A 144,179-nucleotide genomic window follows, 5' to 3' on the forward strand; every position below is an offset into this window, starting at 1 on the left:
TAAAAATAAATGTTGTCCACTCAGAATACTTGATGCCTCCTCATTTTGTCAACAAATCCATACACTGAAGAATTAAAACATTTCAAAAACCATTAACTCTCACTGTAAATACAGACTCGTGGTCCTTCAATTTTGGCATCATAATGTACTAAATAGACAATGTGAGTGTTTATCAACCAGCTCACTAACCCACTACTACTTTACCTTTAATTTGGTGACATGAGGCTACCTTGTACCATTGGATAAACATTAGGAAGAAAGGTCGCCTACCTAGCTGACACTAGTTAATACAGTTCCGTCCCCAATTGCCACTTACAGCCAGCTCGGTACTCCTGCAAAACCTGCAGCCAGTTTGCGGCCCTTCCTCCCCCTCACACAGTCCTTTCCTATCCAAACCACGGTCACGCTTCCCCATTAGGAAGGCGAGGGTCTGAGCATCAAAACTTCTCAAGTTAAAATCTCCACTCTGAACAAACCCTCTCATTTCTCATCATTATGAATACAGTTATTCTTCTTTAAAAATTCTTAAAATATTGGCTGATGGAATACCGTGGCATGGCAGATTTCTTAAAGGAAAAATATAGGAAATACCAACAATAGGCAGCAAAATGGAAGTACATGATACCTGGCTTACAGACATTTATAACAGAAAATGGCAATATTTAGTATCATACTCAATCCTCCTCTAAAGGCATCTTTATATTACTGCCATTACTGTCTTTAACAAAACCTCTTGCCTTGGAAAGGATAATGACAATGTATCTAAAAAATTTTGTAGGTGAATCACATACATTATGTGGCTACTGTGCACTCTATTAACATAAAAACAGGTAGCGTTCCTAGAGAACTTATTTTGATCCAATATGCTTAAAGGTTGTATAATCCTCGCTTCGGGACTATAAAGGAGGCTTCGCCAGCCCTGTTTCAAATATAGGAAGATTGAAGTGCAGAGAGGTTAATTAATAACTTGTTCTTGCTTGCCTCTCTAAGAAGGGGTATAGACAAAATTCAAACCCAGGTCCAACTAACTCCAAAGTTCGCATTATTATTGGCTATTTCTGAGAGTTTATATTTGATTCATTCTAGCCATAGAAGATTTAGTAGGAAAAATCTCAGTCTCTAGGAGCTGGGATATATAAACTGTTGTGTATGATGGTGTCTGTCAGCTAAAGAAACATAATTTAAACCTGAGACTGACGTCCATGTCCTAGCTCTCATTTCAAAAGTGATTAAACATCTTTCTCTCCCTGCTGGATTATCTCCAGAGTGGCATGTGATAGGTTTGGAATCTACCATCCAATCCCCAATGGCCAGGGGGCAAAAGCTCCTTTCATGTCATTCATTTCTAAGCAAAAGCTGAAAGGCCAAAAATCCCTGGAGAAATTCGCTCTGGCAAGATTGTTCAGTTCAATTTCATTCTCCCTTGAGGTTCAAACCAACTTCAGATAATCATCTTGAACTTGGTGATGAACCAAACTCAGATTCCGACTATGGCTTCTCAGAGGGTCAGCCCTTCCATTTAGAATAAGGCAGAGCTTAAAGTGACAAGCCCAATGGGGTCAGATGTTCGATACTTGGCAAAGGCCTCAGCTGTCGTATTGAAACAATGTTGACAAGATGGCAGGCTTTGCAATAAATCCCCCGTGGAGGCCGCTGCTATCATCCTCGCTTTCCCTTCTGCCTGCCGCCCAGCCTGGCGGCTCTCCGGAGCACGTGCCAGTCAGGGACAGCACTACCAGGAATGGCGAGGGCAGCACAGCCTGCCTGTGTATTCCGGCAACAGTAGTTGGTCCGGGTACAGAAGGGGACTCGCTGCTGACACACCTGCCCAAGCAACCAGAAGGCAGCCGAAGCCACACGGTCCTCACTGACCAGAAATTAACCCTTTCAGTCACTTCTGTTGAGTGACGTGGGCACCGAGCACCATGACTTCGTCACCTAAACCACCCAGGTCAGCCGCTGCGTTGACAATGTTGATTGACATCCCTTAGGCTACGTCAGTCCATCTTTCTGATGAGCGAGAAGCTGTCTTCCCAGGGTGGAGTGAAACACCACGTAAGGGTGAGGAACACAGATCGACTACCCACTTGCATTGTGCCAGCTCTCTACAATAAGCTACGCTGGGGTGCTTCCAGTGTACCCTGAAAGCTAGCCCAAACTGTGAGAGCATCTGAGCTCTGGACTTCAGAGACTTCCCTGTGCACATGCTGGAATCGAGTAGAGAGAAAGCTAGCCACACTGTGAGGAAAACTAACTTTTCTCTGCATTGTTCTCCTGTTCAGAAATAATTGATCATCCTGAGGACGTAAGAGAATAATGGGAGAATAATATAGGAGAAAAATGTAACACCAGCAAGTATAGTTTGATATTAAGGAGAGATTGCTTCCAACGGCTCACGCCGTCTTTGCCTCTGTCTGTGTAATAAGTAATTGCCAGCCCATGTCACCATTGTCCTCTGTCACCCACTGTTCCCTCCCATCAGTTGATTTGTGTGTTTCCAAAGACATCTATCCATAAATAAGCCAAGACAAGCATTTTGTGTCAAGATCCCTAGTCTCCCCCCAAAAAATCTACTTAGAAATGATAGCTTCAAAGTAAATCAATAGAAAACTCAAGAAAATAAGACACCTGCCCTTCAACAAATTCAACATCAATCAGCACTATGTCTGTTTGTTCTTTATTTTCTTCCTTGCATATCCTCAATACAAATTTCAGGCTATCTTTTTCATAGAAAAAAGTAAAAAATTTAATTTTCTAGTTTCAGCCACTTACTCTCACGTGAAAGCTTCTCGAGTGTTTCTGTAGTTGAATGGAACCCAGGGACTGCTCAGGCTGTCTTCAACACAAAGGTTGCATACTCGGTCGGGAGGTGCAGAAGGAAGGTGTGGAATTCCACCTCCATGTTCATCCATCATTTTCTCCTTGGTTCAGACCTTGAGGAGGCACCGGGATGCCCCCGGCCTAGTTCAGTTTTAAGGTCTTTGTGCTAGAATGCAATGCAATGCATACGAGCGATTCACCCTGACCCACCTTCCCTTTTGTTTCTTTTCTCTTCTTTCTCTTTCTTCCTTTCTTCCATTCCTTCTTCCACCCTTTCTTCCTTCCTTTTTTTCTGTCTTCCTTTCTTCCTTCCTTTCTTTCTTTCCTACTTCCTTTCTTCCTTTCCTTTCTCCCTCCCTCCCTTCCTTTCTTCCTTCCTCCCTTCCTTCCTTTCTTTCTTTTCTTTCTTTTGCCACCCATGAGTGCATATAAAAAATAAAGTTTTCCCATGGTGCTTAGTAGCACTGAAATGGGCTGGGGCAAGGACCCCTTTCCTAGAAAATAAAATAAACATGCTGAAAGAAACTAAGGACCCCTGTCAAAACTATTCCACTGTGAAATTAGTTATATTCCACAAGAAAATATAATCATGCCAAGCATTTCTTTCTTCAGTGACTCTTATACAAACTACAGTGGAAAAAAAAAACTGGTGTTCAGCTTCAGAAGCTCTCAGTGCCATTGGCTACCTAAACCAATTCATATTTGATTATTTTCAGTCCACTGCAATGTCTATACGGCCCTGGCGGATATTTCTTTCATTCATTGAATAAAACATTCACCTCAGTCTATAATTGTGTTGGCCTGTCATTCCTATAATTAACACAGCGACAGATTAAAAACAATACTACTTAAAATAACTGCTGTATAATACATTTCCAAACAGAAGACACATAACAGAGATGATCCAACAGAGAGCTGCCAAATGTACTGTACCCTGGAAGGGTTTCAATATCCCTTACACACGTTGCTAGGAGCTGACTGAACCACATCTCTGCTGTCAGCCAAGCATGAAGCTCCTGAGATTTGTCTCAGTTTCCATCCAGCCTCTGCTGGTTAAAACTAGTCTTCCACAGGGTGAATGCATATTTCCATTTTACTGGTGCTGTCTACTTTCTCTGCTAAAAAACCGGCACACAATATTAAAATAGTTTCAGGTGTACAGCCCCATAATTAGACATTCATAAAATGTACGAAGGGATACCCTAATAAATCTAGTACCCATCTGACACCATAACTAGTTGTCGCAGTATTGCGGACTGTGTTCCCTGTGCTGTACCGTCCATCCCCACGACTATTCTGTAACTACCAATTTGTACTTCTCAATCCCCTCACCTTTTTCACCCATCCCCTACCCGCCTCCTATCTGGCAACCGTCAAAATGTTCTCTGTATCTATGAGTTTGTTTCTGTTTTTTTGTTAAGTTTATTTTGGATTTTGGTTCCACTGGAAGTGAAATCATCTGGCATTTGTCTTTTTTTGTCTGACTTATTTCACTCAGTAAAATACCCTCTAGGTCCATCCATGTTATAGATGTCAAGATTTCATTCTTTTTTATGGCTGAGTCATATTCTACTGTACATATGTACTACTTCTTCTTTATCCACTCATCTATTGATGGACACTTAGGTTGCTTCCATATCTTAGGTATTGTAAATAACGCTGCAATAAGCTTATGGATGTACAAGGTCTGTCCAGAAAGTATCCTGCCAGGAAATGTGAAAAATGGAGATATTTGTTGAAGAAAATACAAGATACAGGAAACATTGTACATAGGACAATGTACAACTTAGTTGCCTTAGTTGCCTTCAAAGTAGGCACCTTGGGACCTCACACAGTTCTCCCAATCACCATCAGCTGCCCTGTCATATTTTCCTGAATTTCATTGATAGTCTGAAATCTCTTCCCTTTCAGAATTGATTTTAGTTTGGGGAAAAGCTACAAGTCACAGGGCACCAAATCTGGGCTGTAGGGGGCTGAGTTACCTGGGTGATTTGATGTTCCACCAAAAAACTTCATGCGATGTGAAGCGTGAGTAGGTGTTGTTGTGATGAAGCTGCCAATCACCAGTTGCCCATACTGCAGCCTTCTGAATCATCCAAATAGTTTCCAAACAGGAATGTTCAGTCTTAATGCAAAATCTGATGCAGATTCATTGCTCCACTCACTCAGACATTTTGAATGTGATGGCCACACAGTACACATGCTCACTCAACAGCATCTACCACCCCCCACTGACCAGTACAGTGAAGTCATCATTGTTCGCACATGTGCATTCCAGTCCACTCCCCTTGGCTGCCAGGTTCCATCAATGTTGCACAAATTGTCCTCATTATATTAATAATGGCTGGACTTTATTCAGACAGAACTCATATGTCTTTTCGATTTCACGTTCTGGGTTTCTTTGGGAAAGTGCACAAAATACTTTCTCTTCAGAAGCGAGCCATTTCTTTCTTTAGATGCTTGAGCCTTTTATGAGTGCGACATTGTGAAAAGCTCTATGTTCTAACATTGTTCCTAACTTTCATCCTCATCCTCATTCCCAGAAAGCCTTTCTCTGGTGCACACAGCTGTGAATGGCACTAGGAAGATCATCTAATGGATCCCACCCTTTTCCTTACAAAGTGTGTCTTGGACAATGCACAGACACACACACACACTCACACACAGAGTATCTAGAGAGAGAAATGAATACAAACAGCAAGCCCTGCTCAAAATCCTCCATTTCATTCATGTCTTATCAAATCAAGTACAATTTTCCAAGCCTGTCATTCAGAAATTCCCACATGATGAGCATAAATGACCTTTACTGCCTATGTCTCCTGATCTCCTGAGGATAGCTCCTATTCCTAGTAAACCGGATTACTCACGTTCCCATGTTATGGTGTTTTCCCATTATCTGATCCTGCCTCCTAGAGAGAATCTGGGCCCTGGAGTCAACCAGCCCAGAGGAGACAGGATGAGGTGTTAGATGCGAGTCTCCAGGGCAAGAAGGGAGGGCCCTAGGAAGGAGGAGCTGTTTCTTGTCATCTTTTCAGTAGACAGTTGGCTGCAACTAAGGGAGCGATCTGGGTCACAAAGTCTCTCAGTGCTGCTCCTGAGAAAATTCATGCAGGCCATGCAAATAAACTGTCATGTTAAGGGAGTGCTGCAGAAATGAGGACTCTGGAATGAACCCAGGAGGACAGAGCTAGGGCAGGAGTCGTGTTTTCAAAGTGGAGGGGAGAGACGCAATCGAAAGCTGTGTAAATGAGAGATGAAATGACTTCCCATAGTGGCTGCTTCTCCACGTGGCTGGGGACAGAGAGTTCAGGATGTGGACAGAACTGACCGCCACCTCAGTGCCCACACTCAAGGCATCTCTCTCTGCATGGAACATCCTCCCCCACTGGTTCAAAACATGTCCGTTATTCAGATCCCATCTTAGATGTCACTTTTCCATGAAACCTTCCTCCATCCCTTCAAAAGAGGCCCCCCTCTCCTGCTCTGCACTCCCTCCGCTGTGGCCGGTTCTTCTCGAGGCTTTCCTGAGGAAGGCCATGCTGTACAGTCTGTGACCTATTTGTTCCCTACCTGTGCTATGTTTTAATTACGGGTTTCTATGTAAATGATGGGTTTCTTCTTCCTTAATATTGACCGTAGCAACTATAAAATCCTGACGCATCATTGTCACTCAGTAAATGGTGTGAGCATTACCTAAACTAACACGTGAATGGGGAGCAAATACGTGCATGATCTACAAAACAAGCAAAAGGCTAGTAAGGTCCAAATGTGTCCCTGGACAGGCTCGCAGTTGGCCAGTACCATTGGCATTCCTCCAGTCGCTTTATAGAGATCACTTGATGGCTTCAGCTTGTTCTGAATGTACTTCCAGTTCCTCACAGGCCTGGTCAATCTATTTGTTAACTTGTCAGAACAAAATGATTCACTACAATCTCAAGGCACACAGAGGATGTGAATAAACATTACCATGAAAATATAAGGGTGTCCACTTTGTTCTTTTCTTCAGGTTTTTTTTGACATAGCTAGGAAACCATTTCTATTTTTTATTTGTTTAATTATATTTTATTGATTATGCTTTTATCTGTCCCAATTTTAGCCCCTCTGCCGCCCTCTGCCTGGCACATCCCATACCAAGCCTAATTTAGGTTACGTTTTGATTAAAACTGGGTTTGCTTTCTTAATTTAATAATCCTTTCTCACCATTTTATCCCTTTATTAAGTTTAGTATTTTGGAAATATGTCCATGAAATATATATTTCATATGAACGAATGGTAGGCCGCACAGGAAACATCTCAACAGTGTGAGGGATAACCACCCTGCGAATGTTCTCTGTCAGGTGCTGGGAAGATTGAGGGCAAATTTTCAGCCAAGCTACAGTAATGTCTATTGGACATTAGGAAATGCATTTGATGATGAAATATTATCACCAAATTTATCTTGTTTTTCCTACCTAATTTTTCATTCTCCAATTTTCTTATTTAAAAATTGCTTTCTGATAAGCCCTTTAAATAATTTTATTTTAACAAGGAAGGGTATAAATAATAAACACAAAATTAAAGTGATCCAATGTTATTTATACTTCAATATTCTGGGGTATATACTATTATTACATTTTAAAAATTGCCACTTTTAGGTACATTTTTATAGGTTTTGTACACATTTTAAAAGTAGAATGATTTCCAAGCTAAATGGAAGGTTCAGAAAAGCATCTGTTGAGCTCCTCATTTGCTCGTAGCATACGAGGGAAGCCATGTATTCACTGTATCTGTTACTTTCTCCTCTAAAGGGTACAGTAACCAAAGCTCATCTGCCCACCTACCTCACATTTATAATTCTATCATAAAGTATAAAGGTGTGACATCTTGGTTTTCAAAATACCTTGTAATATTTACAGAACTGGAAAACTAGAAGAAATACAGAGAGGTCATATTCATTAAGGACCTTGCTGTCCAAGGCTACAGCAGTGCATTAAGGAAACACTCCATAAATACAATACAGTGCTGGCTTAAGCAGCATTTGAGAGACCGTCCCAGGGGACTGTACTTGTAAAATATGTAGCTCCTTCATTTAAACATATAAGATGAAAACTTTGAAGCTGATTAACAGCAAAATCATCGCAAGTGGAATGAAATTTTTGTCATAACTTCCTGTTTCAACAACCCTCATATTCTTAGTAATTTTGTGTATTTTCATTTCCAATTAAAGTGTTCCAAAAAATAATACTTTGACTGAAAACAAGCATAGAAGGGCCAGGGCTACATGTGAAGTTTTACAAACACAGAGTCTATCCTTTTTTAAATGTGTGTAAACAAACTCTCTACGAGGCTTTTTTCCGTACCGGTTATTTAAATGTGGGGAAGAGAGCAAATGTTCTGTTACTGCTGACTCAAAAGAAGACACTTGCTGTGGGGGCGGAGGATGCCGAAGCTGTTTGCGAAGGGAAGAGTATGCCACCTAAATTAATGTGGTAAATTCACCTCATAAGTCATCTCCACCATTCTGCCTGACCACTCTGCTGGGGAGAGTCAAGGTCAATATTCCACTCATTTAGAACATGCGGAGCCTATTTATCTACGACGGGGTCCATATCCCTTCCTGTAGTCCGGATACAATAAGACTCAGATTAAGAACTTCCTTAAGAAACCAATTTTTCAGAGCACTGAATCAGCCAGTAAACTTGAACAAATATTTCAAAACCCTGCTTGCTATCTGCTCTTGGTGAAGGCCGGGGCCAGCCCACCCATCCCGAACGGGGGCCACCTACAGACTCAGCATCAGTGCTGTTGAATGGACTTCTCACCCCAAGGCGGTACACTGTTTCCTTCTTCATGTGGTCGCTGAAGCCCCAATCTCTTTCATTTCCCCCCAAAATATCTTTACAAGGAACATGACTTTATTTTATTTTATTTTTCACTCCACTAGACTTAAGAATGAACGTCCTGCATGCAGAAGCAGTGCTGTATTAAGCAGGGTAGCTGCCCTCACACAACGGCAGAAAGTGAGGGGAGCAGCCAAGGATATGGGAGAAAGGGAGATGCAGAAAGGGTGGAAAACCAACTCTAAGTGGCTGATGTCTTGTTTCTGGTTCTCTTTTTGCTGCAGGTAATAACGTATTACATGTACTGAGGATGAGGATTGGAGGACCATTGCTAAATACTATTTACTATTCTGCATAGCAGCATTTAATTCGTAGGGCCCAGGAGGATTGAGTGAGATGTTCACAGAACTCAGCAGAGGGCACTCAGCAGAGGCTCCTCCTGCTCTCTCCTCTCACTTCCCTCCCCTGCCCCCTGCAGCGGGTCTCCCTCTGCTCCCACTCCTCGCTCCCTGGGCATTTCTTCTCCTGTGCATTTTCTCAGTCTCCCTCCAAGCTCCTTCTACTGCTGAATATTTACATTGGCAATTGCCACTTATAGGACATAATTATGGCTGGCCAGAAAAATATATGTATATTGAACAAGTGGATCCTTCCTGGCCCTGTGAGCCAATTTCCCACAGTAAACATATTCTTGGTTCTATTTTGTTCCCATAGATGCACGAAGAATTGACACTTCAGTTTTTGTGCGCAGGGAATCAGTTCATTCAACGCATCCATATGGTGCCCTAGATTCTAGTGAAAAGTCAGTGAATCACAGGGGTGAGTGGCTCTGGACCACTTCAATGTCCTCGTTTCCCCCCATTCTCTGGGGCTTTAAATCTTTGGCTGAAGTTCACTTGGATTGCTAATTATTAAGTTTCTGTAGCTACTTAGAACTGTTGAGAAGGAGCTAAGATGATGGTAGGGAAAGGCAAGAAGCTGGGGAATGACTCAAGCTGGGGAGCGGGGGTGACGGGGTGGGGTGCCCTTCCCTGAGACTCCACTGAGACCTCCGTACATTGCACATTTTCTGCTAAAGTCTTTGTTTCAAAATCAAACTCCTCCAACAACTTTTTTCATATAGCTCTTTTTTAAAAAGTCATCGAGCACCTCGGTGCTGTGGAGAGCGTTCAGCTGCAGGAAGCGCAAGAAAACATGACCACAGAGAGCAGCACTCCTGATGCGGGGCTGCGGGGTCTGCATCCGCTCCCCAACCTTCCTCGCGCTCACTGCTCCTCCCAACTCCTGTCCTTAAAAATCGGCGCTGCCCCCACTGCCCTTTGTTATATTTTCATTTGCCCAAATGCACTTCTGCTCTCAACTCTCTCTTGGCACAAGCAACAGAATGGTAGAGTAGCCACCATTCTCCTGAAATGTGGGTTCCGTCTTTAGAGCAGCTTATCAAAAAGCTGACAATAATTCATTTCTACCCATCACTTCCCAAAAGTCAGAGAGGGAACAGCCCCGCCGCCCTGAAGGAGAAAGAAAGGCAATGTCTCTGCGATTTTTAGACGTATGGAAAAAATGATCCCTCTTGCGGCATTGGCTATAAACAGCACAAACCACAAATTGCTTTGAAGATTGATTAAGCTCCCAAGTGTTGCTATGACTACTAATCAATGGCACCGGCAACTGACTACATCTCATAAACACAGCAACAGTGAGAAATCAACAAGCACAACTAAATTCAGCGCTAGTTTGTAAGGCTAATCCTAGACATCTCCTGAGAACTGGAAGACAAAGCAGGTATTCAAGGGTACAGAAGTACAGGCATTCCCACTTTCATTATTCCTGCACCGGCATGGCCTGATTTTAAGGTATCAACATTTCAGGATGGACTTTGGTTCCAGTTTTCAGAGATTTCAAGCTACCCTATGCCGAAATATAACCTGCATTTACTTCAAGGTTTTTCCTAACTTTGCGGGGGGGGGGGGGGGGGGGGGGGGGGGAACCAAAACCTTTAATCCCTTTTCACACCCTTTATTTTTTCTTTCTCCTGGAATACATTTGAGCTGAATGTCTGACCTGTCCACCTTAGCACACATTTTCAAATTTAAACACCGATGTGCGGTGGTTGGATGGGACATAAGCAAACAAGAGACCGGTAGAATGACTTAGTGATGCTGAAGCAGAGGGTCATCTCTGGTTCTTTTTGCACCTCTTCAATTTGCCAAGCTGGTTTCCTTCTTCCATTCTCTTCCAGGTATGGAACTGCATGCAGTACCATGTGGTTTTTGCTCCGATTTTGTCAGAATTTCTGGGTGGAATTGGTTAAAGACGAATATTCTTACATTGTCAGGATACGCTGTTATTTTTTGTCACCCACCTCTTTCAGCATGGTCTCTAAGGAAGCAAGAGACCATCCTGCCTCTCAGGGATGAGTCTTAAAAAGTGGATTTGCTAAAGTAAGCATCAATAAGGTCAAAAACGGGATCCAAGAGTTCTAGAGTATGAGATCTGGCCAGCAATTTGAGTCAAAATGTCCCTTCAAAGAGGGGCATGGTTTAGCAGAAAAAGCACCGAGGTTGGGGTTGGCACTCAGAACACTATTTTGAGTAACTGTGTTACACTGACTGGGTCCTTTAAACTTACTAGATCTCACTGTACTCATCTTTAGAATGATGCAAGTTGAACCAAAAAATCTTCTATGTATATCAGAGTAAAAACAATTTTTACCTAACCTATCACCCTTCATCTAGTAAACCAACAAATATGAGAAACAGCATAACAGTGATCTTTAAAATTTACCTTCATTAATTATTTAATGATAGTTGAAATAACGAGGTGGTGAAAATGGACTTCTTAGTCCACTCCTTGCCCAGGGCCTCATGCTCCTTCATCCTCTTTCCCTTCTCTTTTATGCCATTAGAGCCTGTGGGACTGGGGTTGGTCCCTCTGGTTACTGGTCCAACTTGTCTGCTTGCACCAGTACTTTCACGATTTTTCATAACGATTTCCCTTGTCGCCCAAGACACCCCTCCCACACACTTCCCCAGCAAGCCCCCACATTTGTCCACAGTCTGATTTCTTCCATACATGCTAATGAATCTTGTATTCCCACGGAACCTACAGTAGCTCTGCTCTCCTGAAAACTGGTGGGTATGAAGGCATCACGCAACATGGGGACCACCACCGATAGTCTCTGACTCGCTTGCGTTGTGCTTACTCTCTACCTTCAGTCATTGTCCTCAGTTTACTTTGAACTTCTCAGACAATGTGGTACATGCAGAATCACTGCACACCTACCTACCTGTTCTCCACCAGGTGGAAGACAAGTCCTGGAAAACCGCTGGCTGCTAAAGGAGTTCCTCACCTATTCTGTGAATGAGAGAATAGAGTTGTATAGGAAAAGGGAATGTTTGTGGGCCATTCTCTCTGCGGGGCCGCGTCTAAAACCATTCCTGAAGGGAGGAAGGAGACAGAAACGTGGTTATCAGGTGGAGCTCTGATAACTGTCCCCTAAGTCTCCACACATTTGGATATCCATTCTTTCTCTTCTAAGAAAAACTCAGGGGAAATGCAGAAAGTAATAAACTGAAAAATAGGTATGAAGGAAATATTTAGATAATAAAGTCTGTATAAGTAGATGTGAAACTTAAGAATAAAACTAAAACTACATTTTGATTGACACAGAGTTCAAGTCGTCAGGCAAATGACACAGGAAACATAATCACTAGTGACAGTGAGGCAGGTGTGACGACTAGGCACTTTCAAAGGCACTCTGACTCCTTTGTCCTGTGGTTTTTCTAGCCCATTTCTAAACGGCAATGCCCTATCAAATAAATAAATGCTCAAATGCAAAAACTCGAGTTCAAATAATTGTCAACACTCATCTGGACCCCTTTCTTATCCCATCTTACATTTCTAAATCACATTTATTTCACAGCGTTAACTCAAGCCAGATGAAATCCCCTGACAAAAGAATCGAACAAGTCCAAATTGATCTCTTAAGTGGATCAATAGAAACTTAACTGAAATGGATTGGGGGTTTTATCAAACCTGATGTAGAAGAACACTAATAAGATCACTTGCAATTCACACATATAGAACTAAGTTTCAGCACAAATTGATCTGATTACTAAGGATGAATGATCACCTTTAATAATGGATTAAGGCAGTGAAGAATTCTCTTTTTATATGAAAATGCTTTTTTTTTTTCTTTTAAACTCTTGGAGATTGCTTTAACTTCTTAGGTTGAATTTCACTCACTTCTTACATGGTCAAATTTGACTTAAGCATTGTTTGAATTTTCACTATTTGACCTGAATTCTCTTTTTAAGCCAGAAATACCTTCTGAAGTACTTTCAGAAGGAAGTCTTGTAACAGTGAGAGAAGCCATGATGGTACAAATGCATCACTCCGGTCAACCATACCGTCCCTAAAAGCTATTTGTACCATAATGCAAACAACAGTGAGTAAAGCTATCAACAACCCAGAGAACTAGCAACAACACAGAGGTTTGAGGCGATAGCCAAACTTCAAATTAATAGTCCATTTTGTGACTACTAATTTGATAATTCAGATACATGTTTCTTAGATCTGTCACATGTTAGAATTTATTAATATTCATAACATTTATGCATGATAATTTGATGATAAATCTTCCACTTGGTTGAAATAAAGACAACATAGTGATGAATAAAGGCCAAAGATTGTATCTCTAAAAACAAATACCTTAATCTACCTCTGACTCATTTGAAAGAGGAGAATATTCATCCATCCTAACACCTGTCTGGTTTCCACACACAGTGACCAGCCTCTACAGTTGCCTCAGGCACTGGCTACAGAATGCTCCAAACAAGCTTCGCTTTTCAACCAGACTGTTGGTATAAAATGCTCAGATCCTAAGCTATTTTATTGGTCACTTTGTTAGTGAATGCTTGTGGGTGTACATTTTCTAGACCTTTTCTTCCTATGTTCATGGACTAATGGCCCATGACTTAAACCCCTTAAGAAAATTAATCTTTCTCCTTCTCCTCCTTCTCCTTCCTCTCTCTCACTCCCTCTCTCTCTCCCTCTCTCTCTCCCCCCCTCCCTCCCTCCCTCCCTTCTCCCTCCAACCCTTTCTTCCCAAGGTGCCTCTCTTGGGGTCTTTGACTTTATTGATTCCATTTTCCCTAAATTACCCCTGTTGGGTAAATATATCCCAGAACAAAAAGGTTTTCTATGCCTATGAAAATGTCCAACAGGGCAGCAAAAGCCTGGTGTTTATTCCTGCACTCTCTCCTGCTTACTGGTGGGTGTGCTCTGAATTAGAAATTCTTAAACATATTTATGCTTCAGCAAGGAAATAACAGGATAGGACATGTGGGCCACTTCCAGGCTCTTAGAGCCTACATGGTTTCGATGAAGTAACCCATCCAAAATGCTCCCCATTTTTTTGGTTCAGGATAAGTTACAGGGGTTCCATCACTGGAGGGTGGGTCTATAGCCCTAGGAACTCCTACAGTGTCTTCTTCCCTTGTCTTCCCTTCTGAGTACATCTTCAACCAGAAACACAACATGAGGGCCGACTCATCTAATGCAGACTTGGACGTGTGTGTGTCCCAAGGACTAACCACCGTACGGTCACAGGAACACCCTGCAACACTGGGAACTATGAGAACTGAAAGAATGAATGAGGCAGTATACTCAAATGGCCTGGAATTATTTCTGATTTCCTGATGCCAGTCTTCCCCAGTAGTTCTCTTTTTTTTCTTATGTTGTTTTTGAAAATAATTTTATCATATATTTTTCTAAATATAAAAGAAAGTAATGTTGAGCTTTTTGTAAAGTAAAAATATAGAAAATTTGGAAAACCACAAAGAAGAAAATAAATAATAACTCATATATAACCCCACAAGCCAGAGACAATCAGTATGTTTTAGAGAAAACCTACTATGATGTGTTTAAATCTAAAAGTTCTGGAGCTAAAATGTTAAATAAGAAATGTCTTCCTTTTGAAAAATTTTTTAAAAGATTTTATTTATTTATAGAGACAAGGGAAGGGAGGGAGAAAGGGAGAGAAACATCAATGTGTGGTTGCCTCTCATGCACCCCCCACTGGATACCTGGCCCGCAACCCAGACATGTGCCCTGACTGGGAATCGAACCGGAGACCCTTTGGTTCGCAGGCTAGTGCTCCATCCACTGAGCCATACCAGCCAGGGCAGGAAATTTCTTTCTACTGCTAGACCAAAGCCCAAATAATGGTCAATATGTTTTTGAGTATTTAATGAAAGGAAAAGCCACCATTTCGGGGAGGGGAGGAAGCAGAAAGAAGAATATTTAAGATACTTTAGAGACAGAGGATAGTTACCTCAAGTTTTATTAAGCACTTAATGGTCCCATCTCAATTGCCCTCACTCATCCTCCCTGGTTAGGTGGGGAGGATCCAAAAGGGAGTGAGGGGTCAATATAAATGGTCCAACCATCTATAGGAAGGGGGATGCTTCAGGCCACTTTAGCTCAGCCCAGAGAAAGCCCCTATCCATTTTCAGGTGGATTATAATATGCATTTTGGCTTTGAGTGGTAGAGGATCGATACATGAAGTTCTTCTCTCTTCTTGAGTCAGGAGTTAAGAGGCTGTGCAGGGTCTGAGCTCCTTGGAGAAGCCAATACCTTATACAGGATGCGACATGCATCTGGATAATCAGCGTGGCACCTGGCGAAAACCATTTAACATGAGATAGTAGAGGACAGGCGAGGTGAGGGTCGCCGTTTACTGGGAGACCGAATACCAGTGCTTCCCTTTGCTTAGTGCCGCTCTTGAAGGAATGCTTCCACATTTCCACACCACTGAACTTGGACTTGCTTCAGCCAATTAAATGTGCATGAAACAGTGTGAGTTCATGAGATCCAGAGGCTCTCAGGGTCTCTGTGTGGTTGGCCATGTCTCTTTCCTCTCTGCAGCAACAAAGTGCCAGAGAGAGGGATGACTCCATCATCCTTAGTTCTAGGGGAAGTGTAATGAGGACTAGAGCCAGAGCTAACCAGTGAAGGATAACAGCATGAGAGAATATCTATCATTATAAGTTAGTAAGATTTTTGTCTGTTACTGCAGTGAAGAATAATCTATCCTGATGGATATAAGCCGGGCGCCAAAGCCTTCTCAAACTGACGTGGGGAGGGAGGGTGCCACAGATGAGACCAACAGAGGGGACAGAGCAGACACAGCTGTACAGACTGAGCAGCAGAAGAGGTTTTGTTTTGCTGCACAAGAGTGAAGGTAAGTTTCTGGAAGCTGCATGGATTCAATTTTCTCACAGCCTATTGGACTTTGATTCAGACATTACTTTTACTCATTTTTCATGTTTTAGACTTTTTTGGAAAGCAACTTTTTTAATGGGTAGGTTCTGTCCCTGTGATTCACTTGTTGTGCCACGACATTTTGGTTGTGTCCTATTATGCGCCGTTGTTAGGGACACTATGAAAAGAGCTTGATCTTGATACCCAAACCTGGAGCATGTAATTTCACAAGGTGTAGTTGACTAAGAATGTTATTTATTTAAAAATCTATTTTTGTATTGCCTTTTGCATTTGATTATAGCTATTTATATGCAGATAGTTTTTTTTTCTTTTAATCTCCTTATTCCAGTAAATCACACAAAGCTAATGCAGAGAATAATTATAGCTAGCCAACTAACCAATAGTGCTACGAACACACGTTTCTCTGACTCTCGCAGAGATAACAGACGGGAGGCTGGGGTGTTTCCCTAATAACGTCTGCTGTGTGCGGGACCTAGCTGTACAGACATTTGCGTGTATTTACAGGAAAGCTAATCCTAGCCTGTACGCTGAGTTCCACTCTACATTTGCTATGGATTTCCAGGCTTCATCAGAGTTCTTTAGAAGGCAATTTAAGAAAAATAGCAAAACCAATGTTTTCATATATGCGAATCTCTATTTCCCTTCTTATTCAATAATTGAAAGCTATTAAATACATGAAGATTTCCGAAAGTCAAGATAATGGCTGATTCCATTGTGAAACAGAAAATTACTGTGAATAAAAAAAAAAACTAAAGTCTATATAATTAATCATCCATAAATGATACATATTCATGCAGAAAATCTAGATAATTCAAAAAGGGGGTGAAGGGGAAAAAATTAGTTTCACTCAAATTATCTTGTACCCTATACAATTAGGTCCTATATTTACCAAATGTATATTAAGTATGAGACAGAATGGGGGTAATAGTTGAAAATAATAGCCAATTTTCTTAATTAAGCAAAAATATAAATAGTAATGCCATTCTCTAAAGAGGGAAACCCAAGCTGGGCGGAGCTGAAGGGGAAAGTCTCGTGTAGTTACAGACATGAGGGAAAATGTGGGACCAGGGTGTTGGATGTACGTATATGCACTTACCCGGTTGTCAGTTCGGTGGCAATTTCCTACACTTATCAACCTGATTGGTGCAGTACCTAATCCTCTTTATTAGCTAATTACACCCTATGATTAAAACTTACAAGGGAACAGAAAAGCGGTGGAGGAATAGGGAAATGCTTAACAAGGCAGTAAAGTAGTCAAAAATAAGTGCTTACACAATAATATGCTTTAACTCATTTGGAGTAAGTGCTGGCCATTAAGTACAGTCAAAACAGACACCGAGCTGTGAATGACGCGGTCTGAAACACCCTGTCACTGATGTCAGACTTGTTAGAGTGTAATGGTGGGTGGGCAGAGGACTGTCACAATAAATAACAGGAGACAAATCCTAGGCCTTTCAGCAATGACTTCTTCTGTGTTATTTTCACTGAAGTTTAACATTGGAGGAAATGACAAAGGCATAAATACTATGAAAGCTGACTTAATGAAGTCTTTGTTACATAGTTCGGTTACACTGCATCTACACCAGTTTCCAGACAAGACGATTTCAGCACGTAAGTCAGTCCCCAGGACTGGTCTGCTGGGGTCAAACGGAGCTGCACTTCCAGAATTGCCTTTGTTACAATCAGTCCGAAAGGTCGACATCTTTGTGTCATCTCCTTTTTGCATTTTTTTTTTCAACTTAATGGTGTCTGTAAAATCCTTTTCAAATTACAAGGCTTGTTCTGTAGTGGAAGAAGATGTGTGGCAGGTTTTTGCAAATGTAGTTACTTCAGAGTTTTGACTATAGTGATACATTTAACATAGAGGAATGCTGTAGACTCCCAAAGGTTAAGGGGAAGCTAGTCTACACTTTAGCTTCCAAGAGTACTTCTGCTATCTGAATTGCATTGATGTAAATTGACACTGTCAATGCAAAATCAAAGCAAGTCAAAAAATTGTGCTGCATTAACCTTCCATACACCAGCGGTTTTCAACCAGTGTGCAGTAAGAATTTTTTTTTTAATGCAATACCTGACTATTTTAGTCAGGAACACTAACCTCTTTTCCCTTAGATTGTCAAATAAAATTAAAAAAGACAACAACCAAAGCAATAGGCATCTGGTGTAAATGAATCAAAATTATTCAGATAGACAAAAAGATAGATTTTTTGGATGTACCACAAAATTTTAAAAATCAGTTTTGTGTGTCATGTGATGAAAAAAGTTGAAAATTGCTGCCATACACTAGTTGTCTATGAACAAAAGTTGCTTCAAGAAAGTCAACTAGGTCCTGGCTGGTGTGGCTTAGTGGATTGAGCACCAGATTGCAAGCCAGAGGGTCATCAGTTCGATTCCCAGTCAGGGTACATGCCTGGATTGAGGGCCAGGTCTCCAGTAGTGGGCGCTCAGTGGCAACCACATATTGACGTTTCTCTTCCTCTCTACTTCCCTCCCTCCCCCTCTCTAAAAATAAATAAAATCTTTTAAAAAAGAAAGAAAATCAACTGGTAGTGAATTAATCCATTCATTGGACCATTACTTATTGAGAATTACATCAGACATCACATCAGGCACTAATATCATCGAAATTTTAGGTGCATCATCCCTGCTTACCTTAGGGGCCTGGGTGTATGGCTGGAATCATAAATTCTAAAATACTAGAAAAACCAAAGTCTTTTTCACAATTGCTGTGATACCAGAGCCCTGCCTGAGCTCGGTGCTATTTGCTTCCAAGCCTGTTCCTATCTGAAGCGTAGTGCCTTTAATAGAAGACACTCACACACACATTCCCAAGTTCAGTAAGAATGTGGTACTCACAAATATAGAATTATGTGGCAGAATATGCGGCCTTCTCCCATTTCTCATGGTCCCTGACTCTCCCCATTATACATCTCTCCCCCTTCTCCCACTCTCGTTCGTCCTTCAAGGTCAAAACAAAATATTTCCTGAGTTGCACGCCTGACATCTCTGACTCATTTTATTGACATGTCTTAAGTCAAAACAAAGCCTCTCTAGTTTGTGACACTTTATTTCCCAATAATATCTCTACCGTATAGAACAAGCTTGTTCAGTAGAACTCTCTGCCACGACAGAAATGTCCGTAGGATAACTGCCAGCCATATGTGGCTACTGAGCATTGGAAATGTGGCAAGTGCAAGTGAGAAACTAAATGTTTAATTTTATTTAATTTTCATTAATTTAAATAGCCACAAGTGGCTAGTGGCCACCCCATAGGACAACAACCAATCTAGATAAAGTAACCCCTGCCAGGGATTCAAGTACTTGCTTAATAATCAAGTGGTATTAGCAACTCAGTTATTAAGCACATTTTCATAGACTTATTTTCTTCATATTAAATATTCCAATCTCTAAATGAAAAAAACATAAAAGACTAAATTATCAAACCAGACTCACATGAATCAGAGTTTCAAGCTCTGCTGGGAACTTTGACTTAAGAAGAGTCCGTGGCACACGCAAAGCAAGGAGTCTAGGATCTCTAGGCAGCTCCCAGGGTGCTTTCCCGCCCTGTCAGAACACCTTCCGGCCCTGATTGACATAGGAGGTCTCTAACGATGTATGCAACTACACCACTGACACTGAAGACACCTATTTTAATCATGAAATAGCTCTGCTTTATACCCGAAATAGCTTTCATGACATTTCCTAAAAATCCATGCATGCACATCCCTAGATGCCATCCCCCCACAAAGTCCAGACTGCTATAAGCAATCATTGACAGACCAGAGGCATCTGCTCGAAGCATTCCTCACATAAAGGCTCTCCCACCAGTACATGTCTTTGTGTGTTTCCCAGGAGTTCTGTAAGTAGCGTGTTCACAAGAGGACCTGACTAGGTAAACTTTACTCCTCCTTGGAGGCATTTGCAGGTAAAGGGAGAGAATGGATTGAAGACTTGATGATTAACCATTCTCTTTGTACTCAAGAAACTGTGTTCATTGATGCTGCTGAGTCCTAACTTCCATGCACCCAGCAGTTAGGCAGCTATGGTGAGAATGTGTTACTGGCTAAGCATCATCCCAGATGCAGGTCCATATCTGGTCCAAGTTCGACAATCCCAGAGGAGCACTGAAAACGAAATGGTAATATTGGCTACAGGTTTACCTATACTATGGAGTTCTACATTGGTTTTTTTAATGTTCAACATGGAAGCTAGTCTAGCCACATGCAACTATTGAGCTCTTAAATCTGACCAGTTCAAATCGAAATCTACTGTAAGTACAAAATGCACTCCAGACTTTAAAGATTTAGTAAAAAAAGGAATGTAACATATTTCATTAATACTTTTTCTACTGATTACATGTTTAAATAAAATATTTGGCCCATATTTTATTAAATAAAGTATATTATTAAAATTAATTCTACTTATTTAGTTTTACTTTTTTACTGTGCCTACAGGAACATCTAAAATTACATATCCGGCTTGCCTTTGTGACTCATTATATTTCTATTGGGCAGCACTGATCTAAAATTTCCTACTTCCAATACCCATAGCCTATTAAAATCCAAAGCCTCTTCACAATCTCTTCAAATTCCCAGATATTATATTTTCACAGCACTTTTTGTCAAATACTTCCTCTATACACGCTGTCTCTGTTTTGCTGCACATTAGTTCAGCCAAAAATGTATAACCTTTATCGGTTATTAATTTAAAGTAAAGGATTTATAAGTGTGAAAGCATTGTTGACAATTTATGGGCCTGAGTCGCATCTTAACATCTCCTGCTTTCTCTTTGCCATCTTTCTTTCTCCCTTATTTTTTGTTCATCCTTCCTTTCCCTCATCTTTCCCCTCAGCAACAAAACAAGTGATCTCTCTCTCTCCTGCACAGTGGTTTTGTAAGCATCATGCTTTTGAGGTCTGTCTCTCTCTACCCAAAGATAGTCAGTTTTTTTTTCCTTAAGAGAAGGTCTAATGAATAATTTTTCCTTAATTTTTTTACACTTGCATCACAAACATGAAAGTCACTGGAGAACTTTTTAGTGTGTGTACAGTCTAGAGGGGGACACAGAGAAGTGAAAACGAAAATGAAAACAGACTAGGAGAGGCACCGTGATGCAGCTGCGCACACGACTCCGGGCAAACACAGGGACCCAACAATGCTCACTGCTAATTACAGAGATCGGTAGGAGTCATCAGTAAGTAGCTGCCTCGTTTCGGCTGCATTCGCAGCGTGCTCCAACCAAGCGACCATGTGATATTCATAATTCACTCTACCTCAAACTCTCTACTGTAGAGGTTTTCTCATTTTAAATACAATTTCATCACAAAGCCCTTTATTCAAATAAAAACCCAATGAAACAATGGGTTGGCCAAAAAGTTCATTTAGTTTTTTCTGTATAATGGTTCTAGTAGAGCTTCATTGTCTTTAATTTCATTGGAAAGATTTTCATTAGACTGTATTGTGACAGCTGTCATATAAGCATGCATTAAAAAAACTTATCAAAATTGGTGAACTTTCGTGCAGCCATCTTAATATTGAAGATGCAATAAAGTATGCAACATTTTGGTGTATTATGCTTTATTATTTCAAGAAAGGTAAAAACACAACTGAAACACAGACAAAAAAGATTTGTGCAGTATATGGAGAAGGTGCTGTGACTGATCGAATGTGTCAAAAGTGGTTTGTGAAGTTTCTTGGCACTATTGACATTTTGGCCAAGTAATTCTTTCCTGTGGGGCTATCTTATGCATTGGAAGATGTTTAGCAGCAGCCCTGGCCTCTGCCCACTAGGAGCCAACAGCAGTAGACAGCCGACATACTCAAAATGCCCAAATCAATAAAGTTACTGGTGAAAATGAAAAAATGTGTCTTATTTTACAGAAAAGATGTAATAGACTTTATGGCCAATCCAATAAATTAGTAACTCAAAAGTACTATTACTCTGATTTTGGAGAGAGGTGTGGCATCCCATCCAGTCCAGTGACACAGCAGTAACCCCTAGCGGGACTTTGGGGAGGACAGTGTAAACACCACAGCTCTGTTCCCTTGGCCCCCAAGATACTTGCTCCTGATATTCCATTTCTGATAAACCCTCCTCTGTCAGCCATGAGGGCTGCTCAGGTCCCAAACCCTCCGAGTGCTGGCTTCCTCTCAGTTTCTCACTCCCAATCTCTCCCTGTGTTTTCACCCAACATGGCTTCAGTTCTGCTCCTAAAGGCTGAGAACATCCAAGTCTCAACCTCCAACACCATTATCCTCCAGCTTCGGGTTTAGACAGCAACATACCTGCAAGACATCATCGCCTGCTGGCTTCCAGTTCCCCAGGCACCTCAGCCTCCACGTGCTGCACGCCTCCCACCTGAATGATCCTTCCTCTAAAATGCAGGCAGACCTGCGAGCTCTCACGGGTTCAGTGCCAGACTGCTGTAATAAAGCAATTAGTGTGATAAAACAAGCCACGATCTTTTTGCTTGTGGAGGGTCTTGCCTTGAGTTTGTAAAAAACGCACCACCTGTGAAGGGCAATAAAGCCAGGTATGCCTGTACTTCATTTCAGTTGATATCTTTCTTAATATTAGTAAGCTAAATACTTATGAGTTTATTTTTTACTTTCTGTTTCACTCATCCCACACCAGTTTCCTGAATTACCAAGTCCTCCCAAATATGTTTTCACTTTGTCCCGTGGTGGAACAATAGCCATCAAAGACACTTCTGGCCTAATCCCTCAAACCCGTGAAAATGTTGCCTACATTACCTTCCATGGCAATAGGAACTTGGCCTGGTTGGCCTTTAATCCCAGTTTACAAATCATATTCTCCAGGATCTCATCTCTATTCTCCACAAGCGGGACTAGATGTTACCATTAAACGCTCCCATGTGGCCCCATACCTGCCTCTATCAGTCCCTTATGATACTGTCTCATACGGGTTTGTGGGGGTCTTTTCCATCAGACTGCTGACCAGCTGAGAACTGCGCTCTGTGGTTGAGACCACACTCGGCATAAAGTCCGTGCTTATTACTTGTTGACTGAAATTATTGAATTAAACAATATTGTACGTGCATAAAAGATGAGTTTCTAGCAAAGGGGAGGGACTTATTTAACAGCAACTGGAATGATAATGAGGAAGTGTAGTAGAAACATATGTCACCAGTGAAAACTTTTAAAGCATGTCCTAAAACATTACCACTCACTCAGTTATTTATAACCCGGAAAATCCGTCTGAGAGAGGAGATGCACAAAGCCAACCAGGGTTGCAATGGTAAATTTCCCATTTAAGAATATAAATTACCTTTGCATTTGTATGATGCAGATAGGACTCATGTTTGGTAAATGACAGAAAAGGGCTTTCTAGGGAGAAGCAGCAATTGAAAACCCATCTTCATAGTGGAACTCAAAGGAAAGTCTCAGGAATGATCTTTCTTTGCCACACTTATTATATAGCTAAAAGGTAATAAGCCCTTCTCAAGTCTTCTTTTTGTTGCTTCATTTACTATAGCATTAAAGGTAAATTGTGGAGACTATCTTATGATTCATGGCTATTAGTGTTTGAAAATTACACTTCCTGGGAACTTCAGATTATTAGGTCAGAAACTCTGCCAGGCAAGCTGGGAAGGGAGAAAGTTTCTCCGGTGCTTGGTTTCCTCTGCGATCTAGAACAGAGCAGTGGATTCCTTTGACGGGGAGGCAGAGATTGCTGTAATCCACAGTGACCAACAACCATCCGCACTCTTTTCCTTTCTCTTTCCCTTTCTCCTCTATGGATCTCAGAGGGGAAACAACAGAAAAGGCGGTGGCTTATTTACAACCTGCGCTGACAGGATTTCCTTGACACGGGCACTTCTATGCCGGCTCCTCCATGTCGTTTTAATTTCGTAACTCCTCTTCCTTTCTAAAAAAGGTCTTAATGGGGCACATTATCGTTGTATTATTTAACTCATTCAATACTATTGTGTTTTAAAAATACTATTCAGCAGTGCTTCAGTTAATAACCCTTCCTCAGGATCACCCAGGACTGTCCTTCTGGTCTGGTGGTGGGCGCGGTGGCAGCATTCTGCACACACCACCTCCCTCCCCAGGTTCACGTTGCCAGGCCCCTTGCCCTCTCAAGTTCTCTCTTAAAATGCGTTGGCTGTAACCTAAAAAATGCTGGCTTGCTGTTTTCATTATCATCTAAGTCGTTTGTATGCTTGTTTGTTTGGCCCAAGGATCTCTTAGCAGTCTGTTTGGAAGACGACAGATACACAGGCTTTTTAAAGCTATCCTTTTATTATTGACTTTTAATTTTGCTATCTTATAGTCACAGTCTCCAAGGTATTACAACGTACTGCTTCCTTGAAATTCAGCTGGTTTTCATTGGACCCAACAGAAACTCAATTTTTTGTGAATGGTCCATGGATACTCAAAAATAATATTTGCTTATCAGGTATTAAATATATGTATAATTTTGCTTTTAATGTATTATTTATATCTATACAAATAGATATAGATTACAGTGTCTGGCACAAATAACACCCCTTTTATTATAAAATCTTATATTATAAAATCATAAGCATGTAATTCTGTAACATAACAATATCACACCCAAGCACACTGTATGACATTTTAGGTGAAATGTTCAAATTAAAACTATAAATTATTACACCCATATTATTGTCCTGCCAACCACACCTTAGCAGGCCTTACTTCTGCCAGACATTGTATTTATATACAATTATATAAAATATAGTGTAACTTAATGCAAAAATATACATATGATTATATGTGATTAATTGTGATTTTCACACATTCTTTAACTTCATGTCTTATCAGTTCCATCTAAACAATTTCTGAGGAAGTTTTAAGATCTCCAACTAAAACTGGCAATTCATCCAAATCTCCCTGTTATTCTGTCAACCCTACCAAAACAAACAAGTTCTGGAAACAATAAACTAAGGGGAAGGTGGAATATTAATTAGAAGTAAAATTATACTTGCTAGCTCTGGCCTCATGGCAGGATTATAGAAAGGAGGCCTGTAACTTGACTTGACTTGTTTTACTGTTTGTAGGATTTTCCAGCTGTGAGAGAAACTCCCCAATTATACTTCTACTCTTAACATCGTCCCCCAGCTAGGCAAGGAACTGTCCAGATAAACTCCAGCATGCCCTGCGACTATCGATTTCCTAAACCACCAGTAATATCCATTGTCAGTCCTCTGTCGATCAAGGTTTCTTCTGCTTTTGCCCAGTAAGCAAATAAAGTTTGATACTATGAACAGACTGAAAACAAAACATTTGGTGGTAGGAGTAGGAATAATTTTAAGGTGCATTTATTTAAAAAACTTCTAAAATGTGCCAGACAATTACTATGTGACTTTGTGCATACTACTTACTTAACTTCAACTTGACTCAGTTTTGTCATAATAATGTGGATTTCATAAAGTCCTGAGGATTAAATGAGTCTATACTTAGTGCCGAGAATAGCACTAAAGGCACACAATACATATTTGCTAAATATTAGTTACTTTATCACTGGCTGTATTTCCTTTTTTCTAATCTTTTTAGTTTCTTGATTTATTCATGCTTTGTGTGCATGTGTGCCTGTGGGGAGATAAAGAGAGAGAGAAACATCAATGTGAGAGAGAAACATCGATCAGTTGCCTCCCATACGAGCCCTGACCAGGGATTGAACACACAACCTGGGGATGTACCCTGACCAGGGATCGAACCTGCAAACTTTTTGGTATACAGACAATGCTCCAAACAACTGTACCACACCAGCCAGGGCAAGAGAGAAGAAACCTTTTATAGTTAGTGTAGCCTCTGGGAATTCCCCCTCCTCAAAAGCAGTAAGCTATTCACTTTGCAGGGACGTGAGGGCCAAGGGCCGTGATTGTGTCCTGCGTGGGGTCAACGCATTCCCTATACCCATGACTAAAATATTTGAGTCTTCATCAGAGCTTTTCTTCTGATTGGAGGAGACGCACAAACTCGGGCACTGTATTCACAGAGAAGGTCAGTGCATGGAGGATAGAAGTATAACGGAGTGACACAGAGGCACAGAGACAGGAAATTAAGAGAGCGTGATGCCTGGGTCTCTGTCGCTCTTCCGTTCTACATGCAGGGTCTTTTCTGAGGCCAGACCATGTTCCTGACAAATGGTTCTTCAAGACATGGCTTCAGCCTTATCAGACGCATTTTTTGCTTCAATTACTTGAATTGGTTTCTGTTAGTTGCATCCAAAAGAATCCTACATAACATTATACACCCTAACAAGCTTGTTAAGGCTGAAGCATGCTTGCTAAGGCTGAAAATCGTGACTTTGTTCCTGGGATCAGAAGATAATGCAGTAATCATTGACATCTTTTCACTTACAACATACCTGAAATCACAAAGCTCAGGATGGCTGCCAACTTGAACAAAATAAGAGAAAGAGAGAATGACATCAGTGGAGGATTCTGAAGCTACAATATAATTGTGTCATCATCCCAAACAGACATCCAGCTTAGATCCAAAGAGTCTTAGTAGGTGCCCACTGTTCATTTCCCGTTTAGCTCCCTGCTCATCCCTCTTCCCACCCAGCTCATGCCAGCTGACTCAACGGGCCGCACTCTTCTCTTCACATTCTCTCAATTGCAAGCCATCAGTTCACATCATCTTCAACAGCAAGTTCAATCTACTCATTTAGTCAAATAGTATTTGTTGAGTAACTGGCATTTTCCAAACACCATGCTTGAGTTAGATTTGGGGTGCAAAAAATATGTTTCCTGAACCTACGGTGCATTTCTACACAGAGTGCTCCTAAACATGGTGGGTGAAGATGAAGAGATGGTTCTTCTCCAACCCTAACACTTACTTCCATGTGGAAGGAGCCACATTAGGGAAACACTCTGCCTCATTCTAGAAGATTAAGTGTCTTTGTCTTATTAGTGAGTTGGAAAAAAAAAATTGATTCTGCATCTTTTCTCCCTTAGGAGCCATCCTGGCCTCAGAGAGCATTCATTCTACTGTACTGCTCCAGGGCTTAAGGTTCCCAGGGTCAGAGATCCATGGGAAGAGGCCTGAACTGGCACAAGCCTTCCTGCAACGAGAGGAGCCAATCTCTCCACCTGTAGAGTTCAGTATTAGAAAGCCTACTTGCCCACAGCCACGAATCACACTCTTCCATGTGAGCTGCTGTCAGCAATGAAGGTGATATTTTGCTCCCCTACCTGCCTTACAGTTTTGACTTGTCTCTTAACATACTAATAATTCAAGTGGGGAAGAGAAGTGATGTTGATAAGCCTTCCCAAGAATATTAACATGTGCCTCAAATCCTCGGCCCTTACCTGAGCTCTTGCCCGAAATTTAATGCTATGGGGATGTATCCAGGTGGAATTTTCACACCCTCAAACTCAAGACTTCATCTACAAAAAGGTGCTTCAATAGCCTCATAAAAGAGAATCAGAAGCTCACCCCAAATGTTCCTGTTTCAATCACAGGCTCCTTCATTCATCAGCTCATTCACCTTTGACTCCTCTTCCTCTGCAGTACGATCAGCACAAAGACCTGTTGGGGTTTTTGCCAGAATTTCTTATTCATTTGCTCTTTTAGCTCTAATCCTAGTCTAGACTTCATGTCTACTTGTCATGGAAGCTCAGCAGATAGATTTGGCTGATCCCAGGTTTTCCCTCATCAGTTTTTCCTCTCTAGCAGAGCTGACATAACTTCCCTCAGCTTCCACTTTGACCATGGATGGTATTCCCTTCATAAATGTTTCTGGTGGCTGCGATCTCCAGATCAAACTCAGTCTGCAGATTTAAAGGCCGTGCCATAAGCAGACATAATACAGTCAACATTTCTCTCTTTGTTATCCTTGGCTCTACTCATGCTTAACTCTTATGAACCAAAATCATGGTATGCTTTGCACACATGCCTTTTCTCAAATTGTAAACCTCACACACATCCAGAATCACCTTCTGCCCTCCTGATCATCTCCTCCAAATGTTTATGGTCTAATGCAAAGCCCAATGCTTTCACCTTTTCATGCATTTCCAGTTGCATCACACAGTTTCCCAGCTAAGCACATACTGTATTAATTGGTGTGTCCTGTGGCTTATTATTCTTCTTTATCTGAGCTGAATTACTGTGAGTTCCTAGAGCTGAGGAATCAGGTTATGCTTCCTATACCATAACATTCAGTGTTAATTGTAGAGGAGCAACAAGTAAATATTTAATGGCTGATTGACTTATAAATAAAAAAGTAATTGTCTTCACCTAAGAGATGGTTAAATTAAATAGTCTGAAATTTAAGAGATTCCAGTGATCTGATCACTGGAATTTCTAACCTGACCTCTTTGACTTTCTCTGTTGCTCCAAACAAGCCACTGTAGCTACTTTGGACTCATCATCCTCTTAATCTAAAAATGGAAGCAAGACTTGTCATCTGTCTTATTCACAGACAATGGTGAGGAGTATCCGAGTCAATGCAAAGCACATGGCTAATACAAGGTTTAATAAAAATGATAAATAACATCTATTACAAAATTGAACCATTGTTCAATTTCTTCTGCCCTTTCAGTCCTTTGATTCAATATTCTCTCACTGAAATCTGAGAGCTTTAATTTGAGAAAGTGTTTAACTAATAATCATAGACTTTCTACATTAACCTTTTCTTATCATTAGGCACACCTGGATGATATCAAATTATTCTTTTAAGGAAATCAATATGTCACTAAAAGTGCATAGAGAAACACCTGGTAATGGAACATCGGGTAAGGGAAACCTGGGCTTAAAAACTGTATCAGAGCAAGATGGCAAAATAGATGGCTCCTGACTAGTTTCACTCTGAGAAAGAGCAACTGGCAACTCATAGGCAAGACGTTTTTGTGAGATCTGAGAACCTGGGAGTGAGGCTAAAGCACCCAACTTGGAACCTAAAACCCAAGAAAAAATGCATTAGTCTAGTAAGAGAAAAAGTTTCACTTTGACCTCAAATCCCCTCCTTCAGGCCAGAGTAATGCCAGGGGGCTCCCCCACTACAATTTCTCCAGTGGGTAAAGGAGAGCCAGAGGTGAACACCTGGCTTCCCCACATTCCAGGAAGCTCCCCAGGAAACACACTTAGGTATTGCCTCATAGGGGTTCCTGGAGGGTCTGTTACAGGGAGAGAAGAGGAAGGGGCTCACAGTAACAGGGGTGTAGATCTCAGTGGACGGTGCTCCTGCTGACAGCACAGCCTTACCTCAGAAGCAGACAACAGCTCTGACCATCTGTGGACCCAAACTGGTGGCCCTGTCTGATCAGGGAGCTTGGTCGGCAGTTCTGCTCACTTTGGGTGTATAGCCAAGCGGGTCCCAGTGGCACAACCCATTCTACAACCCCACCCAGAATGGCGGTGAAGCAAGTTGGCAGCTCCACTCAACTGCAGGACGTGGCCTCCAGCCCTGCCTGACCAGAGAGTCTGGCCAGAGGACTTGAGCATCTGTGGAGCCTGTCCTACAGCCCTGCCCAACTGCAGAATATAACCTCCACCACCCCCCTGCAAGGGAGCCCAAAAAGCAACCTCAGGCAGCCTTCAAGCCTGAGCCTACAGTACTTCCCCATTGCTGAGCACAGAAAGTGGCCTCTTCCAGGCAGAGAGCCCAGCTAGCCACATTGCCCAATCATGGAGCATAGCCTGTAGCCCCACCCATCCAGGGAGCCCGGACAACAACCCCGCCTAACAGTGCAGCACAGCCTCCAGACACACCCAAATGCAGAGTGCAGTGGGCAGCTCCAGGGATGCCAGCCAGAGAACCGGCATGAGTGGAGCCCAGCCAGCTGCCTGCCCAGACTGAACGGAGTCCACCCAGTGACACCATCTGGCTAGGGAGCTCAGCCTGGTGAATACAGATTCATAAATTCTCAACAAAACACTAGCAAGCCAAATTCAATGGCACATTAAAAGCATCAGACACAATGACTAAGTGGGCCTTATTCCTGGGATGCGAAGATGGGACAATATACACAAATCAATGATTATGATAGAGCACATTAATAGAATGAATCATAAAAATCATGTGATCTTATCAATTGGTACAGAAAAAGCATCTGAGAAAATAGAACATCCTTTTATAATATATAATAAACACTCAAAATTGGATATAAAAGAAATATACCTTGATATAATAAAGATGTTTGACAGCTTTTCCTCTAAGGCCAGGAATAATCAAGGATGCCCACTCTCACCAATCCTATTCAACACAGTTCTAGAAATCCTAGCCAGAGCAATTAGGCAAGAAACAGAATTAAAAGGAATCCAAATCAGGAAAGAAGTAAAATTGTCTTTGCTTGTAGGTGACCATATATTTAGTAAACTTTAAATACTCTACAAAAAATTATTAGATCTAATAAATGGATTCAGTAAAGTTGCAAAACATACAAACAACAAACAAAAATCTGTGTTTCTGTATACTAACAATAAACTATCTGAAGAAGACATAAAGAAAACAATCTTATTTACAATAGCATCAAAAACAATGAAGTACTTAGGAACAAATTTAAAGGAGGTGAAAGATCTGTACACTTCAAATAGGACACTATAGGACAATGATAAAAGAAACTGAAAAAGATGCAAATAAATGGAAATTCTTCTCATGTTCATAGATCAGAAGAATTAACATTGTTAAAATATCCATACAATTCCAAGTGATCTATAGATTCAATGCAATACATATTAAAATTTCCATGATACTTTTCACAGAAATAGAGAAAAAAACCATCCTAAAATTCATGGAACCATAAAAGACCCCAAGTAGCCAAAGCAATCTTGAGAAAGAAGGACAGGGTTGGAGGCATTGCACTTCCTGATTTTATACCATATTACAAAGCTCTAGTAATCAAGCAGGATGGTGCTGGCATAAAAGAGACACACAGACCAGTGGAATAGAATCAAGTGTCCAGAAACAAAGGCACACAGAATAAATGTACAGTCCACTAGTATTTGACAAAGGAATCTAGAATACTCATTGGAGAAAAAGAATAGTCCTCAGTAAATGGTGATGGGAAAACTGGATATCCATATGCAAAGGATGAAATCTAACTCCTATATTACACAATGTACCAAAACTAATTTAATATAGATTAAAGACATAAATATAAAACCTGAAACAATAATACTCCTAGAAGAAAATGGAGAAAAATCTCCTTGACATGGTCTTGGCAATGATTTTTTGTAAAGGACACTAAAAGCAAAAGTAACAGAAGAAAAAAATAGACAAGTGGACAACATTAAACTGAAAAGTGTATGCCCGGTAAAAGAAACAATCAACAAAATGAAAAGGTAACCTGTGGAATAGGAGAAAATATTTGCAAACCATATATCTGATAAGGGATTAATATCTAAAACATATAAAGAACTCATATAACTCAATATAATAAAAAATCCATTAAAAATTTATTTTAACAATGGGCAGAGGACCTGAATAGACATTTTGCAAAAAGTTATACTAATGGCCAATAGATACATAAAACGGTGTGCCCCAGATAATGAAGGTGTGCAGGGGTCAGTCCTGAACGAGCTTGGGGAAACTTTCAGGGAGCCACTTTTTTGAATTTAGTTTCAAATAAGTTTGAGTTTCCTATGTGGGGAGCAGGAGATAGGAATGAGGAAGGAAAATATAATCCTTGTAAGAACCTGCAGTGGGTCAAATGAAATAATGGCACCTTTTCTTTGTTAAACTACAATAAAAAAGACATTGCATATGGCTACAGAAAATATACAAGTGGTCATTTGTAGTTGGAGGAAGAAAGGTGGCGGATTATGGAAAGTCCTGCATGTTAGAAGGAGGAGTTTTGATTTTGTCTACCCAGGGGGAAAAATGTGAAACCATTAGTGATTACTATAGCATTTCTGTTTCAGAAAGAACATTCTGGGGAAACATGTGAAGACAAAGAGAGAGACAAGACATGAAACTTTTGTTAAGAGGCAAGAAATCAGAAGACTGAATTAGGACAAGTGAAAACAGAAGAAAGAAGTTGCTAGATATTTTGGACCAGAGGACAGACGGGTACAGGCCATGAGGAAGAAGAATTCCTACAGTGTTTACTGAATCTGCCACCCCTTTAAGTTTTAATAGCCAAGTACTGGAAGCAACCTAAGTGCCCATCAGCAAATGAGTGGATCCAAAAACTATGGTATATTTACACAATGGAATTCTACGCAGCAGAGAGAAAGAAGGAGCTTATACCCTTTGCAACAGCATGGATGAAACTGGAGAGCATTATGCTAAGTGAAATAAGCCAGGCAGTGAGGGACAAATACCATATGATCTCACCTTTAACTGGAACATAATCAACAAAAGAAAAAAGCAAACAAAATACAACCAGAGACATTGAGGGGGGGAACAATCTAGCAGTGGCCAGGGGGGAGTGGGGTGGGGACAGTGGGAAGAGGGGATTGCAGGAACTATTATAAAGGACACATGGACAAAATCGGGGGGGATGGTGAGGGAGGGAGGTGGGTTCAGCTGGGGTGGGGGGAGGGAAGGGGAGAAAAGGCACACAACTGTAATTGAGTAACCATAAAAAAAAAAGAAAAGAAAATTGATAAGTGGGAGACACCGACAAATTCACAGAATCAATGAAAGATCCATCTAACCCTTAAAACCCACACCTTCAATTTAATGAAATGTATTGCGCTAAAAAAAAAGAACATGACTTTTATTATGTAAACTATCAGATGTTTATTTAATTTCCATTTCAAATATTTTCAAGTAAAAATATGTACAAAAATATATATACAAAAACTGAAGCAGCTAGAAGCATGACAAGTATACATTAACACAATTGAAATTAAATTCAATGCAAAATTGAGTGACATCATATTGCACCAAAATGTATTCCATGCAAAAAACATACGCATCAAGAGTTTCCGCCAGATGAAATCACACTTATTTCACAGTATCTTACCACTTACACAAATAGCCCCTAAACACCATCTGGCAGCGTGATTTCAGCACCAGAACTCGCCCCAGAAGGAAATCATTAAGCTGCACAAAAATCCATTTTATTTCACACGTCACATGCTGGTACAGGCATCGGTGCCAGAGAACCGTAAGAAACGCAACACAATCCACAAATGAAAGTCCCTCTGCACCATTTATATTCTCACAGTTACATATCTTTGTACCCTGAATTCTACTGCAAGGAAGGTGCAGGAAAGGAGTTTTGCTCTTTAAGAATTTATTAACGTGAGACGTTGTGTAAAATTTGTATAAAATATGCACGATCCCCTTTACCACATTTCACCATCACAATGCCCAGGTGAGGAAACCCACCACGGATGAGGACCATTGAGGAAACTGAGGCTCACTCTTCCTCAGTGGATTTCTCCGTTCCTGCATTTGAGATCGCCAGGCCAAATCCAGCATACCCCTGCCCGATCCCCCCTGCCCGATCCCCCCTCCCCGCCAGCCCCCAGTTAGGGGAGTGGTACAGAGTCATAACAGATGCATTCCAGATCCGAGTTAAGGGGTATGTATGTCTACCTGGCCCATAAATTACAGTGTAAGCACAGATCAAAGAGACGGCTGCCAGCACAACACACCAGAGGGACCCGACCGCCGCTTTCCCACTGGGCTAAATTGATCCCATCGGAGTAAATTATTGATGCTTGACACAGACTATAAAAGGCATTTAAATACATTCATCTATGGTACCTAATGAGACATTAATATGAACATATCAACATACATACAAATTGTTCTACCCCTTGATAATTGAAAAAGAAGTTATGGTGACTGAGTCAAATTTTTAACACAAAGCTCACTAAGCCCATTTTCATAAAGTAAATGCAGATATTCTTACTATAAAAAGGCATGAAAGATTCATCATGAGATAAATTCTGAGTAATTAAAAACCATCTCCACCAGTGCATCACAACCACCTCATCCACTCTATGAAAAGCAAAACCCGAGCTCTGTGAAATCTTGAGTCAAATCGTTATCAGAAAACTAGGACAAATTAAGTTCTCCCAGCGTTCCATCCAGGCGGCCACGTGGCTTGCCTTTCTCTGACTTGCGCATACTACAAAGCCACGGGGAGCCAGCATTTAACATCAGCGAAACACAGCCGCGTGTTTGTTCCCCAGTGTGGCCTAGAGACACTCTGTCACGGCACGGAGCAATGCACTCTGACCACAGCGGATGTTTATGTTCACAAACTCTCAAAATAGCAGGAGGTACCACTGCAAACCCATCACTAGTGTGCTGCGATCAGTTTAGGAAGAGAGAGAAATTTGGGGCCAATGCCTGTCTTCAAACTAACCAGCCACTTCGAACGCAGGCGTTGGCCCCAAATTGCCTAAAAGAGTTAAAAGAGATATGCCATCCTCTAAACATGGGTAATGTAAAAAGAAGACCCCAGTTTTCAACATGTTAAGTGTTAATACTTTAGTTCCAGAGTCACGGCAGTGGTAATAACATTCACAAGGGTGAACTACTAGGTGAAATGTTTCTCCGTGGAATAGATCAAAATAATCCCAGACTACTTAAAATTTTGGGAGGATTCTTGTGGTTTGTGTGATAACCATTAATTACTACATGTATTGTGTTTTGCTTCCAGAGCAATTAAAAAGTGCTATGTGGTAGTGTCTAAAATTATGAATATACACAGTGGTTTAATATAGGTCAATTCTATATAAGCATACATTCATTTGAAACAAGCTGTTTTATTTCTCCAAACAATTTTTCTACTTTAATATTTTTGTATTGCATTGGTCGGTAAAGGGCAATTTGGAATGAAGGAGAAATGCTAGGGAAAAAGAGCTAAGAAATTCTTTGAAATCAGACAGTTCTAACCTGGACCCAGGGAACCACATTGCATTGCTTCCCAGTGTGAGATGAATGAGCTTCTGAGCACGTGCCAGAGCTTGGGCAGGAATAAGTGAGGTCTAACTTCTCAGCCCAAGCGGTACAGCTGTAACATCCAAAGACCCACTGGTTTCCCACAAGATGCTGTGCAAAATACCATCACACAAGGTGCTCAAAATACAGTCACTGCTGCAGAAGAGATAACTGTGCATTAGCTTTTATTTTTCCTCTAGCTCTCAGAGTGGCCTGTACAGGTGGCAACAAGAGGTAACATGGATCCAGCAAGCAAGTCTTCTAATCAATAAATTAAATCACTTGAAAGTATTTTAAAAAATCAGTAGTGTATATGTGGAGGAGGAAAAAGTATGTTCACTTTGAAACCAGTGCATCCATTTTTGTATAGCACTCACATGCCTAATGCCCCACAGTTTCTTGAGAGGATGGTTAACTATGAAACTGTTAAGGCTATTATTGATACTTTAAACGTACCCTTGATCTACTCAGCTGAAAAACACTCATGTAACAGATAACTACTTGGAGACTGTTATCATCCTCCAGTGATATTTTAAAGGCTATTGTACCACAGAGGGCCGGGGGTCGGGCTACCAAGGATGTAAACGTAAGTGGTAATTTCGCTCTAAGAAAATCGGTAATTGTGTAAACTCACTCCTATCTTGAGGACATAATGCCAAAAATTAATAACAAGGGAATCATTGATTCATTCCAAAAATCAGAGAAATGGTTCAAAGAGATCAAGTTAATATCCTTAGAGCATATAAAGAACAATATCTCACAACATACGGAAAACTGGCAAACTTTCTGTGAGACCATGTTTTATGCCTTTGTGTATTTGTATCAAACCTAAAACTAGACTGAACATTTATTTTTTCACACCAACTAATATGAAAAATACAACAAAAAGAAGAAAGGATTATTTCTTTAAAATGGCTGTTAAAATATCTTTGAAGAAGTACAGTAATACCACCTAGAGGTTACACTTTTAGGTGTTGCTATATTGAGAAAGATTAAAAATGCAATTCAAGGGAAATTATCCCCAAAAAATTTATGGGTAATAATTATTTTACCTGTACATTAATAATGTAAACAAAAGCAGTCAAAGTGACTCATTCTCTACCCTAGTTTACAGCCACCAGGAGCTCATCAGCAGTTAAACAATGACACGCTCCAATTCCGACCTCGGTCAGGAAGTCAAATGGAACTGCAAACACCGTCGGCACCCACACACAGCTCGCCACCGAGGGTACGAGGAAGCAAGGCTACAATGAAGGGAAATGGAACTTCGTCTGCTCTCAAATCCAAGTCTCTACATTTCTTTCCAACCCCAAAACAGAACTGCAGTTAGAATCCCACGTATTATTTTTCTATCACTCAGAACTGAAAAAAAAGTCAAAGGTGAAACTCTCTCCTTATATATTACATAATGTATATGATGAAAAAGCCACGTATGGAGAGAGATTAACCCACAACTGTATTTAAAAATATATTTTGGCCTTGGTTAGGTATCTCATTGGTCAGAGAGTCGTACTGACACACTGAGGTAGCTGGTTAGATCCCTGGTCAGGGCACATACAAGACGCAACCAAGGAATGCATGAATGAGTGGAACAAATCATTCTCTCTCTCTCTCTCTCTCTCCACTCTCCCTCCCTCCTCCCTTTCTCCTTCTCTCTCCCCCTCTTCAATCAATAAAAATAAAAAATACAGGGTCCAGCAGAAGTACTGCGACTGACTGTGGCTAGTAGGGTAGTTGAATGTCTCACACGAGACGGACAGCAATGTGACCATTTCACCTAAAATGTCACCGAGCGTGCTTGAGTGTGGTATTGCTGTGTTACAGAATTACACACACACTATGACTCTGTAATAAGAGACTTGGTATAGATTACCAGCTCATAAAAAAGGGGCATTGTTTGTGCTGGACCCTGTGTGTGTGTGTGTGTGTGTACACCTCAAGCTTATTTCTAATAGAAAAAGTAATGGAAATGTTTTACCTTACTCAAAGTGGTATTCGATTATGTAGGGCCAGAAGTATATATAATTTTGCTGATCTTCTTCAAGAAAATTAACACATAATTCCTAATGCAAAATCAGGTCCAGGACCCTGGAAGGGGCATGTCTAGGTCAGCGGCATTGAAGCCCCCGTTTCTTTAGCTTGGTGGGGTAGCCCCCTTTGCGCAGCAGGCAATTAATTTTTAATATCTCCCTGACTATACTGCATAACGAACTACACCAAATCGTTATTACCTCCAAACACACACTACTTTCATTGCCCGCTTCTCTGACCTTTGGTTTTCTATCCTTTCATAACCTACCTAATCATAACAAACCAACTACAGGCCAAAGATGTCCCCTTTCTTAGCTATCATTACATTTATCTTCAAATACAGATAAAATAAAAGTTTCCTGAAGACTGATTAGCATTCATGAGGAATTCTGTTGAGGGATGTAACTAAACTCACGTGAACCTTCTGTTGATGTATCAAATAGCGACTGGGGGAAAAATTTTACCAGACACATAAGACAATCTGGAAATTTGTTCCAACATAGTTATTTTAGCGTTAAACAAACCAGCATGCACTTCTAATATGTCCTAAGTCTGTGCCAGCAGCGTGCTGGCAGAGATACGGTACTAGCATAGCACATGAGTGCATGCACACGCCTAACATGTATGTTCGGTCTGGAGTCAGAGATCGTTTCTGCAGGATGCCATCCTGAGTAACAATGATGAGTATTGCTTCTCTGACTACAGAAACCCTGTGTCTTGTCGCGATGCACCCTAAACTAAATTAAAGCATAACTTAATCTCCATCACTTTCTTAAAAAATTACTGATTTTCTGTTTAGTTAAAATGGTATTACAATAGTATTAGAACTTCAGTAATTAAAAATTATTTTGATAATGATGGGAAAAATAATGAACATGTATTCTACTTAGCCTGTACAATGATATATTTGAAAGAGAAGCCAGAACTCGAAGTAAGCAAATAAATAAAATGCAGACACATCTGTGGATACCAGCACATAAACCTCAGGAATCATCCAGCACCATGCAAACCTCTCCATGTGACTTTACTTTTTTTAATCCTTACACACAAAAAAAAATTCAAGAAGAGTTTTCTGGTTTAGATTAAAAAATAGGAATGTAAAGGAAATTTATTTTTACCTCCAGCAACAATGTAGTGGGAAGCTATATGGATAAATGGGTATAGGAAGTAGAGACCACAGATCAAATTTTGAAATGCTATGGCAAGAGAAAAAGGAAAACCTTTTATGAATTTACTTAAAGGCCCAAACACTAGGTTTGCTGAAAAATTTCAATCTTGGATTTATGGTAAATATTATCAAGAGCAAAAATGGAAATTTGTGATTTGGAATTGCTCCAAATTATGAATTATCATTACTACTTTGGCCAACTGTCTGTGAACTCTGCATCTTCTCTTGATTTTAATCAGTGTAATTCTTTCAAAAATTCTTATTTTCAAATTGACAAAGAAATTAAAGGATGAAACACACTCAGGTTATGATGAACTACTTCACTTTAGATGTATGTAAATAATAGATAACAAATTTCATTGTGACACTACTCTCAGTAGAAAATCGCACAATACTTTCTGAGCCTAGCATAACATCTGCCTGGAATACACATGCATACACAGTTTCTACTTCTTTCAGTGAATTTTTTATCCGTTATCTCTTTTGTAAGTAGAATGATAATTAAGGTGAGGAAATGAATGACAAAGCCTAGATATAGAGGTGGAAAATTTTTAGAAACATCAGTTGTGAATCTTATTTAGCAGTGACATTTCTTCCTCGATTTTTATGTAAATATATGTCTTTTCCTAATGGATCTGGACAGTTTTATCCAAAGAGATATTTTAACAGAATATAAAATGTATAAAGGAAATGTACAACCTGTCAAAATTCATCACCATGTAAAAATAACTATGAAATAAAAAAAAAAAAACTGTCCAGAATACCTGTCTCTGCATAGACACATGAGTATAGGATTGGGCATAACATTGTGGGTACTTTCTTTCTTGATGGTTTTTGTCTTACGCTGATATTGTAACTTGAAGACTTGAAAATGCACATATTTAGATGTATTTATCAAGGGTGAATTATTCACCCAACAGATGATGGTGCTCACCCAACTGGTTGCTGCTTTGCTACAGGAAAGGGGTCCCATCCTCTTCCTGATCGGACCGGCTGCTCTGGGAGACAGAACGTCACCCAACCTCAGAGCTTCCTGATGGCGAGTGAAAAATACACCCTAACATAATAAATTCTCAAGGGTTTTTACTTAAATATAAGTCCTGGATTTGTCCCATAAACTACAACTCCTAGAAGCTCTTCTTTAAAGTATTCATTAAAAAGTAGGCATATCCCCTCTGTCCTTTGTTCAAAACGCTCTGAGAATCATCCCTTAAAATGTCAGTGATACCTAAGTTGGTACCTACAGGGAAGCAATGCAATGTCATGCAAAACAAATTTCTCTCTTTCCTCTGTCCGTAATGACGATGTATGCTTTTTTTTCCTTTCTCAGGATTAACAGAAAACACTTTTCACAGTATGGTCATCTCGACAATGTAAAAACTGTTTTTTACAAAACCCATTTATACAGAAAACATCTCAGTCTTCGTTTTTGAAGGCTCTTCACCGTGATATGTTATAGAGAAAGACCACCGAAGTAATTGTCCATTCCACAGTCTTTTCCCCTCACCTCAACAGGTAGGCATCAGGACTCAAGAATCAAGTGAATTCATGGTATAGTTGCGTATCTGCTTTCTGTAACTACATGGGGTTAAAACTACATTTCCTAGAAACCAGTTTGAATATGCTAAAAGATATGAATAGAAGTAACTGATTCCTTTGGTCCATCACCCAAGTTGCAATCCTCTGGGTTTTCATAAAATGAAGTGAACGTCCACATTTTGTTTTGGCCCTTTGGGCAGAAACAAGGCCAAGGACAGATGGCCAAGATTTCAAATGCATTAATTCATAATTTATGACAAGCTTCTTCTGGTACAACTTCCAGTATTATTTGTAATGTTCTGGTTATTCTGCCTACAAAGAAATAATGAAGAAAAATTAAAAAATGCACAGACATTAGAAATGCATAGAAAACAGCAAATTGTGAATTATTTTGGGTTGAATACTGAAAACACACAATCGCTAGTTCATAGAGCACTTTCAGGAATTATTTACTTCATTGGAATCCTATCATGCTCAATTAATGTTTCACTTCTACAACTTCCCATGATGGCTTCTCAGCAAGAATATGTTATTATTTTATATTAAAATAAGGAATTTTACTATGAATCAGGACACTGAAATATTTGAGACAATAGAATCGAGATACAAATAAATGCTCCAAAACATTTCACATTCAGTTTAAATTTGCTTTGTTGTCTTTGCACCTAGGAGATTACAATCAATTCCTCAGCAAAATCAGGAGAAAAACCAGAATAAAATTTCCAGTCTCAAACTTGCAGTCGATTACTGAGCAAAACCACTCGTCTCCCATTCGCCTCAGGAGCTGACCTCAGCAAGGTCAAGGGCTAGGAGGTCCCAACACTCATCACCCCCTTAGAAAACAAAAAGGGTGAAAAGCGACAAACTGAAGAAAATAGCTCAAGAAAAGCTCTAGAAAACAAAAAAGCAGCCAAACCCTGGCAGAGCTCAAAACTCGAGGATGGCCACACAGGTAAGAAAGCATTTTGCCCACATCACCCTGTCCTCCCGCAGGAGACCTGCGGAAGTTCCCCAACAGGGAGCCTCACCATTGAGGACCTTCACAGCTCTTGCTGGGGAGGACTCCCACACTCTGCAGCAGGCGGATCCCCCGGACTGAGTAGCCTGGAGGCCCCCCACCTCTGAATCTCTTCCCAAATGCTTGAGCTATTGCTGAGGGGAGAGTCGCCCTCGGGCCCCTGGCAGACACTATGTCCCACTCACAGAGATTTGGTGCCACAGCACCTTACCACGCAGGAGATCTGAGACGCCACTGCTCTTTGCCCAGCTCAGCCAGGCTTTTTCCCTCAGGACAGGCTTTTTCCCACCCCCACGTGGACAGCCTCCCCTGCTTGGGGGCCCTGCCCCCAGGGTCCACAATCACACTTTGGCTGCCACTACTGGGCTGTGCTGCTGCTGCCTAGCCCTCCCCTCCCCCGTCCCCTGGCTGACACAGTGAACTGTCTTTGTTGAGATGGCTCTTGCTGCCCCAAGCCCTGCCCCTGGGCCTCAGCTCCTGGCTCTGACCCCTCATTGCCAGGGGCACTGCCACTCCTGTGAGCCTCACTCTCCAGGCAGTTCAAGGAGCAGACCCGTCAAACCCTGCCCCAACCCAGAAAAGCCCAGGAGCAGATGGTTTCACTGGTGAGTTGCACCAAGCACAAAGAGTAAACGCCAATGCTTCTCAAACTGTTCAAAGAACTGGAAGAGGCAGGAATACTCCCAAACTCATTTTACAAGGCAACACTGCCCTGATACCAAAGTCAGACAAAGACATTATGAGAAAGGAAAATTACAGACCAATATCCTTGATGAATATGGATGCAAAAATTCTTGGCAAAATATTAGCAAACCAGATTCATGAACACATTAAAGGATCATTCACCATGATCACGTGAGATTTATCTCAGAAATGTAAGGCTGGCTCATCATAGTACTGGAAGTCTTAGCCAGAGCAATTAGGCAGAGAAAGAAATAAAAGGCATCCATATCAGAAGAAAAAAGTAAAATCATCTCTGTTCACTGATGACATCTTACATAAAAATAGAAAAAGACAGACATCTCATGTTCCAAGACTGGGAGCATTTGCTTTGTGAAAATGTCCATATGACCCAAGATGACCTTTGATTCAGTACGATCCTGATCAAAATCCCAATGTCATTTCTAAAATACATAGAAAAACTGTCATAAAATTTGTTTGGAACCACAAAAGACCCCAAGTAACCCAAGTTACACTGAGCAAGAACAAAGCTGGAGGCATCACGATACTCATTTCAAGCTATATTACAAAACTATAGTAAACAAAATAGTATGGCACAAAAACAGGCACATAAATTAGTAGAACAAAAGAGAACTGACACATAACCCCCATATATAGATAATTAACTTATTTTTGACAAGGATACCAAAACCACACAATAGGGAAAGGGCAGAAGACAGGATATCTACATACAAAAGAAAGAAACTGGACCCCTACCTTATACCACCCACAAACTTTAACTTGAAATGGAGCAAAGATTTCAATGTAAGACCTGAAATGACAACACTTCTAGAAGGAAACATAGAAAAAAGGATCCTTGACATTGGTCTAGGCAACGATTTCTTGGTTTAATCACCAAAGCACAAGCAATAAAAATTAAAACAAGTATGACTACATTAAACTAAAGAGCTTCTGCACAGCAAAGGAAACAGTAAGTTGAAAAGACAACATACAGAATGGGAGAAAATGTTAGCCAAGCATATATCCAAAATACAGGGTCTGGCACAAATTATGCCTTTTAATTACAAAATCATAATCGTGTAATTCTGTAACATAACAATATCACACTCAAGCGTACCATATGACATTTTAGGTGAAATGTTCAAATTGGCATCCATCTCATGGGAGACATTCATGTCCCCTACCACCCACACTCAAGTAAGCCTTACTCTGCCAGACCCTGTATATGAAGAACTCAGTTAACTCAATAGAAGAAAGAAAAAATAACCCAATGTAAAAAATGGTCAAAGAACCTGAATAGGCACTTTCCAAAGAAGACCAACAAATGGCCAACATATATACAAACAGTTGTTCCACATCACTAACCATCAGAAAAATGCAAAACAAAACCACAACGAGATGTCACCTTACGCATGTTAGGATGCTATGCGTAAGGATGCTAGAACTTAACACATGGTACTGTTACCAGGCAGCTCATGGACTGGACTCGCCTGCCGTCCGCACTCTAAGTAGCAGAGACAAGGTGACAGGTACCAGGGTTCCTGATGACTGCATGGAGCATGGAGGCCTGTAGGCCTGGGACATTCAAATCAGACACTCACATAAGAGAGGCAATAAACAAAAAATCCATATTCTTAAAAAAAAGACAAGAGAGAGCAATATTGGCAAGGGTGTGAAGGAAAGGGAATCCTTACAAGGATACAGTGTTGGTGGGAATGTAAATTGGAACAGCCATGATGGAAAACAGTAGGGGGTCCTCAAAATATTAAAAATAGAACTACCATATGACCCCGCAACCCTACTCCCGAGTACGCATCCGAAGAAACGGAACCAGTGTCTCGAAGGGACAGCTGCACACTCATGCTCACGGAAGCATCATTCGCAATAGCCAAGATTTGGAAATAGCCCAGGTGTCCGTCAACACATGAACGGATAAAGGAGATGTGACACACACACACACACACACACACGAGGGAATGTTACTTAACCGCGAGAGAGAAGGAAATCCTGCCATGTGCAACAGCACGGGTGGACCTTGAAGATATCGCGCTAAGGGAGGCAAGTCGGGCAGGGAAAGACAAGCACTGTGTGCAATAACTTATCTGAGGGACCTAAAACCACTGAACCTGCACAGAGAGAGTGGAATGCTGATGATGAGGGGCTGGGGAGGATGCTGTTTCAGGGTGCAAACTGACAACTAGCAAGTGACTTCTGGATATCTCATGTACAGCACAGTGATTATAGTCGACATAGTATATTATAAAAGTTGCTCAGAGATCAAATCTTAACTGTTTGCAACACGAAAAAGTAGTGACAAACATATGACTTAACAGAGGCGTTAGCTGAAGCTGCGGTAGCGACCATTCGGCGATACTTAAACGTATTGTATCAAACCAACACATTGTGCCCTTTAACCTACACAATGCTACATGTCAATTATGCCTCCATGAAAATAAATTAATTTAAAAAAAGAAGAATGAGAGACTTGGACTAGGTCTGTGGTTCTCAAAGTTCTCTCAAAGTTCTCAGTACACTGCAGAGAAGCTGAGACATAGAAAGGCCCCTCAAGCCCCATCCTGGACATACTGAACCAGAAGTTGAAGGAAGGGTCCAGAAATCTGTGCTTCAGAGAGAGACTAAAAGGTAGGCGCCGCTGGGCTAGATGATTCTACCTCGGCAGTCCTAGACCTCTGTGACTCTAGTTTCCCAGGACACTAGCTCTCGTCCACCTCTTATCTTTGTGATCAGTCCCTACGGAAACTCTTCAAATGGCTCTGGCCCTGAGCGTCTACAATCTTCCTTGGTGATGGTTTCAGACCCAGACCATCTCTCATCCAGAGACACGGTCTTCCTCCTCCTCACTTACGACTTGTTACCTGGAACAAATCCCTTCCAAGCAACATTTAATACCACTAAAAAGTTTGTTTTTTCATCCTTCACTTTATAACAGTTGTTTTCCCCAAAGTTGTTTTCCTCAACACACTCATTTTATAATATACAGGGCGCAGCACAGTTCTGGCAAAAGGTAAAAACTCTATGTAAATGTTTCTTAAATAAATTGCACTTTGTCACAGCCCATTCTACATTGAAATGTACATGAAGCACAAGGGACCACTCAAGAGCGTAAAGGTCCATGCTTACAGGAAAGGAAAATGGTAAAATTATCCTAGAAAAAAAAAAAACTGTAGAAAAGTGTCGATTAATAGTAGGAAGATGTGGCTTTGCAGGCAGAGAAGGAGCCGGAGCCATCTGCAAGGGTGAAATTAGAGGCCTTAGGCGTCTGCCGTGGTCAAGTGCAAAGCAGTGTGCTTCAATTGACATCCTCCCCGGCCCTTCCTTCCTCCCCGGAGAAGTCTGCTGTAGCTCCCTGAGCTATCTCCACACCTGCCGTGTGTGTGTGTGTGTGTGTGTGTGTGTGTGTCTATTCATGCATTTATCTACTGAGATTTTCCTTTTTTCTAGTAACTGCCTTTCACACGCAGCATCTGCTCCTTCATGTTCAAAACATAAGCCTCTTCCAAAGTGCGTGTCTGTATTCTGGGACCACCAGCCTTCTGTTTTCTTGGACATCTTGCTTACCCAGGTCACAATGCTGTACTGGGTCCCGGCAAAGGGACAGCAACCTGGAGACCCTGCTGGTTTCCTCAAAGTGTGACGTTTTCCCTCCTGGATGTTCAGTCACTCTGGGTCTTCTATTCAATCGCACATCTGGGGCCAAAGAATCTCCCTTTGGGTTCTGCACGCCCAGTCATTTCTCTTCCTTCTCAGTCCTGTGTCTCCTGTGACTTTCTTATGCTCTCTCGGAACCTCCGGATTTGGAGAATGTTTGTCTTCAGAAGGAGGTTGGGGCAGCGTGCCTGATTTTGGCTCTGAGTCGCTGTCATTTCCACGCCAACATTTTCTTCTAGTCAGGGGTATCAAACTCATTGTCACCAGGGGCCATATCAGCCCTGAGGTTGCCTTCAGAGGGCCGAATGTAATTTTAGGACTGTATAAATGTAATGACTCCGTAACAGTTAAGCGAGAGCTCGGCGGTGCCACCAGGTAGAAACAAGGTGCCAGACCAGATAAGGTGGTCAAGGTGGAGGGCCGGACTCGGCCCACGGGCCTCGTGTTTGCCGCTTGTGGTCTAGGTCATCTACAGCCTTGGGCTCAGAGAGGGTCTCAGAGAGGGTCTCAGAGAGGCGCTCCACAGACCCAAGCAAGGCTGGGAGGAAGCTTCCTGCTTGCCCCAGGAAGCCCAGGGGTGTGGCATCCAGCGACATCCACACTCATAGGAGTCCTTTGGCTTCAAGGACAATCACCCCTGTGATACGATTTCTTCAAATAAAATGGAGCCAGTGAGTCCACTTTGGGGTTTGCAGTAACTATGAGGTACAAGGCCAATAGCAACGGTCAGTTTCAGTTCCACCTTTCCTGTCCAGCAGGTGTTCCTGAAACCAGTGGAAACAACAACGGACCTGACAGAAACTGATTTACCAACCACACCTGGTACAAGCACAGGACCTACAGCCAGAAGTCATGGAATATTAGCACAAACTCTTCCCCAGACGTTGGGATAAGAAAAATAGTACGTACTTCTTTTCCGAAAAGACCTGAGAACCTTTTCCTGCAGACGCTCTCGTTTGGGCCCCTGGGAAGTGTATTCAAGGTCGACGGACTGTACATGCAGCACTGCGGTCCTCGGGGAGCATCTGCCTGATGTCCACTGAGCCACTCCCCGGGAGGTCTCGTCAATGAGTCACAGCAGCACACCGTCAGCAGCCTGTGCTTTTAGGGCTCTGGACTTGCCCGGTCACCGTCCACGCAGATGGATACATTCTGCTGGGGCTGCCCAGTACCAGTCTTTATCATCAAAGACTTTGTTTAACTGCAGCTGTCCTCCAAATCCTGCCCTGAGCAAGGGGCACCAACTTCCAGTCACCCCGCTCCCTCTCCACGGGGATGGGACCTGGCTCATAAATCCAGGCAGTCAAGGAAAGCAGCTGCCCGGAGCCTGGCCGGGTTTGTCGGGTCTCAGTATCCCCAGGCGTCTGCGCATGTCAGTGGGGTACCTGCCTCGTTTCCCTTAGGTGAGAAGCTCATGTGTCTATGGATAAATACAGATAAACAGCCCGAAGAAGGAAGCACTCTGTCACAGATGGCCGGAAAAAGCTCTCTGGGTGCCTAACTATTCCCTCCAGAGCCCCTCTATTTTCACCCTAGGAACGCGATCGAGCAGTACGTGGTTCAATACTGGCATCCTGTGGCCGGAGCAATGCATCTGCTTTCTGACAGCCTCCCATCCTCAGGATCAGAACACTCCCTGGCTGTCTGGGCCGAGCGGCCTTTCACCATTTCCTGACAGCTGTTCGGTGGCCTTGCATGTTTTATGGACGCACCCTCGGGGCTGTGTGTTCTGATAAACCATCATTTCACCAGGCTAATGGGTTCGTGTGTATCGGGGTGAGAAGAAAGCCTAATACACAGGCTAGAGAATGTTACCCAACAAGACAATTTGATATTAAATTACTGAACGGACTGCTCCAAGCAGAGGCTCTCTGGCCTCCGAGTTCACGCGGGGCTTGTCTCCAGCAACAAGGAGGCGTTTGCGGGGAGCAGCGGCCTTCTGGTTCGGGACTCTGCTGCTCTGTCCGCCTGTGTGCGAGCGTTTTGTTTTGGCCAAAGGCTAGGAAAATACTTGCTATTGCAGCAATAAATACTATGAATTTTTTTTGTTTTATTACAGGAATGCTGCCTAAGAGGAAAATCAAACAAAATCGAGGAAGGAATTCCAAGGCAGCTATAAAGATAAAGGGTGACAGTGAGCGCAGATTCAAGGCAGAATTGCCACGCTCCTCAGTGAGACTAAATGGCATTTTTGAGAACCGAATCACCGTTATGGGACCACGGCATTGCTGCTGCTGCTTTCACAGATGGCCACCGCTAAATCTGGGGTCCTCGGAGAGGTTCAAAACATCATTAGAGACAGAAAAATAACCCAAAACTTTGAAATTACAGTAGCGGGGAAACACATCAAAGAAAGATCAAGCGCAGAACCTAGTAGCAGGCATGACTGACCAAAAGAACGGCACAAAATACATACATGTTAGCAAAAGGAAAGAAGTCTCACAGTGGGCGGACTGCAAGCGGGAGGAACAAAATGCCTACTAAGTGGGAGGAAACAAGGAATTGTCTTCAGCTCCAGGGCTGCCGGCTGTTTCATCCCACGCGCCCTTGGTTTCCCATGGTGCTCGGGGGTCTCACCACCTCGCCCAGCACCTGGGACAGACCCAGGCCCCACAGTGATGAGTGTTAATCTGTCCCGGACACTGGTGCTGAGGAGAGCAGCCTGATGGAAAATGCTGTTTAAAGAGACTTACTTTTTTTCTCTCAGAATCGAGTTGCCTACCCCTGAGAAACATAACTGAAAATATTCTACAGAAAACTAATGCGATCCAACAAGAAATAGAGATTAAATACTCTGCTACGTGTGCCTGTGTTAGCCTTAAAGGACCTAACTTTTATAGGAACGCTTCTTTGGGGAATAGCATTGCCAGCTAGGAAACAAACTTCAGTATAAACAGTACAAATGAGGTTAAAGACACCAAATACCAATTAAAGGCTAATAAAGAGGAATAGTAGCAAAACTCTATTTTAAATGACTGGCCTGAGTTCATGTAGCACACTAGAGATTCAATAGATACACCAAGTTGTTGGGGGTTTTTCAATTTTATTTTTAGTAGCACTGATATTTTTTATTAACAATTTTACCAGAAATCTCTCTGAACTTTTTGCTGGACTTTTAAAAATTAATTATGGTAAAGTAAGAAATTAAAAAAATGAGAAAAGTTCTTGTCTAAACTCACCAACAAGAAAATACCTGCTTCTCTGGCTGTGTTTTTTACCCTTCTCTCTCTTCCCCCAGGAACCCAATCTAGAAAAATCATGGAGTTCCCAGTCCAGCAGATGTGGGTTCAAATTCCAGCTCAATGGTTTAAATTCTGTACACTCAAAAATGAAACCTCCCCTCCCCGAGGCCTGGTTTCCCCCCCTGGGGACGGGAATAACCCCGCCTCACCCACAGATCTCATGGAGGACGGACCGGAAGAGACAATCACACAAGGAAAAACTGTCCCTTGGCAGAGTCCAGGACACAGCGTTGGGCTTTCGACAGAGGCTGTTCCTAAGCACCTTCCTACTACCGACCTGCTAGTTTCTCCTCCTCCAACTTACCTGGTGACCAAGCTCTGAGGGTGTTTCCTCTTGAGTGTCTTCCCCTTGGCCTTGGACCCTGCTGCAGCGGCCTGTGTTCAGACCCTTCCCAGTCTCATCGGGATTGCCCTCTGCCTTCACCCTCAAACCCCTCAAACCCATCCTCACTGTCCCCCAGATGATTTTTCTAAAACACAAACCTGCCCGAGCATGAATTCTAGCTCTTCTACCTAATACATGACTTGCAACAAGTTAGGTGAATTCCCCTGTGCTATAAAAAGTCCACAAAATAGGAACAATAATTTTCCCACCTCAGAAGGTTTTTAAAGATTACGGTCATATTTGTGCTAATATACGGAATCACACAACACATGAGAGCTGTGATTCTTCTCTCCCTTGTTCTGGCCGGCCTCTGGCCCCGGTGAGCCTTTCCACACCTATGAAGTAGGGTGGCGCTATAATCAGGGGATGGTAGGTCTCTGCCTAACTCCCGCCAGATCTGATAGCTCTCATCGAGGAGCCTGTTACGATATAGAATCACTAAGCTGCATTCAACCCAGAATAAAAATAAGTAGTCCATCTACTACAGGACTCAGGAGAGCAATTAGGCCATTTTCAGAACCGCTGGTAAACTTCTACCTAAGGAAGCTATTCTCGCAAGAAGTGACTAAGCAACCCAACAAAATACTGTGCCGCAAGGATTCAGTGGCTGCTCCCTAAACAAGCTTCCCGCTCTTCCTGCGTCCAGTCCTGGGGAAAATGCAGTAACGAACGTATTCAGACTAGCAGCTGTCCCACCAACGCTTTTACACTTTAAGATGCGTGCGTTACGCATATACACACTGGTGAGTTTCCTACCACACGGTCTCTAAAAATGTTCCGAAGCTGCTTAAAAGACTTACCGGACATTCTTCTAAACCACTTGGGCTTCTTGTCCCATATGATAAAAAGATAGTACGCAGGGACCCCCGTCAGCGTGATGATGAAGCCGATGCCCGTACTGAACGGGTCGGAGTAGAGGGACAGGGCAACCATGAAGAAGCATGTGAAGGAAAACAACGCCGGGACGAACAGCGGCACCTGGAAGGCAGCACAGAAGCAAGTCACTTCCCGCAGATGCAGGAGACGGACGGCACTTAGTGATGAGAACGTCAGCCACGTGCCTGGGGCACACACTGGTCACATGACCAGGTGACAGGCATCATCCTACCTTACCTTGGTAGCGAAATCTCTTTAAAGGGGCACAGAATGTATCAAACATACTCCCTTAATTAAAAAAAAAAATCTTTGGATAGAATAAAATCTAAGGATAAACAAATATGTTTCAGTACAGGAGTTCTGTTTGAATTATTTTCCTAGTTAAGTACCACTCTTATCTCTGGTTTTGATATTAAAAGATAGGCTGTTTGGTAATTATGATTAGAATCCACTTTAATGTGGAGCCAAGACCACGGGCTGCTAGTTACATGTTAAATCCTTTCGGGGAACATTGATTTTCTGTTGGAGACGCACAATAAGAAACGACAGGAACGAAACAGGCCAACTCCTATGCAACCACTAATGAAGATGTTGCCGGGATTAGGCAGTGAATATAATTAGCAACAAATTCTAACGACGTAACTGACAACCTTATCCGTTCTGAACAGTGAGGACAAATCAATCTAGGCAGGTCCAAGGCTGAGGGGGTGAGTAGCACGTTCTTCAGCCCTCTCTAAGGGATCCTTAGTTATGGTTAGTGTGCTTTGGATTAAGGGGTATGTTCACACATCTTCACTTCCCTTTATGTTTTACCTATTTATTCCTTCTAGAGTGTATATTGTAGAAAAAGAGCAATGTAAGGAGTCATAACCTTTAAAACTACTTAAAATGCCTATTTGGTAAGGAAGCATCCTTTTTTCGAGTTTTAACGAGTGATATGATGCCGTATGTATCTGCCTCACTCTCTCTCAGTCTGGCTGTCCGCAAATACTCAGCGTAAAGACAGATCAAAGTATCCCGTACTTCGAATTCATCAGATCTTTGGACATATCGCGAAAAATCAGCACAGCAGTCATCTTCCATTAATAACGCCTCACTTCAAAAGTATGACGAAGTTCAGTACATCACATTAAAAAAAAAAAGTGATGGTCTCTTTGTCCAGGCTGAACTCAATCCACTCTGAGGGCACTACCTGCATTAAACACTTTCCAGGAGAGCATGGTGCCCCATCCCCAAGGTACAAGGAAGGGAGGACTAGGCATCGGGAGACAGACCGATGTGAGCCTATTAAGGTGGCCGAGCTTACCTTGAAAGGACGATGCATATCCGGGCGTTTGTAGCGAAGATAAATCAGCCCGGCCACCGCCAGCCCAATAAAAAGCCACCTGGCAAAACTGAGGAAATTCAGGAGACTGTAGAGGTCCGCGGAGAAGAGCATCACAACCGTCAGAGGGTACTGGGGGAGGGGACAGAAACCGAGCTGGGTGAGTCCGAGGGAACACAGGTGAGGCCAGCGGTAACAGGCCTTCCTACCATCTTTCTCAAATGATCGTTTACACTGACAAACTGCCAGGCGAGCAGAAGCCACCCTCCTGCCCGGGTTCTGCCCTGAACGTCTCTTTGCACACCAGTAACAGCATGCGAGGGCCATCGTCGCGACCCGGTATTCAGAAGGGATTTCATATGGATGTTTGGTTTTTACGTTGCTTTTCCATCTGATGGGAGAGGCTGACTTTTCAAAGTCGTTCTCAGTGGCTCAAAATGGGAAGACCAAGAAACCGAGGTCACTGATAACGAGTAACAAAATCCAAAGAGCGCCCTATTGGAAAGTTGGCAGAAAGCCCCACCAGGGAGGTCTGAGGGGCTCTGGCCTGCGCACCCATGAGGCTCAGCCACTGCTAGGGGGCGCTGTCGTGCCCGGAATGCAAAGTAGTGACCTTTCCTTCCTCCCCTCTCAGCTCCCCGTGTGCTTGCCACGGGTGACCCTCCACACCGCAGGGAAGACCAGCCCAGCCAGTCTCCGCAGCTGTGCGTGCCAAGGACGGCCTCACTGATAGCCGATAGCTGCGGCTGAAAACAAAAGCCCTCTTCACAGCCTAGTACACTCAGTTCCCACAAGTGACCATTACCTTCCAGATTTCTCCAAGAGAGCACTGTGTACTTTACAAAGAAATTACAAGGAAGCATTCTGAAACAAATTAAATGCATGAAAAAAAATGCTCAATGCATTCTATGGTGCTCCTGACAGCAGATTCCATTTGAGAGAAATGTTACAAAATGGTAGGTAAAAGTGACTCTCCCATGGCCTGTGGGTGTTTGAGGACTTTCAACCTTACACAGCCTTCCGTACCCCACGTGTCACAAATACATTTAAGGGTCAGTGTTTTTAGTTCTCCCCTTGTAGGGTTACTCTTGAATGTCTCACTTTCAACCACAGAATCACTACACCGTCTAGGATTTCATGTTTTTCCCCCTATAATTTTGTGTGCATTTCATTATAAGGAGCCTAAGAGGAGACATCTGCATCATTCAGGACTGTGGTTTTTAGCTCCACTCTCAGTGCTTAGAATTGGGACTTACTCCTCTGCCCCCTTTTCTGCAAGGTCCTGTATTAATGACAGGAGCCAAGCTAACTCATTTCCCCTAGACCTCAGAATTGTCTACATGTGAAGGAGAAAGGCGATGCAGTTACTGCCGCACAGCATCAAATCTGCGTCAGAAATACTGAGTCAAGGGAAGCAGTGGAAACAGCCTGCCTGCCAACCCCCTCCCAGATATACATTGGGCCGATTTTGCAATGAATAAGAAAGGAAAGCACTCTCTAAAGTCTGGTGTGACGTCCTCTTTGCTAACCTGTTATCCGCGGTTCTATCTAGAGATGTTAATATGCATTACCAGAACAATAACAGCTGGCAGAGGAGTGTGCTTGCGGACATGAATCATGGAGAGGATTTCCGGAAGGTGACCCTCTCGAGACGCAACATAGAATAACCTGATGGGAGAGAAATGGGGGTGGAGTTGACTGTATAATTGATCAATCGTTGCAGAGGGAAAAGATCCCAGAAATCTCAGAGACAACGTGCAGCTTTTTTCATACCAAATGGCTGGAACATTTCTTAGGAGATTACTTCAATTTCACTTTTCAGATAAGGTAGAGAACATCATGAGAAACCTGACTTAGAATTTAATGAAAATCTGCCAGTGTATTATATATTCTTCTTTGAGGAGAAACAAAGCAGCATCTGACTCAGCATAGCTCTCCCTACATGTAAAAAGCACATGGTAATTTAGTTCTAGGCTCCCAGGATTGTGGGCGTGCTGTCTATCCAATTCAACCCAACACACACACACAGGCACACACACACACACTTGAACATGAATAAAGGAAACCTCATTTAAAACGGAGGTGGGAAGCCCTGAAAGGAGAGCTCAACAGGAAGATGCTTTTTCACCACCTCAGCAGGAGAAAAGACATTTTTCTCCTCGCCCGGCAATAACCCAGCTGGTGAGAAGCCACAACAACCCTGCACTCTCACTCTCTTCCAATGGCCTTTCAATCAAAACCGCCCCTCTCCGCTCCCTCCTTTCGTCTATAAAAACAAGCCCCTCTCCTTTGTTCTCTGCACTTGCCTATGGTTTTGCTACAGTTTGCTGTTCAGAACTGCAGCTCCTCTGCTCCTCCTGAGTAAGCTCATTTCCCTGGTAAACATCTGGCTATTTTGTTTCTAAGGATGACAACACATCTCGCATTCATATTTACCTGATTGGGTTTTAATCTTATGTTATTAAAACAAAAAGGACTTTTGCATCAAAGAAAGCAATAGGGATACAGATGGGGTGGTGATTTCTGGTGTCTCTTTACTTTACTTTTTCTCTTGTCACCTTTAGAGAAACAACAGATTTTATCACCAGAAATAAAAGAGCTGTTGCTAGACTCTGTAGACATTCTATTAAAAAAATGCCACATGCCCAGAGTCAGGCTGGCTGTGAGTAGAGGAGCAGTGCCCTCTACTGGGCAGAATAAGAAATGGAGTTGGTATTTGGATGAAGACTTCCATCCAGCATGTCCCTTTAAAAACAACAGATTTGGAGGCCGTTTCCTTGTAAAGTTATCCTTATCCTGTTCAACCTCAGAAACAGCAATACATTTCTGGAAATGCCTGAACTCACTCACCTGGAGACAGCAAATACACCACCATTCATGGAGCCAAAGCAGGTGAGGGCAACGAAGATCGGAACCGCTAAGGAGAAATTTCCCAGTAGCCTCTCAGCAAAGGTCTGGTGAAAGACAGAACAACACAAATTAATGCTTTGGCAGAAAGTAAAATAAAATGAAACAATACATACCAGACTCGCTCTAGGACTTTCTATTAGCCTGGTGATATGTCTGTTTTATAATCCTTCTCTTAGGTTAGGGTCAGACTGACTCTGTGGACAATACCCAGGCGTTGTTTATTGCAAAAACATGGGCAAAGGTCTAAACAAGCACCTGTTCTCTACTTTCAAAATGCGATGATGCATTTCCTGAATGAATCTTTACCAGCTATGGCCAAAATCTTCCATTATTCCAGTAAATGGAAAAAGCTCCTTCAGAAATTCTGCCCTTGGAGACAGAAGTACTTTTTTGCATAGTACCTTCTCCTTAGCCAAGAAAGCCACATTTTGATAGTAAAGCACCAGTGTACACTGAGAAGCATGCCAGAATCTTGTTTCACATGCCAACCCCACCGTTATGACATACAAGAGTAATAGAAAGAAAATGATGACTTAATCATTTACATCATATCTATGCGATGCGCTAAAAATCTTTTAAATCTACATGAAGCACATCAGCTGAACCTCTGTTTATCGAACCAGCACCTCCATCTCAATTATCTGGCAGTTTCTTCTGTGGTTTCCTATAAAAAGGCTAGAATGCAAGTCCAAGTCCAAGGAAATCAAGCCAGAGAAAATACAAGAGATAAACAAGAAATTTCCTTTAATGCCATGGCATAAAGGGTGTATTTTCCAAAATAAAAACTAAGGTGGGATTCTTCACTTGTCCTGATGTATCTGGGACTGTGCCATTAAAGGACCATATCACGCCCACAGAGCAAGTGTGTCCCTCCATCTAGTGCGAGGAGGTGACTGGCCCCACGTCAGGGAGATCCGTACGTGGGGGTGTCTGCTAGAACGTACAGCAGTGGCCAAGTCTTGCTTTAAATACAGTCGCTCGTACGTAGGCTCACATGAAACGAGATCATTGGTTCCCTGTGGAAGTTGCTGATATGAGCTGATAGGGACTATTTTGAAAGGAATTGACATCTAATAATGGGAAGTTATTTTTCCCCCTTGATTGTTGTGAGGTCATGAATAAAGGCTCTCTTACTACCTAAATTTTTATACAAAATAAAAGTATGGGTCACAGAATAACAGACCCATAACATGACTTTTGGGAGCATCGATGGTCTGAACTCTAACAAATCCTGGAAAATGTAAAATTCTGAGTCCCTATTCTTTGGGAGTTAAAATGCACATTAGCATCTTTAGTATTCCAAGATGTACTTGGCAATGATATCTATTTAGCTTTTAATAATTCAGTGTTCCCCCAAATCAATAATATCCTATGACTAGTATTCAAAAGAATACACTAGAAGAAACAAACATTTATGGTCAACTAGGAAATTCTTAAGGGGTACTTTGGGGAGAATGTTTGAAAAGTTCACCAACAGGAAACAGTATAATATGCATTGCAATTTGCATACCAAAAATGCATTTTTTTAAACAATTCAGGAACTGCCCACCTGCCCTTCAAGACATGTTGGAAGAACAATGCCTCTACTCGATGTACATGTGTGGAAATGTGTTTCCACGCATGTACATGCGGAAATATTCTACATGAAATTAACACTATGGAGAAACCACGTGGGATTTTAGCTGTGTCAGCTGAACGGAATGTGCTAAGGTGTGTTCTACAATTTTAAATACTCATTATCATTTAGGTCAGGAAGAGATTACTGAATTTCCAAACCCTTTTCTGCTATGAAACTGCATCAACTCATCGACCTAAATCCAAGCTGGCAGGCCCCCAGCTTGCACTCACCACTGCCACTGCATCGGACAGCAAGAGCTCCTCTGCGCTGATGGTCGTGAAGTAGGCCACGTTGGTCAGCACGTAGCCGATGGTGACGATGGCCATGGATATGCAGATGGCCAGGGGGACAGTTCTGAAACGCACAAGGGAATCGCTTATTAGTCATCTTTTGTGAGTCATTTCCTGAAACCAAAGAAGATAACAGGCGAATTCAAACAAAAAAAATTAAATGGTATGTGTGATAATGACAGGCTCTGTCGGGTGTGCATAAACATTTCACCAGGGTGAAGTACCACACGTTCCTGGGTAAAGTGATCCCATCCATGGGGGTGGACACTTCGGGTGTCTTGTCCCCTGCTCCGCCCCCAGAGCAGGCGGGTCTATCCCAGTCTTGTGCTCCATAAATGAGCATGCGTCCCCTGGGAGACTTGTTAAAACACAGCCATCTCGGAGCTCCTGACTCAGTAGGCTCTGTCTGCATTTCTAACTAGTCCCCAGTGATGCCGATGCTGCTGGCCAGGGGACCCCAAGTTGAGAACCGTGGTCCTCTATGACTCTAACCCCAGTTCACGGCCTCCACGCCTTTCTGACACTGGTCCCCTGCAGGGTCTTTCACATGCAGGGGATTTTCCCCTCCAGTAGCTTTCCTTATCAGCAAATAATGCTTCTGAAGTACTTTTGGAAGTGCGAGAGCAGGATGGGGCTATCAATACCTTTCTAAACGATGGGAATAGTAATTTTGCATGCGACACAAAATGCACAGAAGCACTCACAATAATGCCTGTGCACTGCCCTGCTGTGAGTTCAAAGAAAGCTCAAGATCATGAGTGTCTATTAAAGCAACAGCACAGATAATCCCGTGAAATTAGAGGGGATGTGCTGTGAAGTACATGTGACCGGACAGTGCTGACGTGACACAGCATCAAGAAACACCCAGCGCAGAGGCAACGTTATGTTTTCATTCAAGGCACTGGGGAAGCCAGGAAGTTACCGACCCAGTAATTTGATTCCACATTACTGATACACATTACTTGCTTAACATCACCACCTCCTCAGACTCTTTCCAGTCCAGGCAACTTAAACCTTCAGCTCCCAGCATAAAGGCTGATGGGTTTTTTGGTTTTGGGTTTTTTTAGCCATAGAGCTCATCAGCCCTCCTGGAGCCTTAACCCTGCTGGGGACCACTAACAAAGCCTTCAGTACAATCTCTTCCAAGAGGAAAAGGGGCATAGCCTGCCTCACTCTCCAAGCTGGGTGTGCTTTTAGCACAGGAAGTGCCCGCTCATTATGCAGAACAGGCAACCCTAGCCAGTCAGCAGCTGCCATCCATCATGCCCCTTGGAGCCCAACACTCCCCTGATGCCTAGAGCCTTAAGCATTGATGGGGAAACACGCTGGCCTCTAAATCCTGGCATCCTGATAGGAAAGGAGGAGATGTTCCCCTTCCTGGGGGCAAAGAACAGACTGAGGAATTTCCTCGTAACGCCATTAACATGCATTACCAGTTATGACTGATAAATGCTACATTTAAGCAAAGGAAATCACCAGGCCAATTAAATCCAAAAGAGTGACTGGCACAAGGCAAATTAAAGACGAATTCTGCTTCTTTGGAAGAAAGGTTTTATGGAAATACAAGGGGGAATGGAGATGAACACGAAGGTCAACAGGCAGCTTTTCAATCACTCACTGTACTATTTTAAACTTGAATCCTTTCCTTTAGGATTTCCCCAAATGGGACGTGAAGTTCTTTCCATGGAGGAGAGAAGCAGAGAGAGGGTGAGAGATTCTCTGTCCCTTGCATGAACAGTATGAAGGAATGGAATTAAGAAGTGAAAAGGTCCTGCTAATAAAAAGGGAGGAGACTTACAGTGAAGTGCAGTGCAGTGACCTAACCGGACCGGGACAGGTAGCCCCGCCTCATCCCAGGATGCTGGAAAACAGCAGAGGAGTCGGTCTCAAATTTGGCCTTGGGCCTGTGGCAGGAATCGAGACCTCCCCCAGCCTAGAGGGTATGGTCCTTCTGAGGGAGGTTTTCTAAGCAGATATTCGCAGAAGGGATCTTTGAAGGGACCCTTCCAGGTCAGCTTTCCTTTTTCCTTTTTCTGTCTCAGCTTGTCAGTAACAAGAAGCAACACCAGCGGCAGCTGCCACCTACGTGGTGTCTGCTATGCGCCCAACATTTTACTAGGCACTTTACGTGTTTGTCTCCCTTTGTCCTTAGGAAGTGCCGTAGGTTGGAAACATGGCCATTTTCTACATGAGGAAATGAAGTGTTGGAGAACTGCAGTCACTGTTCAAGGATACACAGATGGGAAGCAGAAACACAGACTTCAGCTGCCCATCTGGCCTTCCTTGAAGTCAAAGCATTTTAACCACCAATGTGTACGCTCTCTCCTCCACATGTGGGTCGTCAAGCGCTATTAATTTGCAGAGAAATCACAATTGCTGAATATCATGTTTATTGGAGAGCTCTTATCAAGCCTATGTTGCTCCTGCAGTCACTGAAAATGCAGCTTCATCTACCATGAAGGAGGGAAAAGTCCTTATTCCATGATTTGTATAGATTTTCTGTGTAACATGAACTGTAATGTACAGTTTCACTGTTTAGGAAGTAGATTTTCTGTTTTCTTTTTTTTTTTTTTTAATTTAAAAGGCTAGCTTAATTAATTTCCCTAGACAACTTTAGTGGAAAAGAAGGAAAAGTAGGTATGCTTGTCAGATAAACTGAACCAGATGAACAATTTTACTATCAGCTAAATCTACTCAACAGACATTAGAGGGGAAACTCAACGGACCTTAAAATATAGGAGGAGAGAGCGGTCTGACCTTGTGCAGTTCCTAACGTGCCCGGTAACCCCTCCAGGTCAAAAGGGGGCTCGGGAATTGGAGGGGTTGTGGCGAAACAGCCACTCTCTTCTGCCCGGAGGTTCTACTTCACTTGGACAAAGGGAAGGAGGAGAGGAATCCCGGCTGCCTTGCGATAAACAGTAACCGGCTACCAAGAAAGCGGGTGACGTGTGGAGAAGGGCTTGGCACCCACGGTTAACTCCTGGGTTTTGAGCGTCACAGCACAAGAGCAGCTGGGTGAGCTGATGAAAGCTATTCGGCCACGTCATGGCAATCTTTGTGAAGGCCTTGGACGCAGAGGGCAGATAAGCACAGTTAGTAACCCAAGATTAAAGCAAACGGCACCCAATGATACAAGGAATTAAAGGCGCTACCAGGGCGTGGAAGGTTCCCGCCCCTGTGTGCCGGGGAGGCTGCCGCTAATGCTAAGCTCCACAAAGCCAGCATCGTCAAGCTGGATAAAAATGACTCACATCGACACCTGTGACGTCCACTCCTTCTCAAGGATTTGTGAGTGTTTGTTATGAGTAACAAAATACAAATGTATTGAAAAGAGTCACATAATCCCTAAGGGCTTTTTGTCATTATATCTAGACCTTTCAAAGAACAGGCATTAAGTATGGGAGAATCTGATATTTTCATTAGTTGCAAATTGTTTTCAGTCAAAAGGTCTTGAGTAGTTTCTTACAGGTTTATTTTAGATGGGCACCTATAACCAGTCTATGTCAACTGGTATCTATGGATAAAGACTTGTTCCATTTGAACTCATCACATGAAGTCTGGAACATTCGCTGAGAAGCACTTTCATTCTGAGGAACAGACCTCCGCATGAAACCAAGTGGTCCCACCAGTACTGGCTCATACTTTACTTTTGTATAATCTCCAAAGCACTAGCAAATATACTTTATCTTCAAATACACACATGTCATTTCAAATCTTGAGTGGAATGAGCTAGAGTATGAATAATTAATAAATAAAATTCATAACCGATTGAGATAGGAGGTAATTGATACCCCTATTTTCAAACAAGGGATCTCAAGATTCAGGGGGTTAAGTGCCATGGCCAAAGTCACAAAAGCTGTCAGGGAAGGGCTAGAACTTGAACCTAGCTTCTCCAGCTCTATTTTCCACATCCGTGACACACCCTATCATACCATGGCTGCATTGTGCCTACATTAACTCTGTCTACAAGGTCCCTAAGACACTTACATGCTGATAAACATATATTATATTTTGCATAAGTGACACAAAAACTGGATTGTTACAATGTGACTCATTTTAAGCCAAGTATAGTTTTCTACGTAACTAGTAGCCCTCACAAATATCCATGCAGCATGGGCTGCATTTTTTAACATGCTTCACAGCTGTAATAGAGCATCAGAAATAACCATTGTTTCCAGGGCTCCCTACTGGCTAAAAAGACTCTTGCTATGAAAACAGAATGAGTAAACCTAGCTTGAGTCTCCAGAGACTTAAGCGCATCTGAAGGTGACAGTGATTTCTGATATTCGGACCATATGAGTAATTCTGTAATCACTCGAATTTTGGACATTTACTAGAATTGTTGTGTAACTTGAACAAAACCTTCGGAGATTTCTGTGAACCAAAATAAGTCCCACACGATCCCCTGTGTCGGATATACACACTGGGGGCCACAGAACTCGCTGCTCCTGGGGCGTCTGCAACTGTCGTTGAGCTACGGGGCTGGGCGCGGTGACAGGTTTGCTAGAACCCACTCCTGGGTATTCGGGTATTCTGGGATCCTTTAAGACAAGTGGTGATGCTTCACATTTTCTATTTAAAAATCATTAATATTTTAACACATGTGTTTGGCATTCAGAAAAAAAGGAGGGAAGAATGAAAGGAGGAACTCAGAAGGGCAAGAATATTACAAACTTAATATGTGAGATACAAAAAAAAAAGGAAAACAGGGTTTTTGAAAGTATTTTTAATTCTGTTGGTAAACTAGGGAATTTTTGTTTATGTGATTGAAATGTAACTGTGATTCACCTAACATATGGTATTTAAAATTACCTTAAGTATCTTTGGATTCCAAGTATTCATCTTAGAATCATACTTAGTTTGCAATTTCTTTATAATGACACAAAAAAGACCTTGAAAGCTTTTTAGATCTGACCCAGAAATTACTCAAGCCTGTCTATTTTTGACTTACAAATTATTTTTTTTGCAAAATTACTGTTAATTTTATTACCACTGTTAATTTTATCTTACTCCTCAAACTTCAGTCATATGTTACCAGCAAAAAGATAGAGTATGTCTCAAAGAAAATGTATCTACGTTTTTCACTTATATGATTTTTCTTCCATACATTTTACATGCCTCCCCTGACTCTTGCTCATTCCAAACTCCCCAGAGACCCCTGGACAGGGAGCTCTGCTATCTGGCTCTGTGATTTTTGGTAGTTTTAGCAGGGACTGAATTACAAATAAGTGTTCTTGATAGCTTTCCAGACTTGAATCTGTTAGATTGCAGATGACTGGAATTGCACGAATCCCTGATGCGTTTGCAGCGATTTTGCCGCATTGTCACTTAGCGCTGCCACTGCATGCGTCGTCACCCGCCATGCGTGGGAATGGGGCTGTTAATGACATTTCAGAAGAAATGCACTTGAGGAGACACAGCAAGTTGTTGGGGAGATGGCGTGGGCTGTGCTGAAAGAAAAGTGTAGTGCAAGAAGAAGAATACATTCGATAAACCTATTTGTGAGCATCCTTAAAGGTCCGTGGTCCAAGTTCTGTTACTGACAATTTCCGGGCCAGGGCTGCACACAGTGATGTGGCAAAGAGATTGTCGCGGAAAGGTATGTGGTGACCCCACTGACTTCAAGCATGGCACGCCTGCCCTCTGCTTCGTACAGTATCAAGGCTAGGCTTGCTTCACATTTCAGCACCACTGGGGTCTAATCTAAATCTCACCATTCTCCTTTGTCCACAGATGAAGAACTCCAGAAGCAAAAGAGAAGACAGAGAGACCTGGAGGGAGAAGTAAGAAATGAACAGACACAGATTAAAAGACTGCAGGGCTGAAGGCGGCTCCTGGGCAAACGTACACAGACATGTAAAGGAGGGAGAAAGGTGCAGCAAAACCACAGGGAGAACTGAGCTGAAGCCTTCAATTCAGAAAGAGGGGAAAAGGCAGTCAGGAGCGATAATATGAGCAATTTTATTCCTTAAATACTTTACTTTTTCTCCTACTGTTAGAATGCATTCACACCTACATAAAATTATTCAGCAAAATACAGCTTGAGAGTAAATTTTTGTTTGCTTGCATTTCATGCAAGTAAAAAATTTGCATTGTCTGCACCTCATTTTTTCTCATATTCTAAAGGTTTAGAGTGTGGCTTCCAGGTATACTACAGTTATCAGTATTCATCAGGGGTAAACATAAAGATATTAGCAGGCAAGTCTGAGTGTACAAAAATAAAATTGGTTTCCAATAAAATGTTAGCAACTAAATAATGAGGTAAAATATTTTAATAACACTAATGGCCACTGCTTATTTTTGTTATATTGTTTTTAAAATACACCTTTTAAATTTTCATGACTTTCTTCCGGATCTGGTCGAATGTACTCTAAGGTAATACAGCATCTCAGTGAGCCGATTTTATAACGGAGTTCCTGAGATTCGGATGTATGGCTGAGACCATTAGTTATCTACCACGAATGTGTTCCTCTTTCCAGAGTAGAAGGTGTTCCTGAGAAGCAGCTTAGATAGACCGCATTCCCCAAACTCCCTTGTTTCTAGATGGGAATATGCCTCATTCTTCTGTGTCAATTATCATGGCAATCGAAGGCCAAGGTGTTGTTTAAGAAGTGGGTTGTCTTGTTGCCCCACTTTGCTAACTGACAGTTACAGAGAGGCACAGCCACATCCTGGAAGGAATCTGGCTCACAGACCTGTGGAAGAAAGCCCACCGGTGAGCCAGGGATGCCAACAGTGGCTGACTGTTACTTCATTTAATAAATTTTCGATGGTTTAGAGCCATTGAAAATTTGCAGTTTGTTTGTTAGAGCCGCTGGCATCACCCGAACGAACAAAAGAATGAAGGGCTTCATTATATTGAAACGGGTCGAAATTTCAGTTAACTGGGTTAAATAAGACTTAAAATGGGTCCCATTCTACTTGTTTTATAAGAGATCAGTATGTGATGTTAAATTCTTAAAACAACACCCCAAATGACAAAATCAAATAAAAACATTAACATCTGAAAAAGCCAGGATGGTGAAAAAGTCATTATTCAAACGTCCCAGAAACGGAGCAAAGACAGAGCCCACTGCCCATTGTTCCGAACATAAAATCCCCTGCACATCGGACAACTGCCGCCACCCAACAAGGGCCAAGCACAAGGCCCTTGTCTTGCCCCAGGACACATGATGGGACAGTGGAATATTAAATTAATACACTGAAAACAAGGCAACATAAAATAAACACACTCACCCTGGCATAGTAAATGAAAATTAGAGTCAAAGTTCCCTCGGGCCATAAACACATCTTACGAGGAGCTAATAACACTTCCATACGCACATAAATCAGGGCCCGTCACATTATAGGAAATGGAACAGGTAAACCTGGGGACATTCAGCCATGACAAATGAACTACTGCTTCTACCACCAAGCATTGACTCCACATTTCTGACCACCGGTGATTAGTCTAATTATCAGGAGTCATTCACTTCGATATCTGGTGGCCAAGTAGATAACTGGCTTTCCGATTGGGTGCTCTCGGAATCGAAATAGCAAGTGGACAACAGACAACAGACAGTACAGGCTCCTCTGTTTTCACTCCAACCACAGCAGTCCTCTTTACCCGGTTTATGTGTTAACGTTCTGCCAGACAACGGAAGTATTCCGGTGCTTTCAGATAGTTTTAAAATGACTGCTCCCGATTCTTCTCTATGTCAAATTACGTTTCTAGGTCATTTTTTCAACCCAATGACAACTTCCTAAAGTATTAAAAATATGTAGATTGGTTTCATAAGGTATCTGTCTGTGAATGATTAAGTAAGTGTATTTGTGTACATTTGACTCAATGAAGTTGAAACTAATTTTCCAATGCAACAAATTTCTATTATACTCCTAGCATAACCGAGGGGGAAAGTCTTCATAGGAAAGCTATGAGCAGACAGGACAGCCAACAGCTGGGCTTGGCCTTAACCAAAGAGGCAAATACGCAGGGCAGGGCCACAGCGCATGGGACACAAGAGCTTAATGGAGCAGCAGGGAAAAGCGAAGATGAGAAGAAATAGAGTTGATGGGCTAAGCACCCTGCAGGTTTAGAGAGATGATGTGTCATTGTCAAGAAAGCGATGATGAAGACTCGTGATTGGACCTGGTGACAGCTCCCTGAAAAGGTCACAAAAGCCCACAAAATGGTAGGTCCTCCTGCAAGTCCTCCCCCTCCTCTCCTCGGGCTGTGCGTTTACAAAGATTCATATTCCCAGTGGAAATGGAAATATTGTGATCTTTTATCTCTCAGCTCAAACATTAAATCTTTTGGTAAAAAAAAAGCTTTTTTGCCTTCACTGTATATTCACTATGCCTTTTCTTAGAATACAAAGATTCCTAGGCACACCTCTCTCCGGGGATAATGTGCTCACGTCCAGGCGCCGGGTGCTACGGCTGAGGGACTGTCAGTCCTGGGCCAGTAGGAGCAGTCCTGATATCTACCCACTGCTTGACTCCCCTTGTGCTCCGTCTTCTCCCTCAGCCCCATCGCCCATTGCTAACCTTATAACCAAGAAAAAATGACAGATACTACCCCAAGTGTAAACTGTCTTCTCACAACGTCTTATCTCTGGAGTTTTGCTTTCACTGGATTTCAGAGAATTCCGAAAAACACTCCTGGCCTATACTCTGAAGGCTGGGTCAAGGCATGTCCTTGTCACTAGCGGGAACACAGATCACCGGATCTCCCTGGACTTAAACTTCCCCGTCCCTGGAAGAAGGTGTTGAATTAATGAAATCTAAAGTCCATTTCACTTAAAAGTTCATTACCCAAGCCCTTCAGCAAATAAAGCAAATCCATAAAAATTGTTGAACAGAATGGAAAAGTCAGCTGAACGCTTGCTCATATATCAGAACATCCTAAAGAAATTTCTGCCATTGCCTCGTTCTGTCAGTCAGAGGAGAGAACAGCACGTGGACTTTACAATCTCCTCCCCTGTGTTCGGAAGATGGTGGCTCTGTCCCCAACCAGGAAACCAGCACGCTGAATCGCCGTCAAAACGTCAGCCTGGCTGAAAAACACGGATCTTTACGGAAGACCGTTTAAAGGATAAGCAGTCTGTCCACTCTTTCCGATTCTCGAATGGGGTCTGTAGCTCAGGGCAGACCTCCCAAAGGCCACACACGGGGAGTGTGTTATCATAGATGCTCATGGACTGTCTTTGTAAGTCGCCGTATTTTATACTTTCGGGTTTATCAAAACTTCACTGCAGGCAAATTTGTAAAATTCACCTGCATTCCAGGCAGGCATCTGTAGTTATATTATTAAGGATACTGCCATACGCATTCTATCAAAGTCCTTTACACAGAGCTCACTCTTCTAACCAGAGTTATCAAGTATCTTCTTTCTGTTAGGCATTGTTATCTGTTAAGAGACAAAGATAACAACCACAACAACAACAAAAATGTATTCTCTCGTGTAATCTAAAATCTGAACATGGGAAGACACGGAGGGCCTCTCCCTGGAGCACAGCTCTCCCCCCACCCCTGGGTCCACACATGGTTGCCTCAGTCTTGCCCATTAGTCTCAGTGCAGCCTCCACCCCAGAGACACCTCCTCTCCTTTTTCTAAGCACCCTGCCCAGCCCAGTATTTCCCATCCCTTACTATTTTTAATGAGGGGGAAAAAATCCTCTAACTCCTGCCTTTTCAAATGTCTTTGTTTAGGTACTCATACTGACCAAAGTCTACAAAGAAAGTAAGGCCGCTCTGAGTGTTACAAAGTGCCCTCAGAGCATTTGCTCTAAATCTCTAGGGCAAACATCTTTGGAAGAGGTTACCGGGACTGCTGGCCACCCTCAAGGACAGCACTGCTCTGTACGGAGCTTGCAACCGTGCGTGCAAAGAGTTGCCCGCCTCCCTGACCTCTGTTATTTTTTCATCGGTTTTACCAACCTCTTACTTCTAGGACATATCTTACAGGCATGGTTCCCTAAAACACAGAGATAACTACTTTTAAAAAATTAAAATAAAAGCTCATTTCCAATAGTGATAGAAACAGTTGAAAAACTTAGCCATATTTAAATAGTTTCCACCAACTAAGCTATCATTTTGACTCTTCCTCTTACATTATTTTCACAGCCGTGAAATAAATCTGTACAAACCTCCCCAAAGAAGACTTAAAAAAAATAAATGGAAGCCATGAAGGGGAAAAATAAAAAATAAATAAAAAAGCAAAGTTAAGAGGCAGCTTTAGCAGAGAAAAGAAATGTTTATTCCACCCAATGCTCATGTGAATTGTAAATTATTAAATCTCCAAGAAGGCCTGATTTATGAACAGGATAACACAGCCCCTAGCCAAAATCATTTTTAATAAAAAGCATGAAACCTCCTGAAGTTCATCTCAGATTTAATATCAAACACAGCAGCCACACATGAACACTTCCCCATATAACAGGGACACAGCACAGCACAACTGGGGGGCAGCCGTCCCCTGGGGGTCAGCCACACAAACACGTAGGGTGTTGAACCGTGGGAGGCATCGGGCTCTCAGTCTGGGGGAAACAGCCCATGGAGATGGGCCCCGGGCTGAAATGATGTTACCACAGATGGGTAGAGGCGCAAGAGACACTCACTTCTAAATATACTACAGCAGCCAATCCCCACTCTTGGCCAAAATATCCAGCTTCCTGAATGACTACTGGATTTGAGAAAGCAACACAATTGTGTTTTATGTTGATTTTTATACATAAATTTAGAATGCACCAAGTGAATGGGAACCACCACGGGAAAACAAAAGCTAGTAATGAAATAATCCAGCGTTGCCTTTCTCATTTTGTAGGAAGAATAGGAAACAGCTAAGAGATGCATAAAAAAATATGATTAAACTATTTTCTGACAAATACTTAATTCAAAGATAATAAGAATGTCAAGAAAAAGTTCTTCTTCCTTATAATACATTGCTTAGTAACTGTGAATTACCCTGTTTATAACCTATGTGGTAAAGGATTATTTCTTAGAAATATAAATTGAACTAGTTGGATACATATATAATAATTAAGTTAATTCATGTAATAAGGATCATAAATAATTTTTGTTGTTTTCCATTGATATTTCCATTAATATTTTTGGCATTTTTGTTAAGAAATATTCTGGAAAATAGGAAATCACTACAAAATGTGTTCTATTAGTAGAGTTTAGGGGTTAAAAAAAACGCCAAAAGGGGAAAAGAGTAAGCTTAATATTGGTGTCAGCTGCCTTGTAGGCTACTTTAACAAGCTACTATTTTTATGATCTGAAAGAAGAAAAAGAAGAAACCAATAACTAACCATAGTTCTCAAAAGAAATCTCTGACTAAAAAGGCTTTAGCCATACATGCAGGGTATATATTTATAAAACGCAGATTATATTACAAGATAATAAAACCAAAATAACTTAAAAACTATGAGCTTTATATTTCAAAACACTATACAGATTTGCTTCCCCCTCATGAAAAGATAAAAGTAGAAACTGCCTTCATATAAGTTATATTCAGAGTGGACTTACTTGGAGAAAAAGAGTAATAATTAATGCCACCTTCCCCCCAGATAAGTGTATCAAAACTTCTAATAATAAAAATGCACAATAACTGGCTGATATATCAATAGAAAAGATAAGTGGAGCAGAATAGATTACCTTGAAATACAACTTAAAACAAAAACTTAATATATAATATAATGACAAATGTTATCAGTTATAATGTATTATAAACTACGTAAGTAAAATATATCATAGACTAAGAGGTTATATGAGTGTTCAATAAATGCTGGGATATTGGGAAATTTGGGGGGAAATCGAGATAATATATTGAATCACACTAAAAGAAATCTATTCCAGATAAGTTAAAAAGTTGCACATAAAAAGGAATCAGGAAAAAAAAACCAGAAAATCTGAGTGAGATTTAAATGACCTAGGGATGCAGAAAGATTTATAAAATAAAAGCAATATACAGAAGTTAAAAACACATGATCATATTTAAATGTAGTTAAATTTAAATATTTAGCTTATCAAATTACTATACATAAATTCGAAGTTCTACTTTGAATTTTTCTACTAGGGTACAGAATACATTAAAAAAATTTTTTTTTTTACTTTCTATCACCCAACTGAATGGACCATTTGACCAAAACTACTAGGTGGAGATTTGTGTTCTAGCCATTGAAGAGTGGAATACACAAGCCTATCTGTTATGAGAACTAGAGAACAAAGATAATCGGGCTACCGAGTGCTTCTCGGCACCCCTGGATCCCAGGTGTGCACCAGGGAGGCTGGGCTGGGAAGGGAGGGCATTTGGCTCAGGGGCTGCTGTAGAAATCTCACCAACAGGCACAGCACGTACGCTGCCTTTGGGGGAACAGGAAACCCCAGCTCCTCCTAGTCCCAGGTTTGCATCGTAAACAGGACTGTTTGAAAAGTACCTACATATCCGAACTGAAGCTTCCTCCCACTGCCGTCCAGAGTTCAGGCTGTGCTTGGCACAGGGACAGCCAGCCCCCAGGCCCAGAGAGGGGCAGCAGCGGGTGCAATTTGCAGCTGCATTCCCCCAGCATCTGAGACTTGATCGCCTCTGCTTGGCAAGTGTTAAGGCTTATGAGGATCAAAGAGCCAAACACTACATACATTTCAAAGACATTAAACCCTTCCTCCGCCAGACTCTGGGCAGCTACAGGAGAGTGTTTTAAATCCATGACCTCCCCTTGCTATCTCTCTCACTCATTTCTTTTGTCATTTTTCTGACTCAAAACAAAGCTAATCGTGCCCTCTATATTAATTTCTCTTTTGCTTGCCTCAGGCCCGCATATAGGAAGTGAGATTTTGTCTGTCTGACAAGACCAATACAGAAAGAATAAATATTGCCCCCCAAAGAGGAATCAGAACTATTTTAAGTACAGTACATCTATAAAGACATTAGAGAAAATAAAAAGCAACTATTTCCTGATAATATTCTACCATTTCAGCGTTTCCTAATCATAAAGTTTCTGTTTTAATCTTGTAACCAATGACCTTCAATAATGGCCTAGAATAAATTACTTAATTCTGCTAGCCTAGGACCTCTTCCATTATGTGTTTGAACAGCAGCTTTAGAAAGTTGAATGCAGGCAAATGTTAATGCTTTTGCGCATTTTTTAAAAGCAGTTTTGTCCTATTCTCAAATGACATACAGGTCCCTCCTAATGATTACATTCTTCCTCCAGCTAATTTCAAGGCTACAATCTTGCCATATCCATCTCTCTTAGATTTGTATTCAACACCACCAACTGTTTGGAAAGAAGACTGAAAGGAACTGGGATTTTAACTTGTAAATGTAGACAAATCAGTCCATCTCTATGTCTTTAATTTCTTTATCTTTACAATGAAAGGGTTGGATAATTTGAGGGCTACTTCCAATTCTAACATCCCAGGCCTTTGTGTTTTATTCTCTCAAGGTCAAGTTCATTGTATTTTTAATTGTGACAGTGAATTAGACTAATAAACTAGGCCAGCCACACCAACGTGTGAATGGAGGAAAGGAAATATGTGGAGAACTATTTATACACAGGTCACATAAAACTGCAACAGTTTAAAATTTAGAGACATTGTCATATCCTTTGCTGTCTATCCCTGAGAGAATGACCATGACATTAGACTGTCAAAGAGGAAGGAGAAATGGCATCAGGAAAGGCCAAGAGGACAGACATTTTGGAGGAAGTGAGATGCAAGATGCCTACAAAAAGCATTACATGGTGGGCAGCCTCCCAGGATCAAAAATGACTGCTGATAAAATGATGGATTATAATTTTTAGTTTCTTTCTCGTTTTTTGTTACATATTATAAGCTTTCATTTTTCACTTAATATAAAATATTAATGCTCTGCCACAGACTTCATTTCACAAAGTATTTTCCATATAATGGACTCCTACTACAAAACAGTGGCCTTGGTGTTTGACCACTGAATGCTCAACTGATATTCATAGTATTGAATATTGTTAAGGCTTTGACACAGATGGCTGTCTCTGTCCCACATCTACTTTTAAGAAAGAGAGAGAATATGAGAAAAGGGAAAAATAAGAATATGGCACAGTAATAAATAGTAAGCTGGGAAAACCATCTGATTGTTAAAAGCCATGAGCTTATCTCCTTAGAAAACCAATGAAATACTGTATGTTTTTGAAAAACAACCTCCAGCGTCAGAGATTAGAAATGCCTAAATCTGAGACTGAGACCATTTCTGCTTCCCGCGGCAAGGGGTTTCAAATAAGGGTGTTTACCTTGGCGTAATGGGTTTCCACCGCAACCCACAGGCAGTGCAGGAGAGAAGAAGTAGCTTGCCCACATTCACGAATCCTGGTCGGATAGTCCCCCTTTAGATGGCAAATGAGCCAATGACGTGGCATTTGATGACACTAATAAAAACTAAATGGTCTACCATTAAATAAGTGTCTACTATAAGCAAGGTAGTGTCAGACACATCAATCTACGTATTATTTCTAATTCTCACAAAACCCCTGCAAAATAAGCAGCAGAATACCCACTTAACAGTTGGATAAAGGAATATACATTTTTTACAAGTTACTACAAAACTCACTCTCTTTCTCTTTCTCTCTCCCCCCCACCACCCTCTGGGAGGCAGCATAAAATAATAAATAAATGATGCAACTTTAACTGGATTCTCGGAAATGTGTGAGGCTTGAAACAGGTCTGTTGGAGAAAGTACCTCTCTGCATAGGCAATTCCCTCAATACATATTTCTAGAGTCTTGAGGAAAATAAACACATAATAAAAGGCTAGTATGGCCATCCTGTACCACAAAGGATGGCTGCACACCATTTCATACCTTCTGCAGGTACATACGATGGAAATAGCGAGTAGAATCCAGGATTTACCATCACACGCATCACAGACTAATCCTAAGAAGTGCATTAACATCAATATTCTTCCTCGCGCGCTCCACCTATCAAAGACCCTGTACTTAAGGCGACCCCACTGAATTAGATCCCAGAGCTTGGATCTAACCCTAGTTCTTCAGACTGAATAATTAAGTTCCCAAGCACTGGGGTGCCTGTCTGGCTCCCTTCCTCCCAAGTGTCCATTCTAACTTCTTCCCATTTCTGAAAAAACTCAAAAAACTTTAGTCCTATCTAATCTCCCAGTCCTCATGAGGTCTAGAAATCAGCCACAGAATCCCTTCTGTGTGTCTATGTTTGTAATACTTTTTCTTCCTGGGACGGATATCCTGCCTAAGTTTCTATCCCTTGGCCACACTCCCAAAATAACACCCTCTGCTCTCAAAGCAGGTACTTGTATGTCATCTACGAGAACTATAGCTCACACTCAAGTTGAAAGGAAACTCGGAACTTGGTATTCCACCGTGTCTTTTCTGTAGTGGAGAAATCAGAGGCAGTGAGGGGATAAGGAAGTAGCTACGGTCACAAAACTGAATATTTCCAGAAGCAGAATTAGAACATGGTCACTCGTTCAGAGCTCTTTTCACAACACCAGTGGGGGTCACTGTGCCTGGCAGTGCCAGCTGCCTCCCAGGCCAACTCTTGTCCTGCGCCGGTATTGCCCATTCCCCTCCCCCTCAACCTCCCCTCCCCATAGAACACAAAATCTTTAACACATCTTATTTGAAATACTTCTGAACTCTGACTTGTGATTTCTATTTGACCTTAAAATCTAACTGGGTGTCTCCTTTCTCTGACTAGAACCTGACCCCCCGCCCCAACAACATAGACCTGTGGCGTATGCTTCTGCACATTGGTTCCTAGATATTCGCAAGCCTACAAGTAGAGTCATAATATTCTAGAACTGGAAGCAAACTTGGACAACGGTCTGCCACATTTTTTCAACCAGCCATCTCTAAAGAATTCTGACTAAATGATAATCCCTCATACTTATATTTTGAGAATTCCAGTACCTAATCAAATTCCCTTTTTTCAACACTTTCTCCTAAAAGGAACTCTCTTCTCATTTAATATAATTTGCTCTTTCCATTGGCATGGAGGATAATAAATGATAGCATCCTTTTCATTAGAAACAAGGCAAGTTAATATTTTTTAAAAGAGCATGTGAAGTCCACGTTGACTTATGTCTTTTCTCTAGGCACTGCGGTGCACACCTGTGGGCTGGGACGCTGTGATCTATTTGCTAGAACTCTCTGCCACATGACTTGTCACCTGGTTTGATTCTAGCAATGGTTCAACTCTAGAAGGCAGTGAACTTCTCAATGACATTTGCTTTTATTAAAATAAACATATAGCCCTGGCTGGTGTGGCTCAGTGGATTGAGTGCCAGCCTGCAAACAGAAAGGTCACTGGTTTGATTCCCAGTCAGGGCATATGCCTGGGTTGCAGGCCAGGTCCCCAGTGGGGGGCATGGGAGAGGCACCTACACATTGATGTTTCTCTTCCTTTCCTTTTCCCTCCCTTCCTCTCTCTCTAAAAATAAATAAAATCTTTAAAAAATAAATAAATAAACATAAAAATAAGATTGAAATGTGACTTTTCAGACTACAACTCTCTTTAAACTGTATGTGCGTAACGAAAAAAAAAAAATCCACAGAACCAGCATCAGGTTCAGCTTCCTTGATCACTGCTTCATAGACACTAAAAACTTGCAACATACTCCCCACACACATCCATCCCATTGGCCAATAGCTTAGGTCCAAAACTCTTATAAAGGAGATGAAGGGCCAGCGTATCACAACATCCACACTTATTGCCATCTCGTCTTCTCCTTCTCCTCTTCTCCTTTTGCTTTAGCTAGAGCAGTCTACACATTCTTCCCTGGAACCACTAAACGGTTCCATGGCTTCGTGTACACGCTTCTCCTGTCTGAGATGCCTTCACTTCTCTATTCTACATTTCGAAGGTCTACTCTTCTTCCAACTTCCTCTTCCCTAGTAAAGTTACGTCCTTAATCAGCCATTACATCGCCTTGCACACCCATGGATCACTTCTGCTTTGCCTCCCAAAGAGACCAACTGGCACACTGGAAAGAGTATGAGCTTTGGAATCAGCCAGATAGCCATGCATCACAGCAAACACGGATTTTAACCCCAGTGTTCTCATGGACTAATTCCATGGCCATGAAAGTTATTTATTTCTATGAACTTCAACTTTCTCAACCAGCGAATGGATATAATATGTCATATTATTAAAAATAATCTGGCATGCTATCCTGTAATCTGTCTAGTACTCAGATTGAAAAATACTGTTTACAGTTTTAATAAAGGCTATGCATTTTTAAATTAAGCAAAACTTCACAAAAACCATTTGGGGATAAATTAACAACTTGTGTTCTCCTATTTTGTATCAACTCAGTAGGTTCTTTTTAGAAATAAAAATAACAATTTAAATACATGATACCAAGCACTCCGATCAAGGCCTTGGCTGTCAGAGCCCGTAAAGAAGTTTCTTGGTGAGATAGTGACTCCAGACCTAGATCACGGCAGGAAAGTCGAAATAGCTTGTCTCTTATACCTGCGCCATCGGCCAACAGTGTCAGGGTGACAGTTTGGGTGGGTTGTGGGCACATAAATTCTTGGTACAGAAGGAAAAAAATCTGCCAAGAATTCATTCTGATTATGATGTATGAGCATATTACCACCTGAGAGAGGTTAGAGATAAATAAAAAGCAGTTTTCATCATCTTCTGAACATTTAACGACCCATAATCGGAAATCTGCTGATGATGCAGAATGACTTTTCAAGCTGATTAATAGGTCCTGTGTGTAGAAAAGGCACCCACGTTCATAAAACAATTATACTAATCCTCTAATTTTTTCCAAAGCTTATAAAATATTCTTATCTTTGAGGATGTAAGTTTTGGTTGCAGATAGTGTTTTTATATTACTTGTCGAGTCATTAACATTTTGAATTTCACATATTTTATCCTCACAATCTGATGAGAACTACCGTATAGGGATTATTACCCTCTATTTAAAAGCAGTACACAAAGATTCAGAAGCAATTTAGAGGTCTATCCAAGGTCAAACAGCTAGTTAAAAGGAGACAGGATTCAAGTTTTGGTTTCCTGAACCAGTGCTACTTTCAAAGACTCAGAAAGTAAATATTTTTACAGTTCATAAAAGTGACGGAAATCCTTCTTTCCTGGAAAGTCTCGACTGCACTTGGTTCACTTTAGATGTTTACACTGGTAATAGAGTTTTTAGCACTTATCTATACAAATTCAAGAGTTGCTCATTTTCCTGAGTAGATCGATAAACCTAGTCAATGTTTGAATATGACTAGAACAAAACTATCAAATTTTTTCAGTGCATGGCAAGTGAAAATATAATGGGCTGGATGTATCTTGTCTCTGCCTATAACAAACAATGTGGGATATTATTTTGTTTTTTGTGAGAATCTTAAAACAACACTGGATCTCACTGAATGCCACACAGCAAGCCACAGACCAGAGATTACTGGTCTAAGACGTTTTCCTCCAAGTATAAAATTTATTTACGAGTCACCTATTGGGTACAGTCATTAACTTTGAAGTCCAGGCGTGGAGAAGGATAGCTGATTTGTATAAATGAGAATATGCATGAGGGGAGTTACTAAAGTATAAACTCAAAAGCAGGAGACCTACTAATGGCTGACATTACTTCTGATTGTAGAAGGTATTTCCTTGCAGGTAAGAGGATGCTAATTCTGCCCTGGCTGGTGTGGCTCAGTGGATTGAGCACCAGACTGAAAAACAAAGGTAGCTGGTTCGATTCCCAGTCGGGGCACATGCCTGGGTTGCGGCCCGGTCCCCAGTGGGGGTTGCATGAGAGGCGACCGCACACTGATGCTAATCTCCCTCTCTTTCTCCCTCCCTTCCTCTCTCTCTAAAAATAAATGAATAAAATCTTTAAAAAAAAAAAAAGAGGATGCTAACTCGGATATCTCCGGTGTGCATCACTTGCGCTCTCACTTGTGTTGTGCCTATTCCAGTCATGATATTTGGCCCACCTTACTTATGACACCCTCTCAAAATTTCCCAAAGCCTGGAATGGTCATTGAAATTAGCAGGCTGCTAATCAACACATGCGAGTGAAAATATTGGTAACCTAGTTCCAGGAAGTTATGGTCAGTTCCTCAGTTCATTTTGTATGAATTCTATCCACTCAAAGATACTATAGAGGAGATCCACGCATGTGGTGGAAAACACCATTAGACAGTATCCAAGGTCCCCTCTAATTCTGAAGCTTTTTGAGTATTTTTTGGACAATGAAAGGGAACAGAAATGTGGTAAAATAAATCAGTCCCTCCCATCGCTCCTACAGCATGAGTTCATGAGTCTACACTCAGAGTATAAACTTCAATGATATTAAAATTAAAATTTAGAAACAACTAGTATGAAAGGATGCAGAACAGTTAGAACTGACCTTCAAATTTTTATCTCAAAATGGGGTTAGAATCCTTGAAATTTAAGAAAAAAATTCTAAATGGCTTTCACAAAGCACTTGAAAGATTAATATGTGTCTTCTTTGATTATAGCCTGATAAAATATTATAATAAACCCTATAATTTCTGCACCACTTATCTGACACGTTAGCCTTACTTGAACAAACTGTTTGAGCCAAATGTATTTTCTATGCATATGTGAAGCTGAGAAATGCAAGAATTTTGATCCCAGGGTACACCAACCACATGCTCCATTAGTGAGAAATTTTTAGACTGAGCACAGGCAAGGGTGAGTGGTGAGATGACCTTGTTCTCTGAACAGAGAGTCATCTATTCTCTGGGACATGTGGCCAAACGCTGGCCTTTAGCCGGCCTCAGTAGCTCAACCAGTGTAATTATACTCCTATTGTGAAACACATTTAAAAGTGGATTTGCAAAGCTTTTTATATATGTCTCCACAAAAGAAACACACCAAATATGATCAATTTAATTCAGGTATCAATCATTCTAACCATTGAAGAGAAGCACTGCCACATGTTAAGATAATTCTAACAATGCCTTATTGTCCATAAAAAAGAGATGCCCCATTTTGCCAAAGTAATCTTTGTAAACTTGGGTATAAATTCAATTTTAAAAATCAACTTCATTAGGAGACATCATTTTTAAGAGATTCATTTGGCAATTCATTTACGCATTAATTTGACTTAATAATCTAGATTTTTCTGTACACATTTATTTATAGTGAGGCAACTTTCTTTGACAATTAGTTTGCATGCCTTAAGAACATATATTATTCATGTGTAAAAGAAACTCGGGGAGTTTTCTTAAAATGTGGATAATACTATTTTGTGATTTAAAAAATCACAAAATACCATGTTGCTATAATTTGCACATGTATAGTTGAGACCTTCTATGCTATTTTCTAGCAACTGTTAGGTTAGAAAGCTACAAAACATATACAGAGGAAGACTTGTCTCTCATAAAAAAAATGCACCCTTAAAATGCCAAAATGCAAGTTCGAAGACTTCACACCAGCCTTTGATGATCTGTCATTCATCATTACTACAGCGCATTTGGGCGAGATCTTTAAATTGTTTTGTTTTGCTGTGTTTTTGATCAGGTTAACCATTGTATGTGTCCTATAAGCAACAGACCTTACAAAAATATAATATTATTAGTGAACACCTTGACTCCAGCTTCATGTAAGTCAGTAAGGATTAAAAACACACATACTAAGCGTTTACGCAGCATCTGAACTGAATGAGAATAGTGTGACTGGGGACCGTTTATGAACCTCTGGTCCTTCACTGCCTTCAAGGTCTTGGGCACTTTTCCCAATGCAAGTTTCTCTTCTTTCAAATTATCATTGGAACAAGGTGTGATGACTTTCAGGCATCAATTAATATAAATTGGCAGCAGGCACAGTATTCATTAAACATGGCACTCTGATTATTTAAACCTTCTATTAAAGCTGATTATTCAGAGCATGTTGATAGCCTGCTCTTCAAAAATGACTGATGATATCAAGCTTACTGACTTCCTCCCAGTCCCCTATTTCCAACTCTTAGAACAGAAGGAATAAATGAAGTGAGAAGAACACTGAAACAAGACTAACAGGCAAACAGACTAATCTCAGACTCCCAAGGTCAAAGTAAAGCAATTCGTTTCTTGGCTTTCATCAACACAAGACATGATTTATCAATCTGAAACCAGGATTACAAACATTATACATCTCAATGATATGTTCTTCGCACTGTGTAACTTTTTGAACAATGATAGATTGCAGTCACCATAAAAGTAATCTCGTAGGCAAAACCTATTAGACTTGCAAATAAAAACATTTTGATTTTTAAAAACAAATATACCCATTAGCAATCATTACTACACACATTTCATTGGGGGGAGGGGGAATGACATTTTAAAATTCAGTTATTCCTTGGGATTCTATCACCACATGATCCAAGCTTTGGATTTTCATGCTCCACAAAATACTATTCTTACTTAATATATTCATTTGTGGAGCCAGTCACCATGCTATAGATAATTAGTAAATACAATATTTTTCTATTATCACAACAATTCAATGATAATTACTGTATTTTCACATAAAATGTTAAATGCCTCTCAAAGTATTGCTACATCCCTAGATCCAAAACTGCTCTTAGAGAAGGAAACATTATAAGGAAAATCATTGGAACATTTTTAAACATTATAAATGGAAACATCGGCTGAAATTTTGCCTCAAATTTTAAGATTAGTGCTTTACAAGCTTTTAGGAGTAGGTGAGACCTAGTAGAAGAAAGAAGTCATTAACTAGTACATTTTGATTCTAGTAATCTCCCAGTTTATCTCTCACTTGCTGTAGCATTTACAGAACTCTTCCATAAGTCATGCCCGTAATAGAAGTTCAGAAATTATTCCATCGAGTAACATTAGGTAATTTGAAAGGTTTGCACTGAAATTAAATTATATATAAAGAGTTGCCAACTGTAATTTCAAAACCTTATTCTACATTCTATGTATTTCAAATCCTATTTCCACGGATCGAAATTAATGAGCACTTTTTCTATCCGACCCCAGTTTTAGGAAAAATGGATTGCCAGGGGGAGGAGGATGGTAAAAGGTGTTGTACCTGCAGCTGATGATTCATTTCACCAGCTGCCAGGAGGCTGCACGTTGCCACACACCTGAACACTTGCACCCTCGACGGACTGGGAAACACATTCATCTTGGCCCGTCACAAAGGAGATGGAACTATGATTATTCTCCCTTGTAACGAAAGGTATTTTGGAGCTGTGTCTACCTACAGAATAGTACAAATTACACATCTGGCCTAGGTCCACATAATTTTACCATCTGTTCTCTGTATTCAACCATAAGTATTTCCCAAAGCATTCTTTGCATTTAAAAAAATAAGATTTATTTTTAAAAGACCTGTGCTGATTGTCAACATTGCTATTTTTAATGTTATTTTTAAAATTAATACATTAAATAAATTGCTCAAAATCCTGAATTGCTTTGGTTGATAAATACGTTGGTACAAATTTAATCATTAGCTTCCACCAAGGGGATTTTGTGTATTTCTCGTATTCTGATTTTCAGAAAATAAATGTGTTGGGTAAGTTTTACACAAACTCTCCCATGCAAAAACTAACTATCTGAATATCTAGTAGGAAAAAAAGAAATGTACCAGATGGGTCTTTCTTCAACTTAAGTTTTAACAGTTACTCATTATCTTGACCTAAAATCCAGAGATTCTTATTTAATCTCTCCTGAGAAGGGCCTTAGTTTAAGACCTTAAAATATAATATCAAATTAAAAGTATTCTGGAAATATTTAATGAAGTTTGTAGAATCATGTTTTCTAGAAAATGAAAATATTTCACCCAACATAACCAGTGATAATAATCTCAGTCTACATCAGTTTTGATACTTTTAAATTATTATAAAACTCCTACATCTTATGTTTCTCCTTTAAAATACAAGTTTATTTTCTCTATATATAAAGATTCAATGAAATCTGTGCACAAAAATAGGAGAGATCATAAAATGCATATTCAATTTTAGTACTGAAAGTTTAGAGGCTGCAACCTGGGGTGAAATAATCTTCCATATCTCTTTCAAGAAAACTGAAGAAAGAATTTGCTTAGGATACTGAAGTATAGAAAACACTCTTAAATGAGTAACATTTACATTGTTCCTAAAATAAGGATATAATAATAGTAACAATGAGCAGAGAATAAAAACTGGCAGACATTAATCTAAGTACTTTATACATATTAACTCATTTCCACAACTCAATGAGGCAGGTACTATTATTCTTATTTTTTTGAGATGAGAGAAAATTCTTTGCAATAAAAAAACTGAATTAATACACCATTGTTCTTTGGTATTTCTATATTGAAACATGGATATTATCAATGTGTAAAACTAAGGCTCTGTTAAATCCATGTTAAGTTGTATAATTAATTTTATAAAGTAGGTTGCATAAAATATAACTTTATTCTTTTATGCCTCCAGGTTATATAACTTAGTAGTGAATTAGAATATACAATAAAGTTATTGATATATAATTCATGATAAAATCAAATAAATGTTATCCACTGAACAGAATAACAATGATGATAATTACAAAGTTGATTAGCCCACACTCAATTTCTCCGTTAAATCTCTCTTTGCAACTCTGTAACCTTACATTTATTCCTCATAAATATTTCAGAGTAAATATGGCTACTTACTTTTCAGGATTCTCTACTTCTTCAGTAACAAAGTTGAGATAAAACCTAAAAAGATATAAATAAGTTACAAGCTATTAATATATTTTATGATATTTAAAAGTTTCAAATTTTAAATATTTAAAATCAACCTGAGAACTATGAAAACTTTATAAACACTTAGAGTAAGACGAAAATGTTCCACAACCAAATGCTCCCACAAATCATTTTCCTATTAAACCATATTAATGGAGTTACTTTTTAACTTTACATTTTTGTAGAACTACAACAAACTAACAGCGAAGTGCACACATCTCACTGTCTGAGGAAGAATTTTTACACATTTATACACCTATGTAACCAACAGCAAGACCAAGAGACAGAACATTCCTGTCCCTCCAGACGGCCCCCCACAGCCCTTCTCTGTGCCCGGCTCCCCAACTCTCCTGCAAAGGCCATCACTCTCTCTCACCCCATGGATGAAATGTTTCATTCCGACAGACTGATGTTGCTTGTGTAACTGTTATACAATGTTTGTTCTTTTGTGTCTGGCTTTTTTGCTGGCCTTTGTGTGAGTTTCATCCATCTGGTTCATTATTTTCCATTGTTGCTTTTCAGCCCATTAATGCAACACTGTACCGTCTACTGTTGAGGCACATTTGGATTCTTTCTAATTCATAGCAGTTATGAATATAGGTCCTATAAATATGCTTCTACCTGTCCTTCTGGGGACCGGGTGTTCATTTCTCTTGGTTATATGCTCAGAATATGATCGCTGGGTCATAGGGTAGATGAATGTCAACTGCCAACTCTTTTCTACCATGGTTTGTAGCCCCTCTCAAGTAAGGGATGAGACTATCATGTGTCAGTCACTAAGACAATGGAAGTGGAAAATATGCAGTCCCTGTCCTCAGGGAGCTCATGGTCTATGGAATTGGTGCATTAGACAGTGTGACATGCCCAGGAGACAGTGCCACAGCATACACAGGGCACCCCAGGGGGCCAGGGAGGGTGTTCTAGAAGAGGTATTGGCCGAGCCTTCAAAGCTGCCTGCCATTTACCCTGGTGAAGTGGTGTCAGCACATCTCAGAGCAGAGCACATGAGCATGGGGTGCTAAGCACAGGGTTCTGAGTAACAGCTGAGGACTCTGAAGTGTGGCCAGTGAGTGAGAACAGAATTTCAGTCCACGTGGCCTTTGGCTTCTGAGAGTCGGATTTCAGCAGTGGTGACAAGTCCATCAAAACTTGTAGGGCAATAGAAGTATGACAATAGCGTCACTCAGTTTTAGGGAACCAGCTTTCTAAATATAAAGAGAGGGCAGGCAGGAACAGAAAATGGGATGAAAGATACATTCTCAATTTGCACTTCTCCCTTTCAATTCACTGTTTTCCAGTATGCAGCCCATCAAATCACCTCAAGTCACAGGCTCTGAGGTTGCTGTTTTTCTTTCTTGTATATTTAGGCAGCTAATTTTAGGCACACCGTGAGTCATTACACCATTAGTTGATAACTAAGAGAAGAACTTTCTGAACACTTCCCTGGGTCTCTTACATGATGAGAAGCATTCTGGGCACACCACATTACACTGTCAAGCTCTGTAGGGCCACAAATATTAGCCCTAAAGTTACAGTCCTAGAGAAATTCAGGTTCGCTTTGTGACCTACTTTTCCTCTTCAGGAATGTCTAGTGCCTTGCATCCTTGACTTCTTTTCCAACCTAAAGCGGCTGCCGGAGACCCTTCAAAGCACTGTAGCTCTCTCTCAGGGTTCCAAGAAAAAGGACTGAAGCAGACGCCATACTCAAATGTGCATGCTTAGATCCCTGGATTGTGAGGGAGGGAAAACTAAGGACTCACAATGGGGAAGCCTAAACGTATAAAGACCAAGGCCTTTCTACTTCCTCATTTCATAGGCTTAGGAAATTTCCACAAAAAAAAAAAAAAAAAAAAAAAGACATTTTCAGTATACTATTCTGTTCTCTTAGTGTTCCATAGAAGGTAAAATACCAATTATATAGGTTCACAAAAGCATAGATCTGTAGGTCCAAATTCTCCACAATCTAAAACCAAATAAATGGCCAGAATGTTAGCACATCAGCCTGTAATATACTTAAGCTTTCGTGTGACTTAGAACAACGATGAGAAAACCTGTCATATTCCATCTCCATAAAAAAAGAACTCATCTGAATTAACAAGTAGGCAGTTGATGTCCATGGTTGTTCCAAAAAGACAACAGACCCAAAAAGGAGTCGCTTATGCTAAGCCTCATGTCCCCAGACTGAGACTTAATTATAGTTTCAGCTCTCCCCGAAATGGAATCTGAAACCTCTCAATCAGGAATCCTCCGACAAGAACTGGTTAGGTCACCTGCCTGATGGACAGAAAAGTAAACTTGCAATCACTAATCTGCTTTTTTAGCCAGTATAATAACTTCCTGTTCCCACTTTCTTCAGCCTATGAAGGTCTTTCATTCTATCCCTCTCCTTGGAGTTCTTTTCTGTCTGCTAGATGGGATGCTGCCCGATTGGAATTGATATTTTACTCAAATAAACTCTTAAAATGGTTAATTTTATCAATTTATCTTTTAACAAGGTTAAAAGGTCAAATATTTTAAAGATGTGTTTTAAGTAGAAATGTAAATAGCTGAAAAAATAGTAGTGATAAAATTGATTTTAAAAATTAGCAGCTAAAAATATTTTCTTTTTTTTTTTCCAGATAGGGGGTAGTAAGGTTTTTTTTTTTCAAAGATATTTTCTAATGACCGGAGTATAGGTTTCTAGAAATTGAGCTTGTAGTTATACCAGGAAGGCAAGCAGCAATCAATACTTATATCTAGAATATGCACTCCGAGGGACTTGATGTGTTTGTTGTAAGCCTGAGGCAAGGGGAAGTACCCAAAGAAAATGCGAAAAGCAAAACAAACAAACAAACAAAGGCACGCAAACTAAAAAATATTTCCAGGCTTCTCATGTCAAAAATAAGCAGTTCCTTCTTAACACTTGTTTTAGAAACATTTTCTAACAATGTTAAGCAAGAAAGGACATATATATGAAAAAAGAACACAATTCAAATATTTGCCATAGCACCAGAGACTAGAGAAGAGGAAAAGGCTTGGGGCAGGTGGGGGTGAGAAGGAGAAAGCTGCTTATTTTGTTCCAAACATGCCCGTCCCGTGGGAAATACACCTTTATGCTGTCCTCGCCCCCGGCAATGAATCCGGAGCATCCACTTTGCTTCACAGCTCCTGGAACCTCCAGGGGATGCTCACAGGACCTACTGTTCGGCTTTGCCATGACTGTATACACGAGGCGCTGACAATGCATTCCAGTACCCGACTGTGTGAATTATTTTAAACAGAAGCTTATTCTTTAGATGAGATTTGATACAATGGTACAAAATAATCCCAGCAGGTGCCTTAGAAAGACCAAATCCACTGAGGATGGAGTTTAAAAGGAAGAAAAAAAGACACTGAAAACCTATTTCCTATCACACAGTTTTTTAAAAAAAATTCCCGCCCACCAGTATTTAGCTTTGGCTCAGGTATGGATCTGAAATTGGTGGAGCTCCCCTGGGCCACAAAGGGAATGGGCAGATATATTTCTCTGCATACAGACATTGGCAAGAATATAAAACTTGTTCTGACCCTACTCTGTGACCTGGTGGGTTGATGATTCCTTTCCCCCAACCATGTTTCTGGGAAGGGGTTTTTATTATTCTAAAAAGGTTCTGCACTCCTCACAGCCAAAATCTCGCTGTATTCACATCCAGGGTTTGGCAGAGCCTCGCTCCTCTGCAACCCTGCGGGAGGTGACTGGGGCGGAAGCAGGGGCCCAGCAAGACCTCTAGGACAGCCAGTGTCTTGGCTGTGACTGGCCCTGCGGTGGTTCGGTTCTGACTGCAGTGGCTTCTCCAGCCTGCTTCTGCTCCTCCCCTGCTTTTCTCTTCATCGAGCGCTGTCACAGCGGCAGCAGAGGGAGCGCAGGCTCATTGGCCCTGCCCCAGTTCCAATTCCACAGCCCCATCCCCTGAGTTTATCATGGCAGTCATTGGGAGGTCAGAGAGGCTGGATCACACTTGCAAAGGGACTGAGCCCCCAGCTCCCTGGGAGCTCTTTAGCCTCCCTCTTGTTCCATTAATATCCAGATAGGAACTTTTCCTCGGGAACCCCAAGCCAACGGATCATCTCTTGCAAACACAGCTTCATTTTTCTAACACCGATGGCCATGGATTAACAACCAGGCCACTGCTACCTATCCAGGAAGCAGCACTCAGGTAGCACAACAACCTGGTATCAAAATCGAGTTACCTGACTGTCTCCTGCATAAGCCACTCGTGCCAGCTAACACTTCACTCAAAATCCTGGCCTTAGTTTCCAGGATTATGATTGAATCCTAAGAATATAAGAAAACCAACCGTTTCCTGTTCTTTAAAATAGGAGTAGACATGAGGATTGCATGGGTAAACGTGTAAATAAATGTTCATATAAACCCCATTTACGCTGGAAAGAGCATTGAGATAAATTTGGGGGCCCAACAGGGAGCTTACTCATCCCCCAAACCAAGACAACTCTGGGCTCTATATTATTTCCTTGCTGCCCATTCACTTTGTTTCTTGGCTTCCTTTTTCCTTATTCTTTCCTCAGGAAAAGCTTCCTGTCTCCCATCCCGTTGTGCAGCTCTGCGGACGCGTGAGAACAGAGACTGCCCACCTCCTGAAGTGTTAACTCGAGGTTGTTTGTACCACCGACATTCTCTCTTTAAGTCATTTTAACAAGGGTAGCATTTGGAGTTCAATATCAATAAAACCAAATAGTAAGGTAATCAGATAATTCAAAATGAAAAGAGTCTTTATCCGTAAAGAAATCTATCAGCCCGCAAAAGCCTACAGACGTGGCGATTCGCTCCACATAAAGCCGGCGACCTGAATATTCAGTAGCTGGCGCTGGGGGAGTGAGTGAGGTAGGACACTTTAATAGTCCGTGGGAACAGATGCATGGTACTCAAAAGCAAAAGAAACTTCATTCAACAGAATGAATCAAGTCTCCCTGGTGACAATCTCCACATTCCACATTCCTGATTGAATACTGCCCGGCTCCCAACCCTTGGCTCTAGCTGAAAGCTTCTGCCACCTCCCTGCTTCGCTCCGGTATCTCCCGCTGACCTTCCCAGCAGCTTGGCAGATGCCCCAGGGCTCCCGAGTCCTGGTCCAGGCTGGACAGTCACAGAGGAGTTGATTCTGCGGCTAACCCTGTGATCACAACTCCCTTCTTTTCTCTGTCCAGCAGCACATTGTGCTTTGGGCAACGATTTTAAAAGGCTTCAAAATACTGAGGGATTCAAGACTAATGCTTACACACAATGGCTATAAAACAGTCCGGTAATGTACAAATATTTTATGTTAGACTCCTTAGAGCTACAATTTTCTAACAACCTTCAACAATTTTGATATTTAAATAATACTTTTATACCTAGCAGGCTTTGTAGCTAAAGTCACTTCAATTAAATCTTAACGAGAACAGTGATTTTCCACCGGTGCGCCCCAAGAATTGCTAAAACACGCATTACCTGCTCACGCAGTCACGGGCACTGGCCCCTGTTTGCCTTTGATCGTCAAGGAAAAATACGACAACAGCCAACACGATAGTTATCCAGTGCGAACCAATCGAAATCGTATCTGTTTTTTGTCAGATCGGCAAAAAATATGTACTTTGCTGTGCCACAGAATTTTGGTAATTAGTTTATGTGTGTCGAAAAATAAAAAGAGTGAAAATCACTGTACTAGATCAATAAAATTTAATTAGGGAAATCCCACTCCTCCCACGATTACTGTTAGTTAAATTTCCAAACAGAGCAAGGCATGAATACAGAGCCCTAAGGCCCCAACCAGAATGGTATCACAGCTGGACACGCCTCGAAGGCAGCGGACCCCCACGGTGTCGAGATTTTAACGAACTCTGCTGTGTGTATTTTGTTTTCCAATGTTGAGTACATTGTAAGGAATCGGTAAGGTCCTTTAAAATGTAACAGATTATCTAGTACAGCTGATTTCATTATCTTGGTTTCTCCTTTCCTGCCTTGAGAGCACCATTTCACCTCCTGGGGACATCTTACTTATTTCCGTACCTGAATTCTTTCTTTCTCAAGGAAAGGTGGAGAACAATCAATCCCTACTCGTAAACACCCTTGAAGTTTTAGCCAAAAGGCCTTTTGACAAGCCAAGGAGCGATCTTTAATATCTCATAGCACTCTTATGTCCTCACTGATCCACACTTAGAAGTGATTTTTACTGGTTCTTAAGACTCAACATTCGTTTGTTTATAACATTAGGCTAAATCCAGTGCCGCTCGCCTTGACTGGAAACCTCAGTCACGTTTGCGCTGTTACCTGCACAGGACCTGGCCGGGTACGGGGAGCCACACCATCTCTTTCACTTGGAGTAAAGGAAATCACACAGGGCTATGACCGTTCACATTTGCCTAGCACTTTGCCTGGCAGTAAATGAAAGTACTCGGAGTTAATGGACTGGACTAAGAGATAACAACTTACCAGCCAGCATAGGCATACATTCCGTAATAAAAAGCCAGTGGCAGGCCCATAATGCTAGCATCTCTTCCTGAAAAGGCATCTTTAAAGTGCTGTGTTTGCCCTGCAATGAGAAGACAAAAGATTTGGAGAGTTTTCAAAGAAGTGGATATTATTCATTCTTCAACCACAAGCACAGGGGAAGGGGCAAGCCAGGGCGGGAGCGGTGGATAGAAGCCACTGTTTCAGGTCTAGATTTCTTACCCTCTGCCCATTGCCATTGTTATCTTTTAATACTTGACCCGTTCTAGAGATGGAGTCCCAAAAGTATATTGGCCACCACTCACACTACTTCACACTTCTCCTTTAATAAAATTACAGCAAAGAGGAAAATGGCATTTTTTAAAAAATCCCCATTTGGGCGTGGCCCTATTCTTGACAGAGCTCAACCATGAATGACGACTAAGGATCCTTGGTAACCCTACTTTAATAGGTGTATGATAGAATTCTGTCCAATGAGGATAATCTGGCAGAATGCTTGGCAAGAAGTATCCACAGGTCCGTGCTCAAGGAGAAGGTGGCAAGAGAGCCCAGAATCGCCTTCTCACATCATTTAACCTTCTGCTTTTCCCTTGTAGTTCATTAGACACCAATAGGAGGGGTTGGCAAACCTTGCACCTAAATCTGCTCCACGTCGCCCACCCCCCAGCTTCTTTGGTAAAGGAGTTTTATTGGAGTGCAGCCTGGCCCACTACTTTGGGTGTTGTGATTGACACGGTCAGTCTGCGGCTGGTGTCCCCCTGAAACAGTAGCGTAGGTTAGTTGTGACAGAGGCCATTGGCCCTGCACAGAGAAAGTCTGTGAATGCTGTTCTAGAAAATGGCTTGGCCCCTTCCAGAAACACTAAAAAGGAAATCTACTGAACTCTAAAACAGACACATTGTAAATACATTTTGCATTGACGTGTGCCTTGAACACTTTCAACGATCATGTTTTTCTCTACTTTATGAATCATGATGGGCCCCTTTCTTGTATATCTTTTGGATAATTACCAAAAAACAAAAATTTCAGATTTAGTCAGCCAGTATTTGAAACTAAGCGTATAAAAGTTTCTTTCCCGAAGAAAACAGCCAATGGGATTACCCAACTAGGAACTGTGTCATTGCTTCAACACTGGTCTTCACACAAGTAAAGTGCAGGAGGTGGCGGACGTGCGAGACCTTCTCTCTCCACTCAAACCTCGGTTGCCCAGCAACGACATACATGTCAATATAACGTGTGTGAGTTTGGAGACCAAAAGTAGCGGATGTTGAGTTATATGCTAAATGATTCTTCCCTCGAAGCATCCAATTCCCTAATGTAGCTCAATTTTTTAAATTATACAGCGAATTCGGAAACGGCTGTATCACTAAAACATCTCTACGTCCTCGTAAAAGGGAACTAAAGACGCTGGAACTCAGATAAAAACATCTGGTGTATGTTTTTATGGTGATCTGGGCTCTACTTGACCTAAAGAGGCAATATTCCTAATTGTGCAGCACTGAATAATCAATCAGAGAAACCAAACTTTATAAAGATCAGGTCCCAAAGCACATATCCTGAAAGGTGCCGTTTTGAGATGGTGACAGAAGAGAGGCATTTCTGAACTTGAGGGATATTTTGGCTGCGTAACAGAAGTCAGGGGAAGCTGGTCGAGGCACTCAAAGGAAAGTTTCACAAACCCTCGTCAGTAAACACAGAGCACAGAACTACTTTTAGGGCTGAGATCTGATTAGAGTGGAAATAAATGCACAATCTATGCCAGTAAAAATGGCTTTCTTCCTTGCGTTTCGAATTAATATGAGAAATACGTGATTGAGTTAGAGATCCAAAAAATCACCATTTTATAGTAACAGAGTAAAAGTACCTGCTAAGAATGCTCTCCAAAATGTTAAAACCAACTGTAAGTGTGGTAATACTCTCAAGGCATTTCTCAGATTAGATCTATGAGGAAGCCTGGTCACACCAAGCACTGACATCATAAGGTTTATTTAAAAGATCATTCTAGTGTAAAGTGCGGAAAAAGATCCAAAAGACATGTCCTGACTTCCGCTCTCAAGGAACTTGCAGTACAGTAACACTTGGGCAACTTCCTCTCACTTCACACACATATGTAAGTAAGTGGTTAAAAACTGACTCCAGGCTTACAGTCCACCAAAGAGATAAAGAAAGAAATTGCCTTAGTTGTCAAGGGTGATACATCGTCGTCTGGAACCTAAACAAGAACTCAAGGAGGGTCAACGACCCAGAGTTTCTGCACTTTCCCAAAACGGAGGACACTCCGCACAGGAAACATAAGAGTTAGCCCAGAAAAAGAAAGCACTCGCAAAACAGATCATTTTGCCTACATTTCTCACGGATCAGATAAAATATGAACAGACTGGCTCTGTGGAGGCCCCATGAATGAGAGCCAGCTCATGGCCTCTCTTCACTGTGTTTATTCTGAGTTGGCCACGGTTGCTAGATCTGATGAAAACATTTGGCTGGGAGAACTCTAAGATCTCCCATTGGGCTTATTAAATGGACAACAGCAACTCCCTTTCCTCAGCTACGGGGGGATGGCTCTTTCCTCCCCCCGCAGGGAGGTTTGAACCAAGGTTCGAACCAAGGATGGTTCGTCCTTGTTTAATCTCTACCATTTTGTGGAATGCTGGCATTTCCTTTTGCCCTGTGTAATTCGTCTGCAACTTCACTAAATTTCTCAAAAAATTCCTTGCTTGGAACTGACAACGTCCATGTAAACATTAAGTGTCTAACATGCCCAAGTCATGCCTCCTTTACTCCTTCACAGTTGCATCTCACTGTCCTATTTATTTCCTGCTATCATGCCCCTTGCTAATTAAATAATTCACCTGGACCTGCTTCTTTTCCAACAGTTTCCACTGAATCCGAGCAACTGCATGTGCTGCCTTCCCGAAAACCACCGAAATTCTAAGTGACGTCACCCCCTCTACCATCTCATTTTTCCTACTGAAAAGTCAACTCTATTAAGTAAGTCCTCCCAGAAAATGGTAGAAATGCAGAGTTTACATTAAAATTCTGTCACAATAAAAATGAAGTCTTCACAATGATTTTTGTCATAGAATATTTGGGTTTTGGGGAATGCTATGCCCCTATCTGACTCCTCCCCCAACCAGATTCCATTCTCAAGGTAAAAGGAATCATAACCATAATGGGAAAGAGCTGTTGGTCATCTTTCACTATTTTCCAGATATCTTTAATCTTCATTTCTATCACTGAACCATTTTAAAGTAAAAACAAGAAGACATATGTATCAGTAGTTTACCAGCAGGGTTTTTTTTCACTTTGAGTTTTCTCTTCAAACAGTTTACACCGAGACAGAATTCACTGAGGCTGTATTTTGTTGCCTGGCCCAGTCTCAATGCTCCTGTTGCCATTTAGCTCCAAATGCCAGCTCATCCTCAGCACAGCAGCCTTTCGGGTCCATTAGATGACAGTACGGAGTCTAAGTCCTACAAGCAGGGGCTAATTAAGGGATGCTGCCAGCACAAGCGGAAAGCACATGATGGAAGAGACCAAAAGCAGACACATGCTTTAAAAAGCATTTATGTTTTGGTCCATACCTTTGATTAGCTGCATAACTCCAGGGACTATAATGATCAGAATCGCTATGAGCTTGCAAAAGGTTAGGAAGATCTGAATCCGGGCGCTCCAGCTGACACTCGTGCTATTGAGGACCATCACAACAGCTGGGAAAAAAAATAAACAACACACAGATGAAGTTACAAAGGGAGAATCCTCATTGGCATGAAGACGTCATAGGTCCCGACCACTCTAAGAGCCATCCACGAACCAGGGGTCCTGGCGTGACCTGGAAGCATTTTGGAAAAGCAGAAACTCAGGCACCGCCCAGACTTAAGAAGTATGACTCTGCATTTCAACAAGAACTCTAGGTGATTTTTATGCACATTAAAGTTTGAAAAGTGCTTAGATTAAAGCCTCCGGACAGTGAGAAGTCATCTCTTTTCTGACATACGAGTGAACACATATCGCACTGCCTTAATGATTATGGAAAAACGTCTTCTAAACAAACCCTGAAGCCCTCACAGCACACAGTCAGATGGCTGGCTGTGACTTCAGCAGGAGATGGCAGCCGTGGCCCCTCCCTCCGGGATTGTAAGTGTGCACAGTCCCCTCCCGGTGTGAGTTACACTCAGGAAGCAGCAAGATGTCAAGAACTTGGCTGGGACCTTATTCTTTGCTCACAAGACTAGCCTTCGCCAGCACCTTTGGTCTTCCTCTCCACTTTCCAACTAGCATGTCAACGAGCGCCTTTCAGCCTGCCCTAAATGAAGAGGTTTCCGAGACATGTTTTGGAAAAAAAAACCATTAAGTGATGTCCATGTAACATTAAACACTTAACATGCCCAAGTTATGCATGGCCGTGGATAACTTGGGGAAAACAAAACATTACGTGATGGGTCCAGAAGAGTGCGCAGGCTGGGACGAACAGTGCGTCTGAAGCCAGCAGGATTTCCCTGTCTGAAGGACGCTGTCTGCAGTTTCCCAGGCAGCACTGGGCCACGTCGTCCCTGGAGCCTGGCCGTGGGCCATGGGAAATGCCAGGACGGAACAAGCAGCACTCTGCTCTGTATTGCTGGTACCCAGCTTCAGGCCTGGCCCAGGAGGAGAGTCAACACAGTTTTGTTGAATGAATGAATGAGCGGGATACTCAGTGTTAAAAAAAGCACTACCTTCGGCCAAAAAGACATGAAATGAATGGTGATACTTCAAGAGGCTGCCTCCTATGCTCCGCTGGAGTGACTGAGGCTATTCTAGACATCGGAGTTCAACTTTAGGCTCTTTACAAAACCTTATGCTTAGGGTTACTCCCATCCTTCCCCCCGCCTAAAAAGCTAATCCATACCTAATATTCACAGTTATTATCTATAAGCTTTATTTTTAAAATGTATATTCCCCCTTCTCCAGGGATAAAATCAAAACACAGAACTGTTATATTTCAAATGGCAAAAGGAAGTTTTTCTTATGCACAGCAATAAGCTGACATCATACTTTCCATGGTTTGACATAATCATTAACTCATTTCAGAATTTAAGATTCGGTACAAACGTTATTAATAACCTAAAGGAAGGATGACTAAGGTACATCTTTTTAATGGTTTACTATGCAGCCATCAAAATCATGACACAGGAAAATAGTTACCACGTGAAAGAGCATTCACGATACAATACTGACCAGTACAGCAAGTGACAGAGACACTCACAAGACAGAAAGAAAATTGTAAAAGTCTAAAAATTATTTACCAAAGCATTAACAGAAGGTATCTATAGAAAATTAAAACTCATTGTCACCGGGGGCCACATCAGCCTCACAGTGCCTTCAAAGGGCCAAATGTAACTTTAGGACTGTATAAATGTAACTACTCCTTAACTAGGGGCAAGGAGCTCGGTGCTGCCGCAGGGTAGACACAAGGTGCAGGGCCGGATACAACAAGGTGGAGGGCCGGACCTGGCCCACGGGCCTTGTGTTTGCCCCCTGTGATATACATGATAGAACATTAAACAATTTTTCATTTTTCCTATTTGCTTTTCTGCATTATTTTTACAATTTTATTTATAATAAACATGTAGCATTTTAAGCACAAAATTATGAAACAATTTTTATTTTTCTAAAAATTTGAAGATGGAAAAAAACAGGTGCTCCATAGACCCCACACAAAGAGAACTCGGGAAGAAAGGCTTCAAAGCAGTAAGAATGACAATGACCAGAAAGGCAGGGGCCCTGAATAAGCTACTTGGGAGGTTAAGGAGACATTTTTATCTACACCTGAAGCTGAAACATGAAGAAACAGACAGGCCATTCTGAGTAATGCAGGGCATTATTTCACCAAAGACAGAATTAAAAATCTAATTATTTTTTCCCAGTATAAAGCACTTATATATCGAAAAAAATACAGTGCAACCTTGCCTCATCTTCATCATCCAGTGACTCCTTTCCTGTCTCTATGCAAAGGACTCTGGGGTAAATAAGTCATCATAGGAAGAAAATTATTTTTTCAGTTAAGGAGACTCAGCATTGACTGAAAGAAATCCAACTCATGTTCCTACCGCCAACAAAAGACCACTGTTTTCTTTTGAACAGGGCTCCTAAAACCAAACACACTCTCTTTCTGAAAGTACTTCACACTAGACGAGAACTGTTGCATAGAGAGGAAGGGAGAAAAAGGAGGAAAAGGAGAAAGAGGAAAAGAAAAAGGAAGGGAGGGAGGAAGGAAGGAAGGGAGGGAGAGAGGAAGGGAGGGAGGGGAAAGAGAAAGAGGCATTCTTATTTTGGGAACCTCTAACTATATTTAAGAGGAGGAAAGAGGGTTTGTTACTTTCACAAAGAGTGTGAGTACTTAGCGCCTACTGAAAAAGAGAAAAGGTATTCGGGATTTTCTGTTATATTTTGTTATGTCTTCCTAGAAAAATGATAGACAAAACTAAGCAAATGTTACAAATCGATCATCTCACCTTGCTTTGCTCTCAGACAGCTACAACAAAAATTCTGGTGAACACTGACCTCTCTCAAAGGCTTCTCAGGACTCTGCTTTATCTGAACAATCATGTGGCACACTCATCATGTGCCACACAGAATTCCAGATGAGGTGCACCTCTGAGGTCCTGAAGGGCACAGCTTAACAAGTAACAGGCACCGGTGCAGAGGCACCGCAAAGGTCCTCACGAGGCTGGAACCCCTGTGGCGTCATGTGTCTTCACAGAGAAATTTAAGTCTATGGATGTTGCTTACCCTACAATACTGAAAAGGGATTTGGGACTCACTAAATGCAAGAGTTTTCTGAGTCTCTGAAACAAATAATATCCACTTTGTTTTTTACACACTGTCTACCCATAATGTAATAATTTAAAAAATTTGAGCAAGCTCTCTAGTCCTAATGTTACTTTCTTTGAATAATATCGCTAATTTCACACAGTAGGAACTTTTTACATCAATCTGGGGTGATAATGTTGATGACGATGACACCACAACAGTGATGACTTTTGTTTTGCTTATCTGAAATGTTACCAAAATGAAAATACAGGAACACAGAGTTTTTGTCATTTCTTTATGATGCAGTTTCCTAAAAAATGAAATGCATCCAGGAAAGCCATATGTACAGGTCCTGGAGACAAGAAATATATATCTGAAGGGAGCTGCATCTGAAGGGGACGTTCAGGGGCCTGTTAAGGACTGACTCTGTGATTTAAGGAGTGGCAAGTATGTCCTCCTGCAATTCTGTAATTCGAGTCTGTTTCTGCTCTTGCAGAGTGAGATAACTGAGCCTGGATATGTTGGGTTTTCTCCCAGGTTCAGGTTCTCCCTTGGCTTCTGACTTCTGATGGCTTTGTGCTATGCTGAATGCCTACGGATGCTACCTGGTCGAGCCAGCGTGGGTTGTTTCACTGTTTTTGCTAACAGCTGCCTGGGCTGCCTTTATCTCCTCCTTAGTATTTATTTTCTGGATGCATCGATTTCAGAGAAGATGTGTAGCAATAAAAAGAGAGTCTATACTTAAGATCTCACTATTGGGAATAAAAATTGAAAGCATTAAGTGAATGTGTAACTGCAAAGAAACTTCATTTCTTTAATACGACCTTTTATTCTCTCTTTCCTTTGAATCAAACAGGCCTCACCCAGCATCTAGACTCACCTGCCTCCCTCTCCCCCTGCACAGCCACCCCTTTCATCCCTAAGCCCTCAGGACAGTGCGGCTCTGGTCAGCACCAAATAATCTTTGAGACTGCTGACCCCAGAGACAGAGTTTTGGTCAAACTAGAGATAACTTCTAGGCCTCAGCTGTGTTCCAGCTCCAGGCCCAGAAAAGCAGCAAAACCAGATGAGACCATGCCATGGCTGACATCGGGCCCAGCTGCACTGACCAACGACCCCCGACCCTGGTGCTGACCCATCAGCAGAAACAATGACACTGACCATGACCCTCACTCCCTGGGTCACCATGGTTAACGATCTTTCCCCTGTAAAACCCATCCCCCGGAAGCCACCAGGGAGCCCGGTCTTGAGTGGGAGCTCACCTGTGACTCCAGGCATGGGCGCTTCCCAAAAGTGAGCCCTCCCTTTCTCTGGGCTAACTCTTGTTTGTGTCTTATGGGGCTCTGATGCATGCAGGCAAATGAACCCCTTTAGCCCGGTAACAAATGTAAACTATTATTATATGGCAGACACCGTGCACGGATGTTCCAAGGATACTGCTATTTAAAGTTCATATCTCTACAACGTGGTTATCATCACTGGCCTTATTCTTCAGATGAGACTCAGGACATGGATCATCATGCCTATGTTGACACAGGAGAATGTGAGATAGGGTTAGAGTCCAGGTGGGCTGACTCCAGGATGCACACGTCTGCCACTGGTTCCTGGGCAACAAGAAGGAAGTAGCTCACGAGACATAGGATCTCACTTGTACGCCTGGTTCTCCCAGACTCACGGTGGCTCCTCCTCTCTGCTAAGGTTCATGTTTGTCTTGGCTGGGATTTCGGGACACTTGGATGCTGCAACTGTCATTCTCCTGAAGAAAATGGTGGTTGTCTGCAAGACTTGTGTATTCCGATACTATGCATACCTACCTAAGAACCGGCTGTCTCGGTAATTTGGTTATTGTAGAAAAGGAATAAGTCTACCTAGACTTCAGAAGAAGCAGCAAAGTCACTCCACATGCTATATTTGAAACGCTAGCACAGAGCTAGATTTTCTTTCATGAAAGTTACTAATGCCAGGAAATACAGTCTTAGAAAAGAAATTACAGTAGCACATTTGTAGAATGGGCTAATTTTTTTTTCCCCACCATGCAATCACGTTATTCTGCTTGCTTCCCCTCATTATTCCTACAGGTATGAGGAGCTGGGCAGGGCTGTCTACTCGCCCCCATAAACTAAACTCTTACAGACTCAGAGAGGTTATGAGGGATGGGACTAGATCTCACATTTGGAGGCAATATTTCTACTAGGGTTTAGTTTCAGGAGACCAGAGCAACAGACAAAATGTCACTGTAAATACTCAACAGATGTACTTCGGTGCTTCTTGAAACGACAAAAACAGTGACAATCATGGAGTTCTGCAGAAGGTCGAAGGAGCACAGTCCGTGGTGGGCTGGAGGGGCAGCAAACGTGGGTGTGAGGTTCCCCGACACACATCCGCGCGCCTCCGTGTTCACCACAATGGAGAGGCCTGTGGACGAGCACAGCTTCTCGTCTTTGTTAACTGGGCAGAGTCCAGATGCTCCTGAACTTATGATGGGGTTTATGTTTAGATAAACCCATTTTTAAGATGAAAATACTCTGAGTCAAAAATGCATTTAATACTCCTAACCTACCGAACACCATAGCCTAGCCAGGCCTACTTTAAATGTGCTCAGAGCACAATGAGAGAGCAAGCGAGCAAGCAAACAGAAAACCCTGGCAACACAGTCCACGGTAGAGTGTGGGGTGTGGACCCTGGGGATCGGGTGTTTGGTGGCTGCACTGGCTGCCACTGTCCACCATCATGAGAGAGAATCCCACCAATTATCACTAGCCTGGGAAAAATAAAACCCAAACAGGAAGTATGGTTTCTACAGAATGCTTATTGCTATCACATCATCATAAAGACCAAAAATCAAAACTCAAACTACCATAAGTCAGGACCTCTGTACTTTTTAAAGGGAGGGGGCGGGGGAGTGAGGAGTAAATTAGCATTTAGGACCTCTCCACCCCACCCCTACTTGCATTTCTCAAAAGGTTGACTAACATTTCAAAAACACATGAAATTCCTTTTTTCTGTGATTTGATTACAACACAGCTCTTCTGTACTGGAAAGGGATTTCAAACTACCACACACTATTTCCTTGTCTGGGAAACACAAGGAAGCAGTTCACAGGATTAAACTCCACCCCAGCAGGCAGAAAGTCACCTGTCCTCCTGGCCATGAATAATGCAGACTCGGAGAGATCTGCCCCCAGGTAAATGCCTCCTTCTCAATCCTATCTCCACTTCCTGTTGCTCATTAAAGCTAAGACTGCTTCACTTTCCCATTAGGCCATTGATTTACATTACCTCTCACTGAGTCATAATAATATCCGGCTTTCTGTTTTAGTGCTTCTCATTATAGGAACATATTTCCTCACAATTTCCAGCTCACAAAAGCAACTCGAGAATTTGTAAACAAGTGTTCTATCTAATGGCAGAAAGACAGAAATGTCTAGTTTCATCCTCTTTGTTAAATAACTATTCTATCACCAGTCTCCACTACAGAAAGAAGTTTTGTAAGCCACAACATACTTAGTTATCCTTACATATAATTGCTTTAAAATTTTGATTTGAATGGTTACCATTTACTCCCCTAAAATTCAAATTTTCCCTTAAAAAGGTTTAACAAAATTTGGATCTTTAAGAAAATGATTATCTAGACTTACTAAAATAGTAATGTGTTATCATTATCCAGCTTATTTGAAGGCTAAAGTGGGAAATATTTGTGGGTGTGTATATGTTCACACAGAATCTATTTGAAGTTTGGTAGATAAGGCTTTTAATTAGTAACTTCGACAGGTAATTTACAGAGCTCTCAAAAACACCATTCCCACTTTTCTCTTTTCAGATATTATACTTGTGATAGGATTCTGCCTCAGTCAGTCTAGGGACAGGAATACAATGGGCACGTCATTGGCTGTTAGTCTGTCCCTTAGTGGTACACCATATTTATCAAGAATTTTCTATGGGGCATTCTGCTAAATCCCTTAAAAGTCTGACAAAAGTTCATCTTTCTACATCCATTCAAAGTAAATTAACTTTGCACAGGTTTTTTCTAATAAATAAAACCTACACTTGAAGTGGTTTAATATTTAGCCCAAATCACGTAACTAAAAAATTGTCACACTAGGTTTCGGTCCCAGGTTGCCTGCGCTCGAGGCTGCACAGGAACCGCTCCCACATGGGCACATGTGATTCCCACTAACCGCTGCTCTCTCTGAGACCAGGTTGTCAGGTGTGCCTCCAATAGTTCTCTTCCCCGCTCTGACACAATGCCTTCCCTACACATCACCAGAAGTTTTAGGAGTATGGAATTCAATTATTTCTGTGCAGCTTTCTATTTCCGAGTAATTCAAACTTAATCAAATGTTGATTCTTACAACACTGATTCAATTAGCATCTAGAATTACGTTATCATTTCCAGTAATTGTCAAGGGTTTGAAAGCTACACTCGCCTTAGAAGGTAGCCATATTTGGCTTGATATAGCTTATGTAATGTTCTGTATAATCCTCTTTTTTCATTTCTTTTAAAAAGATTTTCTACTCCCTGTGCCCATTGATAAAAATGAGGAACTTACGAATTTGGAGACCATAAAGAAAGCTCCTCGTTGAGAAATGCTACTAATAATCAAATGTAGACCAGAGACTCCTCACAACCATGAATGGGCCACTGAACCCGTAACACTGAGAGCGACAGCCGCCAGCCCTGTAGAATGAATGAACGCCACGTACACACCCAACACAGAAACGTCACTCCGTGAGGCTAAACCAGTTCTAACTCAGCATGTTATTGCCGAGGAGGGAGAACTTCTAATATCTAAAATGCATCCAATGGTTGAGTTTTCACCTGTCATTGTCTCTCCCTTACACACAATCCAATTCCTATTTCACTGGCCAGTTGCCTTTTTTTCCCTTGCTTTAAAAGATTAGCCGTCATGGCTAGTGACCCAATGGAATGGAAACTGGCATGGAATGTAATATCAGGGATCACTCCACATACTTACTCATTTCACTCTTTTCCAACACAAATTTGGCAAGAAACTAGAAGCAAAAAGAACAACGGTGCAGGAAGCAGGCCTCACCATGGAAACAGTCTGAAGAAACTTTGTCTCCAATCACTTTGGTGGGTTTTTTAAAAATATTTATAGCTACCATACTCACTGATGCCCACAGCGGTAATGAGCTTGATTGCCAGTTCAGGAATTTCACACTGAATAAAAAATGGTTCCAGAATGTAGCGTCCAAAGGCCAGAGATATCACAGCCGTGGCTGCAGGGCTAGAAAACACATACATGTAGGTTACTAACAAAAATAGCATCTTCACTACACTTTTTCTACCAGGAGGGATTTTTTTATTCAGTATACGGAACCTGTTAAACATGGACGTCTATAATTTTCAGGACTTCACCAACATTTCGAATGACATATTGTCTATAACTTTGGTGGACAGTTTTTAAAACTTCACATTTGCTTGGGAGCAAGTTTGAGTGCCATCCACTTTGCCTCTGCTCTCCCATGTCTCCATGTCTGCCTTTTCTGCCCTTAACAGTCTAGTTTATTACCTGCGATCCAGCCAGAAACGAGCTTCAGAAGAAGCAGTCTTCCTCAGGATGTCAACAGTTAAACCCCAGCCCCAGGAAGCGGGTGTTAACAGAGCAGATGGAATGGGTTGGGGTACGGTAAGGGAAATGAATGCAAAACGCAACAAAAAAAAATTAGTGTTTATTGCAAATATATGCTTATACCCTTGCTACTTTATTATTTTTTTTTCTAGTACAGATGAACCTCTGAAGAACCAAGTGATTACTCTTAATTCCACAGAAATATTTAGATGCAAAGGATAAGCTGAAAAATAAAAGCACTCTTGTAATTTAACACAAGTGAGAAAATATGTGAGAAAGCAGAAAATGAAACAAGTTCAGGTAGATAGCAAAACAGGGAACAAACCATTCTCCTTTAATCCTTCACATATTTCTGAGAAAATTACACATGTCTTTTCAGCTTAACTACATGTACGTATGAATGCATATTCTTTGGATATATGGTTTTGGATAAGCCCCTGGGATGATCTAGCTCCTCGGACAATCTTCCTTTCCAGCTTCCTGTGCTTCAGACAGTTATCCCACACCCACGCCCAGTCCCTCAACTGTCAGACCAACCACCTGTGCGTGTCCCAACCTTGGCCTGCTGGTACCAGACAGCACTATAAACTTCTTGACACTTTCCTTTTCCTGGAGACCCTCTCCTCTTCCAAAATAGGACTATTTTTCCTGTTCCCCATCATGTATAAATCTTTTCATGTGTAAAATAAACTCTGATCATGTCATTTCAGTGCCTTCAAAACAAGCTCATGATGTGCAAAAACCCTTCAATTGCAGGCTCCACCTGCTCTAAACTTTCCCTTCCTCGTCAGTTTGCTTCTCCTCCTCAGGAGGATCTGAATATCCTCTGCCTGGAGCCCCTGCGAATCGTGGCCAGCTTTTTTCTGCCTCGGATCTTAGTTCAATCTTCCTTTGCCCAAGGAAGCTTCTCCAGCCCTCCCACTGTGTGAGAGCTCCCAGGGAAGACACCCTCAGGGAACTGTGGCTTCCTTTTCACTGCGCATTTTCACTTCCTTTTCACTTATCACAGTAGTGACTTTCTACGCAGTGCGCGATTTCTTCATGCATACCCACCTCTCCCACGGGACCCTGAGCTCCATGAGTAAGCGCCCCTCTTAATCACCATTTTACCCCCAGTGTTCAGGATAACGTCTGTCATGTAGTGGACACCCAATAAATACCAACTACATGACAACTGTATGAATTCAATCCAATGGCCCCTGTTTTGTACTGCTGTGTGCTATTTCTTGCCTTGGAATCCATGTTTTACAGATGATGGCTGGCAAGAGTGACTTTATCTGAAGTACTGTTTTCATATTAAATACTTAAACACCATGCGTATCGTCAACAGAAGAGAAATGTTAATGAAGTATCTAGATATTTTGTCACTGCTCAAGTCGTTCATTACTCTGGAAGGCCAACTGAGCAATGTGAGCTCATTATTATAAAAGAATACATAAATCCATTTAAAAAGCTTCTAATGAACAAACTGACAGTGACCAGTAGGGAGGGAGGTGGGGATAATGGGGGAAAGAGATGAAGGGTCAAGTCAAGGAACACGTATAAAGGACCCATGGACAGACAATGGGGAGGGGAGTATTGAATGTCGGAGGGGTGGGGGGAGGGCAGGAGAGAGTAATGGGGGGAAAAGGGGGACAACTGTTACTGAATAACAATTACAAAAAGCTTCTAGAATACACCTGAGCAATTTCCTCCACCAGTACACACACATGCACACCATGAATTAGCTCTGTTATAATTAAAGCAGCATTTGCTTATGAGCTACTTGGGAAGAGGAATTATGACTCATTTCACTTTCGATCTCTTTTAACTTGCCTATCACAAGTCAGGAGCAGTTTGAGGAATGAATACATTAATGAATGAGCTCTCTACCTGTGCTACTGCAAATGGAATGACCGTGCTCATCACAGTGCCACGCAGTGAGCCAGGCCATCCAACCAACACAGGGGTTCAAGTTCAGCTCTGTCAGGTTCCAAAGCCCACCATCCTGACAGCCCCGCACTCTTAAGTAATGTGCTTATTTGAATGTTCAGTATTTGAGTCAAAATCTTACAACCTTAAACTTTCAGTCACACTTGAAATAATCTAATATCTAATATCTAAGGGCACTGAAGTGAGCAGTAGAAGGGTTACAAAAAGTTTGAGACCTGGACTTATGTGCCTCATATGACTGCAGTTTTAACAGCAATCCAGAACACAGGCACCTAAAATACTAGGTAACAATACAAGATAACATGTTCAATGCCAAATGAGAAGCAGAAACTGCATGTTTCAGAAGAAATAGAGAGGAAAGAAATACCTTAAACTAGGGTGAACAGGAAATCAACTGCGGAAAAGATAGAGTTTCAGTTGACCTTTGAAGGGTAAGATTCAGATCATCAGAAAAGAGTAGAAGGCACGTCCTGGAAAATCCCAGATTTTAGAAAAGGAACAAAATACTTCTTTATTATCATTTCATTATAACAAGTTTTAAATAATGTAGAATTATTTAAAATGAGAACAAACTTAACAAAGAAATAAACACTACTCTGAAGATCTTTGTTAAAAAAAAGACTCCTAGGACTACAAAAATCAAGATTAATGTTAATTTGACGCTAACTAGCCACTTCACCACAAATGATAGGATAAAAGCTCACATGTATTTTCCGCACATGTACATGAAGAAGTTTTCCTAGTTACCTCTGTTAAACTCTGTAATCACGCTGAGCAAGTCATGTTTTCTGAAAGCAACTGAACCTAAGGAACTATGCTACTCCAAATGTCTCACCGATGATGTCATAAGTTTCCCACAAAGTTGAAGGGAACTTGCTATTCACAGTGACTTAGCACAATGGGGTTTGATTCTCAACCAAGAGTATCAGGAAGAGTAATACATTGTTGCAACAATAAACTCAAAAGAGATTTTCGCAACTGTAGTGCACTGATTTCTTTAATGCGAGGAAGTGAGTCATTTATGTCAAGTAAAGCCTTATTTTTTTTTAAGTACTAAACTTGTCCACACACTAAGTTGTGAAGCACGGAAGTCTCCTAGTCACGAAAACCGAGTACAGTTAAGTGTCTTAGGGATGTGATCCACAGGAATGAAAACTGCAGCTCTCGGCACAGCACTTCGCTTTGGCCAAAGGATATGATTTATCAAGGTGGATTTTGATGCTTCGAGTCCTTTCGGGTTAGCATCCTTCCTGGAAATGTCCCTGAGAATAACTGAAGATTAAAGGAAAGTAGCTACTAAAACATTTGCATGGTTGGCAAACTACTGCCCATGGCAAAACTGCATTGAAAACATTGAGAAAGGTATTTCATCACAGACTCTGTGTCCTAAACTATTTTAATTACTTTTTTTTAAAAGGCTCTCAAAATTTTTTAAAGATTTTATTTATTTACTTTTAGAGAGAGTTCCCCTCTCTCTAAAGGAAGGGAGAGAGAAAGAGAGGGGTAGAAACATCAATATGTGAGAGATACTCGCACGCCCCCAACTGGTGACCTGGCCCACAACTCAGGCATGTGCCCTGACTGGGAATCAAACTGGCAACCTTTTGGTTTGCAGGCTGGCACTCAGTCCACTAAGCCACACCAGCCAGGGTAATTAGTTTAAAATAATCATGGTAATTCAAAGAAGGATGTAACAAATAGGTTTATTTTTCTTAATTTTTTCCTATGTATGCACTTACCGGATTATGAGCAGTTCCACCCAGACTCTTACAAAAGCTGGTAATGGGCCAAAGACTTCCAGAATATATGTGTAATGACCGCCAGATTTCTTTATACTTGTTCCCAGTTCAGCATAGGACATGGCTCCTGTGAAATATTTATAATAAAAAGGTACAAAGATAAATACCACCAACTCATCCAGCAGTCAATTGACACAGCAATGTTTCTACTGCACGGGATGTTACTACGTCCTGTGGTCTAAATGACATCCTTACTTCAAGATAAATAATGGTCGGCTAATCGCTAAAGAACCACCGAATTCTTCTTGTAGTTTCCTCAAATTTGAGATCTAGTCCGATCTATTTAAACTATGTAAGTTAACTTGAAATGGTAATGAAAAACTTCTAAAACAATATCATATTATTAAGAATTTTGAATGTCAAACCTAGGAACAAGGGAAAAAGAGGAGCTAGATGCCAGTAATACTAACCTATTTTTGTTTTCTTTTTTATTGAATTTATTGGGGTTACACTGGTTAATAAAATTATACAGGTTCCAGGTGTCCAGTTGTATATTGTATTGTGTGTTCACCACCCAAAGTCAAGTCTCCTTACATCACCATCTTAGAACATAACTCCACACCAAGGTAAGAAATGATCCCAAACTGACCTTATGAGAATCCTTTTAATACACATTTTTGTAGTGCATCAAAATAAAGAAGATTTATCTGTTTTTCAGAAAAGCATAAACTCTAGTTCTTGAAAGGCTTCACTTACTTTATACGTTTTGTATGTCAACAAAATGAATTTTAACTCAGATGTTCTATTTCTAGAAAACATTTTTGGATATTTTTTAAGTATAAACTTCTGGGTGGTTGAAAGAACCTACTTTTAAGAAAGAGATGCTGTAAGTTGTATTTATTACATTAGGTAAAATTAATTATACACCAAATTTTAACATTCAGCAATACATTCGCATGGACTTGACTAGGTTATGTAACCTCCCCAAACTTCAGTTTCGCTTTTTGTGTGTCAGTGTGATAGCGGGTGCCAAGGACGTGCTGGGCCCGACACGTGGAATGAGCACCTCCTGAAACACAGCTATGCCTATGAACTTGAACAACAACTTACCAAGATAATGAAAAATACACCCTGATGTAACGTGAAAAGTTCTACGATACTGCTAGGTACTCAAATGTAACCCACAATTTTCACTTGAGCTACTTCAGAGACTGAAAGTGTGGGAATGTATCACCAGTCAGTAATTCTTCAGGTAGAAGTGCCCTATATGAGTCAACTTTGGATATTCAGTGAAAACTTAGTATCACTTACCCTGTTCCTGAACCTAGCATTTTATCAGAGTCACCAGGGAAGAATGTTTTATTTAAAAGGAAATGAAAAACAGATTCTAGGGCCATACCCCAGACTGCTCTCTAACCAGGAGAGTATGGACTCCCCAATAGAGGGATCCAAGAGAAGCTATTATTTTAAAATTTGCACAGATGATTCTAAAGTAACTAGTCTGCAGGTTGATAGTTGGGGGTCACTGATATAGCCGGCCTATTTATAAATAATTATGGCTATTTGCAACTCACTGTCTGTTGGAAACCAGTTGCCATGTTGGTAGGCTGTACAGAAAAACATCCACTATAAAATGTTATTGGAAAGAGTCTTAAGTAGCTAAGAATTTATTTTCAGAGAATCAATACCTAGACCTGTGCATGCTTTGCAGAAACTCCAGGATGGTTGCCCTGGGTTTAAATTGAGTTCTGGAGGATTGAGATTTTCATTTAAAATTCTCAAGCTCCATAACCATTTTACCCAGATGAAAAAAGTTCAAAACAGGATATAAAAATCTATGTATTGATCCCAGCTTTACAAAAAAATAAAAGATTATAAACCAAATATATGTATTCTTTACTTTTAGTTCCAGAGTTTTAGAGTTTCAAAAGAAAGACTTTTTCCCTTACACTTTGCTTTGCTTCCTGTTTGGAAGGCCCACCTGTCAAAAAGCTTCCAGTAACTTAAGAGGCAAATGCAATGCAAATACTGATATGCAGATTTACGTAAGAGTACACGCCCTGCAATTAACAATTGCCGAATACCAACTCAGGTGTAACTTTAGTTAGTCCCTTTAGTGTTTTCCCCACTGAGCTTGAGATGATATACTTTTGCAGAAGCCTATTTTCACAGTACAAGTCAACATCACTTTAGCTAGTCAATGTTCAGAACATCCGTTTTACTGTGTCTGAATAACCTGTTATTGCATACAAAAATGGAGTCGAATAGTAGGAGCAGCATGTACATAGTATGGGAAGCCCAGGAATGTGCATCTGGGTTTTCCTATTAAGACACTGATTTATTCAGAATATACCCAGGGTTGCAGAAGATTACAGGCTAAGGGTGCACTAAGTCATTTAAGCCGATAACAACTAGGTTTCTCTGTCTACAAATGCATGTGCCAGACCGTTATGAATACCACCAACTCTTTAAACATCTAAAAATTATTCCTCCATGGGTCTTTTTACAGTAAAGTTTTGGTTTAACAAGTTTTATTTAAAAGACCTTCTTCCTTTAAAAAAATAAACACATAAAATGCCTTGTTACTGATAATAGAAATTTGAGTTCTCTGAATGAATGCGCAAACCAATGCATTAAAACATCACAAGGCCTCAAGAATGGATGGCATTACAGGTGCAGAGCCAAGAGTTCGTACTTGGTCCTAGACTTATGGCAAAGAGGTAGTACCTTTAAAGAGTAGTGCCTTTTGGAATCAAAACACAATTTGCCAGAGAAAAGCAAATATATGTTAAACATTTACTCCCACAGCAAAAATGAAATTTCTGTTTTTGACCTATTCACCAGTTTTTGTCACCTGTGCAACTAAGTCAAGTAGCTTTCTAGTAATTTGTTCACCTCCAGGGGGACATTTATTGTCTCTACTATTACTCGTCAGATCAATGGAAGAAATCTTGATCTTGAAGGAAAATTAATAGTCATATTTCTTCTAGAAGTCCCATTCAGTGAACAGGTGGGCAAATGATCTCTGCCTCCACTGAGGGTACTATCAATGAAGAAAACAGACCCAGGCAAACACAGCAAAAGCAACACTCAACTCCAGTTTCACATTTAGACTGTAGAGGTTTACAGGCGCTGGGGAGACAGGAAAGGTGAAAAAAACCTGCAGGAGGATATGACCCTTGCAAAATACCCACTCGTGACAGTGACGGAGTTATGTGCCATCACACGTCTTTCCACGCCACGGGCCATGAAACAAGAGTGCCAGGAACTGACAAACACATGAACTTAAAAAATTAAAAAGGGGAAGACTGCCTCCTGTTTGTTTAGCCAATAAAAAAAAAAAGTCAGTAAAACTGCTGCTGAACACTCAGCTCTGCGTCGAAATGGGCCACACCAGGCTTCACTTCACAGGTGTTTCTTCAGCGTGCCACCTGGCAATGATGCCCCAAATACACATAACTAAGCACAACCGCCCGGTCCAGAAAGCATGTGTTTCACCGGGTCATCAGAGTTAGCCTTTGCTCCGGTCGCCAGGGGGAAAAGTCAGAAAACAGTCTGTCTGAGTCAGGAAAAGCGAGTGCAGCCTGCAAGAAGCAATGTGAAGGAATTCAGGACCCTGCCAACTGTGGACTCCATGCTCAGGTAGTCCGCCTACCTAAACAGCAATCAGAAAACTTGGTGCAGCCTTTGCCATTTCGTTCACTCCTTAACCACTACCCTCGGCTTTCCGGGAGAGTGCACACCCGGTCCCACAGACACACCCCCCTCCCCGAGGAGCAGCCGCACTCACCAAACAGGGACAGGACCCCACAGACTGTCCAGACAATCAGGGACATGCCCACGCTGCCCGTGTTCTGCAGCACACCCTTAGGAGAGATGAAGATTCCTGAGCCAATGATGGTGCCAATGATGATGGAGATGCCCCTCAGCAAGGTGATCTTCTTCTTCAGCACCACTGTCTCCTGCCCGGGGGGCTCCTTGCCTCCCAGGGAAGGCAGCCTCCCGTGAACAGTCCCCTGCAGGTAACCTCCACCGGAGATGGTGGACACCACAGGCTTTCTGACCATTGTACTGATACACGGTGGGCAAAAGGAAACAGGGAAAAAGAAAAAAAAAAACTAAAACTTTCAACTTTGGTGTGACTGACCAATCTCTTCCTCTTTGCTCTCTGATTGTCTCTCAGTGCAATTGTGTTCACAGGTAAAAACTCAGAGTGTATTTTCTCCTGCACAGCTATCTGATTACTCCTCGGAAACACCTGTGTGTTCTTGGGGCTCGGGCTCCGGCTCCCCCACCTCCTCTACCTCCTCCAGCTACCTCTGTGCTGTGGCCGCCGCGGCCGCCCTATCGTAACAAACCAGTTGAGCTTCCTTATGGGCTGGTATTTAAGCTCCTGCCTGTCACACCAACTTACTCCGGCTAAATGATGATGCAAATTCTCCAGGTTTGCATCAGCCACATGAGAAGGCTCCAGCATGACTCAGCTCTTTTTTTTTTTTTTTTTAACAGTAGCAGCATGTTGCTCAACTGACTTAAGCTTTTCAGAGAACAAAGCATGCCTTTAAAAGGGATCTTAACCAATCCAGAAGTAGTAAACTCAGAACAGACCCTCCCAGAGGTTTAAAGCAACTCCTAGCAAGGGACAAAAGCCCCTGACCCAAGAAAGAGAATGAAAAATGAAACAGGAAATGATCCCAGCATTGTAGAGTTCCTTTTTTCTTTTACACGCAACTGTTTTGATAATAGAATGAAAACCAGAAGTGCAGTGTTTATAACAACAAAATTTGGGTTTTATAATCTGTGTTCTGCTTTTTTTTTTTTTTTTATGTTTTGGGGTTTCCTAGCAACACAGGCAACTTTAATATTTACGAAGCTAGAACGATTCTGTACAGCTGCTGTCATGCACATGATAACTGAGCCTCGCTCAACATGAAGAGATAAAAATTATGTCTTACTGCCAACAATAAGCCAGTATTTAAAAACCACCATCTGAGTGTGACAAGTTTGAGAATCACAGTGATTTTAGAAACTACTCATTGTCTCATTCTCATTAGCACCAGGTGATCTCCTAAACTAAGTAAAAGATATATATTCTTCATTTGCATGTTAACCCACTGAACTACTTAAAAACTAATTTAAAAAATAAACAATAATTGCAACGACATAAAAACATGCCTATAGCAAAAGCTTGAAAAGAAAGACTCAGAAAAATAGCTTGGAACATAATGATATTGTGCAAGATTTTCTACAGTGTATGAGCTATTGTTATATTATGATTATAAATTGAAAATGAATTAGAAACATAAGCTAAGCCTAAATTGTTTACTTTGAAACAGTACGAAAGGCAAAACATTTTTAAACCCTACTAACTTTTTTAAGTGTCCCTAAAACCAATACCGAAAGAAAAGAAATGCTGGATGTCATGTTGGGCTGTGGTTTAGAGGTTGTGGACTCGGAGAGAGCTGGGTGTCACCATCACCCTGAAGCTTCCTTACACACACTATTAAGTATGCTTCTGAATGCCTGAACAAAAACAACAAACGGAAAACTGTGTGAGAAGCCCGGATGGGGAGGGGTCAGGATGACAAAAGAAGCAAGCAGCCACTAGGAAAGCAGCGTGGAGAAGGTCAGAAGTAGTTTGTTATATTGCCCCTGAGAAAATTAGACCACATCAAATACTCTACCATCTGAATAATTGAGGCTACATCATTACCTTTTTATATTGTCTCCTTGACCCTGCATGATGTGCTTTCGGTAGACCATTCAGAGTTTTTCTGTAGCCAAAATAAATACTTTTACCCAGCTGTTGTGTCTTCTAAAAAACAAAAATGTGTTGTTTTACTCATTCGATCTTGTTGGAAGTTTCTAAAAAGAAAACTAAAGAAAGATTCTTCTTCTATTTCTTTTCCACCCCCTCTGAGTCCTTCCACTCACAAAATTCTCCTGATGAGTGAACATAATGGAGAGAGGGGAGGCCTTCGTTTCCCCAAAGGGGGAGCATGTCAGCTCTGAAGAGGTGAGTTGAAAGTAGAACACTCAGCATCCCAGGGAACAATGCTCCGTCTCTCTCCAGCTCAGAGTCACACTGCAGTTGTGCATTTGGTACTAAATGACTGAACTTACAAATTGAGAGCAAGACCTCATTCAGAGAGGAAGTTAAATAAATTCTGAAAAAGGAAAAAACATTCTTTCAATATCAAATAACATTCTCCTCCTTCATACTATTCTTAAAAAATTAATGACGAAAAACCACAAGTTAGACTAATGGCCAAAAGACTTGTACCAAAAGATGAATCAGAGTCACACTCAAAAATTCTGAAAAAAAAAAAAATCTGCAAAGCTGCATGTAGTCACTGCAGACACTAGGATCCCTCTTCTAGTCACCAGGAAACCGGCAGAAAATGCAGGTTACAAAGAAAATGCTGATTATTTTCAGTGTTAACAAGCCCTTATAATCAATAGTTCTAAACATATAAACTAAGAATCTGGATGGTCTTCAAATATGTGTGTACCATAAAAAATGAGTTCCAAGCAAATGCATTTCTATTCCTCCTCCTGCTTTAAGCCTTATTTTAAACACTCCTGTCAAATTAGAAGACTGTTCTACTGCTATTTACAAATATTTATTTAGTGCTTACTGTGCACAAGGAATAACCCCACTCCTTAAATGCATCTCATGGAAGAAACAGACGTGATATACTGTGGTAGCTTCCTCTCTGTGGTAAACTATTTCTGCCCCATGCTTATAAATATGGGCATATAATAACCTGACCAAAAATAATCATCTTCCTGGCTGCAAGGCATAGGAATATGACCTGAGCTGGGATATTTCTCAGCAGAATTCGATTTATCTTTTCTCATCTGTTAGAAGTGGTAGAGATGTGACTCCAGAACAACTGGGCGCCTTGTCCCTGTCATGTTGAAAAATGCTCATGAAATAAATTGAAACTATATAGAGATGAGAGACAGAATGTTTCAGCATCGTCAAGCCCTGTTTCAGTTCCTAGGGGACCTGGATTGGTTGTGGGTCCCAAAGATCTTCCTTCATTTCTATCAACTACTTCATTTCCATGCTAAGTATGCTACCTCATGCCCACACAAAACAACTGCACGTGAATGGTAGAGTTCAATACACCTGGAATGTCATTTAAAGCTCCTAAATCGGGTCGATGTGACACGTGACAGCCATGAGACACACAGGATTACCAGCACGAAAACGTGGCTTGTTCAAACTGGGAGGTGCTGTAAGTGGACAACGTCCACTGGAATTGGAAATCTTATGTTTAAAGAAAGAAGAATAATTACCTCCTTAATAATTTCATTATTTATATTAATTCTACCAATTTTATTCTGTTTTTTAAGGTGGCTACTTAAAAATTAAATTATGTACCAGGTTCAGATCCGTGGCTCACATTATATTTCTATGGACACTGCTGATCTAGAAGAGAATAGGGTATATTCCTCAACTTGGTAAAAGCAGGGGTTTCTTAAAAAGGGACAGACAAATCACTAACCGTATACAAGGATACATTAGAATATATTAAAGTGAGTGAAGAATTTCCACTCACCAAAAGACATGATTAAGAGACTGTAAAAATGAACCCTGAGATGGGAGAAGGTATTTGAAGCTGGCAGAGATCTCATATCCATAATAAATAAATTCCTACACATCAAGAGGAAAAAGACAGCGCAATGAAAAACAGGCAACACACTTTAACAAACACTTGGATAAAATGTCCAAAACATTTGTAAAAAAAAAACTGCTCAACAGTATTGGGCATGAGGGCAATTAAAACTGGAGCCACCATCATGGTGGCTTGCTTGAGAAACACGGACAAGACTAGGAGTGATAAAAATGGGGAGCAACTAGAACTCATATTCTGCTGTTGGGAGTGTTAGTTGTTGCATCTTTACGCAAAGTTGTGTAGTAGTATCTACTAAGTTAAACATACACATGCCCTTTGACCAATAAATCCCATGCCTAGGAACATGCCCAATAAAAATGCTGGACATCCACATACCAAAAGATGTGCGTGAGAATATTGCTATTGGGCATTATTTATAATAGTCAATACTTAAAGTCATGCAGATGTCCATAAACAGTAGAATTAATACATGTATCATTGGCCTAAATAATAAAGAGCAAATTTTCAAAAACCTTAAGGAATGTATAAAAGTAAATTTTACATCAGCAGATAATGCAATATTTCTTAAACAAAACATACATCTACATGGCTTGCTTCCTTACCTAGTAAGTTCTCTGCTGCGATGCACCTAGTAATAATGGTCTTCTCTGACTACCACACACAAAATACTAACCCTCATAGTAATCGCTTGAGATTCTCTACATTATTACCCTGTTTTAATTGTCATCACAGCAATTATTACCACTGCTGAGATGGGAGAAGGGACTTTATCGAATTCACTCTCCTATCCCCAAGACCCAGTGCCTAGCCTCAGTACCCTTTGTAGAATAATAAAAATATAAAAAACAACTAAGAGAAGTATTTATGAATTTACCAGAACAAAAATTCTTCTGTTCATTAAAAACCACCATAACTAACCCTGGCTGGTGTGGCTCAGTGGATTGAGCTCCAGACTGTGAAGTAAAGGGTCTTCGGTCCGATTCCCAGTCAGGGCACATGCCTGGGTTGCAGGCCGGGTCCCCAGTGGGGGGTGCATGAGAGGCAACCACACACTGATGTTTCTCTCCCTCTGTTTCTCCCTCCCTTCCCCTCTCTCAAAAATAAATAAATGTAACGTAAAAAAATAATAAAAAATAAAATAAAATAAAAATCACCATAACTATAGAAATAAACTATAACTGAAAGATATTTATATTTTTCATAAGAGAAAGACTTAAAGTCCCAAATATATAAAAAATAGATGTGCAGATCTATAAGAAAACGAATTTAAGACAGAAAGGTTTTAATCAGACTATTCACAGAAAATAAACCTTCCCAGGCAGAAAACATGTAAACGTGTACCTCATTAAGGTATACCAACACTTGCCTGACAAACGACAATAATGAACTTGATTGAAAGGCCAGCACCACTTGGCAAACTCAAGTGAGTTCACCTACTTAAAGCACCGAGAAGGAAGCAAGGGCTTTCAAGATACACCTCAGAGGTCTCGGTTACATTCTTTAGCGCAGATGGAGGTTCGAGTTCACCAGTTGCAAACCATAACACATGAATGAGATGATTAAGGCCCCCCTAGCGTTCTGTTAGCTTGACATATGCTCTCTAGATCTAGCCTGACATAAGTAACTCTGGAGCAACCCTGCACGTCAGCTCATCCGGGGGAGTGCCAGGATCACCTCCTCTGGGCCAAGTTTATCTATCGGTCTCAGAGGAGTGCAGTCTGCAGTTTGATCACAATTACCCTACGTTATGCCTAGACCCGAACAAACCATCTCATCCAGTGACCCCAGGCTAACATAGTATAATCCAAAACAGAATCAGAAGAAAAATACATACTCTTCTTAAACACGTCTGAAACAGTAACCATACCTGACCCACACTAAGCCGTAGAACAAACCTCCCCACTTTTCAGACAAAAGGAATACAAATCATGTTCTCTGACCACAACACAAGTAGCTTAAAATCTGAAAACAGAAAAATTGAAATCCCCATTAAGAACTCATTCGTCAAAAAAAAAAAAAAAAAGAAGAAATGTAAAAAGTCTTACAGATAAATAAAATTGAAAATAATGCATCTAAATTTGTGGAGAGCAGTTAAGGCCTTGCTGAGAGGGGAATGTATAGGCATAAATGGTCACATCAGAAAAGATGAAAGAATAAAAATTGAAGAGTAAATGTCCAAAAGAGATTTAAAAACTTGGTACATATATACATTGGAATACTACTTGGCCATAAAAAAAGAATAAAATCTTATCATTTGCGACAGCATGGATATACCTAGAAGGTAGTACGCTAAGCAAAATAAGTCAATCGGAGAAAGATAAAAACCATATCAGTTCACTTATATGTGGCATCTAAAAAACAATATAAATGAACAAACAAAACAAAAACAGACTCTTAGACACAGAGAACAAACTGATGGTTGCCAGAGGGTAGAGGGATCGGGGGACTGGGTGAGAAGGTGAAGGGAGGGAGAAGTGCAGACTGGCGGCTGCAGAACAGTCATGGGGATGCAAAGTACAGCACAGGGAATACAGGCAGTAGCATTGTGATGACTGTGTGTGGGGCCAGGTGGGCGCTGGGAATACCAGGGGACACTCTGTAAAGTGTATGACTGTCTAAACACCATGCTGTACACTACTAATCATTTGTATGTGATGCTAATACAAAATAAGACCACAAGTAAACTGCACTTGAAAAATAAAATAAAAAAGGGTAAATGTCCAATGTAAGAAATTAGAAACAATAAACCCAACGAAAGGAAAGAAAAAGAGATAATTCAAAGAATTAAATAGAAGACAAAGGCAAAATAAAGATGTTCAATAAACTCCAAGTCAGATCTTTCTTTGAAGGGTGAGAAAATAAAAGCAAACCTTTGGTAATACTGATGGATAACAAGAGACAGAGAACGCACACATAATATTATAAATGACAAAGGAGATATAATATTAATGATACAACTGACATTGAAAAAATAATAAGTAGTACAGACACCTTTATTCAAATTTAGCTGAAAACCTAGGTGAAACAGACAAAGTCTTATAGAAAGCTAATGTAACCAAAGTAAGCTGTGAAGACACAGGACACCTGAAAGGCACTATAAGTATGAAAGAAATTGAACAGTTGTAAAATTTTCAGACATAGATCCAGATGTTTTACAGGTGACTCTTACAAACACTTTCCAAGATGAGTACAGTTGGAAATTCGCCTACCCTTCAACCCCCTGATTCTGCTCATAGCAATCTACAAGAAAAAGGGTTACACACGTGCGCTGTGAGATGTCCATGAGAGCAACCAGAAAGCAAAAGTTACCAAAAAAAAAAAAATTCCCTTCTACTGGAGAATGTTCAATAAATTGTTTTGTTCCCACATTTGGGTGTGAAAATGAAGAAACTAGAGCTGCACGCAACGACAGGATGAATCCTAGACGATACGTTAAGTAAAACAGCCAGGAAAGCCTTTTAATATGATAGTGTCTTCAGGAAGTTCAAAAACGAAAACTTTACGTTTACGTGAAGTTTAAAAGTACACAATTCTGCATGCTGTTTATGAATTCATTCCATATGTGGAATGTGCCTTACATTTCTAAAAGGCAAGGAAATGATAAACACTCCAAAGTTCAGGCTCATAGGATCAAAATGAGAGGGTTTATGGGTACCCGGAACATTATTTATAAACAAACAGATAAATTTAAAAATGGCCACTCGTGGACTAATAATGCTTTTGTAACATGAACCTAGCAATACAATAAATGTAATTTCTTATGCCTGAGGTCTTAAAGGAAATGAAAAGAATAGTATCTTTGGTCTCACAATAACAAAACTTAACCAGCCCTTTTACACAGGGTAATAAAAGAAAAGTTAATGCTTTACCCCTCTCAAGTTGACAAAAATATTTAAGATGGATAACATGCAGAGGTTGGTAAGGATACGGGAAAAAAAGAGACCTAAATATTGATCTGAGAGTGTAATTTATACAACAGCTTTAGAGAGCAATTTAGAAATATCTAGAAAAGTTAAAGTTGAACTTGCCCTATCAGTTATAAATTTCACGTCCAGAAATCCACCTTAAAGAAATCCCCATACAAGTGCTCAGAGGAGACGAGTACATACAAGGATCTTTCATTGATTGCACTAGTGTTCACAACAGGAAAAATGCAGGAACATCCTAACTACTCATCATAGGGGAATAAACAAACTTTAGTTTCTTCCCATAAAATGAGATACAACTCGTAAAATGTATAAACTAAATTTGCATGTATTAGCATCATAAAAACATAAACTTAAATGGTGAAAAGCAAGTTGCAGTTGGATGCACACAATACAACATTTACGTAAAGTTTAAAAGTACACAATTTTGCATACTGTTTATGAATTCATTCCATATGTGGCTAAAGAATAAAAATACACATGACAATATAACCGACTCCAGAGGAGTGGTTACCTTTGAGGAGGCGGGAGGAGAAAGAGTTATGGGGATGAGCCTTTGTAATGTTTTCTTACTTTCAAATAAAAATAAGGTGTTAGATCAAGAAAACAGGGCAAAAAAAAAAATCCCAAAAACATCTGTTAAGTTTAAATTGTGCACCGTGTGGTTGTTATATTATTGTTTCTGTAGGTTTGCATAATTTTATCCAAAAGATGTAACTGAATTACAGGAAAAAGTAATCTGACATCTCAGCCATACCCCACGCCCCAGTGAGCGCCTCCACTCCCAGTGAGGACTCCCAGCGCGCCCCAGGAAGGAGCTCCATGGCAGCCTTGTCGCCGTCCGATGGGCCCAGCCTTGTCTGCAATTATTTCACTCAGCTGAGCCTCAATTGTGACATGAAGAGAGATTTGGAGAGCACTTAGCCCCCTGTAATGTAACTTTTTATTAATCATCCGGGAACACCTGAAAGTACTCTAGGGTAACAGATGGTGGAGGTCCCATTAAACCTAAACAAACAGGAATCATTCATAAATGAGCAACTTCAAAACACCTAGAGTACAGTAATTAAATTCTTTAACTTTTTTAGACCTCAATTTTTTTTGAAGATATGTAAACTCCAGGAAAAAAAAAATTGAGAAAGAAGGAAAATCATGTTCTAAATATAAATATGGTTCCTATGTACAAGTGAAGTACCACAATTCTTGTGGTGGTGCCATTTCAAAAATTCAGGCTGTCCAAGAATCACATGCCTTGATCTCAGTCGAGTGTTGAGTCATTAAACACAACTACGGGCAAGTCTGAACGTGGATTCCCACTCCTCGTGCTTTTAGGAAGCAGGAATTCTTAAAGTCTCTAAAAAGGATCCCCTTCATCACTGCTGACAGCACAGCTACGATGTGATTTATGTCAGCACTCACCAGACTGAGTTGTCAGAGGCACTGCGCTTCACCCTTGGTGCTGGCAAAGTGCTTATTAAAGGAGCTTGCCAGGGGCTAGCTGCAAGTGCGGTGAGGCATGACTGAGAGTAGGGGTGGGTGGAATCTTTGTCTCTCACTTAAACAAATTCATGTGTTTTCTCTATTTAAAAAATGATAATACACTGGGATGTCAAATCTAGTTAAGTCAGTCACAAGTCAGACGAAAATCTCCATGTAAGATTCAGGGCCAGAACTCACCAGAACAATTTCTATAAAATGGCTGACTCCCAGTTCTTGGCAGGTATCGCCAAGAACTATAAACGAATTTAGAAAGTAAAAAAAATGTAAAATTTGGCTAACGGTGGAACAATGTTCCAATGCGTAGAGCCTGGGCAGCGGTTAAGGAGCAGGTAGAGGAAAGGCAAAGGGGACCATTGCCAGCTGGAGGGGCCCTGGCTCACCAAGAGACACTCAGTGCAAAGCTCAGGGGGGCCACCTATAAGCAACCGTCACAACTGCAGGTGGGCTCGGCAGCCTCCAAGTCATGGCTGCATGCAAAGGGACCGTGGTGATGTGGGACTGTGCTGGAGTGATGGGCACTGCGGACTCCTGAAACTAACCACGTGAAGCTGCCTTCCAAGATGAGCGCTGCACGGAGGAGAGACTCCAGAGCAGAGTGTGAGCTGAAGAGCAAGGGCAGCACAGGCGGCAGGGTGGCAGGCAGGGCACTGCTGTTGTGCAGGGAGAGTTAGGGGCAGAGAGCCTCACCTGCACGACAGCACTGGAGGGGAGTAAGAGCGCTGGCTTCTACACCATTGCTATTGTAGCAAACAACCCCAATGTATTATCCTATACTTCTGGAGGCCAGAAGTTCAAGATCAGCCTCACCTGGCTAAAGTCAAGCTGTCAGCAGGACTGGCTCCTTCTGGAGGCTCTAGGGGACAATCTATATCCTTGTCTTACTCAGCTGCTGGACGCTGCCTGCCTCCTTTGGCCCATGGCTTCTCATGGAGTAATCACTCCAACTTCTTCCTTTGGCTGCATTACGCCTATGCCACTCTGATTTCCTGTCCCTCTTATGAGGTCCCGTGTGGTTACATTCAGCCTTGTAGATAATCTAGATAATCAAGGATAATGTTCCCATCCTAACATGTCTAAAGTTCTTAACCACATGCCTAAAGTTTTTTCACAACATGAGGTAACATATTCACAAGTTTCAGAGATTAGAATATGGACATCTCTGAGGGGGGTATCATTCAGCCTACCACAGTCAGCCTTTCTGTATAAAATGCAAAGCAAGATGTGCTTTCCACTTGCTTAAAGACGCGAGTGGTCATTATGATCCTATTTCCACTGGGACTTACACCACACTAGTTTCGGGGCACTCTTGAAAAAGGTTTAGAGTTTTGGAAACAGCCAATGCACTTTAGACTTAAACTATGTCACTGGAACCTGAGCAGAAAAAGCTTCAAAGATGAGAAGAGGGTTAAGATTTAAGGCAAATACCTATTCGTTTGAATCCATTTCGAAATCTGCTGTTTTCCTGGAAAGACTTACAGAGGATGCCAAATTGAGCGTCAAAAACATCAGGTTTCCTTTCCACCGCACAGGCTGCAGTCTGTCAAGACGTGACGAACACACACTCGTGAATCAGAACACCGGCCCGCTGCCGAGCATTCGTGCTGGTTTAAGGAGTGTCTGGTAGGATCCACAGAAAACTGCTGACCTTCGGGAGGTGGAAAAACCAAAATATTTTCTTTTACGCACGGTCATTAATATGAAAGGCAATGTTTTATCAAAAGCTAATAATTAGGCTTTCTAGTAGGAAAAAGAATTTAAAGGAAAGTTTAAAATACGCACACATGTAAATAGCATGTAAAATTTTTAAATCTCATCTAATGTCTCATCTAGCAAGGAGGACCTACTTAGAGTCTGGGCTCTAGAATCTAGAAATAGGTCTTCTCGGTGTGACTCATGGGCCCTGTGATCGCAGGAACATAAGCTCTGTAAACTCACTGTTCTCCTTACACGGGGGATAATATATGTACACGTACTACCGCCTATGCTATTATAGTTGAGGATTGAATGAGACGATGTGATGTGGAATCTGGTCAGGGTTCAGCTATAGGACAAAGCTTTCGGTAAATCTATGCTACTACTCTTATCGCTCATTCTTCAAATTCATATTTAAGATATTAAATGAATCATCTTCCCTGTCCCCTTCACAGACCACTGAGAACTTGAAACACAGGGGCCAGAGTGCTGGTCGTCCTGAAATGTGATGTCCCATAAGGCCTCTCCTCTGGTTACTGCCTCTTGTGAGGGAAAGCAGAAGTGCTCACCGTGTCTCTGACCTGCCCGCCAGCCCATTCCCACACCCCTTCCCACTCTTCTCTAGGAATGCCGGTTCCTTCCCTCTGGGCATCCACCTGGCCTTCTCTCTATCTGGAACATTTTAGTCCCCGGCATCTGCTGGTTCCCTCCATTTCCAATCTTGAGCAAGGAGGCCTTCTCTGACCACACTGCAAAAAACAGATCTTTACCCAAACAGCATTCCCAATCAGGGTCTGCTGGATTTTTCTCCAAAGCACCTACTTTCCGTTATATGTTACAAATGACCTACTTATCTATCTATCGTCTGTCTTATCCACCCATATATAAACTCTAAGAAATCAGCAAATTTGGTCTCTTTTGTTCTTTGCTCCATTCCCTTTGCTTAGAACAAGGCCACAGGAGTATAAGACACTCAGGAGCCCTTATTCAAATGGCCACTTCCACCTTCTTCTTATTGCGGGGGAGCCAGTCCAGGGCCCCGGCACTCACTGCCATCTTCTCCTACCACCGCCTGCACACCATGCTCCTCGCTGCTGTACTCCTTTGTCAGAAGAGGGTCGTTCACAGGGTCTCACTTCCAAAAAATGCCCCTCACACCTACGCTATATACTTTATTGCCCAGCCCTCACAGAGCAAGACCAAATATGACTGGAACACCTCCTATAATCGGAAAAACTCCAAGCTTCTTATGGTGATTTGATAAACATTTCCTCTCCCTTGTAACAGTCATTCCTGTTCTGGATGTTTTACTCTACTAATCACACATTCTCCCACCTAAGGCTCCCAATGACTCTGCGGGGTACACACTACAGTTCCTGAGTTACAGACTGGGGAGAGTCTCAGAGAGTGAGAGGAACCGATACATGGCAAGTCCCGTGAGGAGTGATTTGAATTTAGAGACATCTCTCTCCAAAGTCTATGTTCTCTGAACTCTGCTATGTTGCCTCTTCAACTATGGAAGATCTGACATCATTGCCAAAGAGCCTTGAAGTCTAAAACCACATTCTTCTCTTGAGTCCAAGTAGAAAGTTATTTAAAAAGTTGACTACGTGATAGAGTCAACAACTGGCAGTGAGCCACTTTCAAAAGAATACGGACAAATCTGAGAAAAGGGAGAAAAAAATCGCTTGAGTCAACACAGATTCTCTGTACTAAGAAAGAAATTAAAATAAAAATGAAGAAAATGTCCCATGTGTGGGGGAAAAAAAGGTCCTCTGTATGAGTAATATCAGATCGCATATAATAATGCTCTCAGACTTAGAGTTGAATTGGCATCAATGGATTCTTGAGGGGCTCACTTTCCTGAAAAATCAATGTGCATATTGCCTCTTCCTGTAGAAAAAAAAATGCTTAATCTGAAAGATGATTACCTGGAGCGCAGCCAGGGAGGTTAACAGTTTGTAGGAGCACAGGCTACATATTAGTCCTGCATTTTTATTGAGATCATTATTTTAGCCTCACTAATATTTTTCAAAATCTTTTTCCACCTCTTCCCTTTTTCTGAAAAGTATCAGAGCTCAACTTCTCCACTTTTACAATATGCTCTTCAGTTTAGCATATTATCTTTAATATCCAAAAAGTTGCAACCTAATCATAACAGAAAAATACCATCAGGTTGAGTTGAATGCATTGTATAAATAACTTCCAACAATCTCCAAGGATATTTAGTAGCTGAGAAGGCATGTCATTCATATATATACATATTTATCCCTAAAGTTTGCCCAAATGCAGGTCTCCTGAGGACAGTAACCATGAGTCTAATGGGCAAATCACCTTATTACATGCTCCACGTGGGAGGAACTCCATCCTGCAGAATTCCTCCCATCTGCTGTAGATGAGAAATAAGTCATCCCGGACACAATCTTGCTGTTCTGGTGGGAAAGTGGGTGGCAATTCCCTCTAGTGGAGAACGCCCTGAGCCCTTCTCCAATAAAAGGCTTTTATTGGGAATGGTATGTGTAGGTGTATTCATGCATAGCTCATCAATCAATGTCAAAAAGGCTATAGGCATACAAAAACAGGTATTGTCTATAGACAACAATTGGAGGAACACAGAGATCTGTCATAAGTCAGGGTCTGTTAGTCATGCTGATGCCAGAGGGTCTTTAAGATGTGTTTCATGAGATAGGGAATTTATTCCTTATGCCCTGAACTTAAACATCCAGTTTATATCAACAGAGCCATACAAAGCAAAGCAGAGCAGACTTCAAAGGATGAATTTACATTCTTTCTGAAGCCAGATTTACCCCCAGGAGCCATTCATTACAGTACAAAGCTGCAGCTGCCTCTGGCATTGTTTTCAGGCTGAGTCAGGTTGGGGGAGCAAAGCAGCCAAGAGATTAGGAGACCTTTAACAGATAGAATGAGGACTCAGGCTATGACAAAGCTGAGGGGTGAGGATCTTTCTGCCCCTTCTCTATAGTCCTCTAAGTCCTTCCCTCATGTTCTCTTTGGAACTGTGCCTGTCTTAGGTTGTTCCTCCCTTAAGGAATCTTACCCGTCATTGGCTAACCAGTCATCTGCCCAGGGCCAAGCAGGGGGAAGTGAGGGAGGCAGGTGCTGCACTCCTGCCAGGAGGATAGGTTCTGTCTCCTTAGTGGCTCATGGCCCCCAGGCCTTTTCACTCAGTCCTAGCCGTGGGACTCTTGTCCGTTAATGAGGCTACAGTCCCTGCAACCAGGCAGGATGGCTCCCAACACTTCACATTGCACTTGTTCATTAGCAACAATATATGAAAAGTAGAAAATACAAAGGTTTTAAGGTAACATTTATACGTTAGTCAAAAACTACAAAATCTAATATGAAAGACAGTTCTATTTTCCTCATTATCTAGGGTGACTATTCAAAAGACATTGGCCTTTTGCCCTCTCTTCATCTGCAGTTGATAGAGGCACTGCCTATGCAGGGGATAGCAGGATCAGTACACCAATTGTGCTGTCTCACCCAACTCTGGTTGCTCCGTGTCACAGACCACGTAGATGTGGAGGCGAGTTTCAGCTTTAGCTAAAGTCATCCACTTGCAGGCCCCTAGAATCAGTGCGTGTTCCAGTATGTTGCAGAGCCTTGTCCCCAACTATCTCTGCAAAGCTGTTATGAAGGATGAGATTTCAGGGAGGCCTTGGCACAGGGAGAAAAGACATTTAAAACTACTGTGGAAGAAGGGTAGAAATTCTTAAAGGATCAACTAAATTCACCAGTATCTGAAATTTCATTATACCCAATGGATGTTATTCCATTACCTTTATTTTGAACAAAACCAGGTGGCCAGAAACAAAAATGTGTTCATTAAAAACCCATTCTCTAGGCATATCTGTAAGCACTAAAAATACACACCTCCCAAAAAGACCCTAAACAAATAAAAATAATAAATAACCTACAAAAGTGAAGCAACCCAACATTGCCAAGACCATTTATTCTGATCTTCAGATACTCTAATGAAGCTGGAGTTCACAATGACTCCATCTGCAACTGATCATTCGCTCTCAACATCGGTGATATCACTACCAACAATGACTTAACTAGACCTTGACTGAACTTATGTTCATTTTAATGTGAAGGCCATCTCATCCAGCCGATCCTAACTGACAACTTTTTGGAGAGTTTGCTACGTTCACTTCAGTGCTTGATGTTTATTTGTCCATTTCATCCTCACAACAAGAACATCAGAACTGACCTCAAAGTGTTATTCTGCATCTAATGAATTGACATATGCAAAATGTTTACTTCCTGGCTTATGACAAGAATTTGAAAAGTGCTTACCATTTGGAAAATAGAATTATTACTCACATTTTACAGTTAGAGAGAACCCTTAAATTATAGCCCTTCCCAAACCCATGCTCTTGTCTACAATTTTGTGCTTAGTTCGAACTGTATGAAATCATAAATCAGATGCATAAGAGACAACACACATCTCTTCAATGTCCGACTCTCTTCCCACGCAATTCCACTCCCTTGATCCCATTTCACACTGACCTCCACTTCATACCTCGCTGACAGTATGTTTCTTTGCTTCAGTGACCTTTGGGCCCCTGGGCCTCTTTCTTACTTCTGGGACTTCCAGGAAAGCATACTGTATCTTATGTCTAATTGTTTCTCTCAAGGTCTATCTATTTTCTGAAGCCTTCAAGAGTTCATTCCATCTCTTTTCAATCTCTAACCTCCTGATATAATCCCTGACCTCCTAATATTCTTCATTATTTTTCTTTGTATTGAGAAGTATGCTTAGAAACTCATCTCTCCATCTTTCTATTGGATTCTTAGGAAGCAGCAACTTTACCCGAAGTCCCAGGTATTCTCTACAATGCCCCAATTTATTATAAACTGTCAGCTTCTAAGGATGCCTGCACCAGAAAGCTGCATCTCTGGACAGCACACTCCAAAGAATGATAAAATTAATTTAAAATTTTTATTTCTATATTCAAATTCCTAGACATTGCAAATATTGCACAATTGTGAATTGCAGTCCCAAGAGTCAAACTACTTCCTTTATCTCCATTTAACAGGTCCAAAGTTCAAAAGCAAAAGCATAGCTTCTATCCATTAATAAGTTCTGTGCTGGGTGTCTGAGAACTGAAGTAGAGTGTCCCACTGCACGAGGAGTGCACAGTGTTCGAATATAAATCACCGTGGTGTTTAGAAAGTACTGTGCCATGAATCGAACCCTTTATGAGTATAAGATATTTTACTTATGTTACATCAGAGCGACCGTGAAATATCACACACATTTTCAATATGAAGTTATGTAAAAACACCCTTACACTAGATTTACGCTAAGTGCATGTTACTATGACAGCCGTACATCCGAGAAAGATTTCTGCACTACAGCGTGAGTGTGGCAGATGAAGGACAGCCCTCGCTGTCCATCCTAAACCAAGTACTGATGAGACATCAGGCAAATGACCTCCATCTCCATTTTCTTATCTACAAAATGGGGGAAGGGGGTGTTGACATAATTCTGACTTGTTTCTAAAGTCTGTCAAAAATCCCAATATAGTCCATATTATTTTCAGAAGATGGGTGAAATATTATTCATAAGAATAATTTAATTTATTCATTATATTGTATATTTAATATTGATGGTGTTCATGTTTCATAATCGAGAATTAATGGTACAGAGCTACACTCCTGATAAAATTAAATTATACCAAATGCTACTCTACGCAGTTTTGTAACTTACCCTACTTAGGATGCTTCCATAATAAATATTTCTTTGATCTTTATAGAAAAAATAATCTTCATATTAAGAAAACTTTAGGGAAAAACTGACAGTATACAAATGTTGCACACAACTTTTCAAGTGGGTATTTTTCAGAAATTAACTATTTCTTTAAGTTAATTACAAAAATTAAATATACTTCAGAGAGGCGGGAGTGTTTTGTTCCAATATTAGGAGGTGAAATTTCCTGCCAAATTCTCTCTCTCCCCTTCATTTCTGTGTCTCTATTTTCTACTCTCCATTTAGAGATGCCACGTGAACCAGGAGACATATTGGAAAGCAAACACAAATAACAAATATATTACAATAAATCACACCCATTTTCCAAGCATGGAATTTGGCCCAGTTTTTATGAAGGGAATGTTTCTTTGTAATGATCTCTGCTCACAGCAGCTCTGCTTATCAATGGTTTTACAAAACATGCTCGAACAGGAGAGACATTCAACACTGAAGACCAGGATGCCAGGGGGGAATAATGACTTATTACTAAAAACTCATTTCGGATAATAGCAGAGATTTATTCAACCAGATGCTCCTGGGTTCTGACGCCTGACAGCCGTGCGAGACTGCAGACGTGGTATCTATCGCCTCCACCGTGGCTGCAGAAACAAGAGCTTTTCAACACATTTTTTTTCCTCCAAATAGATTTTTTTGCAATGAAAGGGACAATATCAGGGAAAGTGGAAATCAAATTATTTTTTGCTCTTCCCATGTAACCACTTTAAAACAGATTCAGAGGTTGTTTTGCTAAGGAATTCACTGGCAACACACAAGTAACTTCATTTTCAAGGTAGAACAAACAAGGATGGTAGGACTATACCCACACTGGCTACCTTTCTGGGTCTGTCCTGTTTTCTTCTCATCGCTGAGTTTTTGCTTGATATAAGTTCGGTGATTCCTGTTTAGGATACTTATTGTTTGGAAGGAAAACATGGTTTGAAAACGAAAGTCAGAACAAGGATTCAACTTACGGCATATCAGAAGGAAACCTTCATTTAGCTTCATTTGGCTGTTTTTCATTTTGGGTATTGACCTCCACTGTTAACTGACAGACTCTCAGAGCTAGAAAGAAAATGACACAATTACCTCACGTGCCTCTCTCCCCATTTTAAAGTCAAGAATTTTTTTTGTTTTATTAGTGAAATGCAAAATTCATTGCTGCACTGCGATCATTCAATATTTTCTATTATGAATATTTTTTATTCTATCTCTAATATTGCTATTTATTCCAAAGAACATTCTTTTCAGCAAAATAATCCTTAAAAGTGCATCGCGATTGGAAACTTTATTTTCAAATGTATTTGAGAGTAACACTGTCCAACTTTGAAGCCCTGGACTCGGGAACACATGTGCGTGTTTTTGTAGTTACCCAGTGAGTGACCTCAGCAGAGGTCACACCTCATCAAATTGATGGCGTTATGTGCTGTTCAGTGTCAGGCCTGCTGAATCAATTAGAAAAGACATAAACTGAAATATGGGCTGTATCTGGCTAGAATGAAAACTCAGATGTTCTGTCTGTTTTTAACTGTGGAATGTACCCTTGATCTTCAGCAACTTTGAGTGTTATGTTTTTTATGGCTCAAAAAGTATTCACAGGTGTGAGACTCCAGTTCATTATGCAAAGAGATTATTTCTTCAAATAATCTAATAAATAAAATACTTGGTTTATCGACTACATCTTATTGTTACCCCTGGGATATCGCATGATGAAGTAGCAAGACAGAAGTCTAGTCTTGTATGGTACAATGTTTAAAATTATGTATGTATATATATTTATTTATGTAGCTATCCACATTTGAATGTATGTTAATTTTAAGTCACACAACTGAAAATAAATATATTGTAATTTTAAATTTTTATTCAATGTCTCTAAACTAAACACAAAGTTTGCCAACATGTAAGCTTGCAAACCAAAAACAGGCAGACATAATAATCAGAAATGAGGAAGGGTTTTATTTCTCTATTTTTTTTCTGATATTTATTCTCTGGGATTCATTTAGAATAACAAAGTGAATTTTTGAACAGAACAGGGAACCATGAACAACCAAGTTCTGTGATCATTACCTCCATTGTGTAGGAAAAAAGTTTTAATAGAAATTTATGGGAAAATGTCATTGTTAATATAACGGACAGGTAAGAATGGGGAGAAGGAAGGTAAAACATAAGTTAACGCTGATCAAGTAAACTTTCATTTTGCATTTTATTCTACTGAATTTATTCAAGGCTATTCATGAATATGTATTTATTGGCCTTCTTAATTATTTTCCCAGTAATAACCGTCTTCAGACATACTGTTTGCTAAAATCTGCATTGCTCCAGAGCAAACTTTTTTTTTTTTTTAAGAAAACCAGAGAGAACCAAGATGGCGGCATAGGTAGACACACTGCGCCTCCTCGCACAACCAGAACTGACAGAAAATCCAACGGCAAGGAAGTCCGACACCAAGGAAATAAAAAATAAACATTCATCCAGACCGGTAGGAGGGGAGGAGACAGGCAGCTGGGGTGGAGAGGACTCGCATTGCCGTGGCGGGACCGAGACTGGAGGAGTGTGGGACAAACGGGGCAGGCAGTCTGACCACTGGCAGACCCTGCGGCCCCACATTTGCGCACAGGTAAACCTAGAGGGCCGGACTCAGAGTGGCGGAGAATGGGGCAGGCAGAGCAGCGGGTAGCACCCCGTGGCCCCACATTCGCGCACAGATAAACCAGACAAACGGCGGGGAGTGAAGCAGACCTCGCAACCCAGGCAAACCTCTGATTGAAAACGCCCGTGGGGGTTGGGGCGGCAGCGGGAGAGACTCCCAGCCTCACAGGAGAGGTTGTTGGAGAGACCCACAGGGGCCTAGGACGTGCACAAGCCCACCCACTCGGGAACCAGCACCAGAGGGGCCCAGTTTGATTGTGGGTAGCAGAGTGAAAGATTGAAATCCGGTGGAGGGGAGCGGACGCCATTGCTCCCTCTCAGCCCCTCCCCCATGTACAGGGTCACAGCGCAGCCACCAGCGTTACCCCGCCCCGGGGAACACCTAAGGCTCCGCCCCTTTAAGTAACAGACGCTCCAAGACAAAAAAAAAAAATGGCTCAAATGACAGAACACTTCAAAGCTCCAGAAAAAATACAACTAAGCGAGGAAGAGATAGCCAACCTATCAGATGCACAGTTCAAAACACTGGTTATCAAGACGCTCACAGAATTGGTTGAATCTGTTTGAAAACCAGATGAAAAAATGAAGTCTGCTAAGAGAAACAAAGGAAAATGTACAGGGAACCAATAGTGATGGGAAGGAAACTGGGATTCAAATCAATGGTGTGGACCAGAAGGAAGAAAGAAACATCCAACCAGAAAAGAAGGAAGAAACAAGAATTCGGAAAAATGAGAGGCCAAGGAACCTCCAGGACATCTTGAAACGTTCCAACATCCGAATTATAGGGGTGCCAGAAGGAGAAGAGGAAGAACAAAATATTGAAAACTTATTTGAACAAATAATGAAGGAGAACTTCCCTAACCTGGCAAAGGAAATAGACTTCCAGGAAGTCCAGGAAGCTCAGAGAGTCCCAAAGAAGCTGGACCCAAGGAGGAACACACCAAGGCACATCATAATTACATTCCCCAAGATGAAACAGAAGGAAAGAACCTTAGAAGCAGCAAGAGAAAAGGAGACAGTTACCTACGAAGGGGCTGGCAAGAAGTATTCCAAGTCATGAAAGGCAAGGGCCTACATCCAAGATTACTGTATCCAGCAAAGCTATCATTTAGAATGGAAGGGAAGATAAAGTGCTTCCCAGATAAGGTCAAGTTAAAGGAGTTCATCATCACCAAGCCCTTATTATATGAAATGTTAAAGGGAGTTACCTAAGAAAAAGAAGATAAAAAATAGGAACAGTAAAAATGACAGCAAACTCACAGTTATTAACGACCACACCTAAAACAAAAACAAGAGCAAACTAGGCAAACAACTAGAACAGGAACAGAACCATAGAAATGGAGATCACATGGAGGGTTGTCAATAGGGGAGTGAGAGGGGGAGAGGGGCAGAAAGGTACAGAGAATAAGTAGCATAGATGATAGGTGGAAAATAGACAGGGGGAGGGTAAGAATAGTGTAGGAAATGTAGAAGCCAAAGAACTTATAAGTATGACCATGGACATGAACTATAGGGGGTGAATGTGGGAGGGAGGGAGTAGGCAAGATGGAGTGGAGTGAGGGGAGTGGGAAAGGGGACAACTGTAATAGCATAATCAATAAATATATTTAAAATAAATAAATAAATAAAAGTTTTCGGAAAAAAAAGAAAACTACATTTAACTTAATGGGAATAATTAGAACCATGAGACTTCCAAGAAAATTTCAGAAAATCCATTTAAATCTTTGTGAATTTTAAAAATAAGAAATGCTGCTATGCAAAGATTATTGGGTCAATATTTATGTTTAAACACAGAGAAATAGAATTTTAAAATACACATATAATTATAATAGCCTATAGCACTTTACAGTTTTCCAAAATATTGTAATGTACTCCAACTTACTGGCTATCACAACAACCCTCTATCACAGGTAAATTAGTTATTATTATACACCCTGAGCACCCCCCTGTCCACCAAGCTCTCTCCTTGCTTTCAACCAGCGTTGGGTTTTGTTCTCTTACCTGACAACAAGAGAACCTGAGCTTCACCTGGAAGGGAAGTCAGAAGGAATTCATTTTATATGCATCTGTGTCCTACGTCATAGCTGAAACATCACAATCTAACCTCGATCCTTATTTACATATCTGAACACTAGCTTGTCCAGTTGTGGGGCAAGACAATTCACTGCGGGCAGGGACATGATATCATTTTGTTATGCTGTGTGAATATCACATATACTGTATACACCTGTAAATACAGTATATAGGTACCATATTTTGCCATGTATACACACTTTTTTGCAAATTTCTGAGGGAAAAATAAGCATGTGCATTATACAGGGGTAATACTAACTGCATATATATTTAAATGTTTTTAATTCTTTTATTTATGCTTGTGCGTTAAGTTTAGAAAGCAATAACGATATCCATATGCAAAATAATGCCCTGGAATAAGATATTCAATTTTGTTTCTAAATATAAATAAATAAATAAATAGAGTTAAAACATTAAAAGATTTTTCCCCCTGAAAGTTTGGGCCCAAAACGTGGGTGCATATTATACACAGCAAAATACAGCATTTACTTTTAAATCACAAATTTAAAGTGCAAAACAAGCAGCAGCAGAATTGGATGTGATGAGGAGCGTTTGTTCCCAGACCTGGAGAGACGTCCTTTGACTTTGGCATTTTACTCCTAATTGGGGGACAGAAGACACAAGAATTTTAATCCGAGGTTTCTCAGACCAGGCCTCACCTAAAGTGACAGATATTATCACTTATTCAAGTACCTTGACAATAAAGTTGTCAGTGGTCCAAAAGTGAGTTTAGAATTTAATCCTTTATCGGGAGACTAAAACTGAAATGAATATGAAGATGTTCAATATACCAACCATATCGATCACTGTAACTCTAAGGGCATTACTGCTGATTGTCCAGTGAGGAAAGGGACTGTCGCAGGCATCCCACCCCCCTCATCCTGAGGTTTCCTGGCCAACGGAAGGCTGGGACTCAAATATTTGTAGTATGTGGGTGACATCACCCCAAGTGTCAAGTCGTGCCTATTGGCTGACCTGAGAGATGAGATGCTTCCTGGAGGAAAATGAAACATGTTTGCCTTTAAATATCTGCTAATGTGTCTGGGACTGGGAGACGGGGAGCAGAAGATCCCCTTATTCACAGAGGCTAAAACCCCAGGAGAGAGTATTTTATAAAGGCTGAAGGAGGCAGCCCAGGATGCTGGATTCCATAAGGGGGCCTGAGCATCAGAGGAGAGGCCATCCCCTCCCAGCCGCAGGGGCAGCGGGATGGGCCCCGGGAGGAAGGAGCTGGAAGCAGAGATGGGTTTACCACGAAACAAATGAAGTTTCAGCTCCATGGGCCCTCCATGTGCTCAGAGTGTATAAAAAAGTAGTTGTATGGTTAGGACTTTTTGGAAATTTAGTAAACATAAGATATATTCCAAAGACTACCGACTCATTTCACCCAGTCTCTGCCTGGAGCCAGAGGGGTTGCAGGCACGTTTGGGATCCAGAAAAGCAGAAGTTGAATGGAGGATACATTTACATTGAGTTGAATTGGATCTATTTCTGTGGTTCTCAGTCATTTATGTATACGGTAAGGCCACTGCCAGCTGGGAGAGGCTTCCAGGAACATGTTATACTAAGTAGACATGCCTGGCTCCGTGACACAGACAGACAGGTCCAGACGTCAGATCGCGGTGTGAGCAAATCCTACCACACGTGGGACCATGGCATGTGGGTGGGGAAGCAGCGAGATGGGAAATGAGCAGAGTCGGAAGCGGAGCTGTGGAAAATTTTCCCAACTGTTACATAAGCTAAAATTGTGGGCAGAGAATTTCCTACACATTGGCACCTAGTCAAAATAATTGACTCCTGTCAAGAACGCACTTGATAAAGGAGTGTGCACAGTTATAAATGCACTATAGCAATGTTCTTGAATTTTAGAAGCCTAAAAATTGATGGTATCAAGAGTAAGTGGTAAAAATATCAATAAAAACAAATTTTAGTTAACCATCCCAAAAGAAGGACTGAATTATCTTTCTATACATTATTGAAAATACCTGACCTATAAAATCTTTCTTATACAAAAAAGGTGCTCAAAGAATATTCAGTGCACGAGTGGAAGGAAAAAAGCGTCATAGTGATATAGGGAAGTTGTGATATCCTCAGCATCAGTCAACTTTTCAAAATATGCCATGGTTTTCTAATTCTATATGAATAGTCTCTTTCATACCTAAATTTGTATTTATACTTTTATTTCCTTTTCTTAAAGAGTTTCTACAAATTTGTCTAAGTTTAGGCCATACAAAAGCTATATCTTCCCCAAGATGGTGTACTGATAGTAATTTTCCCTCATTTAAACCTGAGTCAGGATGCTGCTGAGCACCTGGGCCAGGTTGAGGGCCAGTAGCAGCAATCTCATCTGGTCCAGAGAGCGCCAAAGGGCACATCTGTACCCGACATATAAAGGGTGCTTTATGCTGCCCCAGGCATACACACCCTACCCACAGCCTTCCAGGCTCCCAAGAACGCAGGCTGCAGAATTCAAAGAGAGTGCATGAGAATCAAGAGTCAGTGGTGGAAGGAGAGAAAGTTGGTGCATTTCTCCCCAGCAGGTCTGCCTACCGGCCCTTCCACACCATCTCTGCTTCAGAGGCGGGCCTCTCTGGGCCCTCACTGGGTTCGCCTGCCTCTCTCGGGGACAATGGGCAGGAGATGGGGGAGGGAGAGTGCTGGCTTGCCGAGGGCGCTCTGCTCCTACGGATGAAGGACACGACTCCTGTGGGGGACTTTGGCCGCACAGCGCTGCCTCCAGGGCCATAACCTCCGTCTCCCTAGCATTTTGGTCTTAGGGCTCGTGACTGGAAGAGTTCCAAGCTTTTAAATTCTCCTGCATCCTGCTCACACTTTTGAAAATAGTTCTTTTAAATTAATACATGAAATGTATATTTTTTTTACTTCGATCACCTTATAACAAATTAAGTTTTTCATTTTCTCACCCATAGGCTTTCCCAGGTGAGGTTTTCATTTTTTTTTTCTATTTTCGTTTTTTTGTGGTACAATGTACAACATGACCGTCTCAACCACTTTTCAGGGTGCACCTCAGTGGCACTAAGCACACTCACAATGCTGTACAACCATCACCACCGTCCAACTCCAGCAACGCTTCATATTCTGCACAACTGCAGCTCCGCGCCTGTTACACAACAACTTCCCTTTCCCCCTGCCCCCAGTCCCTGGCAACCACCATTCTACTTCCTGTCTCTAAAAAGACAGCCCACAGAACGGCAGAAAGTACTTATAAATCACGTATCTGTTAAGGCATTAATATCCACAATATATGGAGAACTACTGAAGCTCACCAACAAAAACAAAGACAACCTGATTTGTTAAATAGCAGAAGGTTTGCGTAGACATTTCTTCAAAGAAGACAAATGGCCAATAAGCACATGGAAAGGTGTTCAACATCACTAATCATTATGGAAATGAACATCAAAACCACAATGAGATACACTTCACATTCATTAGGAAGGCCACTATTTTTTTAAAAAAAGCAAACAAAAAATAAAAAGCATGGGTAAAGACACAGAGAGATTGCAGCCCTAGTTTACTGTTGGCAGAAATGTAACACAGTGCAGCCACTGTAGAAAACAGTATGGCAGTTCCTAAGAAAATGAAAATAATTTACCATATGCTCTACCACATGGGAGACCGTTCTGCGTGGCGTGGGCCCAGCTCCCACCCGGAGAGGCCAGTGGAAAACGAGGTCTGGCGCACGGGACCCACACCCACAGACAGGTTCTCCCATGGGGAATCAGGCCTGCATTGTACCTAGGCCGCTATGAGACTTGCTTTTTGCTACAACCCCCTCACCCTGGATTGAGGCAGCAAAGGTTTATTGCATATATTTAAAGTAACTTCCTAAAATCTATGCTAAACCTTCCAAGGACCAGTGTAACCAGTTCAGTCACTTTTCCCTTTACATTTGCAGATATCCTTCTTTTTTGATGTGATTAGCAACATCCTCTCCTTTGTTTTCTGTAAAAGGTAACCACCTAAAGCAAACCTGTGCATAGTAAATGAGGACCATCCTCAATGTAATGTGCCCAGAAAAGCAATAAAAGCCTGTCAATGCAAGGTTCAAGGCACTCTTTTCTAGAGAGAGTGACCGTGCTGTCCCTTTTCCTCCACAGGACTCGGCAGTCCGTGTGAATCTGTCTTGTCTCACCCACAATACTGCAGGCCGGTGTCCACATCACTACCACACCCATTTCTACAAATATATCCAAAAGAATTGAAAGCAGGATGTCAAAAAGATATTTGTACACCCATGTTCAAAATAGCATTGTTCACAATAGCTAGAACAGAAGGAATTCATGTTTGTTGGCAGGTGAATGGATGAACAAAATGTAGTATGTACATATAAAGGAATATCGGTCAGCTTTAAATATTAAGTAAATGGTCTCAAAAGTATTTAAATCTCTCCCCACATTCTGAATGTGATATCCACTTTTTTACTGCCACTCAAGCTCATATGTGCACCAAAACCACTTAAGGGGCTTCAGGAAAACCCCTCTTTAAGATTAGGCGTCAGCCAAAAGGCTTTCAAATAATTTCAGACTTCTGCTTATTCAGCGAACTTGCTGATGTTCCCTCTGTGCTGTGGGGTCTGCTGCCAGAGACAGGAGCTGAGAGGGCTCAGGAGAGGCCACACAGGACCGCATTCCCTAGGTCAGAGAAGTGAGCACTGGGTTACCTGCAGAACCTCCTATGAGTATGCATGCCCCCCACTTTGGAGCCCCTGCCACTCTGCAGCAGAGCAGAACCCTGAGAATCAGTCAAGTGGGAACTGCTTATTATCATGTGTTCATTTACAGAAAAGACATTTTTCTCTTTCCTTTCCCCTTTTCCAAGTTCCGACACCCCAAAAATTCAAGGACTGTAAGCATAGAGTTGGCAGATAAAATACAGGATGCCCAGTTAAATTTGAATTTCAGAAAAGCAGCAATGGCAACAACAACAAAAAACCAGTGTAAGTACTCACCACACAATATTTGAGATATACTAAAAATAATCATTTATCTGAAAGTCAAATTTAAGCAAGTATCTTGCATTTTTGTTTTATTTTGTAAATCAGACAACCTAACGCAAAAGGAAGGAGATAGTGTCTCAGGATCGGAGGTCTGCCCCATCCCTACCCACAAACACAGTTTAGGGAAGGTCTGTGAGGGGAGGAGCAGAGAGAGGTTTAGGTCAGAAATGAGGCTGAAATTCTAAACTATCCTAGACCACAGTGGACTTCTGTCCATGAAAGGGGACAGAAGAATTCTAATCCATCATAAGTATCTTTCAAGGGCAACGAGAAAAAGTAAAACAGGTTCCTGTTTTGTGCCCCACCAACTTCAGGTTTGTTCAATAACACCATTAAATGCCCAGAGCTTGATAAAATGTCCAGATACGCTCCTGGGTTGTCACGAGTTCTTGAGGGGAGCATATCTATCTACACACAGACTAATAACACCGCTCCTAGGAATAGATGCAAAGAGTTTCTGGAATAAAGGCCGTGACATTCTCTGAGGACATGCAAGAGTTCTGGTGTGGATCCTGAGAGACCAGTGCCGGCTTAGGAAATATTGGAGAGCCGAGATGGTGATGAAAATGAGGCTGCTCCCCCCTCCTCATTAAAGCCCCCGTGCGGAGGCAAAGTGCTTGGCTGGAGGTTCAAGCAGAAAGAACACAAACACAGCCCGGATAGAGCTGACTGAGGATGCCGAGTCCTCTGTGGTCTCCAGGGACCTCCTGTGAAAGAGGGATGTCTAGAAAGTGATACTTAAACAACATCTCAGATACTTGATTTTTCCCCCAAAAAGACTGAATTTCTTCTTAAAGCAAGAAGGAAAACACTGCACAAAAATGGCCTGAGTCTTACGACCTGACGCCCCTCCCTGAAGGGTCTGGGCTGGCCATCAGAGGCAGGCTCATCTAACAGAATGGGCAGAAGAGCGTGCTGTGCAGCCCACTGGGGGAACCGGGAAGGCACAAAAACGCAGGGAGTTCTCAACCTGTCCCAGGTGAAGGACTTTGGGAGCCCTGGTTATAATAGGTTGGTGAGAGTCAAGTCTCCTGTTCTCCTGAAGTTAATGAAGCTAATTTGGGGAGAGGAGGAAAGGGAGGGCAAAGTCTTTGAAGACAGAAAGAGAGAAAAGACAAGAAGTCATTTACAGGCATGAAGATCCTTGAAAGGGTTGGAACTGGAACAGATGAGTACGGCCTGGAATTGTCCAGAGATGACTTCCAAGGTCGGAGACTCCGTCAATCAGACAGGCCGACCCTGCTTCCTTGAGAAGTTGCTCAGGTAGCAGATGCCCACTTGGCAGATCTTCTAGTCACGAACTGATAGGATTCTACCCAAAAGTGAAAAGTCACAGAAGATACCCAACTTGTAAGGTCAGAGAGAGAATGGCCTGCACGGGGCTGTCAGAGATGCCCTTTCTGAGAAGGCAAACGCTTATGAAGAGGAGTCAGCCTTGCAAACAGTGAAGGGGAAGGGCGCCCCAGCTGGGTGGAACAGCAGTGGTGTGGCTTCAGGGTGGAAGGGAGCTCGGCAGGTTTGAGGTGCTGAATAGAAACCCATTCAGCTGGAGCACAGTGAGAGAGCAGATGGCTCAGAGAAGGCAGGGAGCTGACTCATAAGTTGAACAGGAAAATGAATAAGTAAGTGAATAACCGTGTGATGGCTATGAAGGATGTTTGCACTCCACTTACTGGCCAGATATGTGAAGAAAGGATCCTCCAAGTACAAAGTGAGTAGTATGGCTGTTTGACACAGGAAAGAAAAGCAAACTGAATTACTGGAACCCAGAAAAGATAGGAATTTCAAGTCTTGGGGAAAGTCAACATGACTATGAGAAGTAGAGACGGGGCTCCGGAAAGAGAAATCCATTTTTTCCCAAGCTCCAAGGAAGCTGAAGCAACAGAAATTCCCCCAACAGCCCACTTATCTGGAAAGCATCAAGGCAAAGAAAAACCCCCTTATTTCTGTCCATGAAACTGCAAGAACATCACTCAAAATGGGCATTCAGGGGCATCCTGTGTGCTTTCAGATTTTCTTACCCAGCAAAGAACCACTCCAGGATGACGGGGGTTTTGAGATGACGGTCATTCCCACAATTAGTACACATGACTCAGTCAGAAGCGAAAAGAATTATATGAATACCTATGACCACAACTGGCAATTTTTTGAAACTAAGCAGAATTTAGTCCTCAGGAAAAGAGATCTTTAAATCATAAAATTTTGGAACTGAAAGACAGCTTGGAGTACAGGCCATCCATCTCTCCACTTCACAAATTGGGAAAATGAAGCGAAGATAGAATGATTTAAGGAAAGCTGTACCAGGGCCCATGGCTACTAGTTCAGTGCACGTTTCCCTTTGTTCTTCCTTTTACCCCCAACTTTAGTGTGAACACAACTCCTCGGACCTCTGCAGAGTGTAGTGTCCAAGCACAGCCTTTCCATTCATGAACTGAATGAATGTAATGGAATTTTCCCTCTATTTCTTTCTTGCAAGAGAAAACTTTGCAGGGTTTAGCATCTCCTTGTTTGAGACTACGTCACAGTGTGCGGGGTGACGCCCTGTGAATGAGGAACCTCGGGATCGGAGTAGACAGGTGAAGGCTCAGGCTCAGAGACGTGGGTCCACAAAAATTCTTTGCCGAGAAAATATACTTCAGAGAAAGTAATTATTCATTTTGAGTGACCTTTTCATTTCAAGGACAAACATTCACTTTTATAGTATTAGTAGTAAAAGAAAAGACATTTTTATAATATAAATTATCAAAAAGAGGGCAATAATTCAGGAATAATTACTCAAATGAATAATTCCAGAGTTTGGGACCATGTAAATTTTAGGTGTCAAAATTTCCAAGCAAGTATTTAAAATCCTATATCTCAATGTATGTTTAATATCTTTGGAAATAATCAACTCTTGTGTTTCAATTGTTTTTATTCCACAATCAGGAAAACAATTTCTTACGTAAAGGCAAAATTTTAAAAAGTAATGTACCAACCACTGATTTAGAATATGTGATCTTAAAAAAATGATTATCTCTCCGATTCTTCCTAATCCATTCTAACCTATAGTTCCTTATGCAACAAAATGATGTGGTAGGCAGAGTACCCCCCACCAAGAGATGCCTACGTTCTAATCCCCAGAACCTGGGACTCTGTCAGATTAGATGGTAAATGGGAATTCAGTGTGCAGATAAAATTATAGTTCTTAATCAGCTGACTTTAAAACAGGGAAATGCCCCTGTGTTATCCAGATAAGCCCAATTCATCACAAGGTTCCTTAACTGTAGAGTCAGCGTCAGAATTACGTGGTATGAGAATGGCTGCAAGGGCCGTGGCTGGAGATGGGGGGGCCCAGAGCCAAGTCATGTGTCTCTTCTAGAAGCTGGAAGAGACAAGAAAAACACTGCTTCCTAGAGCCTCCACAAAGAAGTGTGGCCCAGCCCTCATCTAGATGTCAGCCCAGTAAGATGCATTTTGGACTTCTAACCTCCAGAAGTCCAATGTAAGATGATACATTTCTATTGTTTCAAGATACCAAGTAAGGTAATTTGTTACAGTAGTCATACAAAACTAATATGCATGACGAGGGAATATAAAATCACCCAGGTTTGCAAACAATATTAAGTAAGTTGGAGTGAAGGAAAATAATTGAATTTGGAAATTAACTTTTCAACAATTTTGTGCCACGGTTTCCAAAAGAAAGTCAACAAAACAAATTTAGATTCTAAAAGAACATGAGAGAAGCAGTTTTGTATGCCAAAATATACACGGAACTCATATAACTCAATAGCAGAAAGAAAACAATCTGATTAAAATATGGGCACAGAAAATGATAAAACATTTTCCTAAAGAAGACCTACAAATAGTCAACAGGTACCTGAAAAGTCATTTAACTTTACTAATCATCATGGAAATGAAAATCAAAACCATACTGAGATTACCTCACGTCTATTAAATGGTTATCTTCAAATAGATAAGAGATAACTTTTGGTGAGGAAATGAAGAAATGAGATCCCTTGTGTAATGTCGGTGAGAATATATATTGGTGCAGCCACTATGGAAAACAGTATGGAGGTTCCTCAAAAAACTAAAAAATAGAGCTACTATGTATTCCAGCAATCCCACTTTAGTACATACCCAAAGAGAATGAAATCGGGGTGTTGAAGAAATATCTGAACTCCTATGTTTATTGCAGCATCATCCACAATAACCAAGATATGGAAACAACCTAAGTATCCACCTATGAATTAATGGGTACAGGAGATGTTGGTTATATACACAGAGTATTTTTCAGCCATGTGAAAGAAAGAAATTCTGCCATCTGTGACAACATGGATAAACCTGAAGGGCATCATGCTAAGCGAAATAAGCAAGACAGAAAAAGACAGAAAGTTGTATGATCTTACCTACGGGTGGAATCTACAAAAGTGGAACTCACAGAGACATGGAGTAGGGGTTGCTGAGGGGCGGGGGGATGATGTTGGCCAAAGTTCACCAACCTCCAGCTATAAGATAATAAGTTCTGGGACCTAATGCACAGCATGGTGATAATAATTAGCAATACTGCATTGTATATTTGGAAGCTTTTAAGAGAGATCTTAAACATTTTCACTACACAAACAAAAATGGTAGTTATGTAAGATGACAGATGTGTTAACCAATGCTACACTGGTAAACCATTTGGCAGTATGTAAGTGTATCAAATCAACACGTTGTACACTTTAAACTTACACAATGTACATGAAGTCTGTCTCAATAGAGCTGGGGAAAAGTAGCATTGTTGTTCGTGTATTACAAGTGAAAAAACCAAAGCAGAAAGAGACTAAATAATGTGCCCAAGGTCACTGACCTAGTGAGTGGTAGGTCTGTGTTTTGAACTCAGTAATCTGGCTGCCAAGTCTGTGCTCTTAACCACTGTGACCCTTTCTAAAGAATTAGGGTAATGGAAATCGAAAAACAAAAACATTTTGGGAAAATTCTTCAGGTTGTGTGCTTATGATTTGTGCCTATTTCTGGGTCAAAGTATGTTATATTTCAATTCAAATTTTTTATTGAAAAATCTAGTAGGAAAAAAAGAGCTATGGGAATTTTCACGGTGCTGGGTACAAGAAGGACACAAAACCAGGGCTACTAGCACCGGAAACGATTAGGGAACAACAGACAGTGGAAGAGGCAGGTTGCAGGGACAAAGGAGATCTCTTAGTTAGAATAGCATGTTCTTAACCAGAAAAACCTTTGTCGAGATTGAAAGACCACATAGATGGGAAAACAGGAGAGATGGGAACTCGTACGCAGAGGAAGACACGCTCCAGGGCAAAAGTCCGTGTGACCTGACAACGGATGAATCTCAACTACATATTGGGGTCCAGAGGGGGGCTGGCAAACGAGGCCCACGGGCGAAGTCACCCCGCGGCTTCAGCGGGACACAGAGCTGCCCATCACTTGTGTGTGTCAGGAGGTTCAGACAGGAGCTGTGCAGCCCACAGAGCGAGAAAAATGGGCCGTCTGGCTCTTGACAGAAAAAGTTTGGTGACTCTTGGTCTAAAATAACAAGTTAAAAATTTGCATAATCCATGTTGTTTAATAAAATTCTGTGAAATGAGATCCATCTAACTGTTTTAAGTGTCTTTTAAAAAGCCACTGCTGCTGACTTGTCTTCTCTAGTTTCCCTACTTCCTTGTGTGAATGCACACGTGTGTGCTTAGCGGTACATGCACTCCACAAGTCAAGATCACTTACCGGTAAATTAGAAATCGGAGGTGTAAATATAACATGCTTTAAATAAAATGGAGATTAATTAGGAATTGAAATGCATTAACATTACCTGAATGGCCAATTAAATAACTAATTACCTTGAAAAATTAATTGCCTGCTTCAGTATAAGACCACACCCCACCACACAGCCTTTCTCAGCTCACACAGGGGTTGCATGTCTCCTAGACTTCGAAAGCCATTTGGCGTTCACATTTAATGGCCGGAAGAGCCAGAAACATTTTTTAAGTGTTCCATTATGTATTCAGTATACAAGTATACAATGGGTGACAATTTTGTGCCAGAAGCTATCTGAGCACTTAGAAACATAGTGAAAAAAGATGGTCCCTAACCTCAAAAAGCGAATCTCCCTCCCGCCCTCCCTCCCCCCTCAGGTTTTTGGTCTCGTTCTAAAAGCTACACATCCCTATGGCATTCGTTTTTACCTCTGTGATGGAATGGACAGAGAGAGGTTCCAAATGATACTGAAGGAGGGCAGCCTGGGCTGTGAAACATTTGTCTGGGCTCCCTGGCTGTACCCTGACTGGCTCTCACAATGGTCCGGAGGACAGAGGTTAGAATAGCAGGGGCAAATTTGTTCTGCATTACTGACTATCACCAACTTTCGATTCCACCAGGCGACTGGAAAATTTCCTGCACCAGGGAAATAGAGATGAAAGGTGGATTTGGGTTAGTCTGAGGGGGAATCTAGCACTGTGCAGAAAGTCTGGGACCCGAAGCAATAGATAACGAGAGAGGTCTGTACACCAGGAACGTCTGGCCAAAGGGAGGGGCTTCGGAGTAACACCTGATATTAAAGTTTAGTTGGTCTCTTGTTCTGTACTCTAATGAACTTGCATCGTTTCTAGATTTTCAGTTACTCAATGATTCTTTGGGCAAATGATGGAGAAATGTCAACACTCAGGGTAAAGCCCTGAGAACAAGAAAGGAGCGGGTGGAACGTGATGAGAAGTGGCTGGCAGAACACAGCTGGAGTTGGAGGTGCGGCGGCCGTCCCCTAGGAGATGGCACGGGCCAGCAGGCCGGAAACCGTGGACACTAGAAATTACCTGAACTCTCGGTGTGTAGGATAGGGTCTTCAGTTGTTTTAGGTGGAAATAAAAGAAAAGTACTCAAGAAGTCTTGGGGACGTGAAAACTTTCCACTTACTGTTATGAATCTGATTTTTCCCTACGTTATACTTACTTAAATCACACTGACCTCCCCCAGCGAAATGCAAGCGCACGTGGTATTTATCTTATATTTCTCCCGTACCAAGCTCAGTGTGCCCTGGGCAAGGGGCTCATTAAATTAAGGAGGAAAAGGATTTCAGGAGCAGCAGGCAGACTCCATAAAAACGCTCTCTGTTTCAGTGTTAGAAGCAGTATAGAATTGGCTGAGGGCTACATAAAGCACTTCCTTCCGTCTAGTTGGGTTTCCCCCGCTGGAAGTAGTCTCCCTCTGGTGAGGGCTCGGGAAGGTGGCAAGCGTGGCAGCGAGGAGGTGCCGAACAGTTGTGAACAGAGTTGAAAACGGAAAGTATTTTTTCCATAGAAAAACCTCAAGCTGGGAGGAAAAAATATTAAAGGAGGAAATATATTTGCCTTTTTAAATAAAGAGAAAATAGGTATCGGAATGCTAATTTGACTTATTTTATGGATCATATATGATAGGCACCAGAGATTTCTAAACAAGGTTGTATAATAAAATTACTGAAAATAGATTTGTACGTTTGCTGACAATATGTGCTCAAGTTCGAACCCTGGAGATTCTGCTGTCCTTGGTCTGAGTAGAACTCTGAAATCTATATATTTTCTCCATTTCCCACAACACATTAAGAACCTACTCCCATTAGTCTTTTTAACCCCAACACTGGCATGCATACTGAATTAATTAATAATGTGTTCACCATGTAATACCTGTCCCTTGACTTCATAAATTCAAAACTTATCAATAAAAAGTTTAATCTATTTTTTACCTTCTTTCCCTTAGATGAATCCTCACAGAGTATTATATATAATTAATACACTCCTCATCTTGCCCAATAAGCAGAAAACTTAAGGAATGGCTAAAATAAGGTTCTCAGATCAGAAAAAAATCAGTAGCAGAAAAAGAAAGAGTACTGAATAAACTTTTATTATGTCATTAATGGACATGATAATATTAGTAACAGTATCACACAGTGTAAAATCCTTTTTTTTTTTTTTAACTTAAAGGTAACGATGCCAATAAGAGGCACATAAGTATGTGGTTCCGGTTCAGATGCTGACTTCACAAAGGCTGCTTCAGGACTTCCATTCATCACCTGTACATGAGATTCTGAGTTGGGGCATCATCTTTGTTTAGCAATTTAAACTGAGGTGGTACTAGACATTTTTAAAGAAAACTAAGAATAGGAAAATTGTTGGCAAAGATCACTCTCTGATAGGTGATAGCAGAAAAGTTTGGAGTCCACACAGTGCCCATAAATGGTAGACACAGAACTTCAATGATTTGAAAACTATTGAAGGGGGAAAAGTCAGTTTCTCCCCACTGGGGGTGGTGGGGGGGCGGGGAGCACAGTCCTGGGATAGGTCTACTCACACTACACCAAAGATTTCAAAATTATCCATACATTACCTGCCTTATTTCCTTATTTTCAAGATGTATAGTCTTAGTTTTCATTCACACACACACCCCTTCCTGAAAGAGAATGCATTTTAGGATTGATGAGTACATTGCACGTAGTTTATTTTATTTTCCATGAGAAGTATTAATAAATCAAAGGTATATTTTGCAACTGGTGGCACATGAGCATTGAGAAAATACTGCATTCAGGCCCCAAGTTTGGCTAATGCTTGGCTTTTCCACTTCCTTGAGACTGTGTCACACTGATGCTGGGATTCCAGTTCTAGAGACACAGGAAATCCCATGGAAGCCAAGAGAAGGCCTTGAGGGAAAGTCAGGATGACATCCACTGGGCGCTTAGACCAGATGCAATTAATTTAACAAGTTCTCGGACAAATGAAGGGTCACAACCGGCCCATTACCTCGTTTAGTTCCCACACAGTCAGAAGGGTACTGCCCTGTCCTTGCTAGCTAGATTAACAAAAACTGGCCAAGCCCAGAAAAGTAATAAAAGTTAAAAGAAGAGAATTCAAACAGCTCTTACTTTAACCAAGGTAGGGCCCATATTCACATTTTCCAGAGAAAGAAAATAATTATTTTGTTGGCATGCTAGAATCTACTCTTATGGACTCCCTACAACGGATTGCTAAATTTTCAGGAATTTTATGAGGTGGCTGTTAACATTTCCGTAGCATAAAATTGGTCTTAGTGAAGGCCCAGAAATCAGCAAATGCTTTGCTTCCCCCCGAGGGCCAATTTCCCTGCACAACGCATGCGAAACATGTTATATAGAATGTTTGCATTTTACAAAAACTTTAGAAATACCTCTTTTATTGAAAAACATTTGCCTTAGGACAGCTGTTTCTCTTTTTAAAAATTTATTAATTTTTTAATGTTTCCAGTTTTAGAAATTATCTATAATACAGAAAAAAACTCTACTGATGGGACAGAATTATCCTTAAGAGCAATGTTTTAGATTAAAGACAAGTGGACATAAGTGTGGTCTACAGCTTCATAAATCAATGTCATTTAAAAATACTTATCACTGTGTCTGAAGACATGTGAAGTCTTCTTACGCTAAACCAAATAAAACCCACAGACCTAAATTAAAATTAGATTGTACACACATACACACACACACATACACACACACACTGACATGGGCCACGCTGTTCCAAACCAAATGCAGCGATTACGGTCCACAGAGGAGACACCCCTTTGGGCGCCTTACATCTTCAGGGAAGACCGTGGGCCCCCAGCAGGCATGCCCCATCTGAACACGTCTCCCTATAGAGACCACGAGGTGCAAGAGAATGCTCCCTCTCGGTGGAAATCTGACTGCCCGCTCCAAGGAAAACATAGGCCTCTTTGCATCCTGAATTTGGATTAAAAAAGGAAACGCCTGACTTTATCTGAGATTCCTGTACTTTTTGTGTATGAAGGCTGAGAAAAAAATTGTAAAGATGTTTTAAACCAAGACATCTTAAAACATTAAGTCCAAATACGAACTAAATAAATAGGTCATGAATATCACAGTTTATTTTCATAGATATTGACAAATATTTCTTGGGAGCCTAATAGTATTCATATTATCATTTCTCATAATTAAAAGTTGACCTGGCGAAGTGATGAATCTCCCTTACAGAAGAATTCAGAAGAATTTGAGTAGATATTTCCTTCTCAAGGAGGGGGAGCTAAAGTCCCTATTCTTCAGTGTGGGCTGTACTTACTAACTTTCTTCCAAAGAGTAGAGTATGGAAAAGGGAGAGGGAGAAAGAGTAACTTCACAGCAAAGAAACCTGGCCACGCTGGCTCAGCCAGGTGACCAGGGTTAACGTCACCAGTGATGAATGGTGTTGATGGAAAGTGGACTCGGTATCACGGGATGACAACGGCACTTCATCTCTGCACTCTCCCTCCACAAACATAACCCTAGTCTAATCGTGGGGAAAACCGCAGACAAATACAGGCAGAGGAACAGTGAACAAAGTATCTGACAAGTGCCCCTCCAAACTGTCAGGTCCTCAAAAACCTGGGAAGTCAGAGACACTGTCATACAGGAAGCTAAGGAAGCTTGACGGCTAAACATGATGTGTACCCTGAGACAGAAGGAGGACATTAGGGGAAAATGAGCAAAGTTCAAACAAAGTGTGGAGTTCAGTTAGTAGCCATGTACTATGGGGAAGGGGTCAATTGTATGGTAATGGAGAGTAACTAGACTCGGGGAAGTGATACTTTGTAATGTATACAGATGTCGAATTATCATGTTGTACACTTACATATAATTATTTTAAAACCTCAATAGGGAAAAAATAAACAAACAAAAATAATATACTAATGTTGGCCCTCTGGCCGTGACAACCGTACCATAGTAATGGGAGATGTGAACAGTAGGTGAATAGACAGGAGCTCTCTGTACTACTTTTGCAACCCTTACGCAAGTCTAAAACTACTCAAAAATAAAGTTTTAAAATATATTCGACCTCCTAGACAACATGCAAAAGAATATACTCCCATTCCTGGCCAAGCACACTTACCACCCCAACAACTAAAATGATGTAAAATGCAGCCCTAGGTCTTCAAACTGGAACCACCATGGGTCGTGGCTCACCTTGGATGAATGGTGATGACTCTACTGGCTACGCCTAAAAGAGAGGCTGCAAAGGATAATTACCTGGATGAAAGATACTGGTTTTTCTAATTTCAAGGATGGATAGGAGCTTCAAAATCTCAGCTGAGCCCTGAAGCCACAGAGAAGCTTTCTTTCTTATGTATGAGAAAAGGCTCAATATGAATTTTTGTCACTTGAGGTGAAAATCAAGAAGGGGTTACTTTGGAGATGTTGGGAATAAGCCCAAAAGAGGGGAGCTCTGGGAGCAGTAAACCACAGGAAAGCAATTTCTGGGGTCCTTGGGGGTCCAGGGGCAGAAAGCTTGTCTGCTCAGTGGCATGTGACTGAGTTCTCAGTCATGCTGATTCCTGACTGAGGGAGACCGAGACCCAAAGGCACTGCAGTCCCGCAGAGGCCTACAGGATTTGTAGGCCTGAGGTTCGCAGGGGTTTATGGTTGTTGATCAAATCTCTCACTCTAAAACCCATATCAAAAATGTTTGCAAGTTAGGATATATTTTCCCCACGTGGGACAAGCCGGTGAGCTTTTATCCTCTCAATATAAATTTGCGATCTGTGTCACTGAGATATTGAAAGGAAGGAACCAGGTATAATTCTTAATGTGAGAGAAGCCCAAACAAGGAAATGAGGACTGTAGGAAGCCGCATGATGTGGACTCAATTCCATTTTTGCTGTGATTATTTTGTACCTTTTGACATATCTACACGAATATGGCACAAAGAAGAAAGGAAAGAAATAAATTTTGGGTTGAATATGAGATCTGTCCTTCTGAAAAAGAACCAAAAAGAGACACACACCTCAGGTAATATAAAAACTATATATATTCTATAGGGCCCTGGTCACTTGCTGCTTTTCTGTATGATTGCCTTCCCTGGTGTAATAATTTATTGCCTATTAGTTCACTATTTCCCAGGCCCACTTCTCTCTCTTTGGCTGCATGGGTGACTCCATCAGTGGTAATGAACTATATCGTGAGTAATCACCCCGTCAAGACCCATCTACCTTAAACCCCAAAGCCTCGAAACCTTCTCAGCACTCAGTCCTGCAAAGACTAAAAGACCAATGACCTGCAAAAACAGAGATCTGAGAACCTCTGGAGAGATTAGGTTTAAGCTTAATAGTGAGTCATTAATAAATAAGATGCAGGATAATTATCAATATGAACCACACTTAATAATTAATACCTTGCAAACAAAATAGAAATGAAATAGTGAGTGGAG

At 41.3% G+C, this 144,179-nt stretch overlaps 1 protein-coding gene across 1 annotated transcript; it reads right to left on the minus strand.

The window, feature by feature from the left end:
- Nucleotides 1-34,493: 34,493 nt before the first annotated feature.
- Nucleotides 34,494-106,122, minus strand: SLC7A11 (solute carrier family 7 member 11). Its single transcript, XM_024568779.4, has 12 exons — nucleotides 105,506-106,122; nucleotides 101,716-101,842; nucleotides 97,584-97,699; nucleotides 89,244-89,369; nucleotides 85,645-85,744; nucleotides 79,125-79,169; nucleotides 55,456-55,579; nucleotides 53,548-53,651; nucleotides 52,269-52,365; nucleotides 50,680-50,829; nucleotides 49,298-49,475; nucleotides 34,494-39,814 (listed from the first exon to the last, which is right to left on the minus strand). Exons 1-12 carry the CDS (start codon nucleotides 105,780-105,782, stop codon nucleotides 39,747-39,749), a joined length of 1,512 nt encoding a protein of 503 aa, XP_024424547.1. The 5' UTR covers nucleotides 105,783-106,122; the 3' UTR covers nucleotides 34,494-39,746.
- Between the last annotated feature and the right edge of the window lie 38,057 nt (nucleotides 106,123-144,179).

The sequence above is a fragment of the Desmodus rotundus genome, chromosome 9 (assembly GCF_022682495.2).
Source record: "Desmodus rotundus isolate HL8 chromosome 9, HLdesRot8A.1, whole genome shotgun sequence".
In the NCBI taxonomy this organism is placed as follows: Eukaryota; Metazoa; Chordata; class Mammalia; order Chiroptera; family Phyllostomidae; genus Desmodus; species Desmodus rotundus.

Excerpts from the sequence above, each read along its gene's own strand:
- SLC7A11 (XM_024568779.4), bottom strand. The coding sequence starts at position 105,782 with ATGGTCAGAAAGCCTGTGGTGTCCACCATCTCCGGTGGAGGTTACCTG. Across the intron at positions 101,843-105,505 it reads TGGGGTCCTGTCCCTGTTTG|GAGCCATGTCCTATGCTGAA; the intron begins GTGAGTGCGGCT and ends AATATTTCACAG. Across the intron at positions 85,745-89,243 it reads AGTTATGCAGCTAATCAAAG|GGCAAACACAGCACTTTAAA; the intron begins GTATGGACCAAA and ends TTCTCATTGCAG.